At 40.1% G+C, this 122,581-nt stretch overlaps 2 protein-coding genes and 1 long non-coding RNA gene across 7 annotated transcripts in view; 1 reads left to right on the top strand and 2 right to left on the bottom strand.

Annotated features, from left to right (window-relative positions):
- Window positions 1-10,313: 10,313 nt before the first annotated feature.
- On the bottom strand, window positions 10,314-87,033 carry qki2 (QKI, KH domain containing, RNA binding 2). 5 transcript variants are annotated; one of them, XM_079577246.1, is made up of 9 exons: window positions 86,887-87,033; window positions 70,129-70,274; window positions 60,849-60,965; window positions 45,103-45,246; window positions 37,230-37,317; window positions 28,774-29,052; window positions 24,024-24,047; window positions 20,946-21,017; window positions 10,314-10,467 (listed from the first exon to the last, which is right to left on the bottom strand). In XM_079577246.1, the coding sequence occupies exons 1-9, from the start codon at window positions 87,026-87,028 to the stop codon at window positions 10,445-10,447; spliced, it is 1,035 nt and encodes a 344-aa protein (XP_079433372.1). In that variant the 5' UTR covers window positions 87,029-87,033; the 3' UTR covers window positions 10,314-10,444. The 5 variants fall into 5 exon arrangements, with proteins under 5 accessions (XP_079433372.1, XP_079433373.1, XP_079433370.1 ...); XM_079577247.1 differs by lacking the exon at window positions 24,024-24,047; XM_079577244.1 differs by lacking the exon at window positions 10,314-10,467 and having other exon boundaries at window positions 20,842-21,017.
- LOC306978675 lies at window positions 14,338-15,821 on the top strand. The gene is made up of 2 exons (XR_013793913.1): window positions 14,338-14,369; window positions 15,114-15,821. It is a non-coding gene; the product is annotated as an uncharacterized lncRNA (long non-coding RNA).
- A 31,435-nt stretch (window positions 87,034-118,468) lies between the features above and the next one.
- The window catches only part of prph2a (peripherin 2a (retinal degeneration, slow)), a gene marked incomplete at its 5' end in the record, with an annotated part of 21,412 nt that continues 17,299 nt past the window's right edge, over window positions 118,469-122,581 (bottom strand). Inside the window, one exon of the mRNA XM_079577256.1 lies at window positions 118,469-118,686. Coding sequence (XP_079433382.1) covers window positions 118,474-118,686 — 213 coding nt within the window. The 3' untranslated portion in view covers window positions 118,469-118,473. The remainder of the gene's footprint in view (window positions 118,687-122,581) is intronic.

Here is a 122,581-nt window from a genome sequence, read left to right as displayed (position 1 = left end):
GTCACATCAGTTTAATTCTCAAAGTTTTTTTTTGTTTTTACACAAGTTTTTAGACACAGAGCAGAAACCGTTAATAATCCAAACACGTGTGGTTAGTGACAGATTAAAGGAGTAGTTTGTAACGTTACAGGAGGCACAGGAGGCGTTCAAAGGCACAGGGGGAAAAAAACAGTCCAGTTTTCAGGAAGACACCAGAGAAAACAGCCCTCACAGAATCACCGCCTTCTCCTGAAACCGGGCGTTTTTCTGAGAATTTAATGTTATTTTCACAGGATACAAAACGTAGAAATATAAAAAAATACATCATGAGAAACGTCTTTCATGAAGGCAACGCGGTTTGTTCCAGTTTGTGCTTTAAAAACATGCATGAAATACGTCACAAAAACATTAGATACACGATAATACTGTCGGTACAAAGGAGACGCTTCAGAGATGAGGAAACTGTTCACTATGAGGAGGACGAGGAGCACGAGGAGGATGAGGAGGACGAGGAAGATGAGGAGAGTGGACCAAGCTTCATCTGTGAGCAGGGGCTGGACTGGGACTGAAAAACAGCCCTGGCCCAAATTACCACCCGCCTTAACGGAGCGCATTTTCTCCAGTTCGGCTTTACCCAAATCTAAAAGCTTCTCGGCCGGAGAGCAACAATGTAAGAGACCTACAATGTGATCGCAACTTTTTGTCAAGTCGCCGCATTTTTTGTCACAGTTTTGTTGTTTCTTCATTACTTTTTGTGGCTTTTTGTTGAATTTTTGTAATTTTTTTGTTGAATTTTTTGTTGAATTTTGCCACATTTTTGTTGAGTTTTTGTCACTTTTTTGTTGAATTTTTGTCACATTTTTGTTGAATTTTTGTCACATTTTTGTTGAATTTTTGCCACATTTTTGTTGAATTTTTGTCACTTTTTTGTTGAATTTTTGTCACATTTTTGTTGAATTTTTGTGACTTTTTTGTTGAATTTTTGTTGAATTTTTGTTGAATTTTGTTGAATTTTGTCACATTTTTGTTGAATTTTTGTTGAATTTTTGTTGAATTTTTGTTGAATTTTTGTTGAATTTTTGTCACATTTTTGTTGAATTTTTGCCACATTTTTGTTGAATTTTTGTCACATTTTTATTGAATTTTTGTCACATTTTTGTTGAATTTTTGTCACATTTTTGTTGAATTTTTGTGACTTTTTTGTCACATTTTTGTTGAATTTTTGTTGAATTTTTGTTGAATTTTTGTTGAATTTTTGTTGAATTTTTGTTGAATTTTTGTCACATTTTTGTTGAATTTTTGTCACATTTTTGTCACATTTTTGTTGAATTTTTGTCACATTTTTGTTGAATTTTTGTGACTTTTTTGTTGAATTTTTGTTGAATTTTTGTTGAATTTTTGTCACATTTTTGTTGAATTTTTGTTGAATTTTTGTCACATTTTTGTTGAATTTTTGTCACATTTTTGTTGAATTTTTGTTGAATTTTTGTCACATTTTTGTCACATTTTTGTTGAATTTTTGTTGAATTTTTGTCACATTTTTGTTGAATTTTTGTTGAATTTTTGTTGAATTTTTGTTGAATTTTTGTTGAATTTTTGTTGAATTTTTGTTGATTTTTTGTTGAATTTTTGTTGAATTTTTGTTGAATTTTTGTTGAATTTTTGTCACATTTTTGTTGAATTTTTGTTGAATTTTTGTCACATTTTTGTTTCATTTTTGTCACATTTTAGTTGAATTTTTGTCACATTTTTTCTATCATTTTTTTCATGGTTCTGTCACGTTTTTGTGGTCTTTTCGTTGCTTTGTTGTCGTGTTTTTGTTGACTTTTCATCACATTTTATGTCACTTTTTTTGATGCTTTTACGGCCCATTTTTGTTTTGTTTTCATCCTCTTTTTTTTCTCGCTATTTTGATGCTTTTCTTTTTAGCTTTTAGATTTGGGTAAAGCTCGGGTTAAGGCGGGACCGGTGGCCCTTCTGTGCTCTTCCAGAATGGACACATGGCCGGTCCGCCCCTGGGTGTGAGAGGACGTTACTGTGCAGAGATTAACGTGAAACTGACCGACCTGAACGAGGAGATGGTTTAACCCGAGAACATCATCGCTCACATTCAAAACCCCGTCACTAACGAGATTATCACCCCATAATAAGAACATCAAAATCTATCAAAACATGACAATACATGACACACGTGAGTCTTTTATCTTAAAGAGGGGGTATTCTGCTTTTTTCAATCACATAGCACCAGTCTATATCACACTACAATGATGACAAACCTTCTGTTGGTCTAGTAATCTTCACTTTACTGCGCGGATGCCAAACTACTCCTGGTATTATTACGCCTTACAATATAGTCCCCCCTTTTATCCGCTTAGAAAATCCACATTGTTTAATTGTGTGTAATTATACTTTGTAGTGGAACACTTCACGTAACCATATTTAAATAGGGAAAACGTGGAAGAGCTTGGTAGCTTCTATCCTGACCTGTTTTGGAGCTATAGAGGAGAGAGGGAGAGGCTAAATGCTAACGCCGTCTGCGCTGTGTTTACGTGACTGAAGATCAGACAGGTCCTAAAGAACTCGTCACAGCTCAGGTAAGAACATATCTCAGTCTGGAAAACGGCGGCCTGTTCCTTTAAAATACTGCAAATAAGTTCTTATTTTTTCCATAAAAAGTAATAATGTTTCACTGAGCAAAGTTTTCTTGAGAAAAAAAATCTTATTTTAGGAAATAAAATCTAGCCATTTCTTGTTCAGATAAATTTACTAAAAAAAATGATTTTTCTTGGTAACAAGAAAGAAAAACTTTTTGAATCTTTGTCTTTTAGACAAAGAATATTTTTTCTTATTTTAAGACAAACTAAGATCACAATAACTCTTAATGCAGGGGTCACCAACGTGGTGCCCGCGGGCTCCCAGGGGCCCTTTGGGGCATGTCCTGTAGCCCTTGGGACTTTTTCTAAAGTGTAAAACACTTCATTTTCTTGAATCTAATTCTTAAAAATACAGTTGTTTTGGTTCTTGTGACTCAGTATGAGTTTAAAATAAAGCTATTTTAATATAATATGGGGTCAATATCCTATAAGTGAACAGTGTACGTTTAAGTCTTTAGGATTTGTTTTTAACTGGTCGCCCTCGAACAACTTAATGCTCTTCAAGTAGCCCTCAGCTGAAATAAGGCTGGTGAACCATGTCTTAATGTAAGAACTGCTTCTCACAGAGAGATAAAACATTCCATTCTTTAAAGTGGGCGGCTCGGTGGCACAGCGGTTAGAGCCTCAGCTTCACAGCTCGAAGGTCCCGGGTTCGATTCCCACCAGGACGGGGCCTTTCTGTGTGGAGCATGTTCTCCCCGTGTCTACCACTAAAACATGTACAATAGGTGAATCCTCCAGCAGGTGATTCTGACCATCAGCCTGGCTCCACATCATGGAGGCGGGTCTCCGGGCAATACTTTCCTTAAATATTAGTATTTATTAACAACATTTTACTTAAATCAAGCAACATTTAAGTAAAATATCCACAATTTTTCACTAAATAAGAATGTTTTCCTTAAATTATTCCATTTCCTGAGGACATTTTGCTTAATTCTAGCTATTTATTTGCTTAAATTTAGTGTTTCTTTCTTGTTTTATGATGCAAGAAAAAAATGCTGACCCCAATGGCAGAATTTTTTCCTTAAAACAAGATTTTTTTCCTTGTTTTTAGTCGGGCACTTTTTGCAGTGCACCCTCACAAACATGAGCCTGGAGGAGGAACACCCAGGCCATCAGAGACGTCACACACCCAGGACACTCACATGAACTCATCACACGTGTGTTTGTGTTGTCGTGTTCTCGGGTTAAATGTGTGGTTTTGTGAAAAGTCCACTCTCTCTTCCAGTTATGACGAAAACAAACCATTAAATCGTGTTATCCAGAAACATCTTCACGTTTCTGCGTCAGAGCTGAAACGCCTTTGTCTCAGATTAGCATAGCTTTACATTAGCATAACTTTACATTAGCATAACCTTACATTAGCATAACCTCAGATTAGCATAACCTCAGATTAGCATAACCGCGGCTCTGCTTTGCTAACACTGCAGGTCCAGGGAGAGTAAATGTTGGGCGCGTCCCGGGGACAGTGGTGGCGTGTCCCGTACCAGGGCCCATTGTCCCGCGCAGAGAAGGCACCGTCTGTGGAGCCGGACAATGGGGGGTTTGTGGCGCCGCGTTCGCTGTCGTCCGTAAACCCGAGCGCTCCGAGTGTGGGACCGGCGGCATCCGCGGCCGGGGGAGCGGGAATGCCAGGGGTCCCAACCCGTGGGCGCGGGCCTCGGAGTGGGACGAACAAAAGGGACGTGTTCAAGAGCTTTGGGACTTCTCAGAGGGAATCTACTCCAGGGATGTACTCGAGTAGATCTTCAGGGTCCAGGGGCGGACTGGCCAAATGTCCGTTCTGGAAGAGCACAGAAGGGCCAATGGCTCTAGGGCCACCGGTCCCGCCTCAACCGAGCTTTACCCAAATTTAAAAGCTAAAAAGAAAAGCATCAAAATAGCGAGAAAAAGAGGATGAAAACAAAACAAAAATGTGCCGGAAAAGCAACAAAAAATCTGATGAAAAGTCAACAAAAACATGACAACAAAGCAACGAAAAGGCCACAAAAACGTGACAGAGCCATGAAAAAAAATGATAGAAAATATGTCAAAAATTCAACAAAAAAATGTGACAAAAATTCGATAAAAAATCAACAAAAATTCGACAAAAAGTGACAAAAATTCAACAAAAAATCGACAAAAATTAGACAAAAAATCAACAAAAATGTGACAAAAATTCAACAAAAAAGTGACAAAAATTCAACAAAAAAGTGACAAAAATTCAACAAAAATGTGACAAAAAAATCGACAAAAAATCGACAAAAAATCGACAAAAATGTGACAAAAATTCAACAAAAATTCAACAAAAATTCAACAAAAATTCAACAAAAAAATGTCCAAAATTCAACAAAAATGTGACAAAAATGTGACAAAATTCGACCAAAATTCGACCAAAATTCGACCAAAATTCAACAAAAAAATGTCAAAAATTCGACAAAAAATCGACAAAAATTAGACAAAAAATCAACAAAAAGCCACAAAAAGTAATGAAGAAACAACAAAACTATGACAAAAAATACGGCGACTTGACAAAAAGTTTCCATCACATCGTTGCTCTCCAGCCGAGAAGCTTTTAGATTTGGGTAAAGCCGAACTGGAGAAAATCCGTTAAGGCGGGGGGTAATTTGGGCCAGGCTGGTCAGAGTCCAGGGCGGTTTTTCAGTCCCAGTCCAGCCCCTGTCAGGGTCTGGACTTTACTCGAGTAGTTCTCCAGGGTCTGGACTTTACTCGAGTAGTTCTCCAGGGTCTGGACTTTACTCGAGTCGTTCTCCAGGGTCTGGACTTTACTCGAGTAGTTCTTCAGGGTCTGGACTTTACTCGAGTAGTTCTTCAGGGTCTGGACTTTACTCGAGTCGTTCTTCAGGGTCTGGACTTTACTCGAGTCGTTCTTCAGGGTCTGGACTTTACTCGAGTAGTTCTTCAGGGTCTGGACTTTACTCGAGTCGTTCTTCAGGGTCTGGACTTTACTCGAGTAGTTCTTCAGGGTCTGGACTGTACTCGAGTCGTTCTTCAGGGTCTGGACTTTACTCGAGTAGATCTTCAGGGTCTGGACTTTACTCGAGTCGTTCTTCAGGGTCTGGACTTTACTCGAGTAGTTCTTCAGGGTCTGGACTTTACTCGAGTAGTTCTTCAGGGTCTGGACTTTACTCAAGTACAGTTTTTGTGTCGAGAACTTGTTGCTTTTACTCCATTTGAAAGATAAATAAAACACCATCTGCTCCACCATGTTCCTCTAACAGGGTCGGCTTTATCCAACCGGCCCGAGACAAGATGGAACTTTTGCCTTTTTGTTTTATTTGATGAATGTGTGGCAGAATTAAACGTCTTGGAGACCAGGTGGAGACTAAAGGAGGCTTAAGGCGAGTCTCCAGGTTGTCTCGGTGAAAGGCTCAGTTTCCGCGGCGTCTCTGTCTGGTCTCCGAGACGTCTCAGGCATCTGTGTCTCTGAGGCCTGTCGGACATGAAGGAGACCTCAAAGAGTCAAATGGAGTCTGTTTTTATTTTATTTTTAATTAATTTGATAGGGACAATGCATATTGATGAACAGTTGCACATGAGCAGTGTAAATATGCCAGATTATAGAGGGGATGCTAGTTTCCATCTGTAGTCCCTAGTTTGAGGTCTCCTTAGTCTCCGACAGGCCTCAGAGACGTCTCCGTGACCAAGTCTCTAACTCAGACATGTCAAGCTGGCGGACCGCGGGCTAAACCTGGCCCGGAACATGATTTAATCCGGCCCCCGACTTGTAGAGCATACGTTTCTGAGTCCCAGGCTTTTGCCCAAATCAGCACTATGTTAAAATCACAGCTCAATATAATTTATTCATTGTAAAATTCTTCTCTCAATGGCATTTTCTTGTTTACATTATAAGAATATTTATCGTGTTATAAGCGACCCGCCAAGGAAGCCGGATTTCGGCCCAAATGACTTTGACCCCCCTGATCTAACGAGTCTCCCGGCCGGTGAGACGGGCTCTTTAGATTTACAATCAAGCAGTGGCGGCTGGTCCATTATGGGCGGTGGCGCCGCCCCTCCTATCAATTTTGCAAATAAAATAAAAAGTTTTAAGTTTAACAAAATCATAACTGTCTTCTGTACAGGTGTTTTTTACACTGAGGGAGGGGGGCGGAGGTGAAGGAGGTGTCAGTTTGTCTGCCTGGTTCATCTTGTGCTGTAACCGGTGTAACAGCTTCATAAATGTGTAGTTTTGTGCTCGGGGCGGCAGGAACAGCGCCCCGAGCATCTAACCAATGGCTCTATATGGTATAAAAACGTCACTGTATGTCATTAATTCAACCAATCAGAGACGCGCAATAATACATTTAAATTTAACAGGTGAAAGACGAGGAAGCGTCTCCTGTAAACAAACACGAGTAGCCCGTTGTTGGAGCAGCTCTGAGCTCACGGACGATCGAAGGAAAAACTTCTCATTTGAGACGGAGGAGCTTCTGTTGTTTCCTGAGAGGAGGTGAAAGGATTTAGTCAAACTAATGGACTTGGGACTTTCTTCCGTCAGAAGTCACGTCTAAACAGACTTTCCTGGAGGTAGCATTACGATGCTAACTAGCTCGTCTGCTTTAGCTGCTGCTTGTTTATCTCACACTTTGGGACAAACCCTCGCTCACCTGGACACTCATGTCCCAGGACGTGGACATTTGATGGAGAGAAAATTCAGGACCGTGAGGAAGAGCTGCGACAGGAGATTCAGGGGAACGTCATTCATTCACTGAGGGAAACAGAGGAGGAGCTCCAGGTGCTACAGGAGGAGCTCCAGGTGCTACAGGAGGAACTCCAGGTGCTACAGAGGAGGAGGAGGACTCTCGTCTAAACGTGAGCTGCACATTATTTGTGAGCGGATCATTTGTCTGACGGTTTATACGGGTTTAAACCTGTGGCTCTGAGGCTCATAATGGAACCACAGCAGATCTGGGACTAAAACTGTTCATGAAATCAAAGAGGAAACACCTCCTGCCTTTGTTCTGGTTCTGCTGGTGCAAAACACAAATATGTATAGTGACTATCGTTACACTTTAGTCAGAAATTATTTATTTTTTTGTTGAATAAAACTAAACAATAAGTTTTGAATATATTCTACATAAAATAATAATATTAAATGCCTCTAAGATAACTTTCTTTTTTAAGATAAAAACAATGTTTACAAGTATCTTCTAAAATATAATTGAAGGTAGGTAGAGGCAACAGCGCCCCCTGGTTTTCACATCACCAGCCGCCACTGCAATGAAGGCAAAAACATTATGTGTAAATGTCGTTGTATAAATATGAATCTGTCTTTCCTCAGAGACGCCGGCGACTGTGACCCTGACGACGTCTGTGACACTTCTCGAGGTCATGAAACTAAAACTGTTTCACTTTTGTGGAGACAGTAACGTTTTCATGTCCAAACCTTTGTGAGAAACACTCGGACTGGACGACGAGGCCTCGCAACAAACCTCAGAGTTTTGGATTCGATGCATTTGTTTCCAGATGAATAATTCCCGCACTGGATCAGAAATGCATCTCAGTCAAAGGGCGGGACATGTGGAGCAGGTTTGGCCTCGTTAAGGGATCACTGATGGGACAGTTTTATATTCCAGAGGACTTTCCTGCCCCTTTGAGACTCTGAGCGGGACGGTCCGGTTCTGCTGAGGCCGGTCCGTGTTTTACAGAGTGAACGACAGAGAATCCCATAAAACTTTACAGACTTTAAACTCTTTCACTGTCGCAGTAACGGCCCGAAGGTTTATTACAGGCACACGTTTAAACGGAGTCTGTGGAAACTGACGGCGCCGCAGGTGTCACGTCGTGTCCGATGAGGAAACAGACGTTACGTTACTTTATCGTTAAGGATTAGTGATGTTACGAAGTCACTCTGGCTTAAATATAAAGTTCACACGGAGTGAAGTTAAAGGCACGGAGTCGGTTCAGAAACACCTCGTTCTGAACGTCAGGCACATTTTTACTTTTGCTTTAAAAACGGTCTCACGCTTGAAGCCGGCGTTTGGTGAGACAGAACTTCACGGTCTGGGCTCGGGCGCCGACGCCGTTTCTGTGACTTCCTGTTTTGTGTTTCGGACGAGGAAACGATGAACACGGTAAAAGCGTTTCAGGCGAGACGCTGCGCCTGAAACGCTCCTGGTTTTTGGGTTCAAAGGTCAATAAATGTGTCAGGGATTAAATCTGTAAAACAGTTGGAGTAAAGAGGAGGGAGCGCCGCCCTGCTGGAGAGAGAACAACGGCGCGACTCGACAAAGCGTCAGTGAATAAACATCGTACAGCGAGAGTTTGGCCTGTTTTTAAAACGAAGACGTTACAAGATATTTAAAACTTTTCCAAACTGGACATTTTTGGAACAGTTTTTACAATTTTGGAAACTTTTGGAAAAGATTTCACATTTTTGAAAATGAAAAATGTTTTCCAACATTTTCCTTTTGTGTGTGTGAAAAATTTCAAAAATGTAAAAGTAAAAAAAAAAGAGAATTTTAGAAATTTTCATTTTTTTTTAATTTTCCACATTTTTTCAATTTTCCAATTTCTTTTTTATTTATTTCTTTTTTTCAATTTTCCAAAATGTTTAATTTCTTTTCCAAAAATATCAAAACTGTTCCAAACTGGGAAATTTTGGAAAAGTAAAACTTTTTTTTTTTTTTTAAATGTTTTACATTTTCAATTTTTTTTTTAGAAATTTTCCAGAATTTTTGAAATTGTCAAAAAAAAAATATATTTAAAAAAAAATGTTTGAACATTTTCCAAAACTGTTCCAAACTGGAAACTGTTTGAACATTTTGAAAATGTAAAAATAAAATAAAAATATTTTTGAAATTTGCCAAAAAAATAAAAATATTTTCAAAAATATCAAAACTGTTCCAAACTGGAAAATGTTTGAACATTTGGAAAAGTAAAAAAAGAGAATTTTAGAATTTTCAGTTTGTTTTCAATTTTCCAATTTTGCTTTTTCTTTTCCATTTTGTTTTTGTTCTTCAATTTTCATTTTTTTTTTCAATTTTGAACATTTGGAAAAGTAAAAAAAAAAAAAATTCTTTTTTAATTTTCCAGAATTTTTGAAATTGTCAAAAAAAAAAACATATTTTCAAAAAATGTTTGAAAGTTTTCCAAAACTGTTCCAAACTGGAAACTGTTTGAACATTTTGAAAATGTAAATTTTTTTTTAAAAACATTTTCAAAAGATTTAAAAACTGTTCCAAACTAGATTTTTTTTTTTTACATTTTGGAAAAGTTGTAAAAAGAAATGTAAACAAAACTTTTCAAAAAAACGTTCACTTGCAGCGTCTCGCCTTAATAACGAGTCGTTTTTGTTAAACCTCCCCTTTAAAGGCACTGAAATGACTGTTTTGTTGAACCTCCCCTTTAAAGGCACTGAAATGACTGTTTTGTTGAACCTCCCCTTTAAAGGCACTGAAATGACTGTTTTGTTGAACCTCCCCTTTAAAGTCCGAAAGGCACTGAAATGACTGTTTTGTTGAACCTCCCCTTTAAAGGCACTGAAATGACTGTTTTACTTTTATGCTGAATTTCGATTGTGCAAAGTTTGGTTCCCCAGAGACCGTGGCGTTTCCGTGGTCACGGCGAAGGCACTTTCTGACGGTAAAAGCAGCGCTAGCGACGCCGTGTTTCGGAGGGAAAGCGTTTGTGGCTCCACGTCGTCGCTGCTGGAGTTTGTCCCGTCTCGTGGATAAAGTCTTTTCTGTCCCGTTTAGTTCCCGGTTAGTGGCTCCGCGGCCGGTGGGTGGGTGGGGTTCGCCGCCGGTCCCCCGTCGGCTGCAGGAGGAGGGTGAGCGGCGAGTGGCGCCCGCGGGCAGAGGTGGGCGGGGTCATGGGTTAGTGGCCGTGGCAGCTAGAGTTAGACAGACACAGGAAGGAGGGATCGAGGAAAGGAAAACAACAACAGGAGGAAGGAGAGAGAGAGACGGAGAGATTAGTGTCAGCGAGTGATTTAAGGATGGACTTAAGAACTACGGCGGCGGCGGCGGGCGATGGCGGCCAGGGCTCCCGGCGCCGGCAGAGAGTGGAGAGAGTTAAGCGCTACCAGGAAATCTACGTTCAGATGGAAAATGTCATCACTGTGTCAGTAACAGGTTAATTTACTACAGCTTTATGTCTGTTAGAGCAAAATCTTCATCTTCAGTGTCAGGAAATGGTCCATCATTTGGGGGGAAAAAATGCAACGACAATGTAAACATTTTAGAAAATGGCCGCCGTACTGAAATCTTTGGCCGTTAAACAGGTTTGTCTTAACGTTTTGGACAAAAGCGTAACTTAATCTGCTCTGACAAACATACAACAGATAAAGACTCTCATATTTTAAGGTTTTTTGTTCTAATCCACTCTGAAAACCCGCCAAAAGCGTCGCCCCGGGCGTTAGCGTCCCGTTAGCTCGCGGCTAACGCTTCAGTGTTACGTCTATGGGAGCTCGTGCCGCCGCCGTGCGCCGCTAACAGCTACATGCTACAAGAAACATGAGACAGCAGATTAATGAGGAGGCTTTACAGCGAGAAACACGGTAAGTTTGGGAGAAACGCTGGAGAAAAGTGGCACAAACATGAACTTTGCAGAGAGGAATGGAGCAGTTTGTACAAAATGGAGCTGATTTGTTTTCCCCGAGGTAATGGAAACGTTTAAGGTTCTCCCTGAGCTTATAAAGTGTTTACAAAAGGTTTCTCTTAAGTTATTTCATTAAGACTCTGAAGGTGAAAAGGAAAAAAAAACAATAAACATAGAGATACTGTCAATTTATGTTTTCATGAAAAATAAAGTGTTTTTATTGTAAAAATGCTGAAAATTGTTGATATTTTCAGTGAAGTTGCTTCTGATACGATACTGGGGGTTTGAGTATCGGCCGATATCAGATATTAACCGATACCAAGAGTCTTTCTCTGAGGGAAAAAGGGAACGATCCACTTTTCTCCATATTAACATCAAGTTTTAACTGATCAGTAACATCATGACAATAAGATTAGTTGCCTTTAGCATTAGCTTGTTAGCACTAGCATTCTGTTGCTAGCCGCAGCATTTTACGCTGCAATCAAAAATACAGATTAACTCAGTGATTGAATTGACGCTGTGCATAACTTCAAATCAGAACGACGCCGCCCGAGAAGTGACTTCCTGTTTCGATCTAAAACGCCAAAATAAAAGCACAGCTCGTCTCATTGATTAGCTCAGCAGGTACTCGCAACATCACAAGAATATAATTAAATACACACATGTTAAGTGTTTTGTCTGTTAACAGTTTGGCAGAAAGAATAAGATGGTGCTTTTATTTTGGCGTGCTGGATCGAAACAGGAAGTCGCGTTTTTATGATTTGAAGTTTTGCACAGAGTCAATTTTTATGCTCACTGCTGCCACCTCAGGTCATACGTGTAACTGCAGGTTCTATATTAAGCTCGTGCATGACGGCACTTCAGACTGAACACCTTCCTGAGTGACAGAGCAGGATTTTAGAGGCAGTTGTGGTGAACAGGTCTGAGCTCATTCTACAAATTAGGACATGGCGGGAAAATACATAATTTTTAAATTTTCCGTAAAGTCCCTTTAGGTAAGAAAAAAACATCAACAGATTTCAATAAGATGTTTTTATGAAATTTAGGAGGAAAAAAAATCTTCCCAAAGAGACAGATTTTACTTATTTGTACTTTTTTTTTTAGTGTAAATGAAAAAATGAATGGGGAATTTAAAATGGAGAATTCTTACAAAAAACAAAAATAATAAAACGACTGAAATTAAGACCTTAGTTAGTGTCAGAAAATCTACCAGTATTTAAGCACAAAACATAATTTAATTTAATTCAATTTACATTTCAATTCAATTCAATTCAATTCAATTCAATTCAATTCTTAATTTGAAATTTGAATTTTTTTAAATTTTCAATTTAAATAAAAAATTTACATTTTCTTCCCAAAGAGACAGATTTTACTTATTTGTACTTTTTTCAAAAAGTAAATGAAAAAAATGAAAGGGGAATTTAAAACGGATAATTCTTACAAAAAAAAAAAAAAAACCCGACTGAAATGACGACCTTAGTGTCAGAAAATCTACCAGTGTTTATGCACAAAACATAATTTAATTCAATTCAATTCAATTTACATTTCAATTAGCTATTTCTTACTTTTAAATTTTAAATTTAAATTAAAAAATTAACATTTTCATTTTAAATTTAGATAAAAATATATTTTCATTTTAAATTTAATTTAATTTGACGTTTAATTTCAATGTAATTTAATGTAAGTTCATGTATTTATATTGTATTTAAGCATAGTTAACATTTTACTGAATTTGCTAACTTTAATACAATAGAGGTGAGGCTACATATCGTTAGCCACGTAGCAAAACTGCCTAAGTCATTGTGTTTTGTTAAAATGGCAATAAGAGAAAAACAATGTGTTTCCTATAAAACGTCTTTTTACATGTTTTCCAAAATCAAAACAAAAATGAGTTTATGCTAATATGCTATGTGGCTAACGATGTGTGACCTCTGACCTCTCCTGGCTGCGGCCCAGTGGTTTGTATAGAAGTTCACAAAGAGACAGATTTTACTTATTTGTACTTTTTTCAAAAAGTAAATGAAAAAATGAATGGGGAATTTAAAATGGAGAATTCTTACAAAACCAAAATAACCAAAATAATAAAACGACTGAAATGAAAACCTTAGTGTCAGAAAATCTACCAGTATTTATGCACAAAACATCATTTAATTTACATTTCATTTCAATTCAATTCTTAATTTTAAATTTAAATTTTACATTTTAATTTTAAATTTAATCAAATTTAAATTGACATTTAATTTTAATGTAATTTAATTTAATATAATGTATTTATATTGTATTTGAGCACAGTTAACATTTTACTGAATTTGCTAACTTTAATACAATAGAGGTGAAGTTACACATCTGACCTCTGACCTCTCCTGGCTGCGGCCCAGTGGTTTGTATAGAAGACAGATTTTACTTATTTGTACTTTTTTCAAAAAGTAAATGAAAAAATGAATGGGGAATTTAAAACGGAGAATTCTTACAACAACAAAAAAAGAATAAAACGACTGAAGTGAAAATCTTAGTGTCAGAAAATCTACCAGTATTTATGCACAAAACATCATTTAATTCAATTCAATTAAATTCATTTCTTAATTTTAAATTTAAATAAAAAAATACATTTTATATTTAATTTAATTTATATTGACATTTAATTTTAATGTAATTTAATTTAATATAAACTAATGTATTTATATTGTATTTGAGCATAGTTAACATTTTCCTGAATTTGCTAACTTTAGTACAATAGAGGTGAAGTTACACATCTGACCTCTGACCTCTACTGGCTGTGGCCCAGTGGTTTGTATTGAAGACAGATTTTACTTATTTGTACTTTTTTCAAAAAGTAAATGAAAAAATGAAATGAAGACCTTAGTAAGTGTCAGAAAATCTACCACTATTTATGCAGAAAACATAATTTAATTCAGTTCAATTCAATTTACATTTCAATTATTCATTTCTTACTTTTACATTTTAAATTTAAATTTAAATTTCATATTTTCATTTTAAATTTAAATAAAAAATTTACATTTTATATTTAATTTAATGTAAAGTGACATTTAATTTTAATGTAATTTAATGTAATATAATGTATTTATATTGTATTTGAGCATAGTTAACATGTTCCTGAATTTGCTAACTTTAATACAATAGAGATGAAGTTACATATCTGACCTCTGACCTCTCCTGGCTGCGGCCCAGTTGTTTGTATAGAAGACAGATTTTACTTATTTGTACTTTTTTCAAAAAGTAAATGAAAAAATTAAAGGGGAATTTAAAACGGAGAATTCTTACAACAAAAAAAGAATAAAACGACTGAAGTGAAAACCTTAGTGTCAGAAAATCTACCAGTATTTATGCACAAAACATCATTTAATTCAATTCAATTCAATTCATTTCTTAATTTTAAATTTTAAATAAAAATAAAAAATGTATATTTTCATTTTAAATTTAAATAAAAAATGTATATTTTCATTTTAAATTTAAATAAAAATTGTACATTTTCTATTTAATTTAAGGTAAATTGACATTTAATTTTAATGTAATTTAATTTAATATAATATAATGTATTTATATTGTATTTAAGCATAGTTAACATTTTACTGAATTTGCTAACTTTAATACAATAGAGGTGAAGTTACACATCTGACCTCTGACCTCTCCTGGCTGCGGCCCAGTGGTTTGTATAGAACAGGGGTTCTCAACCTGGGGGTCGGGAGACAAATTTGGGGGGGTCGCCAGAGCCTATAGATAAAGTGCATATTTTAATACTATTATTGTGGTATCGTAGCATACATGCTATTTTACCAGGGTGCCAGTATTTGTTCTAAATTTGATTCATTTTATTTTAGACATTGTTTTTTCTTTTATAGGTTAATGTCCCTGTTTTTCCCATGGTCTGACCCGGGTGGGGGTCACGATCCTAATGAACTGTTAAAATGGGGGTCGCAGCTCCAAAAGATCACAAAAACGTCTGTACAATCTTCTCCATTTCACACATTTTGCTTCTCGTCTCAAATCAAACTCATTTCAAGAACACTTTCCACTCTTCTTCTTCTTCTTCTAATCCGATCGTTCCATTCTGTGCCACTTTTCTCCGCCTCAAACCTCCTCGAGCGTTACCGTAAGTCCGGGCGTAAACGCGACACACAAAAGTAACGACTCAAACTTGATTATGATCCGATTATTGAACAGGATTAGCTCTACGTTAGGCAGAAGAGACAGCGATGGAGGTGTTACGAAAAACAGGTGATGATTCCAAAAAAAAACAAAAAAGAATTTGGTCCAAAAAGTCGCCAGGATTCGTTTGAATAATCATCTTTATTGCCTTTAGTGTTTCCTCTTCCATCCTTCACAAGTCGCTCACACACATATAGATATATTTCTTATAGATATCGGAGCTAAGGCTACAAACCATAAATGCATAAAAACACCGGAGCGGCCCGTGACATCGAGGAAAAGAAAGGCCACTTCAAAATCTTAAATATCATCGCGGCTTCAGAGGAACAAAAATAAAACAGTGGCTAAAACATTTGAATAAACATTTCTATAAAAAGCACAAAAAACACAAAATGTACAAACTAATAAAACTAATAAAAAAAAAAACATCTACAAGTATTTTCCAAAGCGATATTCTTCATAAAAGCATTTGAAAATCCCTATATACACATCAGCACCACTCGCCGACAGGAGAAACAGACTTTATATAAATAGTGTCGCACAGTCTCAGTAGTTTCAACACGCCGCCCACAGGTTAAAGTCGTTGGGGGAAGACGGGCGGCGGCAGCGGCGGCTCGCGGGGCGGGGACGGCGCGGCGGCGGTTTGGAAAAAGGGGCCGGATTATTGCACTAAAGGAAAGGGTGAAGAGCTTTGAGTGAAGGACGTCACAGGGGGAGGCACGAGGTTTGGAGCTAGATGTTAAGCTCTGGACTCACGCATGAACCGAAAGGAGCTTTTTCCTTATGTCACATTTTTGTCAATTTTTTGGTATATTTTTATGAATTTTTTGTCTTTTTTTTTGACACATTTTTGTCATTTTTTTGGTAATTTTTTGTCACATTTTTGTCAACTTTTTGTCCATTTTTTATGAATTTTTTGTCTTTTTTTTTGACACATTTTTTTCATTTTTTCGTCAATTTCTTGTGACATTTTTGTGACATTTTTGCCAATTTTTCATCATTTTTTTGTCACATTTTTGTAAATTTTTTATCACATTTTTGTCATTTTTTTGTCAATTTCTTGTGACATTTTTGCCACTTTTTCAACAATTTTTTATCAATTTTTTGTCACATTTTTGTCATTTTTTTTTTCATTTTTTCGTCAATTTCTTGTGACATTTTTGTGACATTTTTGCCAATTTTTCATCATTTTTTTGTCACATTTTTGTAAATTTTTTATCACATTTTTGTCATTTTTTTGTCATTTTTTTGTCATTTTTTCGTCAATTTCTTGTGACATTTTTGTGACATTTTTGTGACATTTTTGCCACTTTTTCATCCATTTTTTGTCACATTTTTGTCATTTTTTCGTCCATTTTTTATCAATTTTTTGTCAATTTTTTGTCAATTTTTTATCACATTTTTGTCAATTTTTTGTTAATTTCTTGTGACATTTTTGCCACTTTTTCATTAATTTTTCGTCACTTTTTCGTCATTTTTTTGTCAAATTTTTATCACATTTTTGTCAATTTTTGTCAATTTCTTGTGACATTTTTGCCACTTTTTCATCAATTTTTTGTCACTTTTCTGTCACATTTTTGTCATTTTTTCGTCAATTTTTTTGTCAGTTTCTTGTGACATTTTTGCCATGCACTGCACTTACAGTGGTTTCGTTGACGGTTTTACTGCAGACGATTAACTCTTTTAACCCCTTAACTCCCGCCTGAACCGAGCACATTTTCTCCAGTTTGGCTTTACCCCAATCCAAAAGCTTCTGGAAAAAAGGTGTGAAGATAGCGACAAAACTGAGACGAAAACAATGATGGAAATGTCACAAAAATGTCACAAGAAATTGACAAAAATGTGACGAAAAAATGACAAAAATGTGATAAAAAATGTGATAAAAAATTTGACAAGAAAATGACAAAAATTTAACCAAAAAATGACCAAAAATGACAAAAATGTGATAAAAAATGTGATACAAATTTGACAAAAAAATGTAAAAAAAAATGTCAAAAAATGTAAAAAAAAATTGACCAAAAATGACCAAAAATTTGATCAAAATTTGACCAGAAAATGTCAAAAAAAAAGTCAAAAAAATGTCACAAAAATGTCAAAAAATGTCAAAAAATGTGATACAAATCTGACAAAAAAATTACAAAAAAATTACAAAAATTTGACCAAAAATGACAACAATTTGACAAAAATGTGACAAAAATGCAATAGAAATTTGACAAGAAAATGGACCAAAAAATGACCCAAAAAATTGACAAAAAAGTTACTAAAATGAGTTGAATACCCAACAAAAAAATGATGGACAAAATATCTGATGACGTGAGGAAAAAGATCCTCTCGGTTCAGGCGGGAGTTAAGAGGTTAAACACTCTTTAAACACTCTTTAAACACGTTTAAAACACGTTTTCACTTCTGTAAATGATTCTTTCAAACCTCAGAGGAATCCAGTCCATTTTCCAAACCGACGAACGCGCCCGTCTTAAGTGCTGCGTCCGCGAGCCGCCGCCGTCACGTGGCACATTACCGGGATTTTTAATAATAATTAATCCATTTGTGTCAAATATAATTACAATAAAACCTCTATGGAATGGTCCGAGCTTAAACGTGTCCCACAGCGCGTGCAGGTTAAAAGGTAGTAAAAACCAGAGGAAATTAACATTAACAAACGTGTTCCGAGGCGCGGCGCGTGGGCGGGGCCGGGGGGGGGGGCGGGGTTACAGTGGTGCGGCCCCGCCTCCTTTCACATTGATAATAGACACATCATGCTTTAAATAAACCGAGGAGAGGCGGGCTTTAAACACGTGGACATGTGGAAAAAGTGCTTCGAGTCAGAGCTGGACAAAAGAACCACTTTCCTTTACACTTTACACTTTACACTTTTTTCCCCAACATTTCTTACTTTATTATATATATATATTTTCTTCTTCTTTTTTTTAATTGGGGCAATTTTTTTCCCTTTATTTTATTTTTGTATCCAAATTGTTTTCACCATTTTAGCCCATATTTAAAATCATTTGTCAAACTTTTTTGCCCCATTTTTTACTTTTTTCCCCTTATCTTTGCCCCAATTTGTTTCCCTAGTTTTTTATTACAAACATTTTCCTAATTTTGCCCCAAATTATCCCCCATTTTTCACCCTTTTTTTAGCATCGGTATCAGACGCTAGGGCTGCAGCTAACGATTATTTTGATAATCGATTTATCTACCGATTATTTTCACGATTAATCGATTAATCGCTTGGCTGTGAAAGGTGCACGGAAATGGTATTTTTTCCATTTTTTGATCACATGAAGCTAAAGTGACGCCGCTCGAGGACGTGTTGATGGAGTAAACTTAAAGTAAACATTTGTAGGAGGCTCTTTGTGCTAATTCTGCTTCTGATTGGACGAGACAAAGACAGATATTTATGAAATTTACGATGTACAAAACACTGCAGACCCTCACTTTAAAAACTAAAGTAGGTTTTCATCCAAAATACAGAATTGTCATGTCTTTTTTGCTCTATTTTAGTCTGTGTTTACTAGAAAACGATTAATCGATCACTGAAATATTTGACAACCATTTTAGTCATCGATTAGTTGTTCAGCCCTATCGGAAACCAAGTATCGGTATCGGAAAAGAAAAGTATCGGTCCCCAGCTCCTGAAAACGACATAAAAAGTACCAGAAGGAACTCAGTCTGTGCTTCGTCCTTAAATATAATGATATAAATAAAATAAACTCATTTAAAACACTGGTTTCCTCTAAGTGCTTCGGTTGCTCCTCCCACTAAAACATGTACAATAGGGGTGTGGTCAGAATCTCACACGGCCCCGATTCTCTCATTCCGCCTTAACCGAGCACATTTTCTGCAGTTTTACCCAAATCTAAACGCTCATTTGAAAGCTAAGACCTACACAAATCATCTAAGCTTCATCCGTGTTTTTGTTTTTGTCATTTCAGGGCGTTTCTGTGCGTAACGTAAAATCCCTTGTGTAGGTCTTAGCTTTCAAATGAGGCGTTACTCTGGCCAATGACATCACACATAGTCCTGGCTGCCATTTTGAATACCGAAGTAGCATTAGTCTCAGTCTGAGTCAGTGTTTAAGCTGCTCAAGACGTTAGCATGCTACTGGTTAGCAACGGTCAATGGCTTCAACACGATAAACACTGAGGAGATACAACAGTAACAGCTCTGACCTCTGACCTCTGTCACATGTCGCAGCCAGAGCTGAGCTGTTGAAGCTAGATGCTAACCAGTAGCCTGCTAACATCTCAAACCCTGACTCACACGATCAGTTGTCTTTCTTTTATATCCTGAGCACAGATATTGTTACATGTTGTAGCGCTGCATAATTGTACTTCGGTGTTCAAAATGGCCGCCATAACAACATGGCCGCCAAAACAACATAAGTCTGAAAGGCGAGACCCTTTAACTGTTTGTAAACATTTGGGACTTAGCTGGAGGCAGGAAGTTGGATTCCTATCTATAGATACAGACGGCATCTCGTCATAGAAGGGGGCGTGGCTTCGCCGAGGGGGAAAATAGAATCTTTAGGGAAACACAATTTTCCCTCTTTTTAGCCATTTTCTGGTGGAATATGAACTTATTTATCACATACAAATAAAGTCAAGTGTAAATCAGGCCCATATGGATATTTTCTCACTGCAGATTGTTCAGTAGAAGTAAAAAAACGGCAGTTGTAGCAAGCGCTAGCTAACCGTTAGCATTAACCCGACGCTAACATGTAGCATCAAGTTAGCATTCTCCATTTATTAATGTATTTATGGGCTGTTTAACCACTTTGCTCCTCCCCATGTCTTTGTATCATTATTTAGTAGAATTTAGGCGCATTGAGTTGCCTTGTGTACGAAATGCGCGGTATAAATAAAGTTGCCTTGCCTTGCCTAGAAACTATATTCATAATTCAACATTTGTTAAAGTAGTTTTTCAATAATTAGAGAAAATTAACTTTTTTTCAAAATTGTTTTCCCCCTTAACTGTTTTCAAACATGACCATATATGGGCGATTCCAGAGACGCCGTCTGTATCTATTTCCATTGGAGCTGTTGTCATGATAAACAAACTGTTTAACTGTTTTAGGAAATGTCAAATATAAACCTCGTTTTATCGTCTCAAATGTCGCTCCTCTTGGTCTAAGCCACAACAGGACCACATTTTTTAGCTGTAGTTTTACATTTATAATCGCTAGTTTTTGTTTATTCTTATTTCTCTTGATCACTTCCTGCCTCCAGATGATGTCACTGATGATGTCACCAGTTAAAGGGTCTATACAGGCTGTAAACTCCGGCCAAACTGAAGAAACTGCACTTGGTTAAAGCGGAATATGAAGCAGAATTTAAGTTGTTTCTTTGTAATTTCATTCTGTTTCTCGTTAACAGAGTTTAAAGTCGCCGCATGAACGTCTCAAAGGCGTGATTATCGAAAGTATCTTCCATTGTCCAGCTCGACTTCACAAACTAAACATCCGCGGGTTCATAAATAGCTTAAGGACAGAATGAAAAGAGGAGGTGTCCGGTGTTTAAAGCCCGCCTCCGGCTCCTCCCCCTGGTCCACATACACCTGCGTCATGCACGTGTCCACACAAAGCGAGCGCTCGCCCACACTGACCTCTGTCCGTGACCCTTTGGTACGGGTGCGCTCTCTTCTCGTGGCGCCGCACTTTAGCGCTAACGGCTCCTGCTAACGGCGCCAGAGCAGAGACAAACAGGTTATTTTCAGAAACAGAGGAGACCAAACACAAGCCCGGAGCTCCCCCAGGCCTAACAACGCGGGGGGCGGGCCTTAAGACGACAGGAGGCGGGGCAAGCTCCACGGGGGGCGGAGCTGGAAACGAGTCGAGAGAGAAATCGATTTGAAACTTCGGCTGGAGATACTCACATGTTTTCGTATAAAATTAAGGCACTTTAGGAGTAAAAATGTTTGATCCAAAGGTTTGCTCAAACGGATTTTGGATCTTGTTTAGTTTTTGAATAAACTAGTTAGTTTTGACGTCAGAGTAAAAACTCTCTGAGATTCATCCAGGAAGTGACTCGTGCTTATGTTCCAGGCAGAGATCATTTTACAACATGTTTTATTTTATTTTAATCTTAGTCTTAATTTCATTTTAGTCAAGATTTAGTAAAAAACACAACTTTTTGATTTTAGTCTAGTTTTTAGACGAATTTAATCGGCTTATATTTATAAAATTCATTATAATCATACACTGCAAAACTCCTAAAAACAAGGAAAAAAATCTTAAAATAAGACATTTTTCTTGTTTTAAGGAAGAAATTCTGCCAATGGGGTCAGTGTTTTTTTCTTGCTAAGAATTCTTCTTTCTAGAATATTTTTCTCATAAAACAAGAAAGAAAAACTAAATTTAAGCAAATAAATAACTAGAATTAAGCAAAATGTCCTCAGAAAATGGAATAATTTAAGGAAAACATTCTTATTTAGTGAAAAATTGTGGATATTTTACTTAAATGTTGCTTGATTTAAGTAAAATGTTCTAAATTACTCACATTTTTGAGCAAAATGTTCTTAATAAACACTAATATTTAAGGAAAGTATTGCCGCGCCCGGAGACCCGCCTCCATGATGTGGAGCCAGGCTGAGGGTCAGAATCACCTGCTGGAGGATTCACCTATTGTACATGTTTTTAGTGGCAGACACGGGGAGAACATGCTCCACACAGAAAGGCCCCGTCCTGGTGGGAATCGAACCCGGGACCTTCGGGACCAAATATGGTCGTTTCCTTGTGGGAAACGACCATATTTGGAGACAGCAGCGGCTAAAGACAAGCCCTAGTGTGTGTTTACTTTATTTTTTGGCTCAAAGCTCAATAAATCCATCAGGAATCAGAGCTGTAAAAATCGTCCAGATGTGTTTGAGTGGAGTCTGTAAAGTGTGGAGTCTTATGGAGCAGATGTTTTAGGGAGGCACCGATACCACTTTTTCTAAAACCGATACGAGTACTTGGATTTAAGTACTTGCCGATACCGAATACCGATACGAGTACAAGGCACTTTCTTCAACATTATTACCTTTATCACAGTAGATTGGTTTGTAATTAGTTAATTTACTCATGTACATTTCCTTAAGTAAAGTCGGCGACACATTTAAGAGCCGTTATATTAGAATTGTGCTGATGCCATTTATTTATTTATTTTATTTTCATTCAATATAATTTTTTATTTTTATGTCTCTGTCCATCATAGACAGAAAAGCCCATGTCCTAAAGCTCCCAATGCCTGAGCTTTATTCATTTATGTGTTTTTATTTAACAATAGTATTGAGATGTTCCTTAAATGGTCTCTTTTCGTCTTTACTTCAGCTCCTGTAGATTTTCTCGTGTGTTTGTAGTAACTTAGCGAGAAGCTACAGCGTTTTCATTGTTCTGCTGCAGCTCATTTTCCCTCAATATAAACATGCTGTATGTCTTTAAGTTGGATTTTCTGAGGACTTTTTAGTCGCTGGGTTAGTTTTTCAGATGAATAAACCCCTGGGCAGAAAACGGCGTCAGAATGAACAAAACTGTTAGCCGCGAGTTAGCATCGTTAGCCTGTATGTTGTAAACACTGCAGACGCTGCAGCGCTAACAACATTAAGCTCTGGTTAAATCCAGCTCAGACTCTGGTTTAGAGAGCGCAGTCTGTAATAAAGTCAGCTCGATGTGGATTATTGTGTTTACACTAAACTATTCTACAGTTTGTTTCTTCTCAGCTGAGAGGTGAATGGTATCGGTTTCTGGTATCGGGACCTCATGAATGAGTACGAGTATGAGTAAAAGCATGTGGTATCGGCCCGATACCCGATACTGGTATTGGTATCGGTGCATCCCTGTAAAGTTTAGTCCCTTTGTCTGCACCTGTGGATATTCCTCCCGTCTTTAGCCGCTGCTGTCGCCCACACATGTAGGAAATGACCATATTTGGATTACAGCGTCTTTCCTGCTACACGTGGATACCAAAGGGTCACTTCCTGGATTAATCTCAGAGAATAAACCTGGTAAAGACGGAGTTTGGGCTGATTCGACTCTGACAGAGTTAAAACTAAGACGTCCATGTTTTCATCTGCAGCTTCTCGCCTTAAAGAACATTTCACAAACTTCACAAATGTGCTTTTAGCCGTTAGCCGTTAGCCGTTAGCTGCTACTTCGCCGACTCATTTCCTTTCCTCCTGACGGTGGAGCTTGCGCCGAAAGTGTTCCCAAGTTTACATCCAGAACTTTTCCCAGGAATCATGTCAAGAATACGTAAAAATAAAAATATATTTATATAAAAAAAAAGAGAGAAATCTGATAAATCTGTGGTCCTCGTCTGTCGATAAAACAACACACACTACGCGTCACTAGTTTAGCTTTAGCTTTAGCGAAGGCACTCTACTTTTTTAGCTCCTCTACGAGTAACAATTACCACAAGTGTTAATGTAAGACTCCACTACAACTGCGTTAGAATCGGAGGCGGGAAGAGGCTAGTCACGTTAGCGGTGATGTAGCGGTCACAGGTCACACACAAAAAAACTCTAAAATAAAAAGGCTCTGCTAGTACAAAACTGTGCGGGAGAACGAGACGCTAAAACAGGGAGTGGTTCGAGTCTCTCAGGGCAGTAAACAGAAGGCAGTCCGTGCGCGCTAGCCGTAGCTTTAGCGTTAGCCTCAGCTTTAGCCTGGGCTTTAGCGTCAGCCTTTGGTGGGGAAAGCCATACCTGCAACAACAAACGGAGAGTGGACTGTTAGGCCAAACATGAGCATCGAACAGTGCAGGAGAGAAGGAGAAGGTCCTGAGGAGCTGGACACGGGCGACCGAGAGCCGGGAGACGCTCGGAGATGTTTCGGGAGGACGGCGGCGAAGCAAAGAGGCGACCGGCGCTGAGTAACGGGCGGTGACAGGGTTCTTCATCGATGCTGATGCTTTTGGGGGAATTGTTATAGTGGAGCCATTCCCTAAAGTCTTTACTGTTTTACTGCTGAGATGACGTTAGCATCATAGCAGTGACGGTTGGCTGAATACTGGCTGATTTTTATTATTTCACTGTTTAAGCCGTTTTACCTGAAGCTAGTTCCAGCTCAATAGTTTGAGTTTTTGAGACATTTTAGTTGAATTTTTGTAATTTTTTTGTTGAATTTTTGTCACATTTTTGTTGAATTTTTGCTGAATATTGGCTGATTTTCATTGTTTCACTGTTTAAGCTGTTTTACCTGAAGCTAGTTCCAGCTCAATAGAGTTTTTGTCACATTTTTGTTGAATTTTTGTCACATTTTTGTTGAATTTTTGTCACATTTTCGATGAATTTTTGTTGAATTTTTGTTGAATTTTTGTCACATTTTTGTCACATTTTTGATGAATTTTTGTCACATTTTTGTTGAAGTTTTGTCACATTTTTGTTGAAGTTTTGTCACTTTTTTGTTGAATTTTTGTCACATTTTTGTCACATTTTTGATGAATTTTTGTCACATTTTTGTTGAAGTTTTGTCACATTTTTGTTGAAGTTTTGTCACTTTTTTGTTGAATTTTTGTCACATTTTTGATGAATTTTTGTCACATTTTTGTCACATTTTTGTCACATTTTTGTTGAATTTTTGTCACATTTTTGTCACATTTTTGTTGAATTTTTGTCACATTTTTGTTGAAATTTTGCTGAATACTGACTGATTTTTATTATTTCACTGTTTAAGCTGTTTTACCTGAAGCTAGTTCCAGCTCAATTGTTTGAGTTTTTGAGACATTTTAGTGGAATTTTTGTCATATTTTTGTCACATTTTTGTAGAATTTTTGTTGAATTTTTGTCACATTTTTGTCGAATTTTTGTTGAATATTTTTGAATTTTTGTTGAATTTTTGTTGAATTTTTGTCACATTTTTGTTGAAGTTTTGCTGAATACTGGCTGATTTTTATTATTTCACTGTTTAAGCTGTTTTACCTGAAGCTAGTTCCAGCTCAATAGTTTGAGTTTTTGAGACATTTTAGTTGAATTTTTGTAATTCTTTTGTTGAGTTTTTGTTGAATTTTTGTTGAATTTTTGTTGAATTTTTGTCACATTTTTGTTGAATTTTTGTCACATTTTTGTTGAATTTTTGTCACATTTTTGTCACATTTTTGTCACATTTTTGTTGAATTTTTGTTGAATTTTTGTCACATTTTTGTCACATTTTTGTCACATTTTTGATGAATTTTTGTTGAATTTTTGTCACATTTTTGTCACATTTTTGTCACATTTTTGTCACATTTTTGTTGAATTTTTGCTGAATATTGGCTGATTTTCATTGTTTCACTGTTTAAGCTGTTTTACCTGAAGCTAGTTCCAGCTCAATAGAGTTTTTGTCACATTTTTGTTGAATTTTTGTCACATTTTTGTTGAATTTTTGTCACATTTTCGATGAATTTTTGTTGAATTTTTGTTGAATTTTTGTCACATTTTTGTCACATTTTTGATGAATTTTTGTCACATTTTTGTTGAAGTTTTGTCACATTTTTGTTGAAGTTTTGTCACTTTTTTGTTGAATTTTTGTCACATTTTTGTCACATTTTTGATGAATTTTTGTCACATTTTTGTTGAATTTTTGTCACATTTTTGTTGAAGTTTTGTCACTTTTTTGTTGAATTTTTGTCACATTTTTGATGAATTTTTGTCACATTTTTGTCACATTTTTGTCACATTTTTGTTGAATTTTTGTCACATTTTTGTCACATTTTTGTTGAATTTTTGTCACATTTTTGTTGAAATTTTGCTGAATACTGACTGATTTTTATTATTTCACTGTTTAAGCTGTTTTACCTGAAGCTAGTTCCAGCTCAATTGTTTGAGTTTTTGAGACATTTTAGTGGAATTTTTGTCATATTTTTGTCACATTTTTGTAGAATTTTTGTTGAATTTTTGTCACATTTTTGTCGAATTTTTGTTGAATATTTTTGAATTTTTGTTGAATTTTTGTTGAATTTTTGTCACATTTTTGTTGAAGTTTTGCTGAATACTGGCTGATTTTTATTATTTCACTGTTTAAGCTGTTTTACCTGAAGCTAGTTCCAGCTCAATAGTTTGAGTTTTTGAGACATTTTAGTTGAATTTTTGTAATTCTTTTGTTGAGTTTTTGTTGAATTTTTGTTGAATTTTTGTTGAATTTTTGTCACATTTTTGTTGAATTTTTGTCACATTTTTGTTGAATTTTTGTCACATTTTTGTCACATTTTTGTCACATTTTTGTTGAATTTTTGTTGAATTTTTGTCACATTTTTGTCACATTTTTGTCACATTTTTGATGAATTTTTGTTGAATTTTTGTCACATTTTTGTCACATTTTTGTCACATTTTTGTCACATTTTTGTTGAATTTTTGCTGAATATTGGCTGATTTTCATTGTTTCACTGTTTAAGCTGTTTTACCTGAAGCTAGTTCCAGCTCAATAGAGTTTTTGTCACATTTTTGTTGAATTTTTGTCACATTTTTGTTGAATTTTTGTCACATTTTCGATGAATTTTTGTTGAATTTTTGTTGAATTTTTGTCACATTTTTGTCACATTTTTGATGAATTTTTGTCACATTTTTGTTGAAGTTTTGTCACATTTTTGTTGAAGTTTTGTCACTTTTTTGTTGAATTTTTGTCACATTTTTGTCACATTTTTGATGAATTTTTGTCACATTTTTGTTGAATTTTTGTCACATTTTTGTTGAAGTTTTGTCACTTTTTTGTTGAATTTTTGTCACATTTTTGATGAATTTTTGTCACATTTTTGTCACATTTTTGTCACATTTTTGTTGAATTTTTGTCACATTTTTGTCACATTTTTGTTGAATTTTTGTCACATTTTTGTTGAAATTTTGCTGAATACTGACTGATTTTTATTATTTCACTGTTTAAGCTGTTTTACCTGAAGCTAGTTCCAGCTCAATTGTTTGAGTTTTTGAGACATTTTAGTGGAATTTTTGTCATATTTTTGTCACATTTTTGTAGAATTTTTGTTGAATTTTTGTCACATTTTTGTCGAATTTTTGTTGAATATTTTTGAATTTTTGTTGAATTTTTGTTGAATTTTTGTCACATTTTTGTTGAAGTTTTGCTGAATACTGGCTGATTTTTATTATTTCACTGTTTAAGCTGTTTTACCTGAAGCTAGTTCCAGCTCAATAGTTTGAGTTTTTGAGACATTTTAGTTGAATTTTTGTAATTCTTTTGTTGAGTTTTTGTTGAATTTTTGTTGAATTTTTGTTGAATTTTTGTCACATTTTTGTTGAATTTTTGTCACATTTTTGTTGAATTTTTGTCACATTTTTGTCACATTTTTGTTGAATTTTTGTTGAATTTTTGTCACATTTTTGTCACATTTTTGTCACATTTTTGATGAATTTTTGTTGAATTTTTGTCACATTTTTGTCACATTTTTGTCACATTTTTGTCACATTTTTGTTGAAGTTTTGCTGGACACTGGCTGATTTTTATTATTTCACTGTTTAAGCTGTTTTACCTGAAGCTAGTTCAAGCCCAATTGTTTGTTGTTACTATGGAAACAGCTGCAGTGGAGCGACACACGTTTGTTTAGTGACGTCACGGCTCTACTTCCTGGTTCGCAGATGTGCGAGAAACTACAAAAAACTCTTTAACCTCTTTCCACCCGCCTAAACCAAATGCATTCTGTCCTCTTTTGGCTGTGTAACGACTCTTTTTTTTCTTTTTTTTCTTTTTTCTTTTTGTCACTTTTAGTTGAATTTTTGAAATGTTTTTGTTGAGTTTTAGTCACATTTTTGTCATTTTTTTGTCATTTTTTTGTCAATTTTTCGTAACTTTTGTCAATGTTTTCTCACTTTTTTGTCACATTTTTGTCATTTTTTTGTCGCGTTTTTGTCATTTTTTTGTCACGTTTTTGTCATTTTTTTGTCACGCTTTTTCTTCCATTTTTTATCAATTTCTTGTGACATTTTTGTGACATTTTTGCCACTTTTTCATCCATTTTTCGTCACTTTTTTGTCACATTTCCATCATTGTTTTCGTCTCAGTTTTGTTGCTTTTTCACACCTTTTTTCCTGAAGCTTTTGGACTGGGGTAAAGCCAGGTGTTCAGGTGGGAGTTAAGGGGTTAAACGCTCCTGATTTATGATCATTGACAAAACTTTTTTTTACTTTTTAAAGCCTATATTTTTAACAGATATTTAAAGGTAAATTGTTTTAGCAGCTGCGTCATTTAACTACACGTAGAACAGACGTCACCTCAAGTTATGTCTCGTTCTCGACGCCATTTTGACCCTTCGCAGACACTAAAGACATGGTGCTATTTTCATTGGTATTTAGCGTTAGCCGTTAGCCGCGATGCACAGGAAGTTTCCTCTTTTGTAACTGCTGGACCCGCGTTTGAGCTAAAGCCGGTTCCTGTCCGTGTCTCCGTCCCCGCGGCCCCCGGCGTGAGTCCAGCCCCTCAGACACCGCGGTGCTCGTCACGCCCCCGCGGCCGGCGCTCAGTGCGTACCTAAGACGCCGCTGGAGTCGATGGGGTACTCCAGGATGCTGGGGGTCAGGGTGTAGGGGTACTCGTACGGGGCGTAGATGATCCCGGACTCCGGCCCCTGCTGCATCAGCGCCGCGTGGGGGTTGGCTCCCGGCACCAGGGCGGAGCTCTGGATCTGGCGAATCAGGGGCATGATGGGCGTGGTGACGGGGGCGGGGTTTCTGAGCTGGGGCAGCACGGGGGCGGGGCCCTGGATGAGCCGCTGGGCCTGGGGGGGGCCCAGGGGGAACGCCGCCGTCGCTGAAACACAAGCAGAACAGAGAAGGGTTGAAACAAACACAGAGGAACATCTACGCTAAGACGCCTCAGGGGGGGGGGCCTCAGGGGGGGGGGCTCAGGGGGGGGGCCTCAGGGGGGGGGGCCTCAGAGGGCACTCCCTTTGACACATTGTACCTGCCAAAGTTAGTACAATATAATGTGTTACGCAGCAATCTGTAATAACATGTTCCTCTGTGTATTTGGAGGAGCGTTATGTTGCATTACACCATGGTCTGGGTAAATACTGGATTCTGATTGGCTGGTGCATTATTTTGGTATAACCGCACACGTAGTCCGGTAGTTAAATCACTGGGATGTCACTCCGCTGTGGCGTCGCCATAGCAACGCCTGACACAGCTGAGTCAGATAAAGGCGTAATTAGTGACAGGAACGTATGAGATGGATTTAGTGTTTGCTAAATGTTTGTAGAGGAGAGTGAGCAGCTAGGTTAGCTACTGTTAATAACATATGAGCTTTACATTTCTATTGGAAACGGTTAAGGCTATTCATCATTTTCAGGCGTACATAAAATGATCCTGCATTGAAGCATATTTGTCTGGATTAGTAAAGTCAATCATAAAAGTTTGAGTTGGGGGGGCCCAGGTGTGAGCGACTCCACCGCAGCTGTTTCCATAAACAGTTGAGCTGGTTGAGCTAGCTAGCTTTAGCTTCAGGTTAAACCTTGTAAAAGGTAAATAACTCCTGCCCACGAGTGCCGCATATCGGTGTTTCCTTCCAGGGAAAAGTGTTTCCGGGTTAGTCCTGTTGTGTTGTGATTCTGTGCTGATGTTGTGTCGTTGAGCCTGACTGAGATCCTCGTAATAGCTGCGGAGAATGACTCGCTCTGAGACCAGCCTTCAGTGACCGGCTAATAACCCACACAAAATAGCAGAGGTGGGAGAAAGTCACTAAATGCAAGTCTCGAGTCAAGTCCAAGTCAAGTCTTGCTTTAGTCGGCAAGTCACCTCAAGTCACAAACACCAGCGTGTCTTTTCATGTGTTTAATCTTGAAAATAATAAGTGTTTTCTCAAGATACCGTGATTTTGAAAATTTAGACTAAAATCAAACTTTTAAAAACTCATGGATTTGGATTTAAAGTCTAATTAATATTTAAACGCCACAACAGTCAAAATATATGTATTATAAATAAACAGTCCATGGACAAGATTGCTGGGACAGCATTTTAAGGAAGATATAGTATTTAAATATAGTAAAATATATTATATAGTATTTTAAATATGAGCTGTTTTTCCTGCAGTCTGAAAGATAAATCTAAAAGAATATTTTTATTTTTGTTAGTTTCTGGCAGTGTTTCTGTCAGTGGTTCCCCTGTCCTGCCCCAGCCCCTGTATACTCGGATTCGCCCCTGTAGCCTTCAGTCCCGCTGTCACTGGGCTGTGCGGATGTGTAAAATAACCTCTAAATGCTGTAAACTTTGTGTGAACGCCTTAAAACATGGAAAAGAAGATTCCTGTTATTAATCAGCTCTTACATGGTGGTTCTGGAGGCTCCGTCTGCGCTGTAGGTCCAGAACATTGTTTCAAACGTTTTCCTGTCCGTAAATCTCCTCCTCTTCACTGTCTTTACAAAACTTTTAATGCAGCCAAAGAAACACGTGGTATTTCCTCCTGCCTTTAGCGCTGTATTGATTAGACGCCTGTGTCTGGAAACCGAACTCGCATGTGGATAATCACCATAATGTAAACAAAGATGCGCCGCTTTTACAAAATGAATCCCGATCTTTCGACAGTTTCACTCAAGTAAATAATAACTATAAATTCACAGCGAGTCATTGAGAGTCTTTGGCCTCAAGTCCAAGTTCAGCTGTGTCATGTGTTGCTATGGCGACGCCACAGCGGAGTGATATCCCAGTGATTTAACTACCGGACTATGTGTGCGGTTATACCAAAATAATGCACCAGCCAATCAGAGTCCAGTATTCACCCAGACCATGGTGTAAATATATATAATCATTGGTGTCATTATCGGTATCGGGACCTGCGGAATTATCGGTTATCGGTTCAAATTGGCCTCATCGTGCATCACTAACCAGAACCAAAGGGTTTTATTACATCATGTTCCTCCAAACCACTGATAACACACAGGTACACGTTATTACAGACGGTTGCACATGATGTTGTACTAACTTTGGAAGGTGTATCGGGGGAGGGTGGACTGACTGTCCCAGTAGAGCAGGTCAGTTTGTTCGGCCCAAACTCGGCTCCTCTGACACGAATATGAACGACTGTCTAAGAAATGGATGATTAGAAAAGAGGGAATGTAAATGTGTCTCTGTGGTCACTCACTTTACACTCCCGGTAAGGTGTTAAACTACCCCCCATTTCAGGAGACCCCCCGGTACTTTGAAATCAGTTTCAAGTTACCCCCGGGGGTAAGATGAACACGATTTCAAGCTACCCCCCCTGATTTCAGATTACCCCCCCTCTCAACTGCTTTCTTCATCCATAAAATACCTTACAGGAACCGCAGTTGGAGCCGTAACCTTAAGGATAGTGGAGTTTACGAACTAAAGCTAACCTTACCTTAGCCCTAACCTTAAGGATAGTGGAGTTTACGAACTAAAGCTAACCTTACCTTAGCCCTAACCTTAAGGATAGTGGAGTTTACGAACTAAAGCTAACCTTACCTTAGCCCTAACCTTAAGGATAGTGGAGTTTATGAACTAAAGCTAACCTTACCTTAGCCCTAACCTTAAGGATAGTGGAGTTTACGAACTAAAGCTAACCTTACCTTAGCCCTAACCTTAAGGATAGTGGAGTTTACAAACTAAAGCTAACCTTACCTTAGCCCTAACCTTAAGGATAGTGGAGTTTACGAGCTAAAGGTAACCTTACCTTAGCCCTAACCTTAAGGATAGTGGAGTTTACAAACTAAAGCTAACCTTACCTTAGCCCTAACCTTAAGGATAGTGGAGTTTACGAGCTAAAGCTAACCTTACCTTAGCCCTAAACTTAAGGATAGTGGAGTTTACAAACTAAAGCTAACCTTACCTTAGCCCTAACTTTAAGGATAGTGGAGTTTACGAACTAAAGCTAACCTTACCTTAGCCCTAACCTTAAGGATAGTGGAGTTTACGAGCTAAAGCTAACCTTACCTTAGCCCTAAACTTAAGGATAGTGGAGTTTACGAGCTAAAGCTAACCTTACCTTAGCCCTAACCTTAAGGATAGTGGAGTTTACGAACTAAAGCTAACCTTACCTTAGCCCTAACCTTAAGGATAGTGGAGTTTACGAACTAAAGCTAACCTTACCTTAGCCCTAACCTTAAGGATAGTGGAGTTTACGAACTAAAGCTAACCTTACCTTAGCCCTAGCCTTAAGGATAGTGGAGTTTACGAACTAAAGCTAACCTTACCTTAGCCCTAACCTTAAGGATAGTGGAGTTTACGAGCTAAAGCTAACCTTACCTTAGCCCTAAACTTAAGGATAGTGGAGTTTACGAACTAAAGCTAACCTTACCTTAGCCCTAACCTTAAGGATAGTGGAGTTTACGAGCTAAAGCTAACCTTACCTTAGCCCTAACCTTAAGGATAGTGGAGTTTACAAGCTAAAGCTAACCTTACCTTAGCCCTAAACTTAAGGATAGTGGAGTTTACGAGCTAAAGCTAACTTACCTTAGCCCTAACCTTAAGGATAGTGGAGTTTACAAACTAAAGCTAACCTTACCTTAGCCCTAAACTTAAGGATAGTGGAGTTTACGAGCTAAAGCTAACCTTACCTTAGCCCTAAACTTAAGGATAGTGGAGTTTACGAGCTAAAGCTAACCTTACCTTAGCCCTAACCTTAAGGATAGTGGAGTTTCCGAACTAAAGCTAACATTACCGTAGCCCTAACCTTAAGGATAGTGGAGTTTACGAGCTAAAGCTAACCTTACCTTAGCTCTAACCTTAAGGATAGTGGAGTTTCCGAACTAAAGCTAACATTACCTTAGCCCTAACCTTAAGGATAGTGGAGTTTACGAGCTAAAGCTAACCTTACCTTAGCTCTAACCTTAAGGATAGTGGAGTTTACGAGCTAAAGCTAACCTTACCTTAGCCCTAACCTTAAAGATAGTGGAGTTTACAAACTAAAGCTAACCTTACCTTAGCTCTAACCTTAAGGATAGTGGAGTTTACGAGCTAAAGCTAACCTTACCTTAGCTCTAACCTTAAGGATAGTGGAGTTTACGAACTAAAGCTAACCTTACCTTAGCCCTAAACTTAAGGATAGTGGAGTTTACGAACTAAAGCTAACCTTACCTTAGCTCTAACCTTAAGGATAGTAGAGTTTACGAGCTAAAGCTAACCTTACCTTAGCCCTAACCTTAAGGATAGTGGAGTTTACGAACTAAAGCTAACCTTACCTTAGCCCTAACCTTAAGGATAGTGGAGTTTACGAACTAAAGCTAACATTACCTTAGCCCTAAACTTAAGGATCGTGGAGTTTACAAACTAAAGCTAACCTTACCTTAGCCCAACCTTAAGGATAGTGGAGTTTACGAGCTAAAGCTAACCTTACCTTAGCCCTAACCTTAAGGATAGTGGAGTTTATGAGCTAAAGCTAACCTTACCTTAGCCCTAACCTTAAGGATAGTGGAGTTTATGAACTAAAGCTAACCTTACCTTAGCCCTAACCTTAAGGATAGTGGAGTTTATGAGCTAAAGCTAACCTTACTTTAGCCCTAACCTTAAGGATAGTGGAGTTTATGAGCTAAAGCTAACCTTACCTTAGCCCTAACCTTAAGGATAGTGGAGTTTACGAACTAAAGCTAACCTTACATTAGCCCTAACCTTAAGGATAGTGGAGTTTACGAGCTAAAGCTAACCTTACTTTAGCCCTAACCTTAAGGATAGTGGAGTTTACGAGCTAAAGCTAACCTTACCTTAGCCCTAACCTTAAGGATAGTGGAGTTTACGAGCTAAAGCTAACCTTACCTTAGCCCTAACCTTAAGGATAGTGGAGTTTATGAACTAACGCTAACCTTACCTTAGCCCTAACCTTAAGGATAGTGGAGTTTACGAGCTAAAGCTAACCTTACCTTAGCCCTAACCTTAAGGATAGTGGAGTTTACGAGCTAAAGCTAACCTTACCTTAGCCCTAACCTTAAGGATAGTGGAGTTTACGAGCTAAAGCTAACCTTACCTTAGCCCTAACCTTAAGGATAGTGGAGTTTATGAACTAAAGCTAACCTTACCTTAGCCCTAAACTTAAGGATAGTGGAGTTTACGAGCTAAAGCTAACCTTACCTTAGCCCTAAACTTAAGGATAGTGGAGTTTACGAACTAAAGCTAACCTTACCTTAGCCCTAAACTTAAGGATAGTGGAGTTTACAAACTAAAGCTAACCTTACCTTAGCCCTAACCTTAAGGATAGTGGAGTTTACGAACTAAAGCTAACCTTACCTTAGCCCTAACCTTAAGGATAGTGGAGTTTATGAACTAAAGCTAACCTTACCTTAGCCCTAACCTTAAGGATAGTGGAGTTTACGAGCTAAAGCTAACCTTACCTTAACCCTAACCTTAAGGATAGTGGAGTTTATGAGCTAAAGCTAACCTTACCTTAGCCCTAACCTTAAGGATAGTGGAGTTTACGAGCTAAAGCTAACCTTACCTTAGCCCTAACCTTAAGGATAGTGGAGTTTACGAACTAAAGCTAACCTTACCTTAGCCCTAACCTTAAGGATAGTGGAGTTTATGAGCTAAAGCTAACCTTACCTTAGCCCTAACCTTAAGGATAGTGGAGTTTACGAGCTAAAGCTAACATTACCTTAGCCCTAACCTTAAGGATAGTGGAGTTTACGAGCTAAAGCTAACCTTACCTTAGCCCTAAACTTAAGGATAGTGGAGTTTACGAGCTAAAGCTAACCTTACCTTAGCCCTAAACTTAAGGATAGTGGAGTTTACGAGCTAAAGCTAACCTTACCTTAGCCCTAACCTTAAGGATAGTGGAGTTTACGAGCTAAAGCTAACCTTACCTTAGCCCTAACCTTAAGGATAGTGGAGTTTACGAACTAAGGTGAATGGGGGATAGTTTGAAATCGCTACACCGGGTCATTCACAAACATCGAACACACCCCAGCGCCTCATGAGCTCCGTGGTAATAAAGGCCCTTTTCTCACAAACGGCCACACTGTTCACACTCGTCACTGCTTTGGTTTGAATAAAATAACTTTCTGAGCCGTTACAGAGCTGCAGTGAATGTGTTTGCGGTTTGGCTCGCACTGACCCGGCGCCTCCTCCGCCTGCGCCTCCTCCTCCGCCCGCGCCTCCAGCAGATAAATAAAGGCCGGCGCTGTGGACACATTTGTACAAAGGACAGAGAGCGTCGGGACAATCGCCGCATTTAAACACGTCAGACAGAGGTTCGGACGGAGACGGGACTGAGGCGCATTGTGGCGGAGACTGGGGCCTTCAGGGACACGCCCACATAGAGAGCCACGCCCACAGAGAGGAAGAGCCACGCCCACAGAGAGAGGAAGAGTGAGGTCTCCATCCAAAACTTCACCGTCTGCTCCGTTTGCTTCATTAAAAGTGTGAAAGTGTGAAATATCTGCACTTATTTAGGAACCAGAGCTCATCTATTCAACCGTAGAGCCGCCATTTTGATTTATTCTGCTGATTATTTAAGGCCTCTTCATTCTCCACAAGACGCGAGAACTTTGTTCTTGTTCTTGAGGCAAAAAGAACAAGAACAAAGTTCGTCTGGGCTCTGACATTTCATACTCCACAAGACGTGTTGCTGCCGAACTGCCACGCCCCCTTTTTTCTGCAGCCAAAACAAACAAGGAATGACCGAAATAAAAGAAGCCATTTGACTTCAAACTATTATAAAATGTATCAGTCACGATATTGAAAACATTTTGAAGATTAACTTCATGTTTAGCCACAACTCGCGCTGGTTTATTATGTTAGAAAACGTTCACGTTAAAAGCTTACCTCCGTGTCACTCGGTAAAACCATGTTGTTTCATTTCATTTTATTTATTTCATTCAAAAGTAATGTTGTGCAATCACAATAAAACCGCCAAGCCAACACGGTATGAATGAAACGGAGCAGGAGAAGAACAAGTCTCATAATATCTAATAGTTTCACGTCTGTGTTGCTCAGTGCAGGTTTTGTCCATCCAAGAACCTTCACTGAACATGTTGGTGATGTTTCCCGGTGTTTGATGAAAATCTAAGGTTTACAAGCTTGGTCTCCCTCTGTCCACGAGCCTGAACCACTTTTTTCTTTTCTTTATCACTCGCTTCTTTCACGCAGGCAGCGCCAGGCTCTTCTGTTTCCTCTTCGTCCTCGCCCAAAACGTCCTTGTGTTTCTCCCCAGGACTTTGTTGCCGTGTGCGTGTCCTTCTAATCCTTCAGCGAAGTATTTTACTGCCGCGAGCGGTGCCGCAAAACTATCCATGTTGTCTCCGTTTTCCGCACCGGTGTTAGGACGTAAACATTGGATTCCCGCTTCCGCTAAAATAACCCCGCCCACTAAAAATCCAGCCAATCACAGCCAGAGTTCTCGCAGCCGAAATAGTTCTGCTGAGCTGATGCGTCAGCCAGAGCTGCCGAACCGGAGCTGCGAGAACAAAATGACGTCATTTTGTTCTCGCAGCTCTGGGTGCGAGAACAAAGTTCTCGCGTCTTGTGGAGTATGAATAGGCCTTAGTCAGAACGAGACGCTGTGTTAGCAGACTCTCACATAAACGTCCAAGTCGTCATGAAGGGGTTAAATTATTGCACTGTTTATCCACAGATGTTTATGGAAATCAACATCTGCACTTTAGTAGCTCCTTTAGGCTCTGACTTAAATCTGAATGAATAATCCGAACATGTGCTTTTGTTTTGGTCAGGATTACGGCCGAGCGAGCGCCGACCCTTCCCCACAGCTCTTCCTCTCGGGACACGAACACTGTTTATGTCACGACGGGGTTAATAAAGTTTTTAGTTTAACTGGTGAAACTGGCTCCTGGATCTGCAGCAGCTCCGGCCGGTGGGTTTATAATATTAAAACAGCCTCGATAATGAAGGAGACACTGGTTCTGAATTAGAACTGGTTCCCCCTGATCTTTTCAAGCTTCTCTGTCTTTGTTTTCTGGAGGAGGATTACTGAGGGTTTGTTTGAGGAGCAGCTTTGAACACGACCCCACAGATAAAGAGTGAATGTCTTACGCGTCTTGAGGTTGGCGTCTCTGTAGGTGCCGTTGAGAATGGCCAGTTCCATCAGCTGCATCTTCTTCAGGTTGTCCTCGCCCTCGGCCTGAGACAGAGACCAACGTCAGACAATATAACACAATAACACAATAACACAACAACACAACAACACTCACAGACCACAGGGGGAACTCTGGGCTTTTACTTTCACAAAATCTGTCAGTAGAACGATCTGGGATTCAGGCGACAGCGAGAGTCAAACCCAAAGTTTTTGTTTTTGTTTTTGTGATCAATTTTTTATTGATTTTCCATTAAAGTGTAGGGGTGAGAATCCACATATTCAGCATGTATATAGTACAGCGAGAGATGCACACAAAAAAAATACATACACCCATCCCCCACCACCCCTGGACCCTGACCCCATGGTATTTTCTATTGACAAAATCCAACATTTTTCAAAGCTACAAAGGTAAAAAGTGCAGTTTCCCTTTAAGAATTGTATCTAATTCAGACGCGGCGGGTGAAGAGGGATGAAGATAATTGTAGATATTCTAAAAAAGGTTCATTTGTTTTTCTTGTGTTGTGGCCTTTCGTGCTACACGTGGATACTTGTGAGTGAATAAGGTGGGAAAGACCAGGGAGCCACACAGACATGTTTCTTTCCCCACATTTTTTTCCTACATTTTTAAAAACCTTTAAAAATGTTGAAAAATTGTGAAAAATTTTGATTTTTTTTTTGTTTTCCAATTTTTTTTAGGGTTAGGGGCTAAACTTTAGGGCCGTTTTCTCCAAATGAGGCCTTTATTGTGAAAACATCACAAATTAAGGCTTTTATTTTGAAAACAGTAAGTAACTCTTAACCCCTTAACTCCCACCTGAACCGTGCACATTTTCTCCAGCTTTACCCCAATCCAAAAGCTTCTGGGAAAAAGGTGTGAAAATATCAACAAAACTGAGACGAAAACAATGATGAAAATGTGAAAAAAATGAGAAAAATTTGCCGAAAAATTGAGAAAAAATAGACGAAAAATTTGAAAAAAAAAAAATGACAAAAATTTACAAAAAATGGACAAAAAAGTGACAGACTCCGCCCCATCTTTAAAGACAGACTCCGCCCCATCTTTAAAGACAGACTCCGCCCCGTCCTTAAAGACAGACTCCGCCCCGTCCATAAAAACAGACTCCGCCCCGTCCTAAGACACAGACCCCCCCAGACTCCGCCCCGTCCTTAAAGACAGACTCCGCCCCGTCCTAAGACACAGACCCCCCCAGACTCCGCCCCGTCCTTAAAGACAGACTCCGCCCCATCCTTTAAGACAGACTCCGCCCTGTCCTTAAAGACAGACTCCGCCCTGTCCTTAAAGACACCCCCCCCCAGACCCCCCCAGACTCCGCCCCGTCCTTAAAGACAGACTCCGCCCTGTCCTTAAAGACACCCCCCCCCAGACCCCCCCAGACTCCGCCCCGTCCTTAAAGACAGACTCCGCCCCATCCTTAAAGACAGACTCCGCCCCGTCCTTAAAGACAGACTCCGCCCTGTCCTTAAAGACACCCCCCCCCAGACCCCCCCAGACTCCGCCCCGTCCTTAAAGACAGACTCCGCCCCGTCCTTAAAGACAGACTCCGCCCCGTCCTTAAAGACAGACTCCGCCCCGTCCTTAAAGACAGACTCCGCCCCGTCCTTAAAGACAGACTCCGCCCCATCCTTAAAGACAGACTCCGCCCCGTCCTTAAAGACAGACTCCCCCAGACTCCGCCCCGTCCTTAAAGACAGACTCCCCCAGACTCCGCCCCGTCCTTAAAGACAGACTCCGCCCCGTCCTTAAAGACAAACTCCCCCCAGACTCCGCCCCGACTCCCCCAGACTCCGCCCCGTCCTTAAAGACAGACTCCGCCCCGTCCTTAAAGACAAACTCCCCCCAGACTCCGCCCCGACTCCCCCAGACTCCGCCCCGTCCTTAAAGACAGACTCCGCCCTGTCCTTAAAGACACCCCCCCCCCAGACCCCCAGACTCCGCCCCGTCCTTAAAGGCAGACCCCCCCCAGACTCCGCCCCGTCCTAAGACACAGACCCCCCCAGACTCCGCCCCGTCCTTAAAGACAGACTCCGCCCCGTCCTTAAAGACAGACTCCGCCCCGTCCTTAAAGACAGACTCCGCCCCTTCCTTAAAGACAGACTCCGCCTCGTCCTTAAAGACAGACCCCCCAGACTCCGCCCCCTCCTTAGACACAGCCCCCCCCAGACTCCGCCCCGTCCTGCTCTCCGCCCCCCCCCCAGACTCCGCCCCGTCCTGCTCTCCGCCCCCCCCCCCCCCCCTCGCGGTGACATCAGTGTTGACAAAGCGATGCCTGTGCCGTGTTTGCTGAGGTTTAAACCCGGCTTCAGAGGGACTCCGGGGGGGGGGGGGACAGTTTGGGGGGGGGGCACGGGGGCTGCGCAGAATGTGAGAAATGTCCCATTGAAGAACGCCCCGTTGGACCTCGCGTCGGGGACAAAACGCTCAGAGGAGTGTAGCGGAGGAGCGGGAACAGAGCGAGCATTCATCCCGGGCCTTTCAGAGCCGTCGCCATGGAGACGCTTTATACCCCGCGACTAATTACCCTAAAGCGGCGGACAAAGGCGCCGGGACCACCGCCGACCACCCCCTCTGAGGCTGCGGCGACGGGCCGGGCATGCCAACGCTGCACCGGCATACAAGTACTCATACTACACATGAGGATACTTCAAAATACTGATACTACACTTCAATATCCATCAAAATACTCATACTACACCTCAATATCCATCCAAATACTCATACTACAGCCCCAATGTACTTCAAATACTGATACTACAGCCGAATACTCCACCCCCTCTGAGGCTGCGGCGACGGGCCGGGCATGCCAACGCTGCACCCACATCCAAATACTGATACTACACTTCAATATCCATCAAAATACTCATACTACACTTCAATATCCATCAAAATACTCATACTACACACAAATATACTTCAAATACTGATACTACTGCCCGAATGTACTTCTAATACTGATACTACTGCCCGAATGTACTTCTAATACTGATGCTACAGCCTGAATGTACTTCAAATACTGATGCTACAGCCTGAATGTACTTCAAATACTGATACTACACACGAGTAAACTTCAAATACTGATACTACAGCCGAATACTCCACCCCCTCTGAGGCTGAGGCGACGGGCCGGACATGCCAACGCTGCACCCACATACAAGTACTCATACTATACACGAATGTACTTCAAATACTGATGCTACAGCCCGAATGTACTTCAAATATGGTACTATTGTTTGGGGAAATACTTTCACCACTTACCTAAACACAATTTTCATTCTACAACAGAAGTTTGTCCGTAAAGCGACTCTTTCCAAACCTGATGCTCCAAGTGCACCTTTGTTTTTTTTAAACATTTGAACATTTTTGATATAAATACTTTAATGACTTGTACCTTTGTATTTAGATCACTGTATGACGAGGACTTCGTATATAAAACATTATTTTACGCATAACCATCAGGTTCATCATTATTCTACAAGGCCGGCTCTAAAGGTGTCAAACTCTGGCCCAAAATTTGGCCCGCGAGGCTATACCAAATGACTACTCGAGCTGGCCCACCGGTATTATACATTTTTTTTTCAGATTTTGCATATCTGGACTATTAAGTTATATATTCCATAGTAATAAGTGTTGCTTGTTCCATATTCAATGTTAAAGCAAATCTTGTTTGGGTCCATATTAAAAGCTTCATTTGTTCAATGGTGGCCCGCGACTTTGTTCAAGTTTTACATTTTGGCCCATTGTGTATTTGAGTTTGACACCCCTGCTCTAAAACCTTCATCTGCCGTTATATAAAACATCTCGTGATCAACGGTCAGTCAGACATGATGGAGTTAAAGTCTGGAACCGACAGATCCATCTTCACCTCATTATACATGTATAAAATCAAACTAAAACATAAATTAATGGCTGAGTGTTTGTGCTGAGTACAGAGCAGAGACTCATGAAGGAAATGATTGTATGAGTATCGTATATTTGACACGTTGTATTTGTTTTATCTATTTGAGCACACATTTTGCTCAAAAGGAGTCGGCTGAAGCAAAAGCTTATGAGCGCCTCCCCCCAACTCAAAACTTTTCATTTCTCACAGAACAATCAATGTAAACAAAACAACAACAAGGAACAAGAGCAAAAAAAAGAAGAAGAAGAACTCTTTTCCTTTCAGAACAGCTTTTTGACGCAAACCAAACTCACAACCACTGTTTGAACTGTTCACATAAAAACAGAAACAAACTCTATTACAAGAACGGTCCTGTTTCCTGCACTGCAAAATGTATTTAACTAGATCAGTATAAACATCTCAATTTGAGCAAAATAATCCAAATTTTAGTTGTTTTGACTGGTTAAGAAGTTGTTGGGCGTTTGTCCTGGATTATTTCACTTGTTCTGAGATGTTTCTGACTCGTTTCGATACATTTCGTCCTTATTTCAGGTCATTTTCTTTGCCAATGGGGAAAGAAATCTTATCTCATTTTACTTTCTTATTTCAAGCGAGATTTACCCTAGAACTGGTCTGAAATGTCCTCAAACAAGCAAAGCAAACTCGGTCCGATCAGGAAAAGTGTCTAAATGAGTGAAAACCGCTCAAAACAAGAAACATTTCCTCAATTCAAGTCATTTAAGCCAATGCTTGATATTCACTTTTTGTAGTGTGTAAGATCGCTACAAAGCAAGTAACAAAGAAACACCGTTCTTATATTTCTTTCAGTTTCCGATGCCAAATATAATTCACTAGTTTTCATGACATAAGGCTCATTAATACACGTGTTATACTCCGTGTTCTTGTTGCTCCAGTCGTCATGACCAGGCTCAACACAATGTTCATCCATGTGCATTTTTATTGTATTATTATTATTATTTATATATATTTTATTATGTACATTGTTTGTTGATGGGCAGGACCTCCCCATCAACAAACCCCCCCCGAGCCGCCCTCACAGCTGATTCTGTAGGTGATGTTCCTGCTGTAAAGTGCTTTAAACGATGAGGTTCTTGAGCCCGTTGGAGGGGCTCATTCTGTATTCTGTTTTGAGCAGTATTTGACTCTGTATATTTGTACTATGTAGGGACTTAGCGTGGGTTTACATTACTGGAGTGGTGTTGTTATAAGCGTCTCCCAGGCACAGGCTATTATTATTATTCATTATTTTGTTCTATATTCATACATCAGAATGGATGCTTTGTATGTTCTTTTTTTTCTCTTTTTAACTAGTTATGCTAAAGTGCTAAATAAAATAAAATAAAAAATAATACTGATACTACACACGAGTATACTTCAAATACTGATACTACAGCCGAATACTCCACCCCCTCTGAGGCTGCGGCAACGGGCCGGGCATGCCAACGCTGCACCCACATCCAAATACTCATACTATACACGAATGTACTTCAAATACTCATACTACACTTCAATATCCATCAAAATACTCATACTACACCTCAAATGTACTTCAAATACTCATACTACTCTTCAATATCCATCAAAATACTCATACTACACCTCAAATGTACTTCAAATACTCATACTACTCTTCAATATCCATCAAAATACTCATACTACACCTCAAATGTACTTCAAATACTCATACTACTCTTCAATATCCATCAAAATACTCATACTACACCTCAAATGTACTTCAAATACTCATACTACACTTCAATATCCATCAAAATACTCATACTACACCTCAAATGTACTTCAAATACTCATACTACACTTCAATATCCATCAAAATACTCATACTACACCTCAAATGTACTTCAAATACTCATACTACACTTCAATATCCATCAAAATACTCATACTACACCTCAAATGTACTTCAAATACTCATACTACTCTTCAATATCCATCAAAATACTGATATTACACCCGAGTAAACTTCCAATACTGATACTACACCCCAAATGTACTTCAAATACTGATACTACAAACGAGTATACTTCAAATACTGATACTACACCTTACATGGAAGAAGTTGATTACAGTATCACAGGCTTGGAGAGATTTGAACAGACAGTGTTCAGAGTCTGGAGACTTTACGGTCTGCGTCAGGACTGAGCCAGGTCTAAACCAGGACTTACTCTGCTCGTAGAACCCAGAGCTAAACTAAACCAGTTATAAACCAGTTAAGAAACTTTAGTTTTTAGGCAAAATGAAAAGCCAAACCAAGTCGTGACAATAAGAGACGTGTTTACTTTAGCGACAGACCCGGAGGCGGAGCTTACGTGCTGTGGGGCGGAGCTTACGTGCTGTTGGGCGGAGCTTACGTGCTGTTGGGCGGAGCTTACGTGCTGTTGGGCGGAGCTTACGTGCTGTTGGGCGGAGCTTACGTGCTGTTGTTACAACTTTACAGCAGCTACAGACGGGAATATCCAGCTGGTATATAGAAAAGCGAGCGCTCACTCTGTGTCAGACATTGTTGGTATAGTTTTGGTAAATGGTCGGGGGCGGGGCCTTTCTGTGTGGAGTTTGCATGTTCTCCCCGTGTCTGCGTAGGTTTCCTCCGGGTACTCCGGTTTCCCCTACCACTAAAAACATGTACAATAGACTCCCCTCTGGGGCCAGGACTCCCCTGAAAAAGAGATTCTTAATCTCAGTGGGACTATCCTGGTTAAATAAAGGTCATTAAGTAAGGGATAATGTTTAGAACGCTGGTCATTATCGGGAAAATAAGCACCTTCAGGGCGAACCTTGTTTCGCCCTGAAGGTGCTTATTTTCCCGATAATGACCAGCGTTCTATACATTATCCCGCTTATTATTCGGCCATTTGCAACTGAACACACACAACATAAACTTCATACACTTTTATGAAGGTCGAAAGGTTTATTTAATGACTTCCACGACAAATAGTTCCCAAAAGTTTGCGCGTTGCTCAGCAACGTTTGGCTAGGCTAGAAGCAGCAAGGCTAGCAGCTAGCCTAGCTACTTAGTTGAAGGTGCAGTTGGAGGAATGGTGGTGAATCTCTGGGTCAGTTGAAAGTCAGACTCGCGCTAACTTCACGAGCGATTCCCCGACTTCTCTCTCAGTGACGGGACAGATAGTGTCGGAGTGATATGAAAGCACCAACTCCGTTGCCATGGGCAGCGGAGTTATATTTTTCAGAGGTCCTTTATCAGAAAATAATGACCGGGAGAACGTTGGGAAATCCCATTCAAATCAACGGAGCTTCTACTGACGATGTGAAGAGCCGGATAATAAAATAAAATAAATGATGAGTGTCAGAGTGAGGCTCACACCATGTGAGGATCTTTGACGTGTGGAGCTTTCGCTTCGTCAAAGTGCAGTGAGTTTAGAAAAGTTTAGCTGAAAGAAGCCGTGTCCAGATGTGCCTGAGGTAACAATGTCCTTTCTCTCTGTTATCGCTGCTTAAGTGGAAATTCTGCTCAAAACACAAAGTTACAGCGACGCTGCTGCTCCTGCTGTTTCGGTCTTTTTCCTGAATGATACTTTTAATAAACGTTATTTTTATTGAATTAAAATAACATAGGTGTCGAAAAAAGTACTGTCCATCAGGCGGCGCTGTGTTCCTGATGCAGCTCTGAAGTCTTTACAAATGATTTTCCGACTAAACATAAATGTGAGCAGCTTCACGAAAACACGTTATCACCGTGGCAACCGGTTACATCCGCAAGCAGCAACAAAGGCCGCATGACAAACGGTCTCACATTATACAGAGTTACAGCATCGAGCCACTCCCCCACCCACCCCCATTCACTCCCACTCACTCCCATTCACCAGTGGAGGAGGGGAGTGTCTTGCTCGAGGACACACAGACTGAGCTGAACTCCTGAAAAGTGTGTGTGACTCACGGCGGGCACCAGCAGCTTCTTGACCTCGGTGATGGCTCGCTGCAGCTTGACCTTGGCCCGGTTGTGCGTGTCCTCCACCGTGATGAGCACGTGCAGGTCCTCGCTCAGGTGCTCCCAGTTCGGCTTCCCCCGGTTCATCTCCTCCTGAGGCAGACACAGGGAGAGACGTTCAGCACAGGCACAGAGGAGAGAAGGATTACCAAAGATCTGATTAACTTTTCCAAGCTCTACATCATGTTATTCTGTCACTCCCTCATTAAAAACATGGCTGAAGTGTTGCCTTGGCACATTCACGTATTTCTGAGTAATCTGTAAAAACTCTGATGGCGGCCATTTTAGGGATAGGTTTGCCTGAGTCCTCCTAGGAACGCCCCCACCTCCTGGAGACGCCTCCGAGCTTTCGTCACCAGCCGAGTAACCGACCACTGCTCCTCAGCAGAACCCCCTCCCCACTGATGCCACAGACAGCGTGTGGAGGGGGCGTGTCTAAAGGCTCAGAGGTTCGTGTCCTCTTAACTCCCGCCTGAACCGAGAGGATCTTTTTCCTCACGTCAACAGATTTTTTTTCCATCATTTTTTTTCGTTGGGGATTCAACTCATTTATGTAACTTCTTTTGTCAATTATTTGTCATTTTTTTGTATTTTTTTGGTCATTTTTTCTTCTTTCAAATTTTTATCAATTTTTTGCCATATTTTTGTCATTTTTTCGTCCATTTTTTTAAATCTTTTTTCGTCAATTTTTTTAAATCTTTTTTTGTCATTTTTTATCATTTTTTTGTCATATTTTTGTCATTATTTGTCACATTTTTCCGTACATTTTTTGTAAATTTCTTGTGACATTTTTGCCACTTTTTCATACATTTTTCGTCACTTTTTTGTCACATTTCCATCATTGTTTTCGTCTCAGTTCTGTTGCTATTTTCACACCTTTTTTCCCAGAAGCTTTTGGATTGGGGTAAAGCCAAACTGGAGAAAAATGTGCTCGGTTCAGGCGGGAGTTAAGGGGTTAAAGAGACAGAGGCCTATTTCAAGACATTCACTACAGCCATTTTGAGAGAGACATTTTATACAAGGCAGTTATTCTAATTTACTGCATTTACAGACCAGCAGAAGGTTTGTCATCATTGTAGTGTGATATAGACTGGTGCTATGGGACGAGGGGGTTCGAATCCCGCCCCCTGAAGGTGCAGACTGTCGTTGTGTCCTTGGGCAAGACACTTCACCCTCCTTGCCCCCAGTGTCTGCGCATGTATGAATGAGAGAGTGAATGGGCGAGAGGATCCTTGCTGTAAAGCGCTTTGAGGGCCTGATGTAGGTGGAAAAGCGCTTTCTAAGTTGAGGATAAATGGGGGAAAAAATTAAAAAGTAGAAAAACAGGGGAGAAATATGACAAAAAATATGACAGAAAAATTGGGAAAAATGGGTAAAAGTGAGAAAAAATAATAATAAAATAAAAATAAGGTGGAAATATGACAAAAATTAGGAAAAACATAAGAGAATATATGGGGCAAATGATAAAGAGAGAACAAAAATGTGGGAAAATGGGGAAAAAGTTAAAGAATTGGGTGGAAAAAATTGAGGATGGATAAGGGAAAAAAGGGAAGAAACTGAGGAAAGAAATTGGGTGGAAATGGGGAGGGGATTTAGGGGAAAAAGCTAAAGCAATGGGTGAAAAAAATGAGAACTAACGGGGAGAAAAATAGGGGGAATATGAAAAAAATTAGAAAAACATGGGAGGGAAAAACTGAGAAAATATTCGGGATTTTTTTTTTTTTTATTGGGAAAAATAGTAGAAAAAACAGGAAAAAATAATGCAGAATATGGGGGTAAAGTGAGGAGAGTTCAGCACAATGTTTACTCGAGTAACAAAGTAACTGTGCTCAAAGCGAACGAAGGAAACATAACATAATACAGAAACTTTTATCTTCAGATGGAACTGAAATATAAAGCTGTTTCATGTTTATTAATGAAGTATCAGTTTGTATAAATGGGAAAATGCAGGGGGAGAAAAAAGTTAAAGAATTGGATATGGAAAAGTTGAGGATAAATGGGGGGGGGAAACAAAATAAAAAGTAGAAAAATAGGAGAGAAATATGACAAAAAATATGCCAAAAAAATGGGGAAAAGTGAAAAAAAAATTATGAAAATGGGGGTAAATTTAGAAATAAAAAATAGGGTAGAAATATGACAGAAAATTAGGAATAAAATAAGAGAATATATGGAGCATATGGCAAAGAGAGGGAAAAAATGTGGGAAAATGGGGAAAAAGCTAAAGAAATGTGTGGAAAAAATTGAGGATGAATAAGGGAAAAAAGGGAAGAAACTGAGGAAACATTGGGTGGAAATGGGGAGGGGGTTTAGGGGAAAAAGCTAAAGAAATAGGTGAAGAAAATGAGGATAAATGGGGAGAAAAATATCCGTTTATAACTGGAGGTTTGTGCTTTGCTTTGACGAACAAATGCCACGTATAAGGCCCAAGTGAGTGTAAATGCAGCACTTCCACAAAGACATATTTTAACCTCTGACCTCCCGTCTTAACCGAGCGCCTTTTCTCGAGTCCAGCTTTACCCAAATCTAAAAGCTTAATTTGAAAGCTAAGCCTACAAAAGTGATCGCTGCATTTTTGTCACACGTTACGTTGTTTTTTGTTGCTTTTTCATTACTTTTTTGTGGCTTTTTTGGCGTGATTTTGTCACTTTTTCCGTCGCTTTTTCCGTCGCTTTTTCGTCATGTTTTCCTCACGTTTTTGTCACATTTTTGGTGTTTTCACCGTTGTTTTCGTCGCTGTTTCAACGCTTCACTTTTAAGCTTTTAGATTTGGGTAAAGCTCGGTTAAGGTGCACTGCAAAAAGTATTTAACTAGATCAGTATAAACATCTCAATTTGAGCATAATAATCCAAATGTTAGTTCTTTTGAAGAGTTAAGAAGTTCTTGGGCATTTGTCCCAGATTATTTCACTTGTTCTGAGATGTTTCTGACTCGTTTCGATACGTTTCGTCCTCATTTCAGGTCATTTTCTTTGCCAATGGGGAAAGAAAACTGGTCTTATCTCATTGGTGATTTTACTTTCTTATTTTAAGCGAGATTTACCCTAGAACTGGTCTGAAATGTCCTCAAACAAGCAAAGCAAACTCGGTCCGATCAGGAAAAGTGTCTAAATGAGTGAAAACCACTCAAAACAAGAAACATTTCCTCAATTCAAGTCATTAAAGCCAATGCTTCATATTTACTTTTTGTAGTGTGGGGGTCAAGAGGTTAAGGAGAAAATGAAGAGGCCGGACCGGTGGCCCGAGAGCCAGTGGCCCTTCTGTGCTCTTCCAGAATGCACATGTGGCCAGTCCGCCCCTGGGCCCAGATCCTTCTAGATCACTTCTGTTGGTCTTAGCTTTCAAATGGCCCATGAGCTTCCACACTTGGGAAAGGTTAGTGCTAGATCGTGTGCTCCGGAGGGACAGTCTGCTGTGAAAACATGAGATATCATGACACAAATTAACCTCTTACCCCCCGCCAAAACCAAATGCATTCTCTCCTCTTTGCCATTGTCGTCACTTTTTATTTCCCTCATGTGTTGTTGTCACTTTTTTATTACTTTTTTGCTGCTCTTCTGTCACTGTTGTGCTGGATTTTCGTCTTTTTTTGCTGGATTTTTGTCACTTTTTTTTGCTGGATTTTTGTCACTTTTTTTGCTGGATTTTTGTCACTTTTTTTGCTGGATTTTTGTCTTTTTTTGCTGGATTTTTGTCTTTTTTTTGCTGCATTTTTGTCTTTTTTTGCTGGATTTTTGTCTTTTTTTGCTGGATTTTTGTCTTTTTTTTGCTGGATTTTTGTCTTTTTTTTTGCTGGATTTTTGTCTTTTTTTTTGCTGGATTTTTGTCTTTTTTTGAAGGATTTTTGTCTTTTTTTGCTGGATTTTTGTCTTTTTTTTGCTGGATTTTTGTCACTTTTTTTGCTGGATTTTTGTCACTTTTTTGCTGGATTTTTGTCTTTTTTTTGCTGGATTTTCGTCTTTTTTTTGCTGGATTTTTGTCTTTTTTTTGCTGGATTTTCGTCTTTTTTTGCTGGATTTTTGTCACTTTTTTTTGCTGGATTTTTGTCACTTTTTTTGCTGGATTTTTGTCACTTTTTTTGCTGGATTTTTGTCTTTTTTTGCTGGATTTTTGTCTTTTTTTTGCTGCATTTTTGTCTTTTTTTGCTGGATTTTTGTCTTTTTTTGCTGGATTTTTGTCTTTTTTTTGCTGGATTTTTGTCTTTTTTTTTGCTGGATTTTTGTCTTTTTTTTTGCTGGATTTTTGTCTTTTTTTGAAGGATTTTTGTCTTTTTTTGCTGGATTTTTGTCTTTTTTTTGCTGGATTTTTGTCACTTTTTTTGCTGGATTTTTGTCACTTTTTTGCTGGATTTTTGTCTTTTTTTTGCTGGATTTTCGTCTTTTTTTTGCTGGATTTTTGTCTTTTTTTTGCTGGATTTTCGTCTTTTTTTGCTGGATTTTTGTCACTTTTTTGTTGAGTTTTTGTCGCTTCTTTCGGTCACTTTTTTAGCTATTTTTGTCGCGTTTACATCCTCATTTTCTTCTCGTTTTTTTGCCTCTGTTTTGAAGAAGCTTTAAGATTTGGAGAATTTGGAGAAAACATGTTCAGGCGGGAGTTAAGAGGTTGAGGTTAGGGCCAGGGAAATGGTTCACTTTAGGGTTAGGATTATTTGTATTTTTAGACAAACCAACTCATAGATCTATACGAAATCCCGCGCACACGATCTAGCGCTAACCCTTGGGAAAGGCCTCCCTGAGTGAACGTGCTCGGTCGAGGTGGGGGTTAAGGGGTTAAACCTGCAGTAGCTCCATCACCGAGTGGATCCTGTCCCTGTGAACCCGATGAAGTCACCCTCCTCCTCCTCCTCCTCCTCCTCCTGCTGAATTCCTGCCGCTCCGCGCTCTCGCTCCCGGCAGCGGCGGATTCCGGACCTTTTCTCTCGCTCTTGGCCGCCGTCGCCCGCTCGGGTCGGGGGACTTCGCGGGGACTCGGGGCGGACTTTGTTGGGGCCCGGCGTCTCATACATAAACATGTCCGGCCGGCGTTTCCGAATCGGCCCTTTTGTCTCCGGGCTCATTGAGCTGTCGGAGGAGACGCACTTTCCCACGCCGTTCCCGCGCCACATGCACCGGCGGCGGCGCGTCCGGGAAACGCGGGAGACGTGTTCGGATTAACGTGAGCTTCGGGACGTAATTACTGTTGTTCACGCGGGATTTGCATGTTTATGTTTTGGTTTAAAGCGCGGGTGCTTCGGTGGGAGAAGCTCAGCCTAAAGCCCCCGGTGACGCTGCAGGTGAAGAGGAGGACATCGAACTGAGAGGGAGTTTCACTGAAGATCAGAGACGAGAACCTGAGACTTTTACTGAAGATCAGAGACGAGAACCTGAGACTTTTACTGAAGATCAGAGACGTGAACCTGAGACTTTTACTGAAGATCAGAGACGAGAACCTGAGACTTTTACTGAAACTTTTACTGAAGATCAGAGACGAGAACCTTTAACTGAAGATCAGAGACGAGAACCTGAGACTTTTACTGAAACTTTTACTGAAGATCAGAGACGAGAACCTGAGACTTTTACTGAAACTTTTACTGAAGATCAGAGACGAGAACCTTTAACTGAAGATCAGAGACGAGAACCTGAGACTTTTACTGAAACTTTTACTGAAGATCAGAGACGAGAACCTGAGACTTTTACTGAAACTTTTACTGAAGATCAGAGACGAGAACCTTTAACTGAAGATCAGAGACGAGAACCTGAGACTTTTACTGAAGATCAGAGACGAGAAACTTTTACTGAAGATCAGAGACGTGAACCTGAGACTTTTACTGAAGATCAGAGACGAGAAACTTTTACTGAAGATCAGAGACGTGAACCTGAGACTTTTACTGAAGATCAGAGACGAGAAACTTTTACTGAAGATCAGAGACGTGAACCTGAGACTTTTACTGAAACTTTTACTGAAGATCAGAGACGAGAACCTTTTACTGAAGATCAGAGACGAGAACCTGAGACTTTTACTGAAACTTTTACTGAAGATCAGAGACGAGAACCTGAGACTTTTACTGAAGATCAGAGACGAGAACCTGAGACTTTTACTGAAACTTTTACTGAAGATCAGAGACGAGAACCTGAGACTTTTACTGAAACTTTTACTGAAGATCAGAGACGAGAACCTTTTACTGAAGATCAGAGACGAGAACCTGAGACTTTTACTGAAGATCAGAGACGAGAAACTTTTACTGAAGATCAGAGACGTGAACCTGAGACTTTTACTGAAGATCAGAGACGAGAACCTTTTACTGAAGATCAGAGACGTGAACCTGAGACTTTTACTGAAACTTTTACTGAAGATCAGAGACGTGAACCTGAGACTTTTACTGAAACTTTTACTGAAGATCAGAGACGAGAACCTGAGACTTTTACTGAAACTTTTACTGAAGATCAGAGACGTGAACCTGAGACTTTTACTGAAACTTTTACTGAAGATCAGAGACAAGAACCTGAGACTTTTACTGAAGATCAGAGACGAGAACCTGAGACTTTTACTGAAGATCAGAGACGAGAACCTTTTACTGAAGATCAGAGACGAGAACCTGAGACTTTTACTGAAGATCAGAGACGAGAACCTTTTACTGAAGATCAGAGACGAGAACCTGAGACTTTTACTGAAGATCAGAGACGAGAACCTTTTACTGAAGATCAGAGACGAGAACCTTTTACTGAAGATCAGAGACGAGAACCTGAGACTTTTACTGAAGATCAGAGACGAGAACCTGAGACTTTTACTGAAGATCAGAGACGAGAACCTTTTACTGAAGATCAGAGACGAGAACCTTTTACTGAAGATCAGAGACGAGAACCTGAGACTTTTACTGAAGATCAGAGACGTGAACCTTTTACTGAAGATCAGAGACGAGAAACTTTTACTGAAGATCAGAGACGAGAAACTTTTACTGAAGATCAGAGACGAGAAACTTTTACTGAAGATCAGAGACGAGAAACTTTTACTGAAGATCAGAGACGAGAACCTGAGACTTTTACTGAAGATCAGAGACGAGAAACTGAGACTTTTACTGAAGATCAGAGACGAGAACCTGAGACTTTTACTGAAACTTACTGAGACGTGAATGTGACGAGTTTGAACTTTTTTGTGTTTTCATAAAAATAAGGCGCTTTATGTTTGAAAATGGCCAAAACCTGCTGATGTTTCCAACAACAAAACATATAATGGAGTTTTTTTTTGTGACATTTAGTTCCAAAGATTTGGTGACACGGATTTTGTTTAGTTTGGAATAAAACTCTCCCAAACTCTTCCAGACTCTTCCAGACTTTTAGAAACTCTCACAAACTCTCACAAACTCTTCAAACTCTTACAAACTCTTCAAACTCTCACAAACTCTTCAAACTCTTACAAACTCTTCAAACTCTTACAATCTCTTACAAACTCTTCAAACTCTCACAAACTCTCACAAACTCTTCAAACTCTTACAAACTCTTACAAACTCTTCAAACTCTTACAAACTCTTACAAACTCTTACAAACTCTCACAAACTCTTACAAACTCTTAAACTCTTACAATCTCTCACAAACTCTTACAAACTCTCACAAACTCTCACAAACTCTTACAAACTCTTTCAACTCTTTCAACTCTTTCAAACTCTTACAAACTCTTACAAACTCTTACAAACTCTTTCAAACTCTCACAAACTCTCACAATTTCTTACAAACTCTTACAAACTCTCACAAACTCTTACAAACTCTTACAAACTCTTACAAACTCTTCAAACTCTTACAAACTCTCACAAACTCTTACAAACTCTTACAAACTCTTACAAACTCTTCAAACTCTTACAAACTCTCACAAACTCTTACAAACTCTCACAAACTCTCACAAACTCTTACAATCTCTTACAAACTCTTCAAACTCTTCAAACTCTTCAAACTCTCACAAACTCTCACAAACTCTCACAAACTCTTACAAACTCTTACAAACTCTTACAAACTCTTACAAACTCTTCAAACTCTCACAAACTCTTCAAACTCTCACAATCTCTTACAAACTCTCACAAACTCTTCAAACTCTCACAAACTCTTACAAACTCTCACAATCTCTTACAAACTCTTCAAACTCTTACAAACTCTTCAAACTCTCACAAACTCTTCAAACTCTCACAAACTCTTCAAACTCTCACAAACTCTTTCAAACTCTCACAAACTCTCACAAACTCTTACAAACTCTTTCAATATCTTACAAACTCTCACAAACTCTCACAAACTCTTACAAACTCTCACAAACTCTTACAAACTCTTACAAACTCTCACAAACTCTCACAAACTCTCACAAACTCTCACAAACTCTTACAAACTCTTTCAAACTCTCACAAACTCTCACAAACTCTTACAAACTCTCTCAAACTCTCACAAACTCTCACAAACTCTCACAAACTCTTACAAACTCTCACAAACTCTCACAAACTCTTACAAACTCTTACAAACTCTTTCAAACTCTCACAATCTCTTACAATCTCTTACAAACTCTTTCAAACTCTTCAAACTCTCCCAAACTCTTCCAGACTTTTAGAAACTCTTAAAAACTCTTAGAAACTCTTACAAACTCTTCAAACTCTTACAAACTCACACAAACTCTTCAATCTCTTACAAACTCTTCAAACTCTTACAAACTCTCACAAACTCTTCAATCTCTTACAAACTCTTACAATCTCTTACAATCTCTCACAAACTCTTCAAACTCTTACAAACTCTTACAAACTCTCACAAACTCTTCAATCTCTTACAAACTCTTACAATCTCTCACAAACTCTTACAAACTCTTACAAACTCTTACAAACTCTTACAAACTCTTACAAACTCTTACAAACTCTTACAAACTCTTACAAACTCTTCAAACTTACAAACTCTTACAAACTCTTCAAACTTACAAACTCTCACAAACTCTCACAAACTCTCACAAACTCTCCCAAACTCTTCCAATCTCTTACAAACTCTCCCAAACTCTCACATTGAAATCATGGCCAGGGCCTGGTTCATGTTACAGCATCATCTCGGTCACAGTCTTTCCTGCTACACGTGGACACCGAACATGTATTTGTGAATGGATGAGCGTGGGAAACACACACACATGTGAGTATTTGTGAATGGATGAGCGTGGGAAACACACACATGTGAGTATTTGTGAATGGATGAGCGTGGGAAACACACACACGTGAGTATTTGTGAATGGATGAGCGCGGGAAACACACATGTGAGTATTTGTGAATGGATGAGCGCGGGAAAGAGTCACTTCCTGGATCAGAACAAACATAACAAACCTGGTAACGACAGAGTTTGACCTCGTCACATTTAATATCCGAGAGTTTCTGATGAATGACTGACTTTACATTATTCATAGTTTTCTGCTCTTCATTTCCGGGCCTCGTGCCACAGCTCTGACCTGATGAAAGCAGAGGAACCACCAGGGGGCGCTCCCACCTCACCCCCCCCACCCTCCCACCTCACCACACCCTCTCTCGGACTTAACTCTTCCAACATGTTTCAGCTGTGTGTCTGTGATTCCTCTGAACGATCTGTTTTCCTTCTGTAACTTCATCCTTAAACCACACATCTGCGGCGGCCCCTGTGGCCCCCCTGGCCCCCGTGGCCCCCGTGGCCCCCCACACCTGCAGAGACCTCCAGGGCCGAACCAGAAGATCAGCCAGAGCCGTGATCGAAGAGGCCAAAGCTCCTCTGACAGAATCACTCAGAGTTTCTGTCAGAGATTTACTGGATCGATAAACGATATTATCGACTCTGAAGCTTTAATAAACTCAAACGACAGTAAACTTTTTAAATCTAACTTTATTTTAAAGGGGGGGTTTATGCAGAATGGACTTTTTCAACCTTTCCATCATGTTATTCTGTCACTCCCTCATTAAAAACATGGCTGAAGTGTTGCCTTGGCACATTCACGTATTTCTGAGTAATCTGTAAAAACTCTGATGGCGGCCATTTTAGGGATAGGTTTGCCTGAGTCCTCCTAGGAACGCCCCCACCTCCTGGAGACGCCTCCGAGCTTTCGTCACCAGCCGAGTAACCAACCACTGCTCCTCAGCAGAACCCCCTCCCCACTGATGCCACAGACAGCGTGTGGAGGGGGCGTGTCGGAAAGAGTCAGAGGTTCTTAACCTCTTAACTCCCGCCTGAACCGAGAGGATCTTTTTCCTCACGTCAACAGATTTTTTTTTTTTTATCTTTTTTTTTGTTGGGGATTCAACTCATTTTTGTAACTTTGTCATTTTTTTTGTCAAACTTTTATTAAAATTTTCGTCAATTTTTCGTCATTTTTTTTTGGTCAATTTCTTGTGACATTTTTGCCCCTTTTTAATATTTTTTTTGTCATTTTTTGTAATTTTTTCGTCACATTTTTATCAATTTTTTGTCATATTTTTCTATTTTTTTGTAATTTTTTCTTCAATTTTTAAATAAATTTTTTGTTATTTTTTTGTATTTTTTTTGTCACATTTTGTCACTTTTTTGTCACATTTCCATCATTGTTTTCGTCTCAGTTTTGTTGCTTTTTTCCAGAAGCTTTTGGATTGGGGTAAAGCCAAACTGGAGAAAATGTGCTCGGTTCATGTGGGAGTTAAGGGGTTCTTAAAGAGACAGAGGCCTATTTCAAGACATTCACTACAGCCATTTTGAGAGAGACATTTTATACAAGGCAGTTATTCTAATTTACTGCATTTACAGACCAACAGAAGGTTTGTCATCATTGTAGTGTGATATAGACGGTGCTATGTGATTAAAAAAAGCAGATCTATAACATAATGCTGGTATCGATATATAGATTAGTTATTATAAAACAGGAAGACGTTTGCTAAACCCTGTGACGGTGGAAAGCAGGAGATCTGAGGCAACACTGACCTGTGTCACATGACTTATCCAGTCTTTTAAAATGGCGACAGCTGGTGTTTGTCGTCCACAGAAAGTATCGACGCGGCTCAAATGAATATTTAGCCTCGATGCTACTTTAAGTATTGATTTAGTACCAAGGACGACATTTTTAACAACTCAGTTTCAACTATTTCAATATTTCATCAGTTGTTTTAGCCCCAGGTGAGAGACACAGGTGAGAGGCTAATGTGAGGCTAATGAGAGGCTAATGTGAGGCTAATGAGAGGCTAATGTGAGGCTAATGTGAGGCTAACGTGAGGCTAACATGAGGCAAACGTGAGGCTAATGTGAGGCTAACGTGAGGCTAAAGTGAGGCTAATGAGAGGCTAAAGTGAGGCTAACGTGTGGCTAATGTGTGGCTAATGAGAGGCTAATGTGTGGCTAATGTGAGGCTAACATGAGGCAAACGTGAGGCTAATGTGTGGCTAATGTGAGGCTAACATGAGGCAAACGTGAGGCTAATGAGAGGCTAATGTGTGGCCAATGAGAGGCTAATGTGTGGCTAACGTGTGGCTAATGTGAGGCTAACGTGTGGCTAATGTGAGGCTAATGTGAGGCTAATGTGAGGCTAATGTGAGGCTAACATGAGGCAAACGTGAGGCTAATGTGAGGCTAATGTGAGGCTAATGTGAGGCTAATGTGTGGCTAATGTGTGGCGAACGTGTGGCTAATGTGAGGCCAATGAGAGGCTTACGTGAGGCTAACATGAGGCAAACGTGAGGCTAATGTGAGGCTAACGTGAGGCTAATGAGAGGCTAACATGAGGCTAATGTGAGGCTAAAGTGAGGCTAATGTGTGGCTAATGTGAGGCTAACGTGTGGCTGACGTGTGGCTAACGTGTGGCCAATGAGAGGCTAACGTGAGGCTAATGAGAGGCTAACGTGAGGCCAATGAGAGGCTAATGTGTGGCTAATGTGTGGCTAATGTGAGGCTAACGTGAGGCTAACGTGAGGCTAACGTGCGGCTAATGTGCGGCTAATGTGCGGCTAATGTGAGGCCAATGTGAGGCTAATGTGCGGCTAATGTGAGGCCAATGTGAGGCTAATGTGAGGCTAATGTGTGGCTAATGTGTGGCTAATGTGTGGCTAATGTGTGGCTAATGTGAAGCTAACGTGTGGCTAATGTGAGGCCAATGTGAGGCCAATGAGAGGCTAATGTTTAGCTAATGTGTGGCTAATGTGTGGCTAATGTGAGGCTAACGTGAGGCTAACGTGAGGCCAATGTGAGGCCAATGAGAGGCTAATGTGAAGCTAACGTGTGGCTAATGTGAAGCTAACGTGCGGCTAATGTGCGGCTAATGTGCGGCTAACGTGAGGCTAACGTGAGGCTAACGTGTGGCTAATGTGAGGCTAATGTGAGGCTAACATGAGGCTAACGTGAGGCTAATGTGAGGCCAATGAGAGGCCAATGTGAAGCTAACGTGTGGCTAATGTGAGGCTAATGTGTGGCTAATGTGAGGCCAATGAGAGGCTAATGTGAGGCTAATGTGAGGCTAACGTGTGGCTAACGTGTGGCTAACCTGTGGCTAATGTGAGGCCAATGAGAGGCTAATGTGTGGCTAATGTGAGGCCAATGAGAGGCTAACGTGTGGCTAATGTGAGGCCAATGAGAGGCTAATGTGAGGCTAACGTGTGGCTAATGTGAGGCTAATGTGAGGCCAATGAGAGGCTAACGTGAGGCTAATGTGTGGCTAATGTGTGGCTAATGTGAGGCTAACGTGAGGCTAACGTGAGGCCAATGAGAGGCTAATGTGTAGCTAATGTGTGGCAAATGTGAAGCTAACGTGTGGCTAATGTGTGGCTAATGTGAGGCTAACGTGAGGCTAACGTGAGGCTAATGTGTGGCTAACATGAGGCAAACGTGAGGCTAATGTGAGGCTAATGTGAGGCTAACACGAGGCTAACAAAACAAACCAGCTCACAGTGACTTCTCTCTGAGTCGTATCTGTACTTTTACTCCGAGTACTTTGACCTTAATTCATTCCGTGACTTTAGCAGCTTTTAGCCTCGCCGTGAGACTCTCCCCTGTTTGTAAAGGCCACGCCCCTCTCTCTCCCCCCGGTCTCCCCCCCTCTCTCTCCCTCTCTCTCCCTCTCTCTCCCCCCGGTCTCCCCCCAGTCTCTCCCTCTCTCTGTTTGTCTCTCCACACGCCCCCCGTCTCCCGCCGTCCCCGTGTTTGTCTTCCTGTGGACGTCCCGCTTCGGGGAATGTCTTTCATGAACAACATCCACAACACGGGAAGAGGCGTGTTGCACAACGAGCGTGCACGTGCACACGCTTCCCCGAGGAGGTCAGAAACGTGCACACGCTTCACAGAGGAGGTCAGAAACGTGCACACGCTTCACAGAGGAGGTCAGAAACGTGCACACGCTTCACAGAGGAGGTCAGAAACGTGCACACGCTTCACAGAGGAGGTCAGAAAATCTAAATCTAAATCTAAATCTAAATCTAAATCTAAATCTAAATCTAAATCTAAATCTAAATCTAAATCTGATACTGTATTAATCTCTGTAGAGAAATGAGTTCTCTGCATTTGACCCGTCCTCAGTATCGCATGGGGCGACCTGTAGGAGCAGTGGCCGGCGCTCGGGGACCCGTCTCCATGATGTGGGGCCAGGCTGGTGGTCAGAAACACCTGGCTGGATTGCCTGGATTCACCTATTGCACATGTTTTTTATAACCTACCACTAACCTACGCAGACACGGGGAGAACATGTAATAATACCAGGAGTCGTTCGAAATCCGCGCAGTAATCTTCACTTTACTGTGCGGATTCCAAACTACTCCTGGTATTATTACTAGGGAGGCACCGATACCACTTTTTCTAAAACCGATACGAGTACGAGTACTTTGATTTAAGTACTCGCCGATACCGAATACCGATACGAGTACAAGGCATTTTCTTCAACATTCTTACTTTTTTCCACAGCAGATTGGTTTGTAATTAGTTAATTTACTCATGTACATTTCCTTAAGTAAAGTCGGCGACACATTTAAGAGCCGTTATATTAGAATCGTGCTGATGCCATATTTATTTTCATTCAATATAATTTTTAATTTGTATTGCACTGTCCATCATAGACAGAAAAGCCCATGTCCTAAAGCTCCAATGCCTGAGCTTTATTCATTTATGTGTTTTTATTTAACAATAGTATTGAGATGTTTCTTAAATGGTCTCTTTTCGTCTTTACTTCAGCTCCTGTAGATTTTCTCGTGTGTTTGTAGTAACTTAGCGAGAAGCTACAGCGTTTTCATTGTTCTGCTGCAGCTCATTTTCCCTCAATATAAACATGCTGTATGTCTTTAGTTTGGATTTTCTGAGGACTTTTTAGTCGCTGGGTTAGTTTTTCAGATGAATAAACCCCTGGGCATAAAACGGCGTCAGAATGTTCAAAACTGTTAGCTGCGAGTTAGCATCGTTAGCCTGTATGTTGTAAACACTGCAGACGCTGCAGCGCTAACAACATTAAGCTCTGGTTAAATCCAGCTCAGACTCTGGTTTAGAGAGCGCAGTCTGTAATAAAGTCAGCTCTATGTGGATTATTGTGTTTACAATAAACTATTCTACAGTTTGTTCTTCTTCTCTCCTCAGCTGAGAGGTGCGCAAATGGTATCGGTTTCTGGTATCGGGACCTCATGAATGAGTACGAGTATGAGTACAAGCCTGTGGTATCGGCCCGATACCCGATACTGGTATCGGTATCGGTGCATCCCTAATTATTACGCCTTACAATATAGTTCCCCCTTTTATCCGCTTAGAAAATCCACATTGTTTAATTTTGTGTAATTATACTTTGTAGTGGAACACTTCACGTAACCATATTTAAATAGGGAAAACGTGGAAGAGCTTGGTAGCTTCTATCTTGACCTGTTTTGGAGCTATAGAGGAGAGAGGGAGAGGCTAAATGCTAACGCCGTCTGCGCTGTGTTTACGTGACTGAAGATCAGACAGGTCCTAAAGAACTCGTCACAGCTCAGGTAAGAACATATCTCAGTGTGGAAAAACGCTGGCCTGTTCCTTTAAGTTTTCAGACACACTTTAGTCCAGGTCGGTCTGAGGCGCTGATGTCGTGTGAAGAACTGTTTCTAAACTTAAATCTGCCGCAGAAACTTGTAAATCGATTGCAAACGTCATCAGTTCCACATAGTTCACATGTTCTGGAGGAGGAGGAGGAGGAGGAGAAGCAGGAGGAGGAGAAGCAGGAGGAGGGGGAGGTGGAGGAGGAGGAGAGAGAGGGGAGAGAGAGAGAAGAGAGAGAGGAGAGAGAGAGGAGAGAGAGAGAAGAGAGAGAGGAGAGAGAGAGGAGCAAGAGGAGGAGGAGAGAGAGGGGAGAGAGAGAGGAGAGAGAGAGGAGCAAGAGGAGGAGGAGAGAGAGAGGAGAGAGAGAGGAGAGAGAGAGAAGAGAGAGAGGAGAGAGAGAGGAGCAAGAGGAGGAGGAGAGAGAGGGGAGAGAGAGAGGAGAGAGAGAGGAGCAAGAGGAGGAGGAGGTGAACAGCGCAGTGGCACAGGGGTTAGTGAGGAGCTCCAGCCTCAGTCAGATTACAGAAATCTACTCCTCATGTTCCCGCCTCTGATCTGCCGCAGGAGCTCCTCACTGACGCCTCCTCACCCCCCTCCCTGCAGCAGGAGCTCCTCACTGACGCCCCCCCTGCAGCAGGAGCTCCTCACTGACTCCTCACCCCCCTCCCTCCAGCAGGAGCTCCTCACTGACGTCCTCAGGCTGTAACTAAGGCCTGCTTCCCGCTGGGAGCTTGTGGGTTCCGTTACCTTCTTCTTGTCCCTCATGGAGCCCTTTCCTCGGACCATGATCTTGCAGCCGGTCTCCGCCTCCAGCTGTTTGGCCGTGAGCCCCCGCGGCCCCAGGATCCGCCCCACGAAGTTAAACTGAAACAAACACAAACACGGGCAGAGGGTTTGAGGAGCAGGAAACAGAAATGAAACACGTTCTGCTGCACTAAAGGCTCATTTATTTAGTTTCTGTCGTGGTAACGATGCTAATCCGTCATTAGCCTCGTCCACATTTGTTGAGCTGAGCCTCACGAAATGATACACATACAAAGAACAAGTCGAGGGTTTCTGAGTCTAAAAAAACATCATCATGTTGGATCCACAGGAGCTGCACCTGCTCCTTCTTCAGCTTTAAACTGGTCATAGATGTTTGTCCTGACTGAGCGTGATTTAGCATTTGCAGGTTTTCAAGAACTAGTTTATTTTGAAATCAGTCGTGGTGAGTTTGGTCTGATCTCGTTTCTTCTTCTGCTGCTTAAGTTCAGGCTCACACTCTGTCCATAACTCTACAGCGCGTTCACATCGTGGAACAAATACTCACATTATTTTAAACTTACTGAAGAAAAGGAGAAAATACAGACGACGCTAACGAGGAAAACCAGGATGAGCTCGACCCAAACACAAAGGAGAAATGTTACATTCAGCTCTTAGAAACAGAGAGGAAAGAGAGGAAATAAACTGTTAAATAGTAACTTGTGATGTCTTAGGTACAGTGTCGAGCAAGGACTTTGAGGGGACAAAAAGTATAAACAGTAAATAATAAAGTAACACAAATGTTATAGTCAGTGTAGCAGTGCAGGTTTACATCCTCGTGACACAGAGGCTGAGTCTGAATGTCCACACTCGTCCCTGACCCTCATTCACTACACAGGCCGCACTATATAGTCACTATATAGTCACTATATAGTCACTATATAGTCACTGATTCTGTTGGCGATTCGGACACAAGCCACGACTTTCTCCGCGCTGCGGCTGCAGATATTTTTCTTTTTTTTTTATCTGAATTTATTTATTGTTAGAAACATTTATTTAATGAAACAGAACGACTGTTTTGGCACTTTTACAATCATTTTATTTGACATTTAAATTAAAATTAAAACTATCATCACAAAAAAAAAGAAAAAAATACTCCAGCGTGAGCTCAGAGCCCGGTGTCCGAACACCAGCAGATTGAGCGACTACATCTGATAAAAGTTCAATAAACTCCAGGAATAAAGTATTTCTGTGATAAAAACAAACTCAGAGACAGTGGAATATTTATGGATAAATACGAGTCAGATACTTTATATTTCACATGGATTTTACATGAATGGCTTGGATTATTCAAGATGAAGCTGTCGGTCATTTAACAGCTCAAGCTAAAGGTTAGCAGCTAACGTTAGCATGAAGCTATCGGTCATTTAACAGCTCCAGCTAAAGGTTAGCAGCTAACGTTAGCATGAACCTATCGGTGATTTAACAGCTCCAGCTAAAGGTTAGCAGCTAACGTTAGCATCTTTTCACCGTAACCGTTTATATTTAGGTCGTTTATTCCTGAGAAACACAAACACACGACTGAAGCAGCTGATTTACTTCAGTCGTGTTTAGTTCACAGACCTGTCTCTGTCAGGCTCTTCTCCCACTCTCCCAGTGCATTGTGGGAAATATTGACCCGTTTAGTGACCATCGATGCTCACTACTTTGCACTCACTACGATGCATTGTGGGAAATTTCGAGTGGACGACTTTTTTCTCTCTGGACATTCGGACACCCCTACAACATGTGACCACTATATAGTCAGTATATAGTCAGTATATAGTCAGTATATAGTCAGTATATAGTCACTATATAGTCAGTATATAGTCACTATATAGTCACTATATAGTCAGTATATAGTCAGTATATAGTCAGTATATAGTCAGTATATAGTCAGTATATAGTCAGTATATAGTCACTATATAGTCAGTATATAGTCAGTATATAGTCAGTATATAGTCAGTATATAGTCAGTATATAGTCAGTATATAGTCACTATATAGTCACTATATAGTCAGTATATAGTCAGTATATAGTCAGTATATAGTCAGTATATAGTCACTATATAGTCACTATATAGTCACTATATAGTCAGTATATAGTCAGTATATAGTCAGTATATAGTCAGTATATAGTCAGTATATAGTCAGTATATAGTCAGTATATAGTCACTATATAGTCACTATATAGTCACTATATAGTCAGTATATAGTCAGTATATAGTCAGTATATAGTCAGTATATAGTCAGTATATAGGGGATAGTGTGGACATTCGGACACAGCCTCGTCACCTCCACTGTTTTATTTCTCATTCCAGTTTAAATATCGGGACTTGAGGCCACAGTTTCAGACTCACTACAGTCGCCTTCGAGGCTCACAAATGTTTTTCAGGGACTGGTCGTCACTTTTGAAGCATCTCCATATGAACATTCAGCTCTTTCAGTTTCTCTCTCTCCGTCCCAGCCCTGGTGTAAAAATAAACTTTATGCTAATATCGTAACGAGCTCCACAACGACGACAAAAACACTTTAAAATCAACAACTTTCCCGCAGTTAAAACGTCCAGATCAGAGCTTTCTTTGTTGCTTTACGCTAACTATCAATACTGTTTGGTAGCCACAAGAAACTCCATGACCCATAATGCAACGGGCGACCCGAGATTATTAACGCATCAGCAGCAGACGCTCTTCACTGATTGGTTTACTCCACTTCCTGTTTGCTGCCAGACTCAGGCTGAGGTTTCCACAGCGCAGTCGCCATTTTGAAACAAACTGAACTTTCAAAAATGTCATTTAGTTTTTGTCAAGACTTAGTCAAATAATTCTCTTCAATTGTAGTTTTAGTCTAAGATCCTTTAGTCGACTTTAATCCTTTAGTGAACTCTGAGCTGCTTCTTTGGCTGATTAGATTTTCGTCTCTTCTTTTCCTTTTTACTGTCGACATAATTAAAACCTGACAGTTTAAGTCACAGTTTTAGTCTTATTTCAGTCGTGTGAATATATAATGTTATGACGACACATCTGAGACGGAAACCCCGGCGTAAACGGAGCCCGTCCCGAACACTAACATTTGCTCGGCCCGACCCTCGCCGCTCGTTTGTCACCGACGGCGACGGGAATAGACTTTTTACGACGGGTTTAACCTTGGGTGTCAGAGGACGATCACAGGGACAGCTGCGCCGCACGCGCTCCGGCCGCCCGGCATGTGCCAGGCGGCGTTAGCGGGGGTTAGCGGGGGTTAGCGGGGGTTAGCGAGGGGCTGAGAGCATGTGTTAGCGTCTGTTAGCGGCGGTTAGCGCTTTGAAGCTCGTGTTGCTTTGGTAGAGCCGTCACTGATGAGGTTTGGAGCTCATGAAGGGCCTCCACAGGGACCATGACGGAGCCTGGGATCCATTCATATACTACTGCAGTTAAAGTTACATAATGCACCTTTAACCCCTTAACTCCCGCCTGAACCGAGCACAGTTTCTCCAGTTTGGCTTTACCCCAGTCCAAAAGCTTCTGGAAAAAAGGTGTGAAAATAGCAACAAAACAGACGAAAACATTGATGAAAAAGTGGCAAAAATGTCACAAGAAATTTACAAAAAATGTACGAAAAAATGTGACAAATAATGACAAAAATGTGATAAAAATTGACAAAAAAAGGACAAAAATGACAAAAATGTGATAAAAATTGGACAAAAAATTTATTAAAAAATTGACGACAAAATGACCAAAAAAATTGTGACAAAAAATGACAAAAATGTGATAAATATTTGACAATTTTTTTTAAAAAAAAATGACAAAAAAAATTACAAAAAATTACAAAAATGTGATAAATATTTGACCAAAAAAGTACAAAAAATTACAAAAAATTACAAAAAATTGACAAAAACTGACATAAAAAATGGAACAAAAAATGGAACAAAACATGACAAAAAAAATGACAACAAATTTCCAAAAAAATTACAAAGAAATTACCAAAAAAATTACAAAAAAGTTATAATAAAAGTTAAAATTGTTAAAAGTTAAAATTGAGTTGAACACCCAACAAAAAAATGATGGAAAAACAATCTGATGACGTGAGGAAAAAGATCCTCTCGGTTCAGGCGGGAGTTAAGAGGTTAACATTACCCCAGTGCAGGGCTGGGCTGGCAGAAAAATGTGGTTCAGAATTTTGGGTCAAGGCCGGCCCTCTAAAGAATCAGTCACACCACAGGCGCTGATTTATGTTCTTTCCAGCGGATGGGGGTCAGGATTGATCTCACAAACTCATGGTCATGACCCGGCGCTTTACCTATAGAGCTAAACCAGGAAGGTCTCTCGCAATACAATAAGCCCTTGAACTAAAACAGTATAAGCTACAAAACCGAGGACAAGAACGACATGTTGTTTCTGCCGAATTCAAGCTAACGCCTCAGAGCACTCACCACTTTAACCTTCTCATTTGTAACTTGCTGCAACATTTGTAAAACTTCTAAACAATCTTAAAATGTGAGTTCCGTTAAGAAGGTTCCTCTCGAAACTCACCACAGAGTTAGGGAGGTGTGGAGTGAAAAAAGAAATCTCAAAAAGGCCCAAACAATGGAAACCAGAAGCTGTTTCTATTCCCAGCACTGAGACGAGGGGCAGGAGTGAGTCACCTGACAACTCCCAGCATGCACTTCTTCACATGCATTAGTCAAAAATGTATAAAAACAGAGGGGTTGATAAGAAGCCTCCGAATTGGGCTGTCAGTTAGGAAGGAGTTAGGGGGAGGAGCCTGTATGCTAACTATCATAGGGACCTCTGATGCTAACTCACCGGTGATAAGGAGCTATCATGCAGTTCTTATGTTTGAAGAGTTTCGTGGGCGCTAGGCTAGTGCTAGGCTAGTGCATGTCTATGGTATCAGCTAGCCTGCATTACACCAGACTAACCATATAAATGTCTGTGTCCATAGAGTCATGTTTGGAATATAACTGAATGATCACATTTTGAGGGACTATTTTCTAGAACACGGGTCGGTGAGTTTTCTTAACGGAGGCCAATTTTTTTCATTGTAAAAAAACCGAGGGCCGAAGCCGCCAGTTTTAGACCAAAGTAAAGCAACACACGGGAAAAATGACCATCTTAAATGAGAAAAATGACTTAAAATTGCTTGAATAAAGGTTCTTTATGTTGGATTTGAGTCTGTTTGGATTAATCTAAGATACAGATACAAACGCTGATGCTAATGGAACGAGCATAAAACCCACTTTGAAATCAGACAAATGAACTTTTACTTTTAAAAAGGTTTGTTTTTCACTTGAAATTATACTAGGGCTGCTCGATTATTGAAAAAATAATAATCATGATTATTTTTGTCATAATTGAAATCACGATTATTCAAACGATTATTTGTTGCCTTTAAAAAAATCCATCAAAAAAGTGACAAAAAAACATCAAAAAAATGACAAAAATCCATCAAAAAAATGACAAAAATCCATCAAAAAAAGACAAAAATCCAGCAAAAAAAGACAAAAATCCATCAAAAAAATGACAAAAATCCAGCAAAAAAATGACAAAAATCCATCAAAAAAATGACAAAAATCCAGCAAAAAAAGACAAAAATCCATCAAAAAAAGACAAAAATCCACCAAAAAAATGACAAAAATCCAGCAAAAAAAGACAAAAATCCAGCAAAAAAATGACTAAAATCCAGCAAAAAAATGACAAAAATCCCAAAATTAAAAATTAGAAAAAAAACGTGAAAGAAAATTGAAAAATAAAAAAATTGAAAAATATATATATATATATTTGAAAAAAAAAATTATAATCGATTTTTTGCGATTATGCTGATTTTGTAATCGTTTATTGTTGTAATCGAAATCGTAATTGAATTTCGATTCATTGCACAGCCCTAAATGATACAATATAATCTGATTTAAGAGAATAATGACTTGTTCCATTGGTGATAAGATGTTTTATCTGATCTAAGACCAAATCTACTCAAACTGTAGATTCGATCTCTTAATACAAGTAGGTTTCTGTCACTTCTTCCTTAAAATCATTATTATTTTTCCAGTGCACTTTCTACAAATACCAGACTTGTGCATGATATGACATAATTGTGTGTATTAACAGTATTTCTCCCATTTAACCCTAAAAATGTTGCAGTACTTTCTGATTTGTGTCATAATGTTTCTCAAAATCATCTCGAGGGCCAGAGTTTCTGTGCCTGACGTTGCCTCAGGTGCTCTGTGGAGCGGGTCACACTGTTTTTAATGCAGGCTAGCTGATACCATAGAAATGCACTAGCCTAGCACTAGCCTAGCATTAGCCTAGCGCCACGAAACTCTTCAAATATAAGAACTGCATGAATTACAAAAAAGAAATATCTCCAGAAATCTATGTCAAAAATCCTGAAATATCCCTTTAACCTCTTAAACCCCGCCTTTAACTGAGCACGTTTCCTCCAGTTCGGCTTTACCCAAATCTAAAAGCTTCTTGAAAAAAGTGTCAACAGAGATGAGACAAAAACGAGGATAAACAGCAACAAAAACAAACAAAGAAACGAAAAAGAGAGAAAAACGTGACACAAACGCGGCGACAACACAAGGAAAAGTCAGTCTTGTGGGTCTTAGCTTTCAAATGAGGCGTGACTCCGGCCTGTGAGCGTTTAGATTTGGGTAAAGCTGAACGTGAGAAGCTCAGTTCAGGCGGGGGTTAAGGGGTTAAACTATCTTGTATTTGTAAAAAGCCTCATGACAGTGCACAGGCGTTAAATGTCACCAGACTGAAACTGGACCCGGCCTGGACCCGGTCCCGGCCTGGACCCGGTCCCGGCCTGGACCTGGACCCGGTCCCGAGTCTGGACTGACCTCGGCCTGAAGTCACCGCCGTATTTTTAACTCGCCGCTTCAGGTTCGGCTAATCTGGGAAACAGGAAGTGACGCCGTGTGCCCCTGACCCCGCGTGACCTCTGACCTCTGTCATGGGTTAGCCGCATTAGCGCGTTAGCTCGCATTAGCGCGTTAGCGTGAGTTAGCGCGGGTCATGTGACTGATGAGAGCGGCCATTGTGCTCTGTGATTGGCCGGAGCACGGACGACGACATGTGACTCACGGGTCACGCTTTACCACATACTACAAATACTAGTACAAGTACTGCTACAAATACAAGTACTGCTTAACCACAGATACCACAAGTACTGATACTACTACAAATACTAGTACACATACTAATACTACTACAAATACAAGTACTACAAGTACAAATACAAGTACTGCTTTACCTCAGATACTACAAATACAAGTACTACTACAAATACAAGTACTACTACAAGTACAAATACAAGTACTGCTTTACCTCAGATACTACAAATACAAGTACTGCTACAAATACAAGTACTGCTTAACCTCAGATACTACAAATACAAGTACTACTAGAAATACTACTACAAATACAACTACTGCTTAACCTCAGATACCACAAGTACTAATACAAATACAAGTACTGCTTAACCTCAGATACTACAAATACTAATACTACTACAAATACTGCCACAAATACAACTACTGCTTTACCACAGATACTACAAGTACTAATAATACTACAAGTACAAGTACTGCTGCAGCACAGATACTACAAATGCGACTAATACAACTACAAATACAAATACTGCTTCCGCACTTACTACTACAAATACTATTACAGATACTACTAATACTACTACAAATATTATTACTAATACTGCTTCACCACTTCGACTACAAGAACTAAAAATACTACAAATATCACAGCATTTCAGCTGAGGACAGATACTACAAACACTACTACAAATACTAATACTACTACAAATACAAGTACTACTTCACCGATACTACAAACACTACTACAAATACTAATACTACTACAAATACAAGTACTGCTTCACCACAGATACGACAAACACTACTACAAATACAAACACTACAACAAATACATTATTACCACGACTGCTTCACCACTTCATCAAAGGAACTACACACTACTACAAATACTACAGATACCATTACATTATACTGTAATACAGCAAATACTACAACAAATATTACTACAACTGTTACTGCTCTTCAGCCGAGGACAGAAGTACTGCAAATACTACAAATACTACAAATACTGCAAATACTGCAAATACCACAGCCGTTTCTCGACTTTGGAGATAAACTCGATAGTGTAAGTTTATTCTGCATAAAATCTTCCAAGCTTCGATTTCGATCTGATCTCGTAGACGATAAATCGGCCTCGATATTGTTCGGAAAAGTAAATCTGCAGCTTCAACAACTTTAGACGTTGGAGCCGAAAGTCTGATCTGTCTCTTTTAAATGCAGTGGTATTCTGTGTGTACTCTGATACTCTGTGTGTACAATGTACTCAGATACTCTGTATACTGTAATGGGATACTCTGTATACTGTAATGGGATACTCTGTATACTGTAATGGGATACTCTGTGTACTGTAATGGGGTACTCTTGCTTGATGGGTTATAAGTTGAATTTCCTGATTGTATGTGTGAAGTTGTGAAATAAACTAAACTAAACTAAACTCTGTGTGTATTATGTAATGGGGTACTCTGTGTATACTGTAATGGGTACTCACATCGGGGTACTCTGTGTGTGTGTGTATAATGGGTACTCACATCGGGGTACTCTGTGTGTGTGTGTATAATGGGGTACTCTGTGTGGGTATAATGGGTACTCACATCGGGGTACTCTGTGTGTGTATGTAATGTGGTACTCTGTGTGTGTATAATGGGTACTCACATCGGGGTACTCTGTGTGTATTATGTAATGGGGTACTCTGTGTGTGTATAATAGGTACTCACATCGGGGTACTCTGTGTGTGTGTGTATAATGGGTACTCACATCGGGGTACTCTGTGTGTGTATAATGGGGTACTCACATCGGGGTACTCTGTGTGTGTATAATGGGGTACTCACATCGGGGTACTGTGTGTGTGTATAATAGGTACTCACATCGGGGTACTCTGTGTGTGTATAATGGGGTACTCACATCGGGGTACTGTGTGTGTGTATAATAGGTACTCACATCAGGGTACTGTGTGTGTGTATAATGGGGTACTCACATCGGGGTACTCTGTGTGTGTATAATGGGGTACTCACATCGGGGTACTCTGTGTGTGTATAATGGGGTACTCACATCAGGGTACTCTGTGTGTGTGTATAATGGGTACTCACATCGGGGTACTCTGTGTATATTAGGTACTCACATCGGGGTACTCTGTGTGTGTATAATGGGTACTCACATCGGGGTACTCCTTGACGGGCACGTAGAGCTTCTCCTGCAGTTGTGCGACGGGCCCGACGGCCTCCGGCAGCTCCTCCTCTCGCCCCGTGAACATCCCCCCGTTCAGGGTGTCGTTGTACATGTCCTTACGCACACGGCCGATCTCTGCAACAACAACAACAACAACAACAACAACAATCAATATCAATATATCACATGTACATGTCCTTACGCACACGGCCGATCTCTGCAACAACAACAACAACAACATATCAATCACATGTACATGACCTTACGCACACGGCCGATCTCTGCAACCACAACAACAACAACAACAATCAATCACATGTACATGTCCTTACGCACACGGCCGATCTCTGGAACCACAACAACAACAACAACAACAACAATCAATATCAATATCAATCACATGTACATGTCCTTACGCACACGGCCGATCTCTGCAACAACAACAACAACAACAACAATCAATATCAATATATCACATGTACATGTCCTTACGCACACGGCCGATCTCTGGAACAACAACAACAACAACAACAATCAATATATCAATATATATCAATATCAATCACATGTACATGTCCTTACGCACACGGCCGATCTCTGCAACAACAACAACAACAACAACAATCAATATCAATATATCACATGTACATGTCCTTACGCACACGGCCGATCTCTGGAACAACAACAACAACAACAACAACAACAACAATCAATATCAATATATCAATATATCACATGTACATGTCCTTACGCACACGGCCGATCTCTGCAACAACAACAACAACAACAACAACAATCAATATCAATATATCAATATCAATCACATGTACATGTCCTTACGCACACGGCCGATCTCTGCAACAACAACAACAACAACAACAATCAACAACAACAATCAATATCAATATATCAATATATCACATGTACATGTCCTTACGCACACGGCCGATCTCTGGAACAACAACAACAACAACAACAACAACAACATATCAATCACATGTACATGTCCTTACGCACACGGCCGATCTCTGCAACAACAACAACAACAACAACAATCAACAACAACAATCAATATCAATATATCAATATATCACATGTACATGTCCTTACGCACACGGCCGATCTCTGCAACAACAACAACAACAACAACAACAATCAATATCAATATATCAATATCAATCACATGTACATGTCCTTACGCACACGGCCGATCTCTGCAACAACAACAACAACAACAACAACAACAATCAACAACAACAATCAATATCAATATATCAATATATCACATGTACATGTCCTTACGCACACGGCCGATCTCTGCAACAACAACAACAACAACAACAACAACAACAACAACAACAATCAACAACAACAATCAATATCAATATATCAATATATCACATGTACATGTCCTTACGCACACGGCCGATCTCTGGAACAACAACAACAACAACAACAACAACAACATATCAATCACATGTACATGTCCTTACGCACACGGCCGATCTCTGGAACCACAACAACAACAATCAATCAACACCTCATCCGTCAGGAGGAGCACAGACGTGTTCTGTAACGGCTGCAGGTTTAACAGGTTTAATTCGCTGAGTTTCATAAAACGAGCAGAGTTTAGTTTGAAGCTGATCAGACACGTTTATACAGAAAGATTCAAACTAACCATGTTTTTGTTGAAGCTTCATTAAAAACAACATCATTATCCGGCTCTTCACAGCGTAAGCAGAAGCTCCATTGATTTGAATGGGATTTCCCAACGTTCTCCCGGTCATTATTTTCTGATAAACGACCTCTGAGGATAATAACTCCGCTGCCGATGGCACCGGAGTTGGTGTTTTCATATCACTCCGCACGTACGTAGCAGCGACACTATCTGTCCCGTCACTGAGAGAGAAGTCGGGGAATCGTGAGTCTGACTTTCAACTTACCCAGAGATTCACCACCTCCTCCAACTGCACCTTCAGCTAAGTAGCTAGGCTAGCTGCTAGCCTTGCTGCTTCTAGCCTAGCAAAACGTTGCCGAGCAACGCGCAAACTTTTGGGAACTATTTGTCGCGGAAGTCATTAAAGAGGGGGGATTCTGCTTTTTTCAGTCACATAGCTCTTCCAGAATGGGCATATGGCCAGTCCGCCCCTGGTTCTAGGCCAAAAGTGTTCCTGAAAATACTGTACAAATGAAGCCCTGCCCCAATCTGCCCAAAACTCCTGCAAAACTGACCCCTGGTTCTAGGCCAAAAGTGTTCCTGAAAATACTGTACAAATGAAGCCCTGCCCCAATCTGCCCAAAACTCCTGCAAAACTGATGGAAGCTCTTTCTTAGTTTCCGTCATGTTTTGTGGCTTCATCACAGTTACTAAAAACGCAACAAAACAACGAAAACTTCACATAAAAAAGGACTAAAACTTGACTTCGATGAGTTTTGTGGGTCTTTCAAATGAGGCGTCGCTCTGGCCTAAAGGCTGTGAGCTCCAGTCCAGAAGATTTAGATTTAGGTAAAGTCGAAGTGTTTAAAGAGGGGGTGTTCTGCTTTTCTCAGTCCCATAGCACCAGTCTATATCTCACTACAATGATGACAAACCTTCTGTTGGTCTGTAAATGCAGTAAATTAGAATAACTGCCTTGTGTAAAATGTCTCTCTCAAAATGGCTGTAGTGAATGTCTTGAAATAGGCCTCTGTCTCTTTAAGAACCTCTGAGCCTTTAGACACGCCCCCTCCACACGCTGTCTGCGGCAGACCGGTAGTCGCAAGTCGCAGTTCGACTTTTTGAGAAAATCTTGCAGCTGTAACTCGTGATTAAAAGAGAGATTAATGAAAATGTTTATCATGATAACGATGCATAAACAGAGAAGCCCGAAGTTCATGGATTAGTTTTTATCATGAAAACATCAAATTGAATCAAAAACCGGGATCGATCAATATGAGAAATAAAATAGGGACGTGCAGCCCCAAGAGGAAGTGTCTTGCTCGAGGGCAGATGGAGCTTCAGAGGGAAGTGACGAGGATCAACTCAAGCTAGATCTGTTTCTGACGACAGAGCAACGTTAGCACGAGGCTGAGGCCAAACAACAGTCAATACAATAGAATAAACAACAATAATATTCTATTTTCTGTTCAAGTACACACTGTGCAATAAAATCTATATTTGTGTTGTTGCTCCGATAAGAGCGCGTTAACACCAGGCGTCATGTCCGGAGCTGGTTTGGATGAACAGAGTCGTCTTCACAGGACGGGTCTGAACATCTGTATCTGCAGTGACAGTGAAGGACAGTGTTCCTGCAGATGTTCGGCCGGCGCCTCCAGCTGCAGCTGCGCCGGGACAGAACAGCCCATGTTTCAGGGGACGATGACTCACTGCAGCTGAATCTGGGACCGGACTCAGAGTCCGCCTTAAAACCGCCTTAAAACCGCCGTAAAACCCGGCCCTGGACTCAGACCCGCCGTCCACACCAAACAAAAACTGCCCTGGAGCTCAGAGTCTGCTCCCGAAAGGCCGATATTATGGGATGTTATTTGAATAATATTTTTGAAATATGTTTCCAAATGTCTGCTCTATAATCCTGTAAAAACACTTGGCTCCAGCAGTTTCATTTCATTACTTTACTTTGATCCAATCAGAGTTTCTGTCCCCCTTTGACGAGCTGCCGTTAGCATTAGCATGTTGTTTCTAGCCACAGCATTTTGCACAGTGATCAAAAACACAATAGTGGAGGCTAAAACTATAACTCAGGGATTGAATTCTGCAGATTCTGGGAAGGAATCCTCACATCTCAGTCAGGACCAGATCATTGCTTTGAAACGTTCACAGTGTTAGCATTCACAGTGTTAGCATTCACAGTGTTAGCATTCACAGTGTTAGCATTCACAGTGTTAGCATTCACAGTGTTAGCATTCACAGTGTTAGCATTCACTGTGTTAGCATTCACAGTGTTAGCATTCACAGTGTTAGCATTCACAGTGTTAGCATTCACAGTGTTAGCATTCACTGCGTTAGCATTCACAGCGTTAGCATTCACAGTGTTAGCATTCACAGTGTCAGCATTCACTGTGTTAGCATTCACAGTGTTAGCATTCACAGTGTTAGCATTCACAGTGTTAGCATTCACAGTGTTAGCATTCACAGTGTTAGCATTCACAGTGTTAGCATTCACAGTGTCAGCATTCACTGTGTTAGCATTCACAGTGTTAGCATTCACAGTGTTAGCATTCACAGTGTTAGCATTCACAGTGTTAGCATTCACAGTGTTAGCATTCACAGTGTTAGCATTCACAGTGTTAGCATAGATACTGACAGCATCTCTGGAATCGCCCATATATGGTCATGTTTGAAAACAGTTAAGGGGGAAAACAATTTCAACATCTCTAATTATTCAAAAACTACTGTAACAAATGCTGAAATATGAATATAGTTTCTACTAAATAATGATACAAAGACATGGAAAGGAGCAAAGTGGTTCAACAGCCCATAAATACATAAATAATGGAGAATGCTAACTTGATGCTCCATGTTAGCATCGGGCTAATGCTAACGGTTAGCAAGCGTTAGCTACAACTGCCGTTTTTTCACTTCTACTGAACAATCTGCTGTGAGAAAATATCCATATGGGCCCGATTTACACCTGATTTTATTTGTATGTGATAAATAAGTTCATATCTCACCAGAAAATGGCAATAAAGAGTTTCTCTAAAGATTCTATTTTCCCCCTCGGTGAGGCCACACAACCTTCTATGACGAGATGCCGTCTGTATCTATTCACTGTATCACTGTTCCATGTTCAACACAGATCGGTCATGTGGAAACTCTGTTTTAAAGTCTGAGCCTCTGATCAAACTAATATAACATTAGTTTTATATGAGACCAGTCAGTCACACTTCATCACATTGCACTGGGTTAAAGGGTCAGTCCAGGGGCGTAGGTTTGGTGACTGGGACTGGGAGGGCGTCTGACACACGGGACCCGACACAAGGGAGGGCGCCCGACACACGGGACCCGACACACGGGAGGGCACCCGACACACGGGACCCGACACACAGGAGGGCCCGACACCAGGGTTGCCAGGTCTGGGCAGCCAAACCCGCCCAAAAATATCTCAAAACCGTGGAAAACCCGCGAACATACGGCGCGGCTGGAATTTTCCATATTGTTTACTAGTTAACAGAGCCCATGTGCAACGCCTCATTTGAAAGCTAAGACCTACAAAACTAAATTGATCTTTTTCCTCATGTCATCAGATTTTTTTCCATATTTTTTGGGGGGGCATTGAACTCATTTTGTAACTTTTTTGTCATTTTTTGTCATTTTTTTGTAACTTTTTTGTAACTTTTTTGTAACTTTTTTGTAACTTTTTTGTCATTTTTTTGTAACTTTTTTGTAACTTTTTTGTCAATTTTTTGTCAATTTTTTGTCAATTTTTGGTCAATTTTTGGTCTTTTGTTTTTTTTAACTTTTATGTCAAATTTTTTGTCATTTTTGGTCAAAGTTTTCTCACTTTTTTGTCTCCTGCGATGATGAGAAACCGGCCCTACCCCCCTCCCTTATTGAAAAAGCAGCTCACAGCGCCTCGGATTTGAGAGTTTGTCATTCGAAAATAGTGATTTTAAGCAAAAATAAGATAGAAATAGACAATTTGATTAGAGCAAGGCAAAAAAACGCGGACAGTTTTCTTCTCCCGCGGAATGGCTTAAAAAACGCCCAATCAACTTAATCGCGGACCTGGCAACCCTGCCCGACACACGGGAAGGGCACCCGACACACCCGACACACAGGGGAGGGCATCTGACATACGGGAGGAGGGCGCCCGACACAGGGGAGGGCGCCCGACACGCGGCTGCAGAATGTGAACACTGTAATATCGTGAGCTCATCTGCCGCTCACACTCAGCAGCAGAATGTGCCGTTTATAGACTCACTCATTCAAACAGATGATTCTTCAGAGCCGTCAGTAACTCAGGAAATACTCCTGTGGGAGAGTCTGGGGATCTGGACTTTACTCGAGTACAACTGAGTACTTTTACTCCCATACTTTCCCGCAGTGGTCAGTGATGAGATTGAGAGACTAGACTCCACACTCCACACAGATATCGGGCCGATATTTGTGTATTTTTCAATATCGGCCGATCTAATGCCGATATTGACGATGTTTCGATGTTTCTCCAGAACCGAAACATCGTAATGAAAATCGGTTACAGGTTTGTGACGGGTTTTAATGCTTTGAAAACATGACTTTTCTGATGATCGTTTATTTCACTGAAGCAGCGACTTTAATGAAGAAATGTTTTAATGTTTAAGCGTCTGACAGGAAGTGACATCGTTAAAGGTAAAGTTCAGTTTGACTCATTTCCCATTGACTTAACATGGTCTATGTCACTTCCTGTCTGTGTCCAATAAGGAAGTGAAACTATAAAAATGGTCAAACTAAAGAAAACTGGGAACAATCTTTAGCAAAATCTTAAATATTATTGTGTTATATTAGGTTTTACTTTTTTATACTAGGTTTTAGAAAAGAAACACAACTTAAACACAACTTTCATCAACTAAACCTCAGTAAATCTGGACACTGGAGAATTCAATCACGGAGTCAGTTTTTAATTTAAACTTAAAACAGATTATTTTAAATGAAACATAAGTGACAGGACACTTGCCTCACGTTTTCTCCTCATGTCGACGTCTTTAACCTCTTAACTCCCGCCTGAACCGAGAGCATTTTCTCCAGTTCAGCTTTACCCAAATCCTGTAGGCCAGTGTAACGCCTCATTTGAAAGCTAAGATCTACAAAACTAAATTGATCTTTTTCCTCATGTCATCAGATTTTTTTCCATATTTTTTGGGAGGGCTTTGAACTCATTTTGTAACTTTGTCTTTTTTTTTTTATCATGTCTTTTTTTGTCATATTTTTTGTCAAATTTTGTAACTTTTTTGTCATTTTTTTGTCTTTTTTTTGTAACTTTTTTGTAACTTTTTGTCATTTTTTTGTAACTTTTTTGTAACTTTTTTGTCATTTTTTTGTAACTTTTTTGTAACTTTTTTGTAACTTTTTTGTCAATTTTTTGTCACATTTTTTGCAACTTTTTTGTAACTTTTTTGTCATTTTTTTGTAACTTTTTTGTCAAATTTTTGTCAAATTTTTGTCAAATTTTTTGTCACATTTTTTGCAACTTTTTTTAAAACTTTTTTGTAACTTTTTTGTCATTTTGTTGGTCTTTTATTTTTATTTTTTTTGTCAATTTTTTGTCATTTTTTGGTCTTGTTTTTTATTAGTTTTATGTCAAATTTTTGGTCATTTTTTGCCATTTTTGGTCAGTTTTCTCACTTTTTTGTCACATTCCATCCTTGTTTTCGTCTCAGTTCTGTCTCTATTTTCCCACCTTTTTCCCAGAAGCCTTTGGATTGGGGTAAAGCTGGAGAACACGTGCTCAGTTCCGGTGGGAGTTAAGGGGTTAACCTCCAGCAGAACTTTCACATCTTTCACCTGCAGCGTCTCTGAGCGCCGCGTTATTATTGGACCTGCCTCAGTGATGACTCCAGCGCTCAAACTCAGACGGTGACCTCAGCGGCGGCTCCTCCCCCCCCCCTCGCCCTCGCCCTCGCCCCCCCTCGCCCTCGCCCTCCCCCCCCCTCGCCCTCGCCCCCCCCCCCCCTCCGGGCTGCAGAGCTGTCATCAGGCTGAGCCGCTGATAACACAGGCCCGAGCAGGACACTGTCATTAGGAAACAACAACAGGCTCTAAACACAGGCCTGCACGTGGGCCTCTGCCTAACCCGCTAAGCCACCGCAGGAGGGGCTGCAGTCGCTGTGGTGCAACTCTTTACCTCTTTACCTCTTTACCTCTTTAACTCTTTAACTCTTTAACACAGAAGTACTTTCCATTTGTGAGAGTACAGAGACGCTGCAGGTGAAAGATTTGAAACGTAGAGAATCAAACTGAAACTGTTGGTTGTTGATATAAATATGAGGAAAACATGTGTTGCAAGTTTATGTTTTCATCTAAAAATAAGGTGTTTGTGCCTAAAAAAATGGTCAAAACGGACAAAATGTAAATGTTGTAAAAGCCGGGTTTAAATGTGTGGCTTTATTTTGTGACATGTTAGTTCCAAGGGGAAGTTTGGGAAAAAACTAGTTATTATTGAATAACTCTTTCAAACTTTTTCAAACCAATCTCTTCCAAACAAACCAAACTCTTAACAAACCAAACTCTCACAAACTCTTTCAAACTCTCTCAAACTCTTTCAAACTCTTTCAAACTCTTACAATCTCTTTCAAACTCTTTCAAACTCTTTCAAACTCTTTCAAACTCTTTCAAACTCTCACAAACTCTCACAAACTCTTACAATCTCTTTCAAACTCTTTCAAACTCTCACAAACTCTTTCAAACTCTTTCAAACTCTCACAAACTCTTACAAACTCTTACAAACTCTTACAAACTCTTACAAACTCTTACAAACTCTCACAAACTCTTACAAACAAACCAAACTCTTACAAACTCTTCCAAACAAACCAAACTCTTACAAACTCTTACAAACTCTTCCAAACAAACCAAACTCTTCCAAACAAACCAAACTCTTACAAACAAACCAAACTCTTCCAAACTCTTCCAAACTCTCACAAACTCTCACAAACTCTTCCAAACAAACCAAACTCTTCCAAACAAACCAAACTCTTACAAACAAACCAAACTCTTACAAACAAACCAATCTCTTCCAAACTCTTAAACTCTTACAAACAAACCAAACTCTTACAAACAAACCAAACTCTTACAAACAAACCAATCTCTTCCAAACAAACCAATCTCTTCCAAACTCTTAAACTCTTACAAACAAACCAAACTCTTCCAAACAAACCAAACTCTTCCAAACAAACCAAACTCTTACAAACTCTTCCAAACTCTTCCAAACTCTTTCAAACTCTTCCAAACAAACCAAACTCTTCCAAACAAACCAAACTCTTACAAACAAACCAAACTCTTTCAAACTCTTTCAATCTCTTTCAATCTCTTTCAATCTCTTTCAATCTCTTTCAAACTCTTTCAAACTCTCACAAACTCTCACAAACTCTCACAAACTCTCACAAACTCTCACAAACTCTCACAAACTCTCACAAACTCTTACAAACTCTTACAAACTCTTACAAACTCTTACAAACTCTTTCAAACTCTCACGAACTCTTTCAAACTGGACCTTGTTTTGTTTTGGAATAAACTAGTTTGTTTCTTTAGGTTCAAAGGTCAAAGGTCGGTGAATCTGTCGAGAGTTCGATCTGTTAAAAACCCCCGTGAGTAAAAACCTTCCAGACGAGTCCGTGTTTGTGAATGAACGGCCGCCATGTTGGATCCACTTCCTGGATGAATCTCTGGCCGTTACGGAAACGTATCGAGGCAGAAAGTCTATATTTGTCTTTGAAACGCAGTAAAGTCAGAAGAGCGTCTGGGTCAGCGACTTCTGCCCAACGTCCGGGACGAAAGAGGAAGTGAAAGAAGAAGAAGAAGAAGAAGAAGAAGAAGAAGAAGAAGAACGAGCGGCGCCTTCAGAACAAACCCACAGACAAACGGACTTTCCTCATTTCTGATCCTTTTTTGTGCCTCATTTAGTCCAAACTTTCACCTGGAAAAACTGAAATGTGGGAATCGCCACAAAGGCCTGGGAAGGTTTTTCACACGATTTTTACAGATTTAATGAGCTTTGAAAACAAAAAAGAGAAAAGAAATGTGAACTTTTATCAGTTCTGGGACTTGGTACATGTGTAATGATCTTTAACCTCTTAACTCCCACCTGAACGGATCCCATTTTCTCCAGTTTGGCTTTACCCTAATCAAAAAGAGTCTTGGGGAAAAAAAGCACCAAAACAGCCACAAAAAATGAGAAGAAAACAAGGATGTAAACATGACAAAAATGTGAAAAGATTCAACAAAAATTTGAAAAAATTCGACAAAAATGTGAAAAAAAATCTACAAAAAAATGACAAAAACTCAACCAAAAATGTGACAGCAACAACGCGAGGAAAAAGATGAGTTTTGTGGGTCTTAGCTTTCAAATGAGGTGCTACACAGGCCTATATGCCCGGCGGGTGGTAAGAGGTCGAATGACTTTTTTATATTAATGTTATTCCCCCCCAGGTGGAAACATCCAGTGCTCCTTGTGTTTTCCCATAAGTTTATTAATAAATATAATCTTAACATTATTTAATCAGGAAAGTCTGAGTTTAAGAATCTCTTCGTCGGCTCCACCGTGACCTCACAGATCTGAAACATCTCGATCTGAAACATCTCGATCTGAAACATCTCGATCTGAAACATCTCGATCTGAAACGTCTCGATCTGAAACATCTCGATCTGAAACACCTCGATCTGAAACACCTCGATCTGAAACACCTCGATCTGAAACACCTCGATCTGAAACACCTCGATCTGAAACACCTCGATCTGAAACACCTCGATCTGAAACATCTCGATCTGAAACATCTCGATCTGAAACATCTCGATCTGAAACACCTCGATCTGAAACACCTCATTTACCAGAGAAGAAAAGACTTTATTGATCTGAGACTGAAGGAAAGAGACTCAGAGGAAAACACTTTAAAGAAAGTCTGTTGGTGTCGGTTAATATTGGATATGGGAGAGTTTGTAAGAGTTTGGTTTGAAAGAGTTTGGAAGAGTTTGGTTTGAAAGAGTTTGGAAGAGTTTGGATTGAAAGAGATTGGATTGAAAGAGTTTGGTTTGAAAGAGTTTGGAAGAGTTTGGATTGAAAGAGTTTGGAAGAGTTTGGATTGAAAGAGTTTGGATTGAAAGAGATTGGAAGAGTTTGGAAGAGTTTGGAAGAGTTTGAAGAGTTTGGATTGAAAGAGTTTGGAAGAGTTTGGAAGAGTTTGGATTGAAAGAGTTTGAAGAGTTTGGATTGAAAGAGTTTGAAAGAGTTTGGTTTGAAAGAGTTTGGATTGAAAGAGTTTGAAGAGTTTGGATTGAAAGAGTTTGGAAGAGTTTGGATTGAAAGAGTTTGGATTGAAAGAGTTTGAAGAGTTTGGATTGAAAGAGTTTGGAAGAGTTTGGATTGAAAGAGTTTGGAAGAGTTTGGATTGAAAGAGTTTGAAGAGTTTGGAAGAGTTTGGATTGAAAGAGTTTGGATTGAAAGAGTTTGGATTGAAAGAGTTTGGATTGAAAGAGTTTGTAAGAGTTTGTAAGAGTTTGTAAGAGTTTGGTTTGAAAGAGTTTGAATTTTTTTTCACTAATAACTGCTTTATTCCAAAACTAAACAAGACCCAAAATCTCTCTGAGCAAATCTTTGGAACAAACGTGTCACAAAACAAAACCACAGATGCACAAAACGCCATAAAATGACAGAAAACTCTCAAAGTAACATCTCTACATTTATATTTGTTCCTCTTCACCTGCTCGCCTCGTCTTCTCGAAACCCAAAACGGACCTAAACGAGCCTCACTTTCTGCAGGTTTGTATAGTTTCTTTTAACATTGTCGCCCTGGGTGACCTTCACACAGACTCCGCCCCCCCCCCCCTTGTCTCCGGGACAGGGGTGTATTTTTAGCCCCGGGACAGAGGGCAGATACGGGGCCACTCGGAGGCGACGCTCACATTCAGAGAGGACGCCGGACTCCGGGACCGTTTTGGTTTCGGGACGATCGGTCCGGCCGCTACAGAGACGTTCACCGGAAACCGAGTCCCGTCACCGAGGTTACCGAGGTTACCGTAGTTACCGTAGTTACCGAGAGACGATTCTGAGCGGCGGCGACTCTGATTAAACGCTTGAAACGCAGAGACATCGATGTGAAACTAATGCTGCATCAATGACATAAATATGAGGAAAAAATACATTACAAGTTTCTTTTGTCATTTTATGTTTTCATTAAAAATAAGGAAAAATGTTGGATATTTTCAGCAACAAAATGTACGTAATGTCAGAGCCAGGTTTGAATGTGTTTGTGTATTAGTTGTTTTCTTGTTTTTTAACCTCTTAAAAACAAGAAAACACCGAGAGGATCTTTTTCCTCACGTCGTCAGATTTTTTTTTTCATCATTTTTTTTGGGGGGGGGGATTCAACTCATTTTTGTCATTTTTTGATCCATTTTTTTATCACATTTTTGTAAATATTTTTGTCATTTTTTGTCCATTTTTTATCACATTTTTGTAATTTTTTCGTATTTTTTTCATCCATTTTTTGTCATTTTTTTGTCATTTTTTTGTCATTTTTTTGTCATTTTTTTGTCATTTTTTTGTCATTTTTTTCGTTATTTTTTAATCATTTTTGGGGGGGATTCAACTCATTTTTGTCATTTTTTCATCCATTTTTAATCACATTTTGTAAAAAAAAAAGTCATTTTTTGTCAATTTTTTTATCAAATTTTTGTCATTTTTTTGTTTTGTTTTTGTCAATTTCTTGTGACATTTTTGTAATTTTTTTGTAATTTTTTTTGTAATTTTTTTTGTAATTTTTTAGTAATTTTTTTGTAATTTTTTTCATCAATTCTTTGTCATTTTTTGTCAATTTTTTTTCAATTTCTTGTGACATTTTTGTGACATTTTATCCACTTTTTCATCAATGTTTTCTCACTTTTTTGTCACATTTCCATCATTGTTTTCGTCTCAGTTTTGTTGCTCTTTTCCCACCTTTTTTCCAGAAGCTTTTGGATTGGGGTAAAGCCAAACTGGAGAAACTGTGCTCGGTTCAGGTGGGAGTTAAGAGGTTAAATAAATCCTTGTGTGAAAAACCTTCCAAATGTGTCCGAGTCGGAGCCTGGAAAGAGCGGCGTCGATTCAACACGTTACTGTGAAGACGTTTTTGTTTCCAGGGGAAAGTTTAACCCCATAATCCCCACTTTAAAGGGGGGGTATTCTGCAAAATGGCCTTTTTCAAGCTTTCCATCATGTTATTCTGTCACTCCCTCATTAAAAACATGCCTGAAGTGTTGCCTTGGCACATTCACGTATTTCTGAGTCATCTGTAAAAACTCTGATGGCGGCCATTTTAGGGATAGGTTTGCCTGAGTCCTCCTAGGAACGCCCCCACCTCCTGGAGACGCCTCCGAGCTTTCGTCACCAGCCGAGTAACCAACCACTGCTCCTCAGCAGAACCCCCTCCCCACTGATGCCACAGACAGCGTGTGGAGGGGGCGTGTCTAAAGGCTCAGAGGTTCGTGTCCTCTTAACTCCCGCCTGAACCGAGAGGATCTTTTTCCTCACGTCAACAGATCTTTTTTCCATCATTTTTTTTGTTGGGCATTTTTGTAACTTTTTTGTCATTTTTTCTTCCATTTTTTTTAAATCAATTTTTGGTCTTTTTTTTGTCAATTTTTTATCCATTTTTTGTCATATTTTTGTCATTTTTTCTTCTATTTTTAATCAATTTTTTGTAATTTTTTTGTATTTTTTTGTCATTTTTTCTTCCATTTTTTATCTTTTTTTTTGTCATTTTTTAATCATTTTTTTGTAATTTTTTTGTCAAATTTTTATCATTTTTTCTTCAAATTTTTATCAAATTTTTGTCATATTTTTGTAATTTTTTTGTAATTTTTTGTCAATTTCTTGTGACATTTTTGCCACTTTTTCATACATTTTCCGTCACTTTTTTGTCACATTTCCATCCTTGTTTTCGTCTCAGTTTTGTTGATATTTTCACACCTTTTTTCCAGAAGCTTTTGGATTGGGGTAAAGCCAAACTGGAGAAAATGCTCTCGGTTCAGGCGGGAGTTAAGGGGTTCTTAAAGAGACAGAGGCCTATTTCAAGACATTCACTACAGCCATTTTGAGAGAGACATTTTACACAAGGCAGTTATTCTAATTTACTGCATTTACAGACCAACAGAAGGTTTGTCATCATTGTAGTGTGATATAGACTGTGCTATGGGACTGAAAAAAGCAGAACACCCCCTCTTTAACCACTTCGACTTTACCTAAATCTAAATCTTCTGGACTGGAGCTCACAGCCTTTAGGCCAGAGCGACGCCTCATTTGAAAGACCTACAAAACTCATCGAAGTCAAGTTTTAGTCCTTTTTTATGTGAATTTTTGAGAAGTTTGTTACGTTTTTAGTAACTGTGATGGAGCCACAAAACATGACGGAAACTAGGAAAGAGCTTCCATCAGTTTGTAGGAGTTTTGGGCAGTATAAATGAGTATTCTCAGGAACACTTTTGGTTTGAAACATTCGCCGGATCACTCTCATCAAACACCATTACATCAGAGACATTTCTTTTCCGGATCCTTTACCCTGAAAAACTGAAAGCACTGGATTGGGGTAAAGCTAAACTGGAGAAAATGTGCTCGTTTTAAACAGTTTCTCCACTTTCATTTTGTTGGAAACATCAGAAAAACAAGTCACTCCTGATGTCGGAGTTTAGTGTTTATTCATGACAGGTTTTTCTCGCACCGTGTTATTGAAAAATCGACTTTTTCCTCGCACAAAACTTCACGAACTCTGACTCGAAGTGCTTTCCTCTGACTGACTGAGACGTTCAGGGGGCTCCACCCAGGACTAAACTCAGCGTGAAGAATCCGAGCATCGTAACGAGCAGCCGGAGGGAGCGACTTGGCAGCTAATACGAATCACACCACCTTCACGACAAGTCTCCCATCTCAAACACACGGCCCTTCAAGGCCGAGGGAACCCAGGGTGCTGAGGGCGCCGCAGGCAACGTCAACCCCTTCACTCCCACCTGAACCCAGCACATTTTCTACAGCTTCAGCCCAGTGCAAAAAAAGGTGTGAAAATAGCAGCAAAACTGAGACGAAAAGATTGACGAAAAAGTGACAAAACTTTTACAAAAAGTGATGAAAAAATGACAAAAATTTGATGAAAAATTGCGAGAAAAAAAAGGACGAAAAATGACAAAAAAATACGACAAAAAAGTGAGAAAAATTGGATGAAAAATTGAGAAAAAAGGGACGAAAAAGTGAATTTGACAAAAAAATGCGAATAATTTGACAAAAAAGTGACAAAAAAGTCACAAACATTTGACAAAAATGAGACGACTGCCCGACAAAAAAAGTGACAAAAAATGTACAAAAAATTGACAAAAATTTGACGAAAAATAGAGAAAAAATGGACAGAAAAGTGATAAGAATTTGACAAAAAAATGTGAATAATTTGACCGAAAAGTGACAAAAAATACGACAAAAAAGTGAGAAGAATTGGATGAAAAATTGAGAAAAAAGTGACGAAAAAGTGACCAGAATTTGACAAAAAAGTGAAAAAAAAATTACAAAAAATGGACAAAAATTTGATGAAAAATTGAGGAAAAAATGGATGAAAAAGTGACAAGAATTTGACAAAAAAATGCGAATAATTTGACCAAAAAGTGACAAAAAAGTCACGAACATTTGACAAAAATGAGACGACTGCCCGACAAAAAAAGTGACAAAAATTTGATGAAAAATTGCGAGAGAAAAAAGGACGAAAAAGTGATAATTTGACAAAAAAATTTGCATAATTTGACTAAAAGTGACAAGAAATTGAGAAAAAATGACAAAAATGGACAAAAATTTGAAGAAAAATTGAGGAATAAATGGACAAAAAAGTGATAAGAACTTGACGAATAATTTGACGAAAAAGTGACAAAAAAGTCACGAAAATTTGACAAGAACGAGACGACTGCCCGACAAAAAAAGTGACAAAAAAATGACAAAAAAGTGAGAAAAAATTGATGAAAAATTGTGAGAAAAAAAAGGACGAAAAAGGGATAAGAATTTGACAAAAAAATGTGAATAATTTGACAAAAAATTGACAAAAAAATGACAAAAATTTGATGAAAAATTGAGGAAAAAAAGGACGAAAAAGGGATAAGAATTTGACAAAAAAATAAGAATAATTTGACCAAAAAGTGACAAAAAATTTGCAAAAAAGTGAGAAAAATTTGACGAAAAATTGTGGGGAAAAAGGACGAAAAAGTGACAAGAATTTGACAAATACATGCGAATAATTTGACGAAAAAGTGAGAAAAAAAGTCACAAAAATTTGACAAAAATGAGACGACTGCCCAACAAAAATTTATAAAAAAACGACAAAAATGGACAAAAATATGACAAAAAAGTGAGAAAAATTTGACGAAAATTGCGAGAATAAAAAAGGACGAAAAAGTGGAAAACAAATTACAAAAAATTGATAAAAAATTGACAAAAAACAAAAATTTGACGAAAAACTGAGGAAAAAATGGACGAAAAAGTGATAAGAATTTGACAAAAAAATGTTAATAATTTGACGAAAAAGTGACAAAAAAGTCCCGAAAATTTGAGCTGACTGCCCAACAAAAAAAGTGATGAAAAAAAAATCTGACGTTCGGAAAAAGCTCCATTTACTTTTGCAGGTCTTTCAAACGAGGCGTCACTCTGGCCTACAGGATTTGGGTAAAGCTGAACTGGAGAAAACGCTCTCGGTTCAGGCGTTAGTTAAGAGGTTCATAAACACGATTTAAGCACAGAAAAAGTATTTTGGGGGTACATTTGTCCCTCAGCGCCCCCTAACTACACCACCTCCCCACGGCTCTGCGACCCTTCAACCACAACTACTTTCACCCTTCAAACACGCGTAAATGAAGAAAACCGCGACTAAACCCGAACTTTTCAATCGATATATCGTGTCTTTTCGCGATGCATCTCCCACGCGCTGCAAACTTTCGCGTGTCCCCGTGCAGCCCCTCTCCTCTCCTCTCCTCTCTCCCCCCGCGGGGTCACACCCTGCCGCTGCCGTCCCCCCGTCCCTTCCACCCCCCCCCCCCCCCCGGGCCGCCCTCGCTCACCCTCATCCAGGAGCCGCTCCAGATGCGTGAAGATGCCGCTGAAGTTGGGCAGCGAGCTCATGACTTTGCGGTCGTTCATCAGCTGCATCAGGTAGTCGGGGTTGGACTTGGGCCGCTCTTTCACCTCCATCTCTCCCACCATTTTGGGCTCTTTTCCCCCGAGACTTTTTCCTCCTCCCGCGGGAAACCGACTCAGAGAAAAAAAGGCTTTAAAAAAAAACGTGACTTTCCGGAGCGTTTACGCAGCGCACTCTCCCCCCCGGAACGCGCCGCCGCTGCCGCTCCTGCCGCCGCTCCTGCCGCGTCTCCAACTTCTCCCCAACGCCCAGTCAGTCTCTGCGCGGAAAAAAGTCGAGGCTTCTCCAAACACGCGAGGAGGGGAGAGAAAAAGTGCAGGAGGGGGGGAAAGAAGTGGTCTCGGCGGGGCGAGGGCTGGGCTGTAGTCCGGCTTTAGGCGCTGGGTCCTCGGCTGCAGGGCTCGACCATCACCGCGGAGGCGCCGGGAGTGTCCTGTGCGGAGGAATGCTCGCGATCATATGATTGTTACTGTTACAGCGGCACAGGCACGAGAGGGGGGCACGGGAGCGAGCCCCGCGTGCACGCCGGGGGGAGGAGGAGGCACGCGCGCGCTCACGAGGGAAGGGGGAGGAACCGGCTCGTGTTTTTGTACAAGTCAGCGGGGAGTCAGAGAGGAGGAAAGTTCACAACTTTGCGACTTGTTCGACAACTTTAGGTCCAGAGGAGAGACATTAAAGGGAACAAGTGGAAGCACGTGAAGGCAGGGGCGGACCGGCCGTGTGTGCGTTCTGGAGGAGCACGGGGGGGCCACCGGTCCCGCCTCAACCGAGCTTTACCCAAATCTAAAAGATAAAAGGAAAAGCATCGAGATAGCGAGAAAAAAAGAGGATGAGAAGTTTAAAAAAAACACGACAACAAAGCAACGAAAAGGCCACAAAAACGTGACAGAAACATGAAAAAAAATGATAGAAAAAATGTGACAAAAATTCAACAAAATGTGACAAAAACTCAACAAAAATGTGACAAAAATTCAACAAAAATGTGACAAAAAAGTGACAAAAATTCAACAAAAATGTGACAAAAATTCAACAAAAAATCAACAAAAATGTGACAAAAAAGTGACAAAAATTCAACAAAAATTCAACAAAAAATCAACAAAAATGTGACAAAAAAGTGACAAAAATTCAACAAAAATTCAACAAAAATTCAACAAAAATTCAACAAAAATTCAACAAAAATGTGACAAAAATTCTACAAAAAATCAACAAAAATGTGACAAAAATGTGACAAAAATTCAACAAAAATTCAACAAAAAATCAACAAAAATGTGACAAAAAAGTGACAAAAATTCAACAAAAATTCAACAAAAATTCAACAAAAATATGAAAAAAATTCAACAAAAATATGAAAAAAATTCAACAAAAATGTGACAAAAATTCAACAAAAAATCAACAAAAATGTGACAAAAAAGTGACAAAAATTCAACAAAAATTCAACAAAAAATCAACAAAAATGTGACAAAAAAGTGACAAAAATTCAACAAAAATTCAACAAAAATTCAACAAAAATTCAACAAAAATTCAACAAAAATGTGACAAAAATTCTACAAAAAATCAACAAAAATGTGACAAAAATGTGACAAAAATGTGACAAAAATTCAACAAAAATTCAACAAAAAATCAACAAAAATGTGACAAAAAAGTGACAAAAATTCAACAAAAATTCAACAAAAATTCAACAAAAATTCAACAAAAATATGAAAAAAATTCAACAAAAATTCAACAAAAATTCAACAAAAATTCAACAAAAATTCAACAAAAATGTGACAAAAACATGAAAAAAAATGATAGAAAAAATGTGACAAAAATTCAACAAAATGTGACAAAAACTCAACAAAAATGTGACAAAAATTCAACAAAAATGTGACAAAAAAGTGACAAAAATTCAACAAAAATGTGACAAAAATTCAACAAAAAATCAACAAAAATGTGACAAAAAAGTGACAAAAATTCAACAAAAATTCAACAAAAAATCAACAAAAATGTGACAAAAAAGTGACAAAAATTCAACAAAAATTCAACAAAAATTCAACAAAAATTCAACAAAAATTCAACAAAAATGTGACAAAAATTCTACAAAAAATCAACAAAAATGTGACAAAAATGTGACAAAAATTCAACAAAAATTCAACAAAAAATCAACAAAAATGTGACAAAAAAGTGACAAAAATTCAACAAAAATTCAACAAAAATTCAACAAAAATATGAAAAAAATTCAACAAAAATATGAAAAAAATTCAACAAAAATGTGACAAAAATTCAACAAAAAATCAACAAAAATGTGACAAAAAAGTGACAAAAATTCAACAAAAATTCAACAAAAAATCAACAAAAATGTGACAAAAAAGTGACAAAAATTCAACAAAAATTCAACAAAAATTCAACAAAAATTCAACAAAAATTCAACAAAAATGTGACAAAAATTCTACAAAAAATCAACAAAAATGTGACAAAAATGTGACAAAAATGTGACAAAAATTCAACAAAAATTCAACAAAAAATCAACAAAAATGTGACAAAAAAGTGACAAAAATTCAACAAAAATTCAACAAAAATTCAACAAAAATTCAACAAAAATATGAAAAAAATTCAACAAAAATTCAACAAAAATTCAACAAAAATTCAACAAAAATTCAACAAAAATGTGACAAAAATTCAACAAAAATGTGACAAAAATTCAACAAAAAAATTACAAAAATGTGACAAAAATTCAACAAAAATGTGACAAAAATTCAACAAAAATTCAACAAAAAGCCACAAAAAGTAATGAAGAAACAACAAAACTATGACAGAAAATGCGGCGACTTGACAAAAAGTTTCCATCACATTGTAGGTCTCGTTACATTGTTGCTCTCCAGCCGAGAAGCTTTTAGATTTGGGTAAAGCCGAACTGGAGAAAACACGCTCCGTTAAGGCGGGGGGTGTCAGAGTCCAGGGCTGTTTTTCAGTCCCAGTCCAGCCCCTGCGTGAAAGGCTTTAAAGCTGACGTTTGAAAGAAATGTGGTCAGAGTTTGTGTTTGTGTGGAGTTTCTTCATCATCAGGAGCAGAAGAACGAGCTGCGTTTGCATCCCTGTGTTGCACCGAAAGGAAACTGTCCTGATCAGAAACAACAGACCAGAAAACAACACTTTACCCCCTGATTCTGCTTCATTTTTTCTGTTTTTTCCACTATTTTCCCAATTTAAAAAAAAAAAATCCCAAATATTTTCTCAGTTTTTCCCTCCCATTTTTTTCTATTTTTTTTCATATTCCCCCTATTTTTCTCCCCGTTTATCCTCATTTTTTTCCAACCATTTCTTTAGATTTTTCCCCATTTTCCCACATGTTTTCCTCTCTTTGCCACATGCCCCATATATTGTCTTATTTTTTTCCTAATTTTTTGTCATATTTCCACCCTATATATTTTTTTCCAAATTTACCCCCAATTTTCATGATTTTTTTCTCACTTTTACCCATTTTTTCCCAATTTTTCTGTCAGATTTTTTGTCATATTTCTCTCATATTTTTCTACTTTTTAATTTTTTTCCCCCCATTTCTCCTCAATTTTTCCACCCATTTCTTTAGCTTTTTCCCCTAAACCCCCTCCCCATTTCCACCCAATTTTTCCTCAATTTCTTTCCTTTTTTCCCCTTATTCATCCTCAATATGCCCCACATATTCTCTTATTTTATTCCTATTTTTTTTTCTAAATTTACCTCCAATTTTCATCATTTTTTTCTCACTTTTACCCATTTTTCCCCATTTTTTTCCAATTTTTTTGTCATATTTATTGTCATATTTCTCTCCTATTTTTCTACTTTTTAATATTTTTCCCCCCATTTATCCTCATTTTTTTCACCCATTTCTTTAGCTTTTTCCCCTAAACCCCCTCCCCATTTCCACCTCAGTTTCTTCCCTTTTTTCCCCTTATTCATCCTCAATTTTTTTCCACCCATTTCTTTAGCTTTTTCCCCATTTTCCCACATGTTTTCCTCTCTTTGCCATATGCCACATATATTCTCTTATTTTTTTCCTAGTTTTTTGTCATATTTCCACCCTATTTTTTTTCTAAATTTACCCCCAATTTTCATAATTTTTTTCTCACTTTTACCCATTTTTTTCAAATTTTTTTGTCATATTTTTTGTCATATTTCTCTCCTATTTTTCTACTTTTTAATTTTTTCCCCCCATTTATCCTCCATTTTTCCATATTCCATAATCCATAACATACAAACTTATGCTTCATTAATAACCATGAAACAGCTTTATATTTCAGTTCCATCTGAAGATAAAAGTTTCCTGTATTATGTTATGTTTCCTTCGTTCGCTTTGAGTTACTTTGTTACTCGAGTAAACCTGGTGCTGAACTCTCCTCACCTTTGACCCCTGAGTGTTGGTCCTGGAGGGACAGAAACAGCTGCAGGTGGAGACGACCTCGCATTGTTCTGGTGATCCCAGTCTCGGCCGCAGAACGAGGACGAGGAGGACGAGGAGGACGAGGAGGACGAGGAGGACGAGGAGGACGAGGAGGACGAGGAGGACGAGGAGGACGAGGAGGACGAGGAGGACGAGGAGGACGAGGAGGACGAAGAGGACGAAGTAACAGTTTTTAGTTTTAGCATCAGGCAAAATGATCATAAAGTTCTCTGTAACCAGCCTGTTTATGTTTTAACTGAATTTAATCTGTATATTTTTTCCACAGCATTTACATTATTTTCATTGTAAGTTTTTTTTTAAATATTTTTATTACATTTTTTTTTATTTCATCCTTATTTTCAATTTTATTTATTTGTTTTTATTATTATTTTATTACATTTTCATAATTTATTTTTTAATACATTATTTTTTAATTTTATTTCCATGTTATGCTTATCTTTAAGTCAATTTAATTTTGTTTAATTAATTGTATTTTTGTTCATTTTTATTTTTTATTAACTTTTTATCTTAAATTCAATTTTGTTTAATTATTTTTTATTTGTAGTCATTTTTTATTTTAATTTTTAATTTATATATTTTTTTTCTTTTTTTTTTAAATTATTTTTTTATTTCCATTTTAAATTTATCTTTAGCTCAATTTAATTTTGGTTAATTAATGTAAGTGTTATTTTTATTCATTTTTTTATTTTTATTTGTTTCTTTTTATTTCTTTTTCTTTTCTTTTCTTTTCTTTTTTTTTATTTTTATTTTTATTTTTATTTTTATTTTTATTTTTATTTTTATTTATTTTATTTTATTTTATTTTATTTTATTTTATTTTATTTTATTTTTTATTTTATTTTATTTTATTTTATTTTATTTTATTATTATTTTATTATTATTTTTATTTTTTTTATTTTTTTTATTTTTTTGTTATATTTTTATAATTGTCTTTAATTGAATTTTATTCTGTTTAATGTTTTTTTTTTTCTTTTTTTTTATCTGACTTTTTTGTTCCCAAATTCAGCTCAATAAAGTTTGTTCCTCGTTTATTTCAGGACTCGTTTCTTGCAAAGTGAGAGCAGATACTTCATTATAACACGTGTGAAGTAGAAGTACCTCAGATACTTCATTATAACATGTATGAAGTAGAAGTACCTCAGATACTTCATTATAACATGTGTGAAGTAGAAGTACCTCAGATACTTCATTATAACATGTGTGAAGTAGAAGTACCTCAGATACTTCATTATAACATGTGTGAAGTAGAAGTACCTCAGATACTTCATTATAACATGTGTGAAGTAGAAGTACCTCAGATACTTCATTATAACACGTGTGAAGTAGAAGGGGGGGCGGGGCCTGGGGGGGGGCGGAGCTTCACTGATTAAATCAACACCAGAGTTTAATCCTTTCACTCACAGATAAATAAACACGTGACTCTGGAAGAAACAAAACATGTACAACAGATAAAGTGGAGTCTGATCATCATGAGAACAATGGTCCAGGTTAAGACCATTAAAGTAACAGAAGTCATCAGTTTCTCCAGGCTGGGGGCTGTTTCTCCAGGCTGGGGGCTGTTTCTCCAGGCTGGGGGCTGTTTCTCCAGGCTGGGGGCTGTTTCTCCAGGCTGGGGGCTGTTTCTCCAGGCTGGGGGCTGTTTCTCCTGCCTGGGGGGCTGGTTTCTCCAGGCTGGGGGCTGTTTCTCCTGGTTTGGGGCTGTTTCTCCAGGCTGGGGGCTGTTTCTCCTGCCTGGGGGGCTGGTTTCTCCAGGCTGGGGGCTGTTTCTCCTGGTTTGGGGCTGTTTCTCCTGGTTTGGGGCTGTTTCTCCTGCCTGGGGGGCTGTTTCTCCTGCCTGGGGGGCTGTTTCTCCAGGTTGGGGGCTGTTTCTCCTGCCTGGGGGGCTGTTTCTCCAGGCTGGGGGCTGTTTCTCCTGCCTGGGGGGCTGTTTCTCCTGCCTGGGGGGCTGTTTCTCCAGGTTTGGGGCTGTTTCTCCTGCCTGGGGGGCTGTTTCTCCAGGCTGGGGGCTGTTTCTCCAGGCTGGGGGCTGTTTCTCCAGGCTGGGGGCTGTTTCTCCTGCCTGGGGGGCTGTTTCTCCAGGCTGGGGGCTGTTTCTCCAGGTTGGGGGCTGTTTCTCCAGGCTGGGGGCTGTTTCTCCAGGTTGGGGGCTGTTTCTCCTGCCTGGGGGGCTGTTTCTCCTGCCTGGGGGGCTGTTTCTCCTGCCTGGGGGGCTGTTTCTCCAGGCTGGGGGCTGTTTCTCCTGCCTGGGGGGCTGTTTCTCCAGGCTGGGGGCTGTTTCTCCTGCCTGGGGGGCTGTTTCTCCAGGCTGGGGGCTGTTTCTCCTGCCTGGGGGGCTGTTTCTCCTGCCTGGGGGGCTGTTTCTCCTGCCTGGGGGGCTGTTTCTCCAGGCTGGGGGCTGGTTTCTCCAGGCTGGGGGCTGGTTTCTCCTGCCTGGGGGGCTGTTTCTCCAGGCTGGGGGCTGTTTCTCCTGGTTTGGGGCTGTTTCTCCTGCCTGGGGGCTGTTTCTCCTGCCTGGGGGCTGTTTTCTCCTGCCTGGGGGGCTGTTTCTCCAGGCTGGGGGCTGGTTTCTCCAGGCTGGGGGCTGTTTCTCCTGGTTTGGGGCTGTTTCTCCTGCCTGGGGGGCTGTTTCTCCAGGCTGGGGGCTGGTTTCTCCAGGCTGGGGGCTGTTTCTCCTGGTTTGGGGCTGTTTCTCCTGCCTGGGGGGCTGGTTTCTCCAGGCTGGGGGCTGTTTCTCCAGGCTGGGGGCTGTTTCTCCTGCCTGGGGGCTGGTTTCTCCTGCCTGGGGGGCTGTTTCTCCTGCCTGGGGGGCTGTTCCTCCTGCCTGGGGGGCTGTTCCTCCAGGCCCCCCCCCCCCCCCCCCCCCCGGTGTAAACCCGGCCTGACCCGGCGTCGGCGTTTGTCACTTGTTGTTTTTAGAGCAGATCTGGAATGGGGAACATTCGGACGGACCAACAATAGACTCTGAGGCTCCGCCCACTCTCCTCTGCTCCACTGGAGGTCAGAGTACTCACAGTACTACAGTACAAGTACTGATACTACTCACAGTACTACAGTACAAGTACTGATACTACTCACAGTACTACAGTACAAGTACTGATACTACTCACAGTACTACAGTACAAGTACAGATACTCCAGTACAAGGACTGATACTCCAGTACAAGTACAGATACTACTCACATTACTCCAGTACAAGTACTGATACTACTCACATTACTCCAGTACAAGTACAGATACTACAGTACAAGTACAGATACTCCAGTACAAGGACTGATACTCCAGTACAAGTACAGATACTACTCACATTACTCCAGTACAAGTACAGATACTACTCACATTACTCCAGTACAAGTACTGATACTACTCACATTACTACAGTACAAGTACAGATACTCCAGTACAAGGACTGATACTCCAGTACAAGTACTGATACTACTCACATTACTACAGTACAAGTACAGATACTCCAGTACAAGGACTGATACTCCAGTACAAGTACAGATACTACTCACATTACTCCAGTACAAGTACAGATACTACTCACATTACTCCAGTACAAGTACTGATACTACTCACATTACTACAGTACAAGTACAGATACTCCAGTACAAGGACTGATACTCCAGTACAAGTACTGATACTACTCACATTACTACAGTACAAGTACAGATACTCCAGTACAAGGACTGATACTCCAGTACAAGTACAGATACTACTCACATTACTCCAGTACAAGTACTGATACTACTCACATTACTCCAGTACAAGTACAGATACTACAGTACAAGTACAGATACTCCAGTACAAGGACTGATACTCCAGTACAAGTACAGATACTACTCACATTACTCCAGTACAAGTACAGATACTACTCACATTACTCCAGTACAAGTACAGATACTACTCACATTACTACAGTACAAGTACAGATACTACTCACATTACTACAGTACAAGTACAGATACTCCAGTACAAGTACAGATACTCCAGTACAAGTACTGATACTACTCACAGTACTACAGTACAAGTACTGATACTACTCACAGTACTACAGTACAAGTACTGATACTACTCACAGTACTACAGTACAAGTACAGATACTACTCACAGTACTACAGTACAAGTACAGATACTCCAGTACAAGTACAGATACTCCAGTACAAGTACAGATACTACTCACATTACTCCAGTACAAGTACAGATACTACTCACATTACTCCAGTACAAGTACAGATACTACTCACATTACTCCAGTACAAGTACAGATACTACTCACATTACTCCAGTACAAGTACAGATACTACTCACATTACTCCAGTACAAGTACAGATACTACTCACATTACTCCAGTACAAGTACTGATACTCCAGTAAAAGGAGCTCAGTCAAACCTTTATACAAATGTGGAGCAGAAAGTCGTATTTATCTTTCAAACTTATGCAGTAAAGTACAGCTCATACTCTAAAGTACAGCTCATACTCTAAAGTACAGCTCATACTCTAAAGTACAGCTCATACTCTAAAGTACAGCTCATACTCTCTAAAGTACAGCTCATACTCTCTAAAGTACAGCTCATACTCTCTAAAGTACAGCTCATACTCTAAAGTACAGCTCATACTGAAAGTACAGCTCATACTCTCTAAAGTACAGCTCATACTCTCTAAAGTACAGCTCATACTCTAAAGTACAGCTCATACTGAAAGTACAGCTCATACTCTCTAAAGTACAGCTCATACTCTCTAAAGTACAGCTCATACTGAAAGTACAGCTCATACTCTCTAAAGTACAGCTCATACTCTAAAGTACAGCTCATACTCTCTAAAGTACAGCTCATACTCTAAAGTACAGCTCATACTCTAAAGTACAGCTCATACTCTAAAGTACAGCTCATACTCTAAAGTACAGCTCATACTCTAAAGTACAGCTCATACTCTCTAAAGTACAGCTCATACTCTAAAGTACAGCTCATACTCTCTAAAGTACAGCTCATACTCTCTAAAGTACAGCTCATACTCTCTAAAGTACAGCTCATACTCTTTAAAGTACAGCTCATACTGAAAGTATTCATACACCTTTGTCATGTTTACAACCCTAAACATAAAGATTTTATTTTGATTTTTTTACTGAACGTTCACACACAAGTAACAGACGACTGTGAAGTGAAAGCGAAATGATTCATGATTCTGTTATTTTTCAAAAAATAGAAAAGTGAAAAGTGGGGCGTGTATAAGTATCATACTTTAAAACATTCCTCATGACTCCAGAATGTTCACACCTTGGCCTAACGGTTAAACAGAGGCACCTGTGTGTAAATCTACTCTCAGTATAATTACAGCTGTTCTTTCAGGCCCTCAGAGCTGTGGTCACTAAACAACATCATGAAGGTCAAGGAGCACCAGAGAGGTCAGGGATAAAGTTCTGGAGAAGTTTAAAGGTTAGCGCTAGATCGTCTGCTCCGGAGGGACGGCCTGCTGTAATTTTGAATAGATCTATGAGTTGGTTTGTCTAAAAATACAAATAATCCTAATCCTTAAGGTTAACCCCTTAACTCCCGCCTGAACCGAGCACATTTTCTCCAGTTTGGCTTTACCCCAATCCAAAAGCTTCTGGAAAATAGCAACAAAACTGAGACGAAAACAATGATGGAAATGTGACAAAAAAGTGACGAAAAATTGATGAAAAAGTGGCAAAAATGTCACAAGAAATTGATAAATAATTGACAAAAAAATGACAAAAAATTGATGAAAAAAATTCAAAAATGTGACAAAAAATGACAAAAAATTGATTAAAAAAATGACAAAAATGTGACAAAAAATGGACGAAAAAATGACAAAAATGTGACAAAATGTGACAAAAAAATGACAAAAATGTGACAAATTGTGACAAAAAAGTGACAAAAAATGACAAAAAAATGACAAAAAATTGATTAAAAAAAATGACAAAAATGTGACAAAAAATGGACGAAAAAATGACAAAAATGTGACAAAATGTGACAAAAAAAGACAAAAATGTGACAAAAAATGACCAAAAATTGATTTAAAAAAATGACAAAAATGTGACAAAAAATGGACGAAAAAATGACAAAAATGTGACAAAATGTGACAAAAAAATGACAAAAATGTGACAAAAAATGACAAAAAATTGATTTAAAAAAATGACAAAAATGTGACAAAAAATGGACGAAAAAATGACAAAAATGTGACAAAAAAATGACAAAAATGAGTTGAACACCCAACAAAAAATGTTGGGGAAAAATGTGATGACGTGAGGAAAAAGATCCTCTCGGTTCAGGCGGGAGTTAAGAGGTTAACCATTTCCCTGGCCCTAACCTTAATTTGTGTCATGATATCTCACGTTTTCACAGCAGACTGTCCCTCCGGAGCAGACGATCTAGCACTAACCAAGTTTAAAGCAGCCTTAAGTTATACAAAGATTTCCCAAGATTTGAACATCTCCCGGAGCAACTGTTCAATCCATCATTCAGAAATGGAAAGAGTAAAGCACCACTGCAAACTTACCAAGGCGTGGTCGTCCACCTAAACTAACAAACTGAACAAGACGAGTAGAAGAAGAAAGAAGAACATAAGAAAGAACATATGGAGGACACAACTCCATGTGGAAGAAGGAGCTTTGGTCAGATGAGACAAACGTTATGTCTGGAGCAAACCTGACACTGCTCATGGTCCTGAGTGCACCATCCCCAGTGTCAGATATACGGGGGGGGAGCATCATGCTGTGGGGCTGCTTTTCCTCAGCGGGGACTGGGGAGATTGTGAGAATAGTTGTGAAGATGGATGGAGACAAATACAGAGACGTTTTGGAGGAAAACCTTCTGGAGTCACAAGAGAACTGAGGCTGGGGCGGAGATTCACCTTCAGCAGGACAATGACCCGAAACACAAAGATAAATCTACAATGGAATGGTTCAATAAAAACATATTAATGTGTTAGAATGGCCCAGTCAAAGTCCTGACCTAAATCCTATTGAAAATCTGTGGAATAATCTGAAAACTGCTGTTCACAAACGCTCTCCTTCTAATGTGACAGAGATGGAGTTGTTTTGTAAAGATGAATGGGCTCAAATGTCACACTGCAAAAAGTATTTAACTAGATCAGTATAAACATCTCAATTTGAGCAAAATAATCCAGATTTTAGTTGTTTTGACGAGTTAAGAAGTTGTTGTTGGTCATTTGTCCTGGATTATTTCACTTGTTCTGAGATGTTTCTGACTCGTTTCGATACATTTCGTCCTTATTTCAGGTCATTTTCTTTGCCAATGGGGAAAGAAAAACGGTCTTATCTCATTGGTGATTTTACTTTCTTATTTCAAGCGAGATTTACCCTAGAACTGGTCTGAAATGTCCTCAAACAAGCAAAGGAAACTCGGTCCGATCAGGAAAAGTGTCTGAATGAGTGAAAACCGCTCAAAACAAGAAACATTTCCTCAATTCAGGTCACTTAAGCCAATGCTTGATATTTACTTTTTGTAGTGCAGTCTCTACATGTGCAAATCTTGTACACTGCAAAAAGTGGATTCTAAGCAAGTAAAAAATGTCTTACTTTAAGAAATAAGTTCTTATTTTAGAAAAAAAATCTTGTTTTAGGAAATAAAATCCAGCCATTTCTTGTTCAGATAAATTTGTTAAAAACATGATAATTTTTCTTGTAACAAGAAAGAAAAACTTTTTGAATCTTCTTCAGTTTTAGACAAAGATTTTTTTTTCTTATTTTAATAAAAACTAAGATCAACAACTCTTAAAGCTGCTGTGCCTGACTTTTTGTTGTTGAAAAGTAAATTTGTTTTTACCACCTCAGGGTGAGTTATAAACACAGCAAAAAACAGATATTGTTAAATTGTATTCACCTCATTTTTTATTGAGTGATAGAAGATAGAAAGACCGCCCTAAATGAGTGGTATTTTTTAGGGGTGGTCACCACTTTTCCACTTTTCCACTGCTCAAAGCTGCACATGGGCGAGAAACGTGCATATAAAGAATTTGCTAGAACAATTTGGACGTGCAGGAGGGATTGTGAGAGCTAGAAATTAGTTTGGGCCAAAAGAAAAAATGTCAAAGTTTGTGTGGGATAAACCAGCTTTAATGTAAGACCTGATTCTCACAGAGAGATAAAACATTCCATTCTTTAAAGTGGGCGGCTCGGTGGCACAGCGGTTAGAGCCTCAGCTTCACAGCTCGAAGGTCCCGGGTTCGATTCCCACCAGGACGGGGCCTTTCTGTGTGGAGCATGTTCTCCCCGTGTCTGCCACTAAAAACATGTACAATAGGTGAATCCTCCAGCAGGTGATTCTGACCATCAGCCTGGCTCCACATCATGGAGGCGGGTCTCCGGGCGCTGCAATACTTTCCTTAAATATTAGTATTTATTAAGAACATTTTACTAAAATCAAGCAACATTTAAGTCAAATATCCACAATTTTTCACTAAATAAGAATGTTTTCCTTAAATTATTCCATTTTCTGAGACATTTTGCTTAATTCTAGTTATTTATTTGCTTAAATTTAGTGTTTCTTTCTTGTTTTATGATGAGAAAAATATTCTAGAAATAAGAATTCTTAGCAAGAAAAAAACACTGACCCCATTGGCAGAATTTTTTCCTTAAAACAAGAAAAACGTCTTATTTTAAGATTTTTTCCCTTGTTTTTAGGAGGGTACTTTTTGCAGTAAAGACTTTCTGCTGTTACTGCAGTAAAAGGAGGTTCACAAAGTATTCGTTCATGCTGTATTTATACTTATACACGCCCACTTTTCACTTTTCTATTCTTTGAAAAATAACAGAATCATTTTGTTTCTCTTCAGTCGTCTGTACTTCTGTGAACGTTCAGTAAAATCTGTACGTTTAGGGTTTGTAAACTTGAGAAAGGTGTGTGAATACTTTGTAGGGACTCTGTACTTGTACTGCAGTACTTGTACTTGTACTGCAGTACTTGTAGTACTTGTACTCGTCTCTCTGAGGACGAGGAGCTTCAGGACAAACTGGGCGTCGTCTCATCATGAAGACATTATTAAAGCAGGAAATGTTTGGAAAATCCCACTCGGGGGAAACTGGACCAAACTTTCCAAAAGCTCCAACAGAGGAATGCAGTACTCGGATACTCGGATACTCGGGTACTTTTACTCAGATACTTCAGTCACTGTAACTGTAACTGTACTGTGTGAAACTCATGCATCAGTTACTCACAGTACTCGAGTAGCATTTCCCCAGGTACTTTTTTACTCTTACTTGAGTGAGCTGTAAACCCGCGCCTGAACCGAGCTCAGTTTGGCTTTACCCAAATCTAAAGACTTCGTGAACAAAAGCATCAAAACAGCGACGAAAACGAGAAGAAAACGAGAAGAAAACCACAAAAAAAGACAAAATAAAGTCACAAAAGAGCAGCAAAACATTTAAATATCACTCAGAAGTAAAAAGTAACTGTAACTTGCAGTAGTTACTTGTTACATGTACTTGAGTGAAACTACTTTAAAGAAACGTTACTTTTATCTGAGTAAATATTTTATTGTCTGTAATTAAAGTCTTTTTATCAGAATTATCCACAATGTAAAATAAGAAACTCTTTTCCTCCAGTGATTTTATTCCTTTTATGTGTTTGATTTTGTCCTGATTTCCAGGCCTGAGTCTCAGGACAGCAGCGCCCTCTGCAGGCGGAGGACAGAACCGTCTGAACCGGCGGGGTTTGACCAGCAGAGGGCAGCAGAGCGCCGCCTACAGGGCGAGTCCGGCTTCTTCACTTTAAAACGATCCCAGTCCAGTCCCGGGCGGTATCGGCTATTCCTGAGCCGATACCGGCCTTTTCACGGCCTTTGTCTCTGGAGCAGCTCATTCTTTATACACTGCTCACAAAACCTTAGGGCACACTCAGAAAACACATATAGATGTCAATCAATTCGATTTTTCAGATGAAAATCTTTATTCATAGTGTCGGGACAAGACTTCAAAATAGTGCTCAAGACAGAGCGAATCTAAACAAGACTTAAAAATGCATAACTGAAAGTATTTTATCTACTCTCTCGCCTCTTACTGTAATTGATTAATTTTATGTTGATGTTTTTATTGATTGTATTTGTTTTCTTATATTTATGCAACTGTGAAGCTCTTTGAATTGCCTTGTGTATGAATTGTGCTCTACAAATAAACTTGCCTTGCCTTGGGCAATGTGTTGAGAACAAAATAACATAAGAATGATAAATGGATCTGTAGGGTATGAGGGTTTATTAATCAATTAATTTGTTTATTAATTAATTAATAAGTTGTAGATTAGCCTTAAAATTTAACGGGGCACCAGTTCGGAAAGCGAACAAAATAAAAGTAAGAATAGGAGGCTAAACTACAGATTTATCTGAAGGAAGTGAGGTCTTGGACGTACACATGGACCCTTAGTCTGAATAATAAACACAGACATTACCAAAGCAAACTGTGGTTTATGGAGGTTTAATGATCAAAATCAATTAACAGACGGCATTAAATATTTAAGTGCAAACAGAATAACTTGGAACCCTAACAGGATGAATAATCAGATAAAATGTTCTAAAATTGTATCTGAAAGTCAATAAGGTGGTTTTCTGAGAAGTTATGTGAGTCTTATTAAGCTAGGTCTATGAGCTTACGACCGTGAGAGAAAGGCTTTCCACTCCAACTGTGGTCCGGCTTCCAAAGTTCTGGTGTCCGACGGCCTGTGGTCGTGGTATGGTCTCTCGGATGGCTATCTCAGCTGATGCAGGCGAGGCGGGGGGTCTCTCTCCAGCTCCTCGGGGCCTTGGGGTTTGGATTGACCAGCTAGACTCAAATTGGTTTCGCTGAAAGCTCAGCGATCAAAAATGTTGTTGTCTTGTAGGAAAAATGCAAATGTTCTTAAAAGAAGTAACAGATAGTTACAAATCACGTCAAACGACGGGCTCAAACTTAAAGTTCTTGTGGTCCATCTGAGACAAAGGAGAGGTCAGAGTTCAGCGGGGGATGTTAGCCATGTGCTCATCCTGCCGTCTCTTTCTCCTCCTCCTTCCAACTCAACTCAGAAGCGGTTTCAGAAAAGAAAAGCAAGGGTAAAGGGTAAGGGGAGTTTCTGGCTATTTCTCCTTCCTTTATACCAAGGGGGCGGCCCCTTTTTCTCCGTGGATTCGACCAATCGACATTCAGTCCGTAACTCGATATGACGATCCCAAGTGGGAATGTCTTTGGGAGAGAATTCAAGAAATACATTTCTATTGCGATAAACACATTAACAACTTCACAACTTTCCAAACAACATTTCGACAGTATGTTTGTACATTGCGTCTTTGTTGACCTGGGGAAGAATTCATCATTAGAACAGATTGGTTGAGTTCATTCTCACTGTCCGTGAATTAAAGAATTGGATTATTACTCAAATCGGATGTTTGAGATTCAGTCTTTAGTCCAATTCGAAGGTCAATACAGAGTTCTCATTTCTGGTTGTGAGGGTTAGGATAGATCGTCACAGTCTTTTTCTCCTGAACTGTATTCGATCTTATCAGCCATTCACAAGACAGGAAGTGACGACATCCCAAAAGTCATAAAATGGCCTAGGAGTTTTGGAGTGGGGGTTGAGCTGCTCTCTGGAATGCGTTAACAATGGCGAAAGGCAATAGGCGAACCTTCACACGCTACAGTCCCCTCTTCGTGGCAGGCTCCACCCTACGGCGGAGGTTGGCACGCCATTTCCGTGATGTGATGGGATGGCCGTTGACTGAAGACGATGCCCGATGTTCATTGACACAGAGTCGGCTCAGGTGTTTGCTAACTGTGGCAATATTAGGCTAAATGTGTGTAGCAATAGGCAAGTGTGTTTACAGACTAGGTTTAGTCTTACGTGTTTGTTGCTGTGGCTACAATGTTAGCTAGAAGCTATATGTGTTGCATTGTGTGCAACTATGCACGACTTAAGTCCTAAGGGTTCAGGTTTGACACCTAAATTTGGAAAAGCGGTAGAAGCGCTAAATTTACTGAGGCGGTCCATTGAAAAACAAAGTCTCTAGAGTTGCTGATATCTAAGGCTGCGAGTTCACCAAGATTTCCTTTACAACAAAAGATTTTGCACAATGGATTGAAGAGTCTTAAGCAATACTTGAGCATTGACAACTGACTGCTGATTGAATGGTATTCTGTTGTCCAGAGTTTAACTGCAGTCAAACTGAAAACAAAGCCTCAATGGTTATGACAGCATGCATAGAGGATAGCAGAGGTTAGTAAAAGTTTAAAGTAGTTCCCCCCTTTGGTTAGAGAAGGAATTGCTATTGAAAAACTTTAGTGATTGCTATTGACACTGAATAGACTGGCTAGTGTCTATTTACAAACAGGAGCTGTGTTTCCTGTTTATTTACAAGTGTGCATCTGGAGCACCAAGTTCATCTGTCCAGTGGACTAGATGTTTTGTTTCAGAGCTTGGAGGCAGTTGCGATAACTTACCTTGTTCCCTGATAACTGACCATGCCATACTGGTTTGGTAATGGCAGGTGTTAAGTGTCTCTGCTTTTGGAGATCGTTCTGTTTATCTCCAAACCTTTGGTTTGTGGGCTTTACCCATTTCTTCAGACCTGATGTCTGACATTGGCTGCAGGTTGACCTGTTAATCGTGCCTTTATCATATGCATTTGTACATGCATGTGGGCAGCAGGATTCCTTTTGCCTTATTTCTCGCATTGTCTGAGTGCCTTTGTGGGCCGGCAGAGAGGATTTATGTGCTTGAGCCGGCGCTACCCCCCTGTGGTTCGGGTGCACCATGAGCATAAGAGAAGTGAGTGTGTCCGGGCCAGGCTGGATCCGTTGGCGGGACCAAAGGCCGAAAACATGAGGTAAGGATCGTTCACAAGCAGCGTCTGTGTTAGGGACGACATTGGAGAAGGCATCAGACCGAGGTGTGGCAAGGTCTGATAAGAATGAGCAGGGAAGCTCAGAAAGGGTGGAGGAGGGGGTTGAGGTGGCCAATGAGGCAGCGTGAGGGGCCACAATGGAAGATAGGGTGGGAGGGGTGGGAAAAGTCTGAACAGAACCTGGCCGGGTGAGTTGGGGTTCTAGGCTAGCCTTTAAAGCATTGTCATCAATGACTGCCTGCTTGGATAAGATCTTCAATGAACTTTGAAGTTCATTGTTTTGTCTGGGGTCACAAAGGTGACCTTGAGTCTTCTCTGGGTGCATTTGTGGGCAGTTCAGCTCAGGTAGAGCTGTGTCCCTGCACAAGAAGTTGGTTTGGGGTCTCCAGACTTTATTCTGAGACTGAGTTGGGTCAGAACCTGACTTCTTGTGTTTGTAGTCCCTATGTTTTGGGACAGGTGTATGTGTTAGAGTGGCACACTGAAAGATCTCACCATAGTTTCCTGGATGTGAGAAGGGCCAAGGTTTCAGCACCTGTGCATAAAGTATTGATTCTTTGAAATCAATAAGAGGCTCAAATCGATTGAGGAGATCCTTTCCGATAAGGAGAGGCATCATATCAAGTGGAGACACAAAGAATGGATGGACCACTGTCATCGGTCCAATTGTCAAGCGAATGTACGCCATTTCTGTGAATGCAGTTTGAATGTCTGCATATGGCTGGATTTCAAGGAAGCAAGAGTGAAGATTTATTTTTCTTCTTTTATGTTGTAGTGCTTCCTGAATTTCACTAAAAAGAGAGGTTGACATTATGCTGACGTCAGCACCTGTGTCAAGGATTGCTTCCTCTTGGAGAGCATTCTCAATAGTGGTTGGCATGTAAAATTTTCCAGCCGAACCTTTTTCAGTGAGATTACACAGAAAACGTTTGAAAGGTTGTTTAATTGACATTTTATCACAGCTCTGATGGATTAAAGAGGCTAATGAGGATAGCTCAGCTTTACCATCATTGTCTGGAGTCTGTTCAATAAAAGTGTCATTTTCATCACTGAAGTGAGTCAGATCAGCTGAGCTGTCAAGTTCACTGACTTGGTTTTGAAAGCCATGATTCTGATTTCTTTCATGTTCTCCTGACGAGAAGAATTGAGAATGTTTGTGTATTCGGAGATGCTTTGTGCTATCCCGATTTTCTCTGTTCTTACTGTGATGAGTGTAATGACCCCCCTGTTGGAGATGCTGCTTTGTTTGGCACTGTTTGCCATAGGCGGGGTTTTGCCTACACTCAAGTTCAGGGCTGGAGAGCAGCGTTTGCTTATGCTTCTCATTTGTCTGTTGACATTGGGCCGGTTTTACTTCACTTTTGCGTTTCTCTGCTGGAGAAGAACGCATGTTTGAACTGCTTGACTTGCAGTTTTGAGTTCTTATCTGTTGTGAGTTCTTTAACTCGAGATTAAGAACTAGGGAAGGTTCTGGATGTTTTATCATCGATTGTTTGTGTTTCATGAAAGCACGCATCGCTAGTTCACGAAGCTGGTAGCTCGTTTGAGTAGCGGGATCTGCGGTGATGCCAAGGTGGTACTTTGTTGTGGGATGAAGATTTAGAACAAAAAGTGTTTTAAAGTGGAGATCTTCCTCCATCTCAAGTTCATTTGAACTAAAGTAGGCATCGCGCAGTCTGCAGTAATAAGCCTGTGGAGACTCTTGTCGAGTCTGCTTCACATTTAAGGCTGCAGTTAGGCCAGTAGTCAGGCAGTTTGAGAACTCTTTTGTGAGAGCTTGGCAAAGGCGACCATAGTCTGCCTTTGTGTGACGCGCCTGTCTATCAATGAAACTTCCCACATTTCTACTTGAAGTAAACCTGATTAGGTAAATTCTATCTTCTGCCGTAGAGTCTGGAAATCTACGCAGGTAAAAGTCAATGTCATTTAAGTAGGTGCTTGTGTCGTTAGCACCATCAGACTTGGGATCAAAGCGAATGACATGTTGTGCAATTCTGTCAAGATCTTTGATTGGAACACGATATCCACGCTCAAACTCACCAGTGGAGATCTTGACGGGATCGTTTGTTTCCTGTGAAGCATAACATTGATCAGGTGGCTCAGGGATGAGCCTGTCCAACCGCTGCAGGTGCGGTGGCTTGGGGTTCAATGTTAAAGCAGGTGGGGGAGAAAAGTCCCTTAAGAACTTATTTGTTTTCTCCTGAAGTGTTCCCAGGGGATACACTTGAGATCTCACTCCTTGTTCAGGAGGATCTTCTTGCTCTCTTTTAAAGCTCTTTTCTTCCTCACTGATCGTGCGCTGTAGCGTCGTGTGATCTATTTTAATCTGAGCTGCTGTAAGCTGGCTCTGAATGTGAGTTAGTTTTGTTTTGTCCTTTTCTTGGTTTTCTTGGAGAATCAAAATTTCCGATTTTAAATCTCTTACCTCTAGGGTGGCTTTATTGAGAAGGCACTCAGACCTGTTAAGGTTCTGAGTCGTCCTGTCTAGCTCAGCATGGGCTGTCACTAGCTCCTCTTCTCGTTCCGAGAGGGTTCTGCTAGTTTTGTCAAGTTCTGAATCTGCAAATTTCAGTTCTTGCTCTTGCTCGAAGAGTTTTTGTCCTACCTCTTGATGTTGGTTTTCTAGATGTTTAGTTTCTTTGTCATTCATAAGCTTTGCATTCTCTTCTTGGAGAGAGGCATTTTGTGATGCAAGTTCATCATTTTGTCTCCTTGTGTCTGTCAGTACTTCTTGTGTTTGTTTAAGTTGTAAATGCATTGCAATTGCCATTTTAGCTAACAATGTCAGATTCTCCTCTTGTTTTCCTGTAAGTGATGTTATACTTACTAAAGATGTAATTATGGATTCAAGTTCAGAGGGATCTGTTCCCTGCATTTTGTCTACACAGTCAAGGACGTCTCCCTGGCCTGGTCTGTAGACAGCGAGGTTCTTTAGTTCTCTCGGAGGCATGTTGCTTTATCAAAAACTCAGACAACTTTAAGGTCTGACTTGACCTTCTGTGGGTCTCAATGAAACAAACCAGTTTTAATTGTGCTTAACTAAAACCAGGGTTGATAGATGGAATGAAGCAAGACATGAAAGGAGAATGGGACAAAATGAATGAGAAGAAAGGACATGGACATTTGGAGAGTGATTATTGAATTAAAATCAAATTAATTAATTAAATTCAATATCAAAATTTGACTTAACTGATTGGTGACTGTCCAGCAGTCAGTCAGTTAAAATTGATTTCAAGAGGTGGATGAAAATTCACTAAATTTTACTTAGAGAGGGTAAATTTGAATTGAGCCCTTTAGCTTCAAAATTGTAAAATTTTATGCGTTACAATTTGAGATTGCAATTTAAATTGCAAGGCTGAGCATTGGTCTAGATAAAGGCTAATAAGAGCTTGTAGTGTGGCCACAAAACAAGTCATTAAGTTAGACCCAATCAGAAAAGACCAGTTAAAGCCGAAGACAAGTGTTAGTCTTGAGAAGGAAGAACAGTACAGTAACTGTTAAAGATGGAAAAGGACAATGTTTTGGCTTTATTTTCAATAAAACAACAGTAAACTAAGGTACAACTGAATGTTTTTATAGTTTAAGTTTTATTGTCTAAGTTACTCAAGTAAAGCTTACTTACTTGGAAGAGGGCGTTGTGATCAAAGCTCACTTAAAATCACTTCTGCCTCTGTCTCCTCCTTCACGGTAGGGGGCAGTGATTGTGGCACAGCCTTCGGTAGGCGGGCTCTAAGGAAGTGATGTCATTAAGACCGGCCCACTCTGGGGGGATGATTGACTCATTCTGGCGCCAAGGGCCAGGGGTGAAACATCTCCTTGACCAGAGCTGTAGGGAGGGGGGTCTTATCTGTTTCCGCTCCTGATGAGGGGAGAACAGTTTAACACCAATGCAGTTTAAAGTTACAATTTCTGGAAAACTCGCAGACAAATTATATTACTTACTGCAAAATACAGGTAATTTTTAATACTGGAAAATTCGCAGCTATTAAAATTTGGTTACCTTAAGGCCTTTGAGAATTGTGCTTTTGATAGCACAAAGAGAACATGCATGTTTAAAAATCACATTTAAAGTAATGTGCTGCGACCTGTAAACGGTAGCATTGAGAGAGAGTTGCGCAGAGAGTTTTGTTTTCAATGGACACCTTTAAAAATGCATTTTTCTTTCTTTTTCAACAACTTTTTGATAAGATTGAACCTCAAAGTTTGCTTTGGAATGATCAGTGATCATTAATAACAGATAGAGTTTATGACGGCTCACACGGGGGCGCCAAATAGATGTAGGGTATGAGGGTTTATTAATCAATTAATTTGTTTATTAATTAATTAATAAGTTGTAGATTAGCCTTAAAATTTAACGGGGCACCAGTTCGGAAAGCGAACAAAATAAAAGTAAGAATAGGAGGCTAAACTACAGATTTATCTGAAGGAAGTGAGGTCTTGGACGTACACATGGACCCTTAGTCTGAATAATAAACACAGACATTACCAAAGCAAACTGTGGTTTATGGAGGTTTAATGATCAAAATCAATTAACAGACGGCATTAAATATTTAAGTGCAAACAGAATAACTTGGAACCCTAACAGGATGAATAATCAGATAAAATGTTCTAAAATTGTATCTGAAAGTCAATAAGGTGGTTTTCTGAGAAGTTATGTGAGTCTTATTAAGCTAGGTCTATGAGCTTACGACCGTGAGAGAAAGGCTTTCCACTCCAACTGTGGTCCGGCTTCCAAAGTTCTGGTGTCCGACGGCCTGTGGTCGTGGTATGGTCTCTCGGATGGCTATCTCAGCTGATGCAGGCGAGGCGGGGGGTCTCTCTCCAGCTCCTCGGGGCCTTGGGGTTTGGATTGACCAGCTAGACTCAAATTGGTTTCGCTGAAAGCTCAGCGATCAAAAATGTTGTTGTCTTGTAGGAAAAATGCAAATGTTCTTAAAAGAAGTAACAGATAGTTACAAATCACGTCAAACGACGGGCTCAAACTTAAAGTTCTTGTGGTCCATCTGAGACAAAGGAGAGGTCAGAGTTCAGCGGGGGATGTTAGCCATGTGCTCATCCTGCCGTCTCTTTCTCCTCCTCCTTCCAACTCAACTCAGAAGCGGTTTCAGAAAAGAAAAGCAAGGGTAAAGGGTAAGGGGAGTTTCTGGCTATTTCTCCTTCCTTTATACCAAGGGGGCGGCCCCTTTTTCTCCGTGGATTCGACCAATCGACATTCAGTCCGTAACTCGATATGACGATCCCAAGTGGGAATGTCTTTGGGAGAGAATTCAACAAATACATTTCTATTGCGATAAACACATTAACAACTTCACAACTTTCCAAACAACATTTCGACAGTATGTTTGTACATTGCGTCTTTGTTGACCTGGGGAAGAATTCATCATTAGAACAGATTGGTTGAGTTCATTCTCACTGTCCGTGAATTAAAGAATTGGATTATTACTCAAATCGGATGTTTGAGATTCAGTCTTTAGTCCAATTCGAAGGTCAATACAGAGTTCTCATTTCTGGTTGTGAGGGTTAGGATAGATCGTCACAGTCTTTTTCTCCTGAACTGTATTCGATCTTATCAGCCATTCACAAGACAGGAAGTGACGACATCCCAAAAGTCATAAAATGGCCTAGGAGTTTTGGAGTGGGGGTTGAGCTGCTCTCTGGAATGCGTTAACAATGGCGAAAGGCAATAGGCGAACCTTCACACGCTACAGATCCAATGGATCCAAAATTATGGTCAAAATCAAAGTGACAAATCAGGTCACTGGTTGATCCAGATTCTGTAGAAATTCCTCCAAACGAGTCTGTATCATCCTCAGTCGTGTGTGTGGCCTCCATGTGCCTGAATGCACTCCCTACAACGCCTGGGCAGCTCCTGATGAGACCACGGATGTCCTCCTGAGGGATCTCCTCCCAGACCTGGATTAGAGCATCAGTCAGCTCCTGGACAGTCTGTGGTGCGACGTGGCGTTGATGGATGGACCGAGACATGATGTCCCAGATGTGTCTATTGGATTTAAGTCTGGGGAACGGGCAGGCCAGTCCAGAACATCAACACCTTCATCATGCAGGACCTGCTGACACACTCTTGCCACATGTGGCCTGGCATTATCAGGCATCAGAAGGAACCCAGGGCCCACAGCACCAGCATATGGTCTTACAATAGGTCTGAGGATCTCATCCCGGTCCCCAATGCCAGTCAGGGAACCTCTGGCTCGCACATGGAGGGCTGTGCGGCCCAAATGAGCACACATGAGCAGATGGCGGTCCTGCTGCTGGGTTGTTGACCTCGGTCGCCCCCCCCAGGTCTCCTGGTGTACTGGCCTGTCTCCTGGTATCTCCTCCATGCTCTGGACACTGCGCTGGGAGACACAGCAAACCTTCTTGGGCGGCACGGTAGCGCAGCGGTTAGCGCTCTCGCTTCACAGCTAGAAGGTCCGGGTTCGATTCCCACCTGGACGGGCCTTTCTGTGTGGAGTTTGTATGTTCTCCCCGTGTCTGCGTAGGTTTCCTCCGGGCACTCCGGTTTCCCCTACCACTAAAAACATGCACAATAGGCCAGGATGAATGATGTGTGAGTGAATGTATGGTGGTGGTCAGAGGGTCCGTTGGCGCAGACGTGTGTAGTCGCGAAAGCACCTCTGACAGTCTCCCCCAGGGGAAACTGAAGCTACAACCGTAGTTTACCACCACCGAGTGTGGAATGAATGTACAATTGTCTCATGTAAAGCGCTTTGTGACTATATGTCTGTGAAAGGCGCTATATAAATAAAGATCTTCTTCTTCTTCTTCTTCTTCTTGCCACAGCATGAATGGACGTGCCATTTTGGATGAGCATCACTCCCTGAGCAGCTTCTGTGGGTTGTAGATGCTCCTCATGATGCCTCTAGTGGTGAGAACACTGGACAAATGCAAAAGTGTTCCAAAAATACGGTCCAAAGGATGAAGACAGGGAAATGGTCTGTGGTCACCACCTGCAAAACCATTCCTCTTTTGGAGTGATCTTGCTAATTGCCGCTCATTTCCACCTGTGTCTGTTTAATTTCCACAACACCAAGTGAAGCTGATTCACAATAAGCGTGGCTTCCTAACTGGACAGTCTGATATCCCAGAAATCTGACTGACTTGGAGTTACATTGTGTTTTTTGAGTGTGCCAGTGACCAATATAGTTGATTATACTATACTATTATTGTATTTATTTATTTTCCAGACCTTCTCCAGGAGACGAGTCATTTCCAGAGTTTAGAATGAGAGTTCCTGCAGAAGGACCTGAGGTTTCCGAGGTTTCCGAGGTCGGCGTCCTGCGGTTCTGCTGATCCTCTTACCGTGATCTCTGTAAAGTTCAGACCGAAATAAACCTCCCTCTGGATTTAACTCCACAAATATATTCACAAGAACAAACATTAAAGAACTTTTCTCCATAAAAACCTGAGCTTGCTGTTTGAACGTGTTCACTGAAGACCTGCTGGGTCTGGATTCACTTTACCTGAATCTAAAAGCTTCTTGGAAAAAAGCCTCAAATATAGCAACGAAAATGAGGATGAAAACGCAACAAAAAAGTGACAAAAACGAGACAAAACCGATGAAGTTTGTAGGCCTTAGCTTTCAAATGAGTCGTTCCTCTGTCGCTCTCGTCCAGAAGCTTTTAGATTTGGATAAAGCTGAACTGGAGAAAACGCTCCAGGATTTGACCTTGTAAAGTCTCCATTAGGTTGTTCTTGCTGCAGGTCACATGACCTCCATCCTGCACTGTAAAACATTCACTTCCTGCTCACACAGACGAGAACTCTGTTTTAAATCTTTTATTGTTGGTAATCAACTCATTTTTGTAACTTTTTTGTCATTTTTTGTCAATTTTTTAGCAAATTTGTATACATTTTTTGTCATTTTTTGTCACATTTTTGCAATTTTTTTTGTCAAATTTTTATCACATTTTAGTAATTTTTGGGTCATTTTTGTCACATTTTTGCCACTTTTCCATACGTTTTTTTAATCATATTTTTGCAATTTTTTGATCGAATTTTTATCACATTTTTGTCATTTTTTGGTCATTTTTGTCACATTTTAGCCACTTTTTCATCAATTTTTTTTATCACATTATTGTCATTTTTTGTCTATTTTTTTGTTAGTTCTTTATCAATTTTTTGTCATTTTTTTGTCATTTTTTTATCAATTTTTTTGTCATTTTTTTAATCATTTTTTTGCAATTTTTTGATCGAATTTTTATCACATTTTTGTCATTTTTTGGTCATTTTTGTCACAGTTTTGCCACTTTTTCATCAATTTTCCGTCACTGTTTTGTCACATTTTCATCCTTGTTTTCGTCTCAGTTCTGTCTCTATTTTCACACCTGTTTTCCAGGAGCTTTTGGATTGGGGTAAAGCCAAACTGGAGAAACTGTGCTCGGTTCAGGTGGGGGTTAAGGGGTTAAAATGTGCTCAGTTAAAGCGACAGTGCGGTGTTTTCCTCAGACCTGTTCACCACAACTGCCTCGAAAGTCCTTCATTAAGTTACACTAAAAAACAAAACGCAGCCAAAACACAACAAGGAAGAAGCTGAGATCAGTTTTGTAGGTCTTAGCTTTCAAATGAGGCGTCACCCTGGCCTGTAGGCTGTGAACTCTCAGGTCAAGAAGCTTTAGATTTGGGTAAAGCTGAACTGGAGATAATGTTGTTGTTACAGTGAGGGGGTCAGGGGTTTGTATCAGTAATAAACTCATCTTATCACAGGTGTAAACCCGACTGTTGGCCCCTATTGTGCATGTTTCATCGTTTGTCTGAGAGAAAGAGCTTTACAGATGAGCACAGATGTTTCTGAGCCTTTTGTATCTACATTAAAACACTTTAACCTCTTAACTCCCGCCTGAACCCAGAGGATCTTTTTCCTCATGTCATCACATTTTTTTTCACCATTTTTTTGTGGGGCATTCAACTCATTTATCTAACTTTTTTGTCATTTTTTTAATCACATTTTTGCAATTTTTTGATAGAATTTTTATCAATTTTTTGTCATTTTTTGTCATTTTTTCGTCAGTTTTTTATCAATTTTTTGTCATTTTTTGATCAAATTTTTATCAAATTTTTGTCATTTTTTGTCTATTTTGTGTTATTTTTTTGTCGAATATTTGTCACATTTTTTATCACATTTTTGTCATTTTTTTGTCATTTTTTAATAATTTTTTTGTCGCATTTTTGTCATTTTTTTTTATCACATTTTTGTCATTTTTTTGTCAATTTCTTGTAACATTTTTGTCATTTTTTTGTCTAATTTTTGTCATTTTTTCATCATTTTTTAATAACTTTTGTGTCACATTTTTGTCAAATTTTTATCACATTTTTGTCATTTTTTCGTCAATTTTTTATCAATTTGTTGTGACATTTTCGTGACATTTTTGCCACTTTTTCATCAATGTTTTCTCACTTTTTTGTCACATTTCCATCATTGTTTTCGTCTCAGTTTTGTTGCTATTTTCACAGCTTTTTTCCAGAAGCTTTAGATTTGGGTAAAGCTGAACTGGAGATAATGTTGTTGTTACAGTGACGGGGTCAGGGGGGTTTGTATCAGTAATAAACTCATCTTATTACAGGTTTGTTATTTTTTTGTCAATTTTTTATCACATTTTTTTGGTCATTTTTTTATCACATTTTTGACCATTTTTTGATCACATTTTTGTTATTTTTTGTCGGATTTTTGTTATTTTTTTGTCACATTTTTATCACATTTTTTTCATTTGTTCGTCAGTTTTTTTTATTTTTTTGTGTCACATTTTCATAATTTTTTGTCACATTTTCATCAGTAACAAACTCATCTCATCACAGGCGTAAACCCGACCGTTGGCCCCCATTGTGCATGTTTGAGGCGGCCCCCGTGCCGCGGTGCCTCGGCCCACGTGCCGCGGCCTCTCGTGTTTCCCCGTGAGCCGCTAAGTCCTTAAACGCATCATCCAGTTCCACTAAAGTCTAATCAGGAAGAAGGTCACGACACGGCTCTACGTCCAACTTTTTATTCTCCTACACAGGAACGCACAAACACACACATGCACACACACACACACACACACACACACACACACACACACACACACACACGCACACACACACACACGCACACACACACACACACACACACACACGCACACACACACCGACACTGGAGCTTAGAAAAAGATACACATCTCTACACTCTTTACAAGACGTTTTTTACAGTGTACAGATTCAGTTTGAGTCGCGTTTAAACAGAAAATGTCAGATGTGATTTTACTTGTGATGATTCAGGACGACACAGACCTGGTGAGTTCAGGAAATCAGGGACGGCACAAAAAAAAAAATCTTTAGATCCAGTTTTGATCCGAGGAAACACTAAAAAAGTGACCTGGTTCTTTCACCTCAAATAAATGAATCCCCACATTTTCACACAATTTTCATTTTTTTGCCCAAATGTTTTCTTGTCTAATATTTTCCTTTTTTTTTTTTATTTATTCCCATTTTCCCCCCATATATATATATATTTTTTTTACAATTTTTCCCCCCAATGTTTGTCCCATTTTTTTCCCTAATTAAAAAGAAAAACTTAATGCTACAACAAACAAACAAAATCCTTGATTTTTCCTCAATTTTTTCTTCAATTTTTTCCGTTTTTTTATACTAATATTTTCATTATTCAAATTTTTTTACACCATTTTTTTTACCCATGTTTCAACATCTTAAGATCTTTCACTCATTATCGTTCTGTTTTCTGGTTCTGATGTTTTCTTGTTTCTTGTCTTATATTTTTCCCATTTTTTCAAATTTATTCCCATTTTCCCCCATATTTTTTTTACACATTTTTGCCCCTATGTTTTCCCTATTTAAAAATCCAGTTTTGATCCGAGGCAACACTAAAAAAGTGACCTGGTGGTTTCACCTCAAATAAATGAACCCCCACATTTTCACACAATGTTTTCTTGTTTCTTGTCTAATATTTTCACTTTTTTTTTCAAATTTATTCCCATTTTCCCCATATATTTTTTTTACCCCAATGTTTTTCCCTATATTTTCCCTAATTAAAAAAAAAAACTGTTGCCCAATTTTCTTTTCCAATATATTTTTTTTGCCCCAATGTTTCTCCCATTTTTTCCCTAATTAAAAAGAAAAACTTATTTTTGTTTTCTCATTTTGCCAATTTTTAATGCTAGAATTAAAAAAAAATTCCCCATAAAAAAAAAATCCTTGATTTTTCCTAAATTTTTCCCCCTTTTTTAATATTCATATTTTCACTATTTTTGCCTCATTTTTTTCCTCACATTTTTTTCCATCATTATTTTTTCCCCATGTTTCAACATCTTAAGTTCTTTCACACATTATCGTTCTGGTTTCTGGTTCTGGACGACACAGACTTTAGTTCAGGCGTCGTTAAAGAACCGATCTGAGCCGAGGCTGAACGGGTCAGAAAACATCTGGAATCGTCCCAAAATGAGCTGAACTCACCTGAAGTCTCAGGAAGTGACGGGACTGACAGAGCTGAGTCTGACCCAAACTGAAGAGGGGGCGTGGTTATGGTCGAGGGCGTGGTTATGGTCGGGGGCGTGGTCACCATCGGGGGCGTGGTCATGGTCGTGGGCGTGGTTATAGTGGGGGCGTGGTTACAGTCGGGGGCGTGGTCACCGTGGAGGGCGTGGTTGTCGTGCGGTGCCGAGAGCAGGCGGAGGAGGTTGTTTTTTAGCTGCCGCTTTAGTCTCCGCCCCCTCTCGTAGCTCCGCCTCCTCTCACTCGCACTTTCACAGTTTAAAAGAACACTTTCACTCACAAAGGTTTTATTTACAGTAAAGTCTCTGCAGCGCCCGGACCCAGAACCAAAGACCGACGCTCGGGAGAGTTTCTTTACGCCGTTTTGGGCTGGACGATCTTCACTAAAGGAAAATCTCAATATTTTTGAGATTTTATTTTTTATTTTTGAGATTGTTTCCCTGCTCTGAGCTGCAGGACGAGCTTTTTAAACCTGAGACTCTTTTAAAGACTCGTAGTGACGGATTCATTGTGGCTCCGATGTTCAGGGAGTTCTTGGTTAAAAGAAGATCCGTCTTTTTTCACAATCGAGGTTCGAATCGTTCACGTTAAAGAGCCGTTCAAAAGAGCCGTTCAAAAGAGCCGTTCAAAAGAGCCGTTCAAAAGAGCCGCTCGGTCTTGAATTTCCGGACATAAGGGGTTTTTATCGGGACAGGAGTCTCTCTGAGGTCTCGTTCTCCGTCCGGGCGATGCAGAACAATCCACAAACCATCACAGTCCGACAATCACCAAGTCAAATATTTACAGATTCCTCTGAAACGCTAAAGTTCTTCTGCCGTAAACGTTTAACGGGTTTGAAAAAGGAAAACGACTGAGGGCCTGAGCTTCAGCTACATTTAAAGAAACTAAGAATCTCTTTGAACCGCGGAGTCTGAGTTCAGGGACCGGACTCGCACAGCAGCCGGTCCCGAAACGACTCTTTAAAACTTCAAACCCGGGAAAGAAAAGTCTGATTTACAAATACATTCTGATTCATGGACGCGGAGACGCTGCAGGAGAACAAGAGAATCAGATTTAAACTTCTGTGGATGAATGACGTGAAGATGAGGAGAAAATGTGTTTCATCGTTTTAGGTTTTTGTATAAAAATAAAACTTTTAACAACATATAATGATGGCCTTTTGTTACTCGCTTTGTTCAGGACCTCGTACATGAAACCGGGCCGTCGTAATAATGAGTCTAACCTCTATGTCAGGGGTCGGTTTTCTCGGTGGAGCCGGTTTTCTTCATCGTCAAAAGACCAAAGGCCGAACCCTCCCATTAAAGCAGATCAGATAAAAACGCTAAAGCCAATGGAACAAATAGAAATCCCTCTGGAAATCAGACAAATTAACTTTTACTGTTATATATTCTACTTGAAATTATACAAAATATAGAGGGCCACCAAAAATTGGTCTGAGGGCCGTATTTGGCCCCCGGGCCGCACTTTGGACACCCCTGCTTTAGATGAGTTTTCTTTTAGGATTATGGCCTTAAAGGGTGAGCTCTGCTGAGACATTTTAAAGGGGGGGTATTCTGCAAAATGGACTTTTTCAAGCTCATGTTATTCTGTCATTCCCTCATTAAAAACATGGCTGAAGTGTTGCCTTGGCACATTCACGTCAACAGATTTTTTTTCTCCATAATTTTTTTTGTTGGGTATTCAACTCATTTTTATAACTTTTTGGTCAATTTTTTGTGACATTTTTGTACATTTTTCTTCAATTTTTTGACCTTTTTTGTCATATTTTTGTAATTTTTTTGTCAATTTCTTGTGACATTTTTTTAATCAATTTTTTGTAATTTATAGGTCAAATTTTTATCAATTTTTTATCAATTTTTTATCAATTTTTTATCAAATTTTTATCAAATTTTTATCAATTTTTTATCAAATTTTTATCAAATTTTTATCAAATTTTTGTCATATTTTTGTCACATTTTTCGTCACTTTTTTTGTCATTTTTTCTTCCATTTTTTTCAATTTTTTGTCATTTGTTTGTCAAATATTTGTCACATTTTTGTCAATTTCTTGTGACATTTTTCATCACTTTTTCAGAAATTTTTTGTCATTTTTTCTTCCATTTTTTTAATCAATTTTTTGTAATTTATTGGTCAAATTTTTTATCATATTTTTATCATATTTTTGTCATTTTTTGTCACATTTTTCATCACTTTTTTGTCATTTTTTCTTCAATTTTTTGTCATTTGTTTGTCAAATATTTGTCAAATATTTGTCAAATTTTTGTCAATATTTGCCACTTTTTCATTAACTTTTCGTCACTTTTTTGTCACATTTCCATCATTGTTTACGTCTCAGTTTTGTTGCTATTTTCACAGCTTTTTCCCAGAAGCTTTTGGACTGAGTTAAAGCCAAACTGGAGAAAATGTGCTCGTTCAAGTGGGAGTTAAGGGGTTAAAGAGACAGAGGCCTATTTCAAGACATTCACTACAGCCATTTTGAGAGAGACATTTTATACAAGGCAGTTATGCTGATTCACTGCAGTTAAAGGTGAGATATAGACGGCGATGTGAAGAAACCTCCCCTTTAAGAAGAACCTCCATGTTTCTCCTGCAGCGTCTCGAATTACAAACGTAGATGAACCTTTGTCAGATTTAGTAAAACTAAAGGTTTGACGGCGCGTTACTCGAGTAGAAGTAAAGAGTAAAAGTACTCGAGTGCCGCCTCTGCGTACATTCAGCTACAGTCCAGTGAGTGACAGAGTGTCTGTGGCGCTCAGCTGGCAGCAGGGGGCGCCGCCGCCTCCTCGCCGCCCTCCTCCACTTTGGCGCCCTTGCCCACGGCCTTCATCTTGGCCGTGATGTCGGTGAACGTCTCCCTCACGCTCTTCTCCAGGAGCCAGCCCTCGCTCTCGCTCTCCGGGTCCTCGGGGTTCGCCAGGGACGCCAGCGAGGACTGGACGTACTGCAGGCCCACGGTCACGCCCACCTGAGGGGAGGAGTTACATGTGAGACACGCCCACCTGAGGGGAGGAGTTACATGTGAGACACGCCCATCTGAGGGGGGAGGGAGGGGTTAGATACATGTGAGACACGCCCATCTGAGGGGGAGGGGTTAGATACATGTGAGACACGCCCATCTGAGGGGGAGGGGTTAGATATGAGACACGCCCATCTGAGGGAGGAGGGAGGGGTTAGACACGCCCATCTGAGGGGAGGAGTTACATGTGAGACACGCCCATCTGAGGGGAGGAGTTACATGTGAGACACGCCCATCTGAGGGGAGGAGTTACATGAGAGACACGCCCATCTGAGGGGAGGAGTTACATGAGAGACACGCCCATCTGAGGGGAGGAGTTACATGAGAGACACGCCCATCTGAGGGGAGGAGTTACATGAGAGACACGCCCATCTGAGGGAGAGGGAGGGGTTAGACACGCCCATCTGAGGGGAGGAGTTACATGTGAGACACGCCCATCTGAGGGGAGGAGTTACATGTGAGACACGCCCATCTGAGGGGAGGAGTTACATGAGAGACACGCCCATCTGAGGGAGAGGGAGGGGTTAGACACGCCCATCTGAGGGGAGGAGTTACATGTGAGACACGCCCACCTGAGGGGAGGGGTTAGATGTGAGACACGCTCATCTGAGGGGAGGAGTTACATGTTAGACACGCCCATCTGAGGGGAGGAGTTACATGTGAGACACGCCCACCTGAGGGGAGGGGTTAGATACATGAGAGACACGCCCATCTGAGGGAGAGGGAGGGGTTACATATGAGACACGCCCATCTGAGGGGGGAGGGGTTAGATACATGAGACACGCCCATCTGAGGGAGAGGGAGGGGTTAGATATGTGAGAGACACGCCCATCTGAGGGGGGAGGGGTTAGATACATGAGACACGCCCATCTGAGGGGGGAGGGAGGGGTTAGATGTGAGACACGCCCATCTGAGGGGGGAGGGGTTAGATATGAGAGACACGCCCATCTGAGGGAGAGGGAGGGGTTAGATACATGAGAGACACGCCCATCTGAGGGGGGAGGGAGGGGTTAGATACATGAGACACGCCCATCTGAGGGGAGAGGGAGGGGTTAGATACATGAGACACGCCCATCTGAGGGGAGAGGGAGGGGTTAGATACATGAGACACGCCCATCTGAGGGGGGAGGGAGGGGTTAGATACATGAGAGACACGCCCATCTGAGGGGAGAGGGAGGGGTTAGATACATGAGACACGCCCATCTGAGGGGAGAGGGAGGGGTTAGATACATGAGACACGCCCATCTAAGGGAGAGGGAGGGGTTAGATACATGAGAGACACGCCCATCTGAGGGGAGAGGGAGGGGTTAGATACATGAGACACGCCCATCTAAGGGAGAGGGAGGGGTTAGATACATGAGACACGCCCATCTGAGGGGGGAGGGAGGGGTTAGATACATGAGAGACACGCCCATCTGAGGGGAGAGGGAGGGGTTAGATACATGAGAGACACGCCCATCTGAGGGAGAGGGAGGGGTTAGATACATGAGACACGCCCATCTGAGGGGAGAGGGAGGGGTTAGATACATGAGACACGCCCATCTAAGGGAGAGGGAGGGGTTAGATACATGAGAGACACGCCCATCTGAGGGGAGAGGGAGGAGTTAGATACATGAGACACGCCCATCTGAGGGAGAGGGAGGGGTTAGATACATGAGACACGCCCATCTGAGGGGAGAGGGAGGGGTTAGATACATGAGACACGCCCATCTGAGGGGGAGGGAGGGGTTAGATACATGAGACACGCCCATCTGAGGGGGAGGGGTTAGATGTGAGACACGCCCATCTGAGGGGGAGGGGTTAGATATGAGAGACACGCCCATCTGAGGGGAGAGGGAGGAGTTAGATACATGAGACACGCCCATCTGAGGGAGAGGGAGGGGTTAGATACATGAGACACGCCCATCTGAGGGAGAGGGAGGAGTTAGATACATGAGAGACACGCCCATCTGAGGGGAGAGGGAGGGGTTAGATACATGAGAGACGCCCATCTGAGGGAGTGGGAGGGGTTAGATACATGAGACACGCCCATCTGAGGGGAGAGGGAGGGGTTAGATACATGAGACACGCCCATCTGAGGGGGAGGGAGGGGTTAGATACATGAGACACGCCCATCTGAGGGAGAGGGAGGGGTTAGATACATGAGACACGCCCATCTGAGGGGAGAGGGAGGGGTTAGATACATGAGACACGCCCATCTGAGGGGAGTGAGGAGTTAGATACATGAGAGACACGCCCATCTGAGGGGGAGGGAGGGGTTAGATACATGAGAGACACGCCCATCTGAGGGGGAGGGAGGGGTTAGATACATGAGAGACACGCCCATCTGAGGGGGAGGGAGGGGTTAGATACATGAGAGACACGCCCATCTGATGAGAGAGGGAGGGGTTAGATACATGAGACACGCCCATCTGAGGGAGAGGGAGGGGTTAGATACATGAGACACGCCCATCTGAGGGGGAGGGAGGGGTTAGATATGAGAGACACAGAAAGAGGATGTTGGGAGGTCGGGTGAGGATGCAGAAAGAGGATGTTGGGAGGTCGGGTGAGGATGCAGAAAGAGGATGTTGGGAGGTTGGGTGAGGAGGCAGAAAGAGGATGTTGGGAGGTCGGGTGAGGATGCAGAAAGAGGATGTTGGGAGGTCGGGTGAGGATGCAGAAAGAGGATGTTGGGAGGTCGGGTGAGGATGCAGAAAGAGGATGTTGGGAGGTCGGGTGAGGATGCAGAAAGAGGATGTTGGGAGGTCGGGTGAGGATGCAGAAAGAGGATGTTGGGAGGTCGGGTGAGGATGCAGAAAGAGGATGTTGGGAGGTCGGGTGAGGATGCAGGAAGAGGATGTGCTCGATAAGAGGATGATCGAGTCAGAAAGTGCCAACTGGGTCAGCGCTCCTCAGGAAAAACAGAGCTGGACTTCAGAGAGTTCATCAGAGTCACCGCGGGACAAACGGGACAAAGCAGAGGTCAGATCAGACATGACCAGTGTGGGACCAGTGGGAACCACATGTGCAGACAGTGGGAACCAGATGTTTACATAAAGGACATATAAGAGAGGATGAGCTTCAAAAGGCTGTGTTGAAACTAAAAGAATCAGAAACACAAGGTAAAGTGAAGCCAAAATGAGAAAAGAAGCCTTTGTATCTATAAAACATTTGTGTACAGATGATTTTACTAGGGATGCACCGATACCAATACCAGTATCAGGAATCGGGCCGATACCACATGCTTGTACTCATTCATGAGGTCCCGATACCAGAAACCGATACCGTTTGACTTGTGCGGACCTCTCAGCTGAGAAGCAACAAACTGGAGAATAGTTTAGTGTAAACACAATAATCCACATAGAGCTGACTTTATTACAGACTGCGCCTCTAAACCAGAGTCTGAGCTGGATTTAACCAGAGCTTAATGTTGTTAGAGCTGCAGCGTCTGCAGTGTTTACAACATACAGGCTAACGATGCTAACTCGCTGCAGCGTCTGCAGTGTTTACAACATACAGGCTAACGATGCTAACTCGCTGCAGCGTCTGCAGTGTTTACAACATACAGGCTAACGATGCTAACGATGCTAACGATGCTAACTCGCGGCTAACAGTTTTGGCCATTCTGACACTGTTTTATGCCCAGGGGTTTATTCATCTGAAAAACTAACCCAGAAACTAAAAAGTCCTCAGAAAATCCAAATTAAAGACATACAGCATGTTTATATTGAGGGAAAATGAGCTGCAGCAGAACAATGAAAACGCTGTAGCTTCTCGCTAAGTTACTACAAACACACGAGAAAATCTACAGGAGCTGAAGTAAAGACGAAAAGAGACCATTTAAGTAACATCTCAATACTATTGT

This window comes from Gobius niger, assembly GCF_951799975.1.
Source record: "Gobius niger genome assembly, chromosome: 19".
Taxonomy (NCBI): Eukaryota; Metazoa; Chordata; class Actinopteri; order Gobiiformes; family Gobiidae; genus Gobius; species Gobius niger.
The sequence above is the reverse complement of the archived record's forward strand: the minus strand, read 5'-3'. Positions and strand labels throughout refer to the sequence as shown.

Bases quoted from the DNA above. Each gene is read 5' to 3' on its own strand.
- qki2 (XM_079577244.1), bottom strand. From the start codon at position 87,028: ATGGTGGGAGAGATGGAGGTGAAAGAGCGGCCCAAGTCCAACCCCGAC. The intron at 37,318-45,102 runs GTGAGTCACACA...TCTCTGTCTCAG, and splicing joins AGAAGCTGCTGGTGCCCGCC to GCCGAGGGCGAGGACAACCT. The intron at 24,048-28,773 runs GTACGCACTGAG...TTGGCCTAACAG, and splicing joins CGACTCCAGCGGCGTCTTAG to TCCACTCTCCGTTTGTTGTT.